The 113,580-nt window shown below is 41.6% G+C and overlaps 5 protein-coding genes and 1 long non-coding RNA gene across 17 annotated transcripts; 2 read left to right on the top strand and 4 right to left on the bottom strand.

Annotated features, from left to right (window-relative positions):
• The first annotated feature begins 11,701 nt into the window (after nt 1–11,701).
• LOC110537373 (ribose-phosphate pyrophosphokinase 1) lies at nt 11,702–28,359 on the top strand. Of its 5 annotated transcripts, XM_021623370.2 has the most exons (8): nt 11,702–11,899; nt 12,008–12,136; nt 14,098–14,287; nt 18,571–18,669; nt 18,899–19,023; nt 19,350–19,523; nt 19,747–19,906; nt 26,179–28,359. In XM_021623370.2, the coding sequence occupies exons 2-8, from the start codon at nt 12,015–12,017 to the stop codon at nt 26,269–26,271; spliced, it is 963 nt and encodes a 320-aa protein (XP_021479045.1). In that variant the 5' UTR covers nt 11,702–11,899; nt 12,008–12,014; the 3' UTR covers nt 26,272–28,359. The 5 variants fall into 5 exon arrangements, with proteins under 5 accessions (XP_021479045.1, XP_021479046.1, XP_021479048.1 ...); XM_021623371.2 differs by having other exon boundaries at nt 11,702–12,136; nt 14,098–14,281; XM_036937353.1 differs by lacking the exons at nt 11,702–11,899; nt 12,008–12,136 and adding an exon at nt 13,072–13,093 and having other exon boundaries at nt 14,098–14,281.
• Nucleotides 28,360–38,384: 10,025 nt separating this feature from the next.
• On the top strand, nt 38,385–44,406 carry LOC110537372 (zinc finger protein 711). 4 transcript variants are annotated; one of them, XM_021623366.2, is made up of 8 exons: nt 38,391–39,049; nt 40,335–40,425; nt 40,531–40,977; nt 41,384–41,542; nt 41,643–41,780; nt 41,916–42,050; nt 42,209–42,352; nt 42,454–44,406. In XM_021623366.2, the coding sequence occupies exons 2-8, from the start codon at nt 40,347–40,349 to the stop codon at nt 43,629–43,631; spliced, it is 2,280 nt and encodes a 759-aa protein (XP_021479041.1). In that variant the 5' UTR covers nt 38,391–39,049; nt 40,335–40,346; the 3' UTR covers nt 43,632–44,406. The 4 variants fall into 4 exon arrangements, with proteins under 4 accessions (XP_021479042.1, XP_021479041.1, XP_021479039.1 ...); XM_021623364.2 differs by having other exon boundaries at nt 38,393–39,049; nt 40,331–40,425; XM_021623365.2 differs by lacking the exon at nt 38,391–39,049 and adding an exon at nt 39,581–39,831 and having other exon boundaries at nt 40,331–40,425.
• Nucleotides 44,407–49,803: 5,397 nt separating this feature from the next.
• LOC110537370 (pollen-specific leucine-rich repeat extensin-like protein 2) lies at nt 49,804–61,601 on the bottom strand. The gene is made up of 9 exons (XM_021623363.2): nt 61,446–61,601; nt 60,920–61,028; nt 57,115–57,297; nt 56,407–56,497; nt 52,074–52,150; nt 51,877–51,948; nt 51,629–51,700; nt 51,005–51,158; nt 49,804–50,811 (listed from the first exon to the last, which is right to left on the bottom strand). Exons 1-9 carry the CDS (start codon nt 61,519–61,521, stop codon nt 50,698–50,700), a joined length of 948 nt encoding a protein of 315 aa, XP_021479038.2. The 5' UTR covers nt 61,522–61,601; the 3' UTR covers nt 49,804–50,697.
• A 1,127-nt stretch (nt 61,602–62,728) lies between these two features.
• LOC110537369 (transcription initiation factor TFIID subunit 1) lies at nt 62,729–85,021 on the bottom strand. 2 transcript variants are annotated; one of them, XM_021623361.2, is made up of 39 exons: nt 84,746–85,021; nt 84,376–84,490; nt 83,975–84,098; nt 83,690–83,806; nt 83,399–83,524; nt 82,956–83,197; nt 82,641–82,862; nt 82,148–82,396; nt 81,168–81,369; nt 80,844–80,954; nt 80,505–80,672; nt 80,241–80,371; nt 80,022–80,129; nt 79,693–79,866; nt 79,379–79,552; nt 79,084–79,188; nt 78,754–78,954; nt 78,466–78,607; nt 75,791–75,921; nt 75,603–75,683; nt 75,353–75,502; nt 75,026–75,151; nt 74,744–74,919; nt 74,415–74,638; nt 74,109–74,316; nt 73,842–74,013; nt 73,316–73,527; nt 73,036–73,144; nt 72,802–72,900; nt 72,453–72,630; nt 72,283–72,350; nt 72,004–72,126; nt 71,678–71,770; nt 71,326–71,478; nt 69,293–69,409; nt 67,647–67,742; nt 67,310–67,526; nt 63,928–64,102; nt 62,729–63,804 (listed from the first exon to the last, which is right to left on the bottom strand). In XM_021623361.2, exons 2-39 carry the CDS (start codon nt 84,487–84,489, stop codon nt 63,597–63,599), a joined length of 5,826 nt encoding a protein of 1,941 aa, XP_021479036.2. In that variant the 5' UTR covers nt 84,490; nt 84,746–85,021; the 3' UTR covers nt 62,729–63,596. The 2 variants fall into 2 exon arrangements, with proteins under 2 accessions (XP_021479036.2, XP_021479037.2); XM_021623362.2 differs by having other exon boundaries at nt 73,848–74,013.
• Nucleotides 85,022–86,610: 1,589 nt separating this feature from the next.
• Nucleotides 86,611–90,787, bottom strand: LOC110537368 (rho-related GTP-binding protein RhoG). 4 transcript variants are annotated; one of them, XM_036937350.1, is made up of 3 exons: nt 90,718–90,787; nt 90,437–90,553; nt 86,611–89,710 (listed from the first exon to the last, which is right to left on the bottom strand). In XM_036937350.1, exon 3 carries the CDS (start codon nt 89,676–89,678, stop codon nt 89,103–89,105), a length of 576 nt encoding a protein of 191 aa, XP_036793245.1. In that variant the 5' UTR covers nt 89,679–89,710; nt 90,437–90,553; nt 90,718–90,787; the 3' UTR covers nt 86,611–89,102. The 4 variants fall into 4 exon arrangements, with proteins under 4 accessions (XP_036793245.1, XP_021479032.1, XP_021479033.1 ...); XM_021623357.2 differs by having other exon boundaries at nt 90,432–90,553; nt 90,718–90,782; XM_021623358.2 differs by lacking the exon at nt 90,718–90,787 and having other exon boundaries at nt 90,437–90,566.
• A 6,024-nt stretch (nt 90,788–96,811) lies between these two features.
• On the bottom strand, nt 96,812–106,889 carry LOC118937654. Its single transcript, XR_005034942.1, has 3 exons — nt 106,832–106,889; nt 97,451–97,608; nt 96,812–97,343 (listed from the first exon to the last, which is right to left on the bottom strand). It is a non-coding gene; the product is annotated as an uncharacterized LOC118937654 (long non-coding RNA).
• Between the last annotated feature and the right edge of the window lie 6,691 nt (nt 106,890–113,580).

Raw genomic sequence — 113,580 nt, 5'->3', positions numbered from 1 at the left:
TAAGTACCTCAATGGACCGTAAAGGAAATGACTCTCCATACTATCATCACCGAGGAAATCAAATATATTATGGACACATTAGAAATAGTGGATATTTGGAGACTAAAAAACCCAGACCTAGTGAGATATACAAGGAGGAGACTTAATCAAGCTAGTCATCTTCACTCCTTTCTTGTCTCTTTCTCTCTTGTATCAAAGGTTTAAAAAGTTTTAACAGGAGACAGAATGCGATCAGATCATCATCTAATTGTCCTTCACATAACTCTTATATAATTTCCACGTGGACGGGGATATTGGATATTTAATCAAAGTTTACTGGAGGACAACTTATTTTTAACTAAGACAAAATCAGTTATAACTGACATAAGTTCAGCAAATCTCCTTATTGTTTGGGATACGTCTAAATGTACCTTCAGAGGTCATTCAATTCAATTTTCATCAATAATAAAAAAGCTAGCCAGCCAGACAATTTTAGAGGAATGATTCCATAAATGTTTCTAATTAACTGTCAATATGCCAACATTCCATTGAAATAATGTAGTCAATTTACAGCCATAAACTGGCTGAAATCATTTGCAGATAGGACGTAGACAAGTTTTAACTACAACAAGTACTGATATTGTATCATATAATACCATTCACAGCTTTCCAGGAAAACACAATTTAGACATTTATGGTCTGTTTACATATATTTTAGAGGCTATTTCTACAGAAAATTGGTGTAAAACCTGTAGAAACTGTACTTAGGTTTATTTTAGGTTGACAATAATTCCATTACACAATTTCTGATATATCACATGCCTTACTTTTATTTTCCAGCATAAGTAAAATCAGGATTATGCTTCTACTGCCATTCACTCCAACGGTGAAGGTGCATAAAGATATCAGAATTCAGATATGAAGTCACGGTTTTACTACAGACACAAGGGGTTAGTTAGAAATATCTTTGGCTTTACTAGTACGTGTCTCTTTAGCTAAAATTCTACTCCTGACTCATGAGTCATTAAAACTCGTTTTTCAAACACACAAACACAAACTATAGTTTTTGGATGTCCTAACCGGCTATAGTCAGTTAGGAAATCTACTTTGTGCATGACACAATTAATTTTTCCAACAATTGTTTACAGACAGATTATTTCACTTATAATTGTCACGTTCGTCGTAACGAGTAGACCAAGGCGCAGCGTGCATAGAGTTCCACATATTTTTAATAGATCGAAACTAAATCTAACAAAAACAATAAAGCACAAACAAACGTGACGCTAGTGGTGTGCACACAGACAACTAACTGTAGACAAGATCCCATGAATAATAATGGGGAAATGGCTACCTAAATATGATCCCCAATCAGAGACAATGATAAACAGCTGCCTCTGATTGGAAACCATATCAGGCCACCATAGACATACATTTCACCTAGATGACCCACCCAAGTCAAGCCCCAAACAGCACAGAGAATAAACAGCTTACTATGGTCAGCGTGACAATAATTCACTGTATCACAATTCCAGTGGGTCAGAAGTTAACATACACTAAGTTGACTGTGCCTTTAAACAGCTTGGGAAATTCCAGAAAATTATGTCATGGCTTTAGAAGCTTCTGATAGGCTAATTGACGTCATTTGAGTCAATTGGAGGTGTACCTGTGGATGTATTTCAAGGCCTACCTTCAAACTCATTGCCTCTTTGCTTGACATCATGGGAAAATCAAAAGAAATTAGCCAAGACCTAAGAAAATAAATTGTAGACCTCCACAAGTCTGGTTCATCCTTGGGAGCAATTTCCAAACTCCTGAAGGTTCCACTTTCATTTGTGCAAAAAATAGTACGCAAGTATAGACACCATGGGACAACACAGCCGTCATACCACTCAGGAAGGAGACGCGTTCGGTCTCCTAGAGATGAGCGTACTGTAACGGTTTTCTTCCGTTGAAGGAGAGGTGAATAGTGAAACTCAGCACAAAAGCAATAATGGCATTATAATGAACATAAGTGTCGATATGACCGCAATAAAAAAAATAGTAAATTATTGTCAGGTCGTGCTTGTGTGTATCTCCATGCAATGGCATCATTTGGATTTAATTTAGCTGTTATCCCTTTTCAGTTCACACAATTTTCAAAATTTTCACCAGCTTGACACGCCTTGACGTACCTTTGATTGGTTTTAGTGAGTAATATTGTCATTCTTCAGCACCGTTGTGGAGTACAAAGGCTGTGCAGGTGCCTTATTTTGAGCGGAGGGAGTGAGCTTCCGTCTCACTTTGTTCATGGTGCTGGCCAGACTTGTTCTCTTTGAAAGCAACTTGCTTGCCAATGACATTGAAGTGAAGAAATTGTCCATGGTGACATTTCTCCCCTTGTTCCACAAGTTTCATCACCACATTCTCTGACACTCTCGCCTGCTGCCAGATGTAGATTTTGATGTTTTTTTTCCCCCAGCTATTGAAATCCGTTCAGCATCTACAATTATGCACACTCTAACTGTGAAGCTTACAGTACCCCAAGTAGGCCAGAGTAGACGGATAAGACTGCTTTGATTTGCTGGACTGATATAGGGTACACAACATTTTAAGATTATAATTAGAATGGATCAATACAATAGAATGGCCTGCCCTGTTCTTCATTCACGACTAGTGATTACATAATTACCGGTATGCATTGTTTGATTCTCCTCGCTCATCAATTCACCCATTCTCCCCATCATAATTTACTGAATGTATTTAATCTGTTATGTGTGAAATTAGTTTTGCTATAGTTTATGTTCAGTTTCGAGGCAATTATCAGGGTGATTATCAGCTGAGCACTGCACTTTCAACTGTAGGAAGAAGGAGCAGAGCAGGCCCTGTTGTCGGGAGAAGGAGGGGCAACTGGGTTGTAAATAAGAATTTGTTCTTAACTGACTTGCCTAGTTAAATAAAGGTTCAAAAAGGGGGAAACCATAATAAAATGACATGCCCTCCTAAAACTGGTTATATCACCAGTTCTGTTTGTGAGATTAAGATTCTAACACCAACAGTGTGTTACATAGACTTATTTTGGAAAAGTCAAGGATGGAGGGGGGCATGACTTAAAAAATGACAGAGTAATAAAAATGTTTAACCATGAGCAGTCAAAATGACTGCTTTAGCGGTTCTAGTGTCCCCAAAGCACACACATCCCTGGGTCGCTCCTCGTTTCAGTTCGCTGCAGCTAACGCCTGGAAAAAGCTGCAAAAAACACTCAAACTGGACAGTTTTATCTCCCTCTACATTCAAAGACTCGACCATGGATACTCTACTGAGTATAGTTGTCTCTAGCTTTTTGCCCTTCGTGCTGTTAATAATGTTTGTACCATGTTTGTGCTGCTACCATGTTGTGTTGCTACCATGTCGTGTTGTCATGTGGTCCTGCCATATTATGTTATTGTCTTAGGTCTCTATGTAGTGTTATGGTGTCTCTCTTGTCGTGATGTACAGTACCAGTCAGAAGTTTGGACCCACCTACTCATTAATGGGTTTTTCTTTATTTTGACTATTTTCTATATTATATAATAATAGTGAAGACATCAAAACTATATAATAACACATATGGAATCATGTAGTAACAAAAAAGTGTTAAACAAATCAAAATATATTTTATATGTGAGATTCTTCAATCTTGGCATTCTCTCAACCAGCTTCATCTGGAATGCTTTTCCAACAGTCTTGAAGGAGTTCCCACATATGCTGAGCACTTGTTGGCTGCTTTCCTTCACTCTGCGGTCCAACTCATCCCAAACTATCTCAATTGGGTTGAGGTTGGGCGACTGTGGAGGCCAGATCATCTGATGCAGGACTCCATCACTCTCATTATTGGTCAAATAGCCCGTACATAGCCTGGAGGTGTGTTGGGTCATTGTCCTGTTGAAAAACAAATGATAGTCCCACTAAGCGCAAACCAGATGGGATGACGTATCACCAGTGGTGTAAAGTACTTAAGTAAAAATATGACTACTTAAGTAGTATTTTTAGGTATTTGTACTTTACTTTACTCTTTCTATTTTTGACAACTTTTACTTTACTACATTCCTAAAGAAAATAATATTATTTTTACTCCATACAAAAATTACAAAAGTGTTAAGTAAAAAATAGAAAATAAAAGTAACAAATAATTAAACAGCAGCAGTAAAATAACAAGCGAGGCTATATGCAGGGGGTACCCGTACAGAGTCAAAGTGCGGGGGCACTGGTTAGTTGAGGTAATATGTCCACTACCGTTCAAAAGTTTGGGGTCACTTAGAAATGTCTTTGTTTTTCAAAGAGAAGCAAAAAATGTTGTCCATTAAAATAACATCAAATTGATCAGAAATACAGTGCAGACATTGTTAATGTTGTAAATGACTATTGTAGCTGGAAACAGCTGATTTTAATTGAATATCTACATAGGCGTACAGAGGCCCATTATCAGCAACCATTATCAGCAACCTGTGTTCCAATGGCACGTTGTGTTAGCTAATTCAAGTTTATAATTTTAAAAGGCTAATTGATCATTAGAAAACCCTTTTGCAATTCTGTTAGCACTGCTGAAAACTATTGTTCTGATTAAAGAAGCAATAAAACTGGCCTTTTTTAGAGTAGTTGAGTATCTGGAGCATCAGCATTTGTGGGTTCGATTACAGGCTCAAAATGGCCAGAAACAAACAACTTTCTTATGAAACTCGTCAGTCTATTATTGTTCTGAGAAATGAAGGCTATTCCATGTGAGAAATTGCCAAGAAACTAAAGATCTTGTACAACGCTGTGTACTACTCCCTTCACAGAACAAAGCAAACTGGCCCTAACCAGAATAGAAAGAGGAGTGTTAGGCCCGGTGCACAACTGAGCAAGAGGACAAGTACATTAGTGTCTAGTTTGAGAAACAGATGCCTCACAAGTCCTCAACTGGCAGCTTCATTAAATAGTACCCGCAAAACATCAGTCTCAATGTCAACAGTGAAGAGGCGACTTCGGGCTGCTGGCCTTCTAGGCAGAGTTACTCTGTCCAGTGCCTGTGTTCTTTTGCCCATCTTTCTTAATCTTTTCTTTGCCAGTCTGAGATATGGCTTTTTCTTTGCAGCTTTGCCTAGAAGGTCAGCATCCTGGAGTCGAATCTTCACTGTTGACGTTGAGACTAGTTAGATTGGGTGCTTGACTGCTGTTGCTGGTACAGAACGCTCAGATCAACCCTTGAAGAGATGGGTTGGGCTAAAGCTTAAGAAGCTCTCCAGTTGGTCCAAAACATTCAAAAGCCATTTTCTCAAAAGTTAGGTTACAAGTTTATCAACTTTCAAAGCAGAATTACTTTCCCATTGTTCCTCAAATGCAGTGTATGAAATACAATTTTGTAGCTCTGTGTCTCTGCTTTTATCCAACATAAAAAAACAAAAACATTTCAAATTTTGCTACCTAACCCTGAATCAAGGCGGTTGGACCACTGTCACATTTACTTTTGATGCTTAAGTATATTTAAAACCAAATACTTTTAGACTTTTACTCAAGTAGTATTTTACAAGGTGACTTTCACTTTTACATGAGTAATTTTAGATTAAGGTATCTTTACTTTAACACAAGTATGACAATTTTATATTTTTTCCACCACTGCTGCAGAATTCTGTGGTAGCCATGCTGGTGTGTGCCTTGAATTCTAAATAAATCACTGACCGTGTCACCAGCAAAGCACCCCCACCACATCACACCTCTTCCTCCATGCTTCATGATAGAAACCACACATGTGGAGATCATCCGTTCACCTACTCTGCGTCTCACAAAGACACGGCGGTTGGAACCAAAAATCTCCAATTTGGACTCCAGACCAAAAGAAAGATTTCCGCCGGTCTAATGTCCACTGCTCGTGTTTCTTGGCCCAAGCAAGTCTCTTCTTATTATTGGTGTCCTTTAGTAGTCGTTTCTTTGAAGCAATTCAACCATGAAGGCCTTTCAAAGTTCTTGCCATTTTCCTTTTGACTGACCTTCATGTCTTAAAGTAATGATGGACTGTCATTTCACTCTGCTTATTTGAGCTGTTCTTGCCATAATATGGACTTGGTCTTTTACCAAATAGGGCTATCTTCTGTATACCACCCCTACCTTGTCACAACACAACTGATTGGATCAAACACATTAAGAAGGAAAGGAATTCCACAAATTAACTTTTAACAAGGCACACCTGTTAATTGAAATGCATTTCAGGTGACTACCTCATGAAGCTGGTTAAGAGAATGCCAAGAGTGTACAAAGCTGTCATCAGGGCATATGGTGGCTACTTTTAAGAATCTCAAAAATAAAATAGATTTTGATTTATTTAGCACTTTTTTGGTTACTACAAGATTTCATATGTGCTATTTCATAGTTTTGATGTCTTCACTATTATTCTACAATGTAGAAAATGTAACTAATTTCTTATGAGAAATGTTTTTAGTTTTTAAGGGTGCAACTGCATCTAGGGTATTGCGCAAGGTTAAATTGAGTTCCTCAGTTAGGTGGTTAACTGATTTTTGTCCTCTGACGTCCTTGGGTAGGCAGAGGGAGTCTGGAAGGGCATCAAGGAATCTTTGTGTTGTCTGTGAATTTATAGCACAACTTTTGATGCTCCTTGGTTGGGGTCTGAGCAGATTATTTGTTGCAATTGCAAACGTAATAAAATGGTGGTCCGATAGTCCAGGATTATGAGGAAAAACATTAAGATCCACAACATTTATTCCATGGGACAAAACTAGGTCCAGAGTATGACTGTGACAGTGAGTAGGTCCAGAGACATGTTGGACAAAACCCACTGAGTCGATGATGGCTCCGAAAGCCTTTTGGAGTGTGTCTGTGGACATTTCCATGTGAATATTAAAGTCACCAAAAATGAGAATATTATCTGCTATGACTACAAGGTCCAATAGGAATTCAGGGAACTCAATGAGGAACGCTGTATATGGCCCAGGAGGCCTGTAAACAGTAGCTATAAAAAGTGATTGAGTAGGTTGCATAGATTTCATGACTAGAAGCTCAAAAGACGAAAACGTCTTTTTTTTTTTGTAAATTGAAATTTGCTATCGTAAATGTTAGCAACACCTCCGCCTTTGCGGGATGCACGGGGGATATGGTCACTAGTGTAACTAGGAGGTGAGGCCTCATTTAACACAGTAAATTCATCAGGCTTAAGCCATGTTTCAGTCAGGCCAATCACATCAAGATTATGATCAGTGATTCGTTCATTGACTATAACTGCCTTTGAAGTGAGGGATCTAACATTAAGTAGCCCTATTTCACGATCTCTTTCAATAATGGCAGGAATGGAGGAGGTCTTTATCCTAGTAAGATTGCTAAGGCGAACACCGCCGTGTTTAGTTTTGCCCAACCTAGGTCAAGGCACAGACACAGTCTCAATGGGGATAGCTGAGCTGACTACACTGACTGTGCTAGTGGCAGACTCCACTAAACTGGCAGGCTGGCTAACAGCCTGCTGCCTGGCCCGCACCCTATTTCATTGTGGAGCTAGAGCCCCGTCTATGTTAGTAGATAAAATGAGAGCACCCCTCCAGCTAGGATGGAGTCCGTCACTCCTCAACAAGCGAGGCTTGGTGAGTCCCAGAAAGAGGGCCAATTATCTACAAATTCTATATTTTGGGAGGGGCAGAAAACAGTTCTCAACCAGCGAATGAGACTCTGATGTAGAGCTCATCGCTCCCCCTAACTGGGAGGGGGCCAGAGACAATTACTCGATGCCGACACATCTTTCTAGCTGATTTACAGGCTGGAGCTATGTTGCGCTTGGTGACCTCTGCCTGTTTCATCCTAACATCGTTGGTGCCGACGTGGATAACAATATCTCTACTCTCTACACTCACCAGTTTTAGCTTTAGCCAACACCATCTTCATATTAGCCTTAACGTCGGTAGCCCTGCCCCCTGGTAAACAGTGTATGATCGCTGGATGATTCGTTTTAAGTCTAATACTGCGGGTAATGGAGTCGCCAATGACTAGGGTTTTCAATTTGTCAGAGCTAATGGTGGGAAGCTTCGGCATCTCAGACCCCGTAACAGGAGGAGTAGAGACCAGAGAAGGCTCGGCCTCAGACTCCGACTCGCTTTTAATGGGGAAAACGGGTTGAACGTTTCTGTCGGCTGAATGAGCGACACCGGTTGAGCATTCCTACAGCATTTCCCTCCAGAAGCCATGAGAAAGTTGTCCGGCTGTGGGGACCGTGCTAGGGGATTTGTACTAACGTTACTATCTGTACTTACTGGTGGAACAGACACTGTTACATCCTTTCCTACACTGAAATTACAATTGCCTAACGATTGCGTCTGAAGCTGCGTCTCAACCCTTGATACAGTTTGGAAATCAGCTTTGACAAACCTTCAGACTGCCTTAAAATAGCATCTGGCAGGAATAAAGTGTTGTATTTTCAAAAATTCACCTCACCTGTCAGACTGGTCTTCCCTGGCTGCCTGACTCTGAGACCACTGTCACCATCTGATCCTCCTAAAATGAGACATGACAAATAATTAACTTGGTGTACATTTATACATTATATTATCCAATAATAGAATCAATGGTTCAATAATTGAAACAACCATTATTCTCAGATCCTAGACTGTTTCATGCTGAGAGCAGGGGTCAGACTGATGATTTTGGGATTACAATATTTTTGTTGTCCCACAGATTATTTTTGAAATGGTCTTCTTTCTGCTGTGTATGCGTTAGATTACCTATTGTATTAAAAACACATATGTTTCGCATTTTTCACAATTCGCTGCATCACTTTAAGTAGCCGACCTCTCCTAGTTGGGCGTGAGAGTTCAATTTCGCCTAGTATGTGTGGTCTCATTGAAATAGAGTAGGCTGCTTACATGGGCAGAGAATCACTTGGCAGTTAACTTGAATATGTGTCTGTAAATAAATATTGATCATGAAAAGAAGTGGAGGGCACTCAACCAACTTCTTGCTGCCTCCAGTTAAGTAGCCATACCTGCGACATCAGGTGCGCGTGTGGTCTCAATTAAATAGAGTAGGCTAGCCTATGTATACATGGGCTGAGAAGCACGGGACAGTTTTATCTTTCCAAGAAAATGTACTTCCTAAATAGGCCTATGATTATGATATAGTCTACTACATTGCCTAGAAATAGGCCTAAATATTGATTACCCATATTTCTGAAAATCTTCCCACTTCTAAAAAGTAGGCTATAGATATAGAAAGTGCAAGTCTCTCCAACTCTACTCTCTTCAATCTGCACATCTAGCATATTGGCAGATATAGCCCTGTAATACAATATAAGGGCCATGTGAGAATCTCTGGTAATTTAACCTATTTCTCAAGTTATCTTTGCGGATTTGTATTTGCCTATAGGGCGCAAAAAAACCTGGGACCATGGCTGGCAAGTGAGCTGCATCACATACGCCTAAAATAACACTGCAGGAATGCAGTTGGGACCAGTCCTTGCAGGTGGGAGTCGGAGGGATGAAGAAATCGGTCCAGTGCAGACCTCTACTGTGCACCATGACACTGAAGCCTGTAACACTTTAGAGCTGTTTATTATTGTGTCAGTGGGAAAAGTAGGGAATTAGCTAGATAAACTGACAGATCAATAACGTTACATTGACATACTGACTAATAGAACTCTCATTGCACTGAAAAAACGCCAGAATATCAATCTTCAATCGTTTGGCCGATGGTTTTTCACCGTTTGATTCGGATCTAGCTTGATCGATGCAAAAACAAGATCTAATGAGCCAACTTTTGGCCAGCTCTCTTTAACGCTACATATAGCTAGCTATCTGACAGATTACTAGAGGCTAGAGCTGTCCTGGCTGTGGTAGCTACTCACTAGTGTAGGTTATTCATCTACCTCAGTCAAGAGGGGATGAAACATGTCAGTTACAATACTAGCGCAGCAATGCGAATAAACACTAGGTTCATTTTTTCTGTTAACTTCTCTAGGGTAGGGGGCAGCATTTGAAATTTTGGATGAAAAGCATGCCCATATTATACTGCCTTCTACTCAGGCCCAGAAGATAGGGTATGCATATAATTAGTAGATTTGGATAGAAAACACTCAAAAGTTTCAAAAACTGTTAAAATAATGTCTGTGAGTATAACCGAACTGATTTGACAGGCAAAAACCTGAGAAAAATCCATTCAGGAAGTAGGATTGTTGTTGTTGTAGTTTTCTATTCAATGCCATTACAGTATCCATTGACTTAGGACTCAAATTGCAGTTCCTATGCCTTCCACTAGATGTCAATAAACTGGAAGTGTGACATCTTTCTCCAATGACTTCCTAAGACTGAAGTATTTAGTCAGTTATCAGTTACTCCAGATCAAGGCTAGATGGGGCTGAATGGCAACAACTGCAAAGCAACTAATTCATCTCATTGGTTCATGACTGTTCAGTCTTGAATATATATGTAGATATGTATGGTCAAAAGCCTATACCGCTCCAGTGTCTAGCTGGAACTCCACACCCCCGAAGGCCCAACTTCCTGCTTTTATCCTATCACTAACACACTTACCACAGCACAATGAATGGGAAAAGGGGGAGACAAAATCTAAGTTACACTATTAACAAAAGGAATATATCTCAATCAGGTAAATATAAATCAGAAAAGGTACGTACCTAATATTTCAACATATACATTCATATATTTACACACACGGTGCTCTGAATGTTCTGTCTTTTATACATATGTCTATATCAGCTCTAACAGAATGTTTTATTAAACCTTCAAAAGGGACACACACGAACACAATAATGGAATTTTATCAATCAAAGTCATTGACAGGAAAAGTAATTTACTACATCACTTATAGTAGCAGCCTCTCCCCCTCATTTGCTTAATTGGGGGAATGGGATGGAGAAATGGTTTACTATAGGTAGGGTCGGGCTCAACAGGTTCAATGCATCCCAATGGGCATCCTTTTCCCTGTATAATGCACTCCGTTTGACCACAGCCCTATGGCCCTTGAAAAAAAATGTGTGCACTATGTATAGGGAATAGGGTGCCATTTGGGACACAGTCCAGTCCATCTGTTGATGAAGCCACATGAAGTCAATGGCTGCATATCAATTGTCTATCCTTCTCCTCGTGGATATCCAAGCATTGGACAGGTGTAAGTATTGGCTTGAGATACTTTATACCATTATTAAATCCCTGAGATGAGAAGAAATGTGCAAGTCCACACTTAGGGAGAAGGACAATGGATATGCAGCCAATGTTAATGCTGACACAACTTTGAGTCATTAGTAAAGATACAAAAAAGGGTATTCTATAAAAGGGCAAATAACTGACAAGTTGTTGCAGTAGTATGTAAGACAATGGATGCAGAGTATAGGTTAATTATGGACTTTAAAAAATTGTTAACAGCGCCACACTCAGGCAGAACACGGAATGTTATTCTCAGCCAGGCCCGTCATTTCAAAGCAAATTTAATTACATCTTTATTTGTATTTCTAATGTATTCCAAACACAGGTTGTAACCAAATGATCCCAATAATTTTGGTAGTAAACGATGCCCCCTCTGGTATGTTCTGTTGCGAACTGTTTGGGACTCGTTGTTTCCCTATTTAGGACTACTACTCAAATATATTTTACTTAAGTCAGAAACGAAATGAACTGCAATACATTGGTCTAAAATATACTAGCATAACTAGTCTACACAGAACCACCGCGGACCCATAGCAAAATTACAGGCTATAAAACGTGTCCCGGTGCAACATGCTTAGCTCTGTCCACTGGGGCGTGGTTTACGGAGCGCTCTCAGAAGTAAACGCTCCTATCGTATTTCAACCGATCGAGTTCTCACCACACAAGCTTTCCCCGTCATCAATTTGGGCACCGTATAGTAAGAGTAACCCAGCCAACCTATAGACAAAAAAATATCATTCACCATCCCAGGCGCTCCTCCTTGGCTGTTGGTGGGTTAGCTAAAGATAATCTAGCTAGCATTTATGTATGTTTTTTCATGTTAGCCGTGTATTTATGTAATTACGGGTGTTTGGCTACTTCAATTGTATCCCTCGTAGGTCCAAAATGCCTAACATAAAGATATTCAGCGGCAGCTCTCATCCGGACCTTGGCCAGAAAATTGCGGACCGCCTGGGACTTGAACTGGGGAAGGTTGTGACTAAAAAATTCAGCAATCAGGAGACATGGTAGGTTGTGTTTAAGCAATTGAGATTTGACCGAATACCAGTTATATTGCAAGCAAACGTTAGTTATTTTTGACAAATGTGTGAATTTTGTAGTAATTGTTTGCCAACGTTAGATAACGGTGAGTTTAAAGTTAGCCCACATGGCCAATTGAAAGTGCGAGTGAGTGGTCGTTGTTGCTAGCTATAGTAGCTAAGATTAGTTTACCACAAACCGTGATTTGGAGTTTAACGGCGGTTGGCATCTTCTACTGGTACAGGTTTGTATCTAGTTAACTAGTTGTGTTGGCAATTTTAGATTTACCATCAAATGAGACCGGGTAAGGGAAGGAGGCCTCGAACTTCAACTCCCAAAAACCGTTTGGATTGTAGTCGTGGGATGTCATTTCAATGACCTTTCATGGGATCGTCACTTGTTGCCACAATGTCAAACCCCGCCTATTTCTAAAATACATAATCAAATGTGATTTCAAAACTAAACTTAACGTTATGCCTAACCTTACATTAAGACCAAACGGCAAATGTTAACATTTTACGATGTCATTTTTACGATATAGCCGATTTTGACGTTGTGGCTGCTATCTAGTGGAAACCCCTTCGTGGCCCTTTACATGTATAAATGCCTAGCAAGCAGAGCGGGCTAGTTAACCTTCTCCCATTAAACCATTCACAGTGAATCACATACCATTAATTGTCCCTCACGTGTGAATAGTATGCGCTACTTCTGCATGGATGCCGCGTTCACGTGCTATTCGGAACTCAGAAATGTATGGTTTGTTAACTTGCAGTTCGCAGCACGTGTATAATTACAGCCAGTTGGCACGTCTGACATTTCCGAGTTTTTTTGTTGTTGTTCCGACTACTACTTGAACGCTGCACGAGATCATGGCATCATCACCTTTATTCAGGTTGACTGTTGGTGTTTCAAGACAACTGTGAACTTGTACTTCAGGACGGAATGTAGGAACTCTAGAAAGATGCCACGTTCAAAACAACTGTAAACTCAGAAAAATACGAGGTCAAATCATGACGTCAGTGATCTTCGTGTCGGAAATGCAGAGCTCTGCAAATAGTTTCCGAGTTGGATGAACGTTAAAATCGTTTTTTTCCGAGTTCCCAGTGTTGAACGCACTGAAGTCTGAGATATCAGAGTTCCCAGTTTTGAACACGGCAAGAGGCCAGAGTTTCCGATTTGAATGACCTTTAAACGATTTTCCCCCCAGTTTTCCGAGTTCCAGTTGTCTTGAATGCTCTGAAGTCGTAGATTTCCGAGGTCCCAGTTGTTTTGAAAGCGGCATTTGGCTAGCTAATTTTACATCCTCCAAGTAGTGGGAATCTTTTTTTACTTAATTGACTTCTAGCCAATTTGTCAGGCTAAAAGCTTCTAATTGTATTACTCTACAACCTTTTGATGCTAGCACTCACACTGACCCTCTAGCAGTAGGTGAAGTTGGTAGGCGATGTACTCAGTTGCAACAAATTATTTTCCATCCATCACAGGAGTTCAGTCTTATCAAACTAATTTAAATTATTTTCATATAACCATATTAGTACTTCTGAGTTGTACTGTGTTTTTACTAGTGTTGTAAAATGATCCTGTTTGACAGTAGACATGGGACTTGCTTGCTTGTTGCAGGGTATAAGTAGCAGGTGCCTTTGACATGTGAAAAGCTTAAGAATATTGTTTATCTGGAGGTTTGTAATAATAGCCCTCATCCTGAGTGTTGACATCCATAGGGTTCTTCAATATCCTCTGTTTCTTTTTCAAGTTATGTTGTCGGTATAATGTTAGATCACAGATTAGTTGGTAGTGCAGAAATGTATAACTGTGAATATACAGAACATTCATTCGTTGCGTTGTATCCATTGACCTGGAAGCCCATGATTCTATGATCTTATTGTTCTCTACCTGTTATGGGCCTGTCACCATGTACTGTCTGACACCACATGATTTACTCCTGCAGCGTGGAGATTGGGGAGAGTGTCAGAGGAGAGGATGTCTACATTGTCCAGAGTGGTTGTGGTGAGATTAACGATAACTTAATGGAGCTCCTCATCATGATCAATGCCTGTAAGATTGCCTCTGCCTCACGAGTCACGGCTGTCATCCCCTGTTTCCCATATGCAAGACAAGACAAGAAGGACAAGGTGGGGGTGAGGGAAACTTAAATCGTTTGTTCTTTATTCACAGCACTAACACACTACACCAGGGGTTCCCAAACTTTTTTTGGCCCACGACCCCATTTTGATGTCTAAAAATTCTCACGGACCCAACCATGTGGACATTTTTGTTGTTGTAATTAACTGCCAATGTTAACTTTTAATTTTATTTGGGGCAATGGCAGTCAATTGAAAAACATTCTAATACTATTTCTGATTGTCTTCTCAACTTATCACATACTTTTAATATGGGGCTATGACAGTCATTTGCAAATTAGTCTGATGTCTCTTCTCACTGCCACTAATGAGATGGGTGTGCATGTCGCGTCAGGGTGTGTGGTCAAAAGTGCGCACCTAAACTCTGCTGTCACATCCAACCTGGATCTATATTTGGTTTTAATGCAGACAAGATCACTGAATCCAGCTTCACACAGATATGAGCTGGCGAAGGGTACCGTGAGTTGTAGTGCTTAGAGGGAGACTGCAGGTTATTCCCTTTGAGTCGGGAACAAAAACGCCTCCGTTGTCTGCAGCATTCGGTCACATGACTGCTTGATCAGCTGTTTGATTTCACTTACCGGCATGTCAACTGAGTCAGGATTGGGAAGTAGGTCAGAAAGTGCTCTTCCAAGTGTGGGACACTTACTGATTCTGTTTTCTGTTAGAAACATGCACAGCTGAGGAAAGGTGTCATGGTTCACTTTGGAAAGACTCTCCAATAAGAATTCTATCCTCTGAATCCACTGATTCACTCATCTGTAAAATGTTTTTGTATTTCCCCTCCGTGCTTGCGTTCAGTTTCCCAAATATGTCTGTTACATGACAGCAGTTCATCTCTCAATGCGAAAAAATCTTTCCAACACTCCCTCTCGATAACTGCCACGCCTTGGTGTGAAATTGAACATTGTCATGCTCTGATCCCATATTTCCACATAGTTTTGCAAACAGGTGTGTGCAGTGGATGTAGTTTACAATCAAAGTTACCTGCTGCAATTTATCTCAGTGTTCTGTGCTCAGCTCTTTTGCCGCCAGTTGCTCTCAGTATATCCATATGGGAGAGGGAGACATTCATAACTAGAGTGCAGAGGCTTGCCCTGCCCCGCCATAGATTGAGCCCCATCTGTGCAAAAGTCCACCGTTTGAGCCCATGGAATTTGTTTTTCGTCAATATGGCCACGCAGCACACTGAACATCTCCTCTGCCGTTTTATGCTCTTGAATCGTGAGACCGAGCAATCGGTCCTGGTAAATAGCATTCCCTGACGTGTGTAGCGAACAAAAGTCAGTACATGGGCATCTCGGCCCTCACAGCTAATGTCCATTTGGAGAGCATAAGCTGGGGAGTTTGTCATTCAGTCAGTTTTCTTTTGATTGCTAGCAATAGCATTAATTCTTAGTTTAACAGTGTTATCTGACAAAGGTATTGATGTGAGTTTCTGCACCTCTGCCTCCCAACACATTGTTTTCACTATATCAATTGCGTCCTGTGACATGAACGTCTCTGCAATAGTGTGTGGTTTCATAGCGTAGCGGGCCTAGCAATTCACAGTGGGAATGAAATTCTCCCGCGACCCCATTTTTAATATCAGGAGACCGCAAATGGGGCTCGTAACCCCTAGTTTGGGAACCGCTGCTCTGCACTATCAATATCAATCGGTGAGTGATTTGATTGATCTCAGCAAATATTTGACTGCTTTTCAAAAATGCCCTGTTGGACGAACCACTTTGGTTGAATGGACTAACTAGGGTTGCACATTTTGGGGAATATTGAGGTGGAAACTTTCTATGGGAATTAATGGAAATATATGCAAATTAATACCATTTAGGTGTTTTTTGCATTGCATACATTTACCATTATTATATGGAAACAGAAACATAAGGTAAAAGGTTTATCATAAGTAGACATAATTGCAAATGATTAAATCCTTCCAATAGAAAAAAAATGCTATGAATTGAACTTTAATTAAATGAGTTGACTCTTCACATGGGATGATTTCACAGAACATCAAAAGAAAGGGAATATTGAATGATCCCAATGATTCAAATGATTCATTGCATCTCCCAAAAATGTTTTCAATGTGCTGTAAAATGAAAACCAAAGCTTTAGTTTTTACTGTCTTCCTCTGAGGCTTCCATGTCTTCTCCCTGGACCTCCTCAATGTCCAACTCTTGAACATCAGACTCTGAGTCCTCATCTTCACTGTCACTTTCCAACCTTTTTGAGAATGGCTCATTATCTGGCTCAAATTTGCCTGGATGGCTACCAATTTTTCTATCCTTGTATTGGTCAACCAGGTGCGTGCTTTGGTGTGTGTGTTCCCAAACAAGAACCAGTTGCGCTCTGAGGCGGCTGATGTTGGTGTGATTTGGAGGATGATGGAGGCAACAGGGGAAGAGCCTCCGATCCACAAAGTCCCTTCCACCAGGTGGCTGATGAGATATGTTGGCACGACTGCTATATTGCATCTCCATCCAAAAGCCCTTGCTTGGAAGTGTACTTCGCCAGACTGCCAAGAACCTTGCCCTCATCCAGGCCAAGGTGGAGAGACACAGTAGTGATGACACCATAGGCCTTGTTGATCCTTGCACCAGACAGGATGCTCTTGCCAGCATACTTGGGGTCCAACATGTACGTTGCGGCGTGTATGGGCTTCAGGCAGAAGTCTTCACACTTTTTGATGTATCTCAGAACTGCAGTTTCCTCTGCTTGGAGCAACAGTGAAGTGGGCAGGGCAGTACAGATTTCTTCTCTTACATCTGCAAGTAGAGTCTGAACATCAGACAGTATGGCATTGTCTCTCTCAATCTGTTCAATGGCTAACTGCTATAGGTTTCAGGTTGCTTACCACTCTCTCCCAAAATACATCATCCAGGAGGGTCTTCTTGATGGCAGACTGTGATATGGCCATTTCTTGGAGAGACTCCTTCCCCTCCGGGAGACTGTCAAACATTTAATTATTGTAGTTAATTATTCCTTCCCCATGAACATTTGACCACCCATCAGAGATGATTGCAAAACAATCTGCTTTCTCTATGATTTGCTTGACCTTCACTTTAACTCTGCATCCAGAAAATGAGTAGATAAAGCATGTCTGGTTGGAGGGGTGTATGCTGGGTGAAGAACATTCAGAAATCTCTTCCAATACACATTGCCTGTGAGCATCAGAGGTGAACCAGTTGCATACGCAGCTCGAACAAGACATTCATCAGCATTTCTGACTACGTTCCTCTATTGAGTCCAAAAAACTTCTGATTCCAGGAAGACCATGAGCTGTTATTGATACGGTGTCTGATTCATCATTTTCACTTCAAATAGAAGTAGAGGGACTCTTGTCAGAGGTTGCTTGTTGTGAGAGCTGAGGGAACTTTATGCACATGGCCAGATGATTCTGCATCTTTGTTGCATTCTTCACATGATTTGGCTCAGTATTTGCAAACGTACACAGCTTTTCCTTCTACATTAGCTGCAGTGAAAAGTCTCCACAAATCAGATAGTGCCTGTGGCATTTTCCTGTAAAGATTAGGAAAAAAATGAGCAAAAAAGTAATAATATAACTCGATGTACAGAAATAGTTTAGCAGTTTGATTAAACAACTCCTTTCTAAGATATTTTTTTGAATGAAGCATGTATGGAAACAGTTGAATTAACACTTCAGTTAGCAGGCTAGCTAAAACCATGGTAGAAAAAACTAACTAGCAAAAATGAGCAAGTTAGAAATTATTTTAACACTTTGCTGTAGGCTACTATTTACTTGTTAACAAAAAATGTGATATAAAATATATTCACCCCACCCAGTATTGTAATCAAAACTGACCAGAAAGCATGTAAGTCCTTGGCTCAGACAGTGTAGTAGTGTGGGCTAAATAGCATCTCATTAGTGTGCAAGATCTTGAGAATCAGCTGTACATGTGATGGAAGAGTGCACTGTGCATGCAGAGGGTTACAATTCCATTGAATTGGGGATAGTTTAACTAAAATATGCCACAAGACCTAGAATTAACTTGTGTGCTGCACAACAAATGGTTCACTGTTATAAGCTAATTATTTTGATGAATTTAAGCAACATTTCCAAAATTCCAGTGCTTAACTTCCCCATGAGAAATTTCTGGAAATTTACCGGAAAGTTTCCGACCCTTTACAACCCTACTGACAAAGCTAATTCAGAAAGGAGGTGGGTATTCCTCCTTTTTAATATTTAAAAAATATAGAATTACAGCGGCTCAATGGTCCTTCAGGCATTGTATAAGCATAGAGGTTAACAATGTTCTTCTTCACAGAGTCGGGCACCCATCTCTGCAAAGCTGGTGGCCAACATGTTGTCAGTGTCAGGAGCCAATCACATTATCACCATGGACCTGCATGCCTCGCAGATACAGGTGAGCAATCTGGCACATTAGTTGTCTCATTCCATCAGTATATTGCAGTCACTGGTGTAGGATTCACAAGTAAGATGTACAAACTATTCATTAGACTATACTTGTGTTACATACTATAATGAGCCACATTACATTTTCTCCAAAAAGCTGTTGCAAGTAAGGAAGTTTGAGGACACTGACTAATGATCCTGTATCTTATCATGATTTTGCTCTCTGTACGCCTCTGTAGGGGTTCTTTGATATCCCTGTGGACAATCTTTACGCTGAGCCAGCTGTGCTGAAATGGATAAAAGAGAACATCAATGAGTGGAAGAATTGCACCATTGTGTCTCCTGATGCCGGAGGAGCAAAAAGGTAAAGCAGGTACCAATGGGCCTACAGATGCTTCATCAATTCAAAGGGACAGATTTTAGTTGTTAGAAATATCAGCATGTTGAAAGGATGATTGTGGATCAATTCATTAACGTGTTTGTTACTTTCACCTCGTTCATTATTACAACCATTATTACAACAATCTTTTTGATACTGTCATTAATGCATGTGTTTGTAATTTGCAATTTATCATATATTAAGAAACCGGTTTATAATTCTATGTTAATTGTAATGTGATGTAACTTTGTGGAATAATTGACATCATCTGTAGTACCATAACCTCACCAATCTGTGGATTCCCCTTGCAGGGTCACCTCTATAGCAGACAGGCTGAATGTGGACTTCGCTCTCATCCACAAAGAGCGAAAGAAGGCTAACGAGGTGGACCGCATGGTCCTGGTGGGGGACGTGAAGGACAGAGTGGCCATCTTGGTTGATGACATGGCAGACACCTGCGGCACCATCTGCCATGCTGCAGATAAGTGAGTCACTACTGTGTTTTAGCTGCATAGATCTTTACAGAGCAGAGACTGAATATTCAATCTTTAAATGTACAATCGATACTGACAAACTATTACATTTGTTTAGGGAACAGTCTCTGAAAATATAAATTGGATAGCAAGGTTGTTTACAAACAAAAGGGGGTGAATTCGATCTATTTTAGTTTCCTATTTTGTTTGTCTTTTTTTCCTTCTGGACATCCAGGCTCGTCTCTGCTGGAGCTACAAAGGTCTACGCTATCCTGACCCATGGGATCTTTTCAGGCCCTGCCATCACCCGCATTAACAATGCCTGTTTTGAGGCTGTGGTTGTCACGAATACCATCCCACAGGAGGACAAGATGAAACACTGTTCAAAAATACAGGTCAGAATAGGGCTGGGCGATATGGAGATTCGCAATATATATTTTTTTGTACAATTAAAGGTAAAAGACACTGCATGTCAAACTGTCAGCAATAATCTAATGAATTCAGGGCTTGTGAAATTATACCTAGGCTAAAATATAAGCCTTCCACAACCATAAGACCCACTAATAATTAGTGCTCAGTGACTAACTGAAATGTAGATTATTTTTTGTTTGTTTTTTAAACAACTGACAGACGTTGACTCAATTTGTTTGAGTTCCATTTCAATTGTTTTTTTTCCTTCTGAGCTCAAGGCGCACGTTGCACAGTTTCTCTACAGATAAATCAGATCCATCTTGAACTGTGTGATGTAGTAGGGAGTTGTAATTTCCAACAGGCCAATATTCTACATACAGTACCAGTCAAAGGTTTTTCTCTATTTGGACTATTTTCTACATTGTAGAATGATAGTGACGACATCAAAACTATGAAATAACACATGGAATCAAGTCGTAACCAAAAAGTGTTAAAATATTTTAGATTCTTCTAAATAACCACCCGTTGCCTTGATGACAGCTTAGCACACTCTTGGTATTCTCTCAACCAGCTTCACCTGGAATGCTTTTCCAACAGTCTTGAAGGAGTTCCCACATATGCTGAGCACTTGTTGGCTGCTTTTCCTTTAATCTGCGGTCCAACTAATTCCAAACCATCTCAATTGGGTTGAGGTTGTGGAGGCCAGGTCATCTGATGCAGCACTCCATCACTCTCCTTCTTGGTCAGATAGCCCTTACACTGCCTGGAGATGTGTTGGGTTATTGTTTTGTTGAAAAACAAATTATAGTCCCACTAAGCACAAACCAGATGGGGTGGCGTATCGCTGTGGTAGCCATGCTGGTTAAGTGTGCTTTGAATTCTAAATAAATCAATGACAGTGTCGACCGATTAATCGAAATGGCCGATTATAATTCGGGCCGATTTCAAGTTTTCATAACAATCGGTAATCAGCGTTTTTGGATGCCGATTATGGCCAATTATATTGCAATCCACGAGGAGACTGCGTGGCAGGCTGACCACCTGTTATGCAAGTGCAGGCAGCAAGGAGCTGTGGTAAGTTGCTAGCTTGCATTTAAACGTATCTTATATAAAATGTTTTTAAAAATCTGTCTTAACATAATCACTAGTTAACTACACATGGTTGACGATATTACTAGTTTAATTAGCTTGTCCTGTGTTGCATATAATCAATGCGTTGCCTGAAATTGTGTCACTTCTCTTGCGTTCATTGTAAGCAGAGTCCGGGTATATGCAGCAGTTTGGTTCGTTGCGAACTGTGTGAAGACCATTTCTTCCTAACAAAGACCGTAATTCATTTGCCAGAATTTTACATAATTATGACATAACATTGAAGGTTGTGCAGTGTAACAGCAATATTTAGACCTAGGGTTGCCACCCGTTCAATAAAATACGGAACTGTTCCGTATTTCACTGCATGAATGAACGTTTTGTTTTCAAAATGATAGTTTACGGATTTGACCATATTAATGACCCAAGGCTCGTGTTTATTATATTATAATTAAGTCTATGATTTGATAGAGCAGTCTGACTGAGGTGGTGGTAGGCAGCGGCAAGGCTCGTATGCATCCATTCAAACCGCACTTTCCTCCGTTTGCCAGCAGCTTTTTGCAATGCTTGAAGCACAGTGCTGTTTATGACTTCAAGCCCATCATCTCCCGAGATTAGGCTGGCAATACTATAGTGCCTATAAGAACATCGAATAGTCAAAGGTCTATGAAACACAAATGGCATAGAGAGAAATTGTCCTATAATAACTACAACTCTAAACTTCTTAACGGGGAATAAGCTTTCATATGTTCTGAGCAAGGAACTTAAACGTTTGCTTTTTCAAATGGCACATATTTCACTTTTACTTTTTGCATTATTATATTATATTACTTTTTGCACTTTTTAGTTTTTGCATTATTTAAACCAAATTGAACGTTTCATTATATGAGACTAAATGGATTTGATGTATTAAGTTAAAATAAGTGTTCATTAAGTTTTGTTGTAATTGTCATTATTACAAATATATACAGTTGAAGTCAAAGTTTACATACACCTTAGCCAAATACATTTAACTCAGTTTTTCACAATTCCTGACATTTTAATCCTAGTAAAAATTCCCTGTTTTAGGTCAGTTAGGATCACCACTTTATTTTAAGAATGTGAATTGTCAGAATAATAGAGAATTATTTCTTTCATCACATTCCCAGTGGGTCAGAAGTTTACATGCTACCAAATACTAATTGAGTGTATTGCCTTTTAAATTGTTTAGCCTTCCACAAGCTTCCCACAATAAGTTGGGTATATTTTGGCCTGTTCCTCCTGACAGAGCTAGTGTAACTGAGTCAGGTTTGTAGGCCTCCTTGCTCGCACATGCTTTTTCAGTTCTGCCCACACATTTTCTATGGGATTGAGGTCAGGGCTTTGTGATGGCCACTCCAATACCTTGACTTTGTTGTCCTTAAGCCATTTTGCCACATCTTTGGATGTATGCTTGGGGTCATTGTCCATTTGGAAGACCCATTTGCGAACAAGCTTTAACTGATGTCTTGAGATGTTGCTTCAATATACCCACATCATTTTCCTACCTCATGATGCCATCTATTTTGTGAAGTGTGCCAGTCCCTCCTGTAGCAGAGCAACCCCACAACATGATCCTGCCACCCCCGTGCTTCACGGTTGGGTTGCAAGCTTCCCCCTTTTCCCTCCGAACATAATGATGGCCAAACAGTTCTATTTGTTTCATCAGACCAGAGGACGTTTCTCCAAAACGTATGATCTTTGTACCCATGTGCAGTTGCAAACCGTAGTGTGGCTTTTTTTCATGACGGTTTTGGAGTAGTGGCTTCTTCCTAGCTGAGCGGCCTTTCAGGTTATGTTGATATAGGACTTGTTTTACTGTGGATATAGATACCTTTGTACCCGTTTCCTCCAGCATCTTCACAAGGTCCTTTACTGTTACTCTGGGAGTCATTTGCACATTTCGCACCAAAGTACATTCATCTCTAGGAGACAGAATGCGTCTCCTTCCTGAGCAGTATGACGGCTGCGTGGTCCCATGGTGTTTATACTTGCGTACTATTGTTTGTACAGATGAACGTGGTACCTTCAGGCGTTTGGAAATTGCTCCCAAGGATGAACCAGACTTGTGGAGGTCTACAATGTTTTTTCTGAGGTCTTGGCTGATTTCTTTTGATTAATCGGCCATTCCAATTAATCGGTCAACCTCTGTGGTTTCCAGTTTGCATAGTATCCAGTGTAGTTATTTGAGGGCCGTCGTGGTATCGGCTTGAGGGGGAATATACACGGCTGTGACTATAACCGAAGATAATTCTCTTGGCAGTAGCTCTATAGAGATGAGATGACTCAGAATGGGGAAAAAGTCATCAAATAAAACATAATTTACATAACTGAAATATTTTATTAATGTGATTAAATTAAGTGATAAGCAATCACTACCATCATGGGACTTTAATTGTTTTTTATTCTGTGTTACAGCATTCAATCAAACTGATTATTTACATCATCGTACCGACCTCGAAGCACTAATAGCTCAGCAGTACTACTAATAATTTAATTATTTTATCAAAATAGGTTAACTTGCTTTTTTCCCCCCAATAATCACTGATCTGGCTTTCAAGTCTGAAAATGGCTTTTGGTTACAAATTTAACCAGAACAATGCACATTCACTAATAATGACCAACTTAGCAGGCAGTATAGAAAATGAACACGGGCCTCATAAACATCTCTCAAGCACAAGCCCATGTGCTAGGAAGTAGCCAGCTAATCTTTATATTTAAAGTCTAGCTAATTTGGATCAATTTGCTTGCTAACAAGGTAGAACAGTTGAATAATTAACACACCCTTCTGTCAGTCTCCAACTGTTTGAACAGCATGACAGACTATCCACTTTGTTCAGATGTTGAATTCAAGTGCCTACCTTATTTCTCAGAATGAGAACGAGTTGCCAATTCCTTATATAATTGTTTATGCTCATTGCACATTTTAGAAAATAAGTCTGGCTAAAATGCTGCTAGGGGTAACCCGCACTTGACAAACTGAGCATTCATTTTCCAGACTCAATATTCATTGATACTCCTGTTTTTCCAGTGTCTGCTCATCGAGGAATTTGAGGAGTTGAGAGACAACCTTTCCAATTATACCCTTTTTAAGTTCTTGTCTATTACAGTAAAATAATTTCTCAATGTGTTTTGGTGTCCAAATGACCGATTCTGTTGGACCAAACCTCAAATGTAAATTGAAACCTTCTGACAAGTGGTTTTCTTTCATCTTTGTTGTGCATGGAAGGGTGTGTGTGATAATAGGAATGTGCACCATCGCAGAAGTGAAAGCGACAAGACCATATAGACATGAGAACAAGTGGGCTTAAGCGCTTATACATGAGAATTTTTTAAAATAGAGATTCTTGTGATGTAGGTGTTTGGAATATCGCGCTAAAACATAATTAATTTGCTAAATCGCCCAGCCCTAGGTGGGAATCCCTGCCTCAGCACCTAACGCTTTACTTGTTGTTGCAGGGTTTAGATCACTTCGGGAATTTAAACATAATATTTTCTAAAATAATTCAATTGTAGTTCATTTTCTGAGCTGTAAGAAGTTCACTGAAAGTGGCTGAACTTTGGACAAATGTTTTGCTTTCACAAATAGCAGATCACATGACACCAGTACAGAGCACACATACCAACCTCCCTCCACTCCATAGCAACCTCTTTAAACAATGTCCAATGATTATCTAAGCAGCAGGCTGTCAATCTTAATTTCCATGGCTCAGCATGTTGCCTTAACTACAGTATCTGCTTGATGAATTCTTACTGTGTATTGCATTGTCCTCGTCTCTTTACTGTGTTGAAACTATGCTACAGTGTCTTCAGAAAGTACTCCGACCCCTTGACTTTTTCCACATTTTGTTACGTTACAGCCTTATTCTAAAATAGGATTGAAATAATTATCTACACACAATACCCCATAATAACAAAGCGAAAACAACAGGTTTTTAGAAATGTTTTCAAATGTATTAAAATTAGAAACAGAATTTTGTTTTCAGACCCATTGCTATGAGATTTGAAATTGAGCTCTGGTGCATCCTGTTTACATTGATCATCCTTTGTTTCTACAACTTGATTGGTCCACCTGTGGTAAATTCAATTGATTGGACATCATTTGGAAAGGCACACACCTGTCTATATAAGGTCCCACAGTTGACAGTGCATATCAGAGCAAACACTTTCCAGAAGGACAACCATCTATGCAGCACTCCACCAATCAGGCCTTTATGGTAGTGGCCAGACGGAAGCCACTCCTCAGTAAAAGGCACAAGACATCCCGCTTGGAGTTTGCCAAAAGGAACCTAAAGACACTCGGACCATAAGAAACAAGATTCTCTGGTCTGATGAAACCAAGATTGAACTCTTTGGCCTGAATGCCAAGCGTCTGGAGGAAACCTGGCACCATCCCTGTGGTGAAGCGTGGTGGTGGCAGCATGCTGTGGGGATGTTTTTCAGTGGCAGAGACTGGGAGACTAGTCAGGCTCGAGGCAAAGGTGAATGGAGCAAAGTACAGAGATCCTTGATGAAAACCTACTCCAGAGTGCTCAGGACCTCAGACTGGGGTGAAGGTTCATCTTCCAATAGGACAACGACCCTAAGCACACAGCCACGCAGGAGTGGCTTTGGGACAAGTCTCTGAATGTCCTTGAGTAGCCTGGGCTTGAACCTGATCAAACATCTCTGGAGAGACTTGAAAATAGCTGTGAGCTCCCCATCCAACCTGACAGAGCTTGAGAGGATCTGCACAGAATAATGGGAGAAACTGCCCAGATACAGGTGTGCCAAGCTTGTAGCGTCATACCCCAAAATACTTGAGGCTGTAATCTTTGCCAAAGGTGCTTCAACAAAGTACTGAGTAAAGAGTCTGAATACTAATGTAAATATGATATATCAGGTTTACTTAGCAAAAATTTCAACCTATTTTTGCTTTGTCATTATGGGGCATTGTGTGTAGATTTTAATGAGTTGGACTATTTGCTATCCATTTTAGAGTAAGGCTGTAACATAACAAAATGGGGGGAAAAGTCAAGTGGTATATTACACACATACTGGTGTTTAGTTGACCAATTGTTTTATCTTTGGCGGTTTGAAGTTATCTGTGAGGCAATATTCAAGAAGTCTGAGTGCGATTCTGGTTTGTTAATTAGTTTTCTCATTTCAGGTTATTGACATCTCCATGATCTTGGCAGAGGCTATTCGCCGGACACACAACGGGGAGTCTGTGTCGTATCTCTTCAGCCATGTTCCCTTGTAACAAGGTGAACCTGGTGAACCTGTACCAAAGGAGGGATGTCTGGAGCACCACAATCACAGCCCATTCATTAATTTCCTGTCAAGAGAAGGGATGGAAGTAGTTAGTAAATACTCCTACCGTGGGGTAGGCTACTTTTTCCAATATTCTGTTATTGCACTGGCTATGTACAGGTTTGACCTTTTTGACTTGTCAAATGCAGATTTGAGTTACTTGGTGTAATAATATGCCAGGTTGTTGTTACATATAAGCATTGTCTATTGTAAGATTGAAAGTTGTAGTTTACATTGCTGCTGATGCCCATTTGAGAGAAACGCTCCAAGATGGCTAGTTCTGTTTTATGAGCTTGTTTGTTTTTTGTCACTGATATTTTTTTATATTGGGGGGACTTGAAATGTGAAGCTACCCACTTGCATTTCCTAGACAGTATTTTTAATTTTACGACAAAGGTGCTTTTGGCACAGTTGTTCAATAATAAAGCAGTGTGTATTGTTTACATCCTTGCTTTAGTTAAGCTAGTCTTCAGTTGTCTTTATGCTAAATAAGCTTGTTTTTCATGAGATATTCTAGGAAGCGCTTGCTGTTCACAATTCCGTTAGTGTCCTTAATTCTATGCCTTGGCATGTTGATACCATGATTTAAATATTTAGTTGCATGGTTTTATGTAATTGTAATCAAAGCATCACTTGCTGTGCGAACACACTGTACAAAACATTAGGAACACCTTTGCAGTCAATTTGTCTGGGTGTGGACTGTATAAGGTGTGAAGTGTTCCACAGGGATGCTGGCCCATGTGTGAAGTTTGGCTGGATGTTCTTTAGGTGGTGGACTATTCTTGATACACACGGGACGCTGCTAAGTGTGAAAAACGCAGCAGCGTTGCAGTTCTTGACTCAAACCGGTGCATCTGGCACCTACTACCATACCCCATTCAAAGGCACTCAAATATTTTGGTCTTGCCCAATCACCCTCTGAATGGCACACAAGCCATGTCTCAAGGCTTAAAAATCCATGAACCTGTGTCCTCCCCTTCAGCTACACTGATTTTGAAGTGGATTTAACAGGTGATCTCAAGAAGAACTAGCTTTCACCTGGCAAGTATGTCACAGGTGTCAAACTCATTCCATGAGGGCAAAGTGTCTGCTGGTTTTCGCTCGTCCCTTGTAATTGATGAATTAAGGTCACTAATTGGCAAGGAACTTTCCACACCTGGTTATCTAGGGATTCATTGAAAGGAAACCGTAAACCTGCGGACACTAGGCTCTCCGTGGAATCAATTTGAAACCCCCTAATCTGTCATAGAAAGATTTTGTACACCGTGTATACCTAATGAATGTGATTCAATGTCTCGTGCACATCTGCCATATTTTATTCGTCAAGCAATAAGGCCTTTAATGCATGGAGCTTCTAATGTTGCTGTCATATTAATTTAGCTTTACTAACCCAAGTGGTTTTGCGAGGTATTGGAAAGTTCAAATTATTAAAGGAACTTCAGCGCTCAAACTCGGGAAGCCTTCGGGCACTCGCTGCTTGGGGTAGCATGCGCCCCTTCAACTTCAGTTCAGTCTTCGTCCATTTAGAAAACGACTGCTTGCGCAGCTCAAAATCCTGTGTATGTGTAAGGCCTAATATTTTCTCTTTTTGATTGATTATAAAGTGTTGTCAGCCATATAACTCTCAAACACGACTATCTGCTTTAATAACTGGTAAGCGCAATACACTGCAAGGCCGTTATACCCCAGAATCAAATCTTTATGATGTTTTTACTGTTTAAATTAGTCTGATTTTTGAGCTGAAACTAACTCCCTTTAAAACCCAGTCAACTCTAAGAAAGACATCTGCAGATTGATTTGAGGATCCTTGTTGCCTTACGTGGAAAATGTGCAGGATTTAACATTGCTTCCATGATATGAGAGATCCTGCCCTCCACAACATGGATACTTGAAATGGATTTATTGGGTTATGATCTTGGAACAATAAAATGATATCTGTAAGTTTGAATCGTTTTCATTATTTGTTTTTTTTTCTATGCAATTCAAAGTGAAACTATGATTGGGGATCTTGTCAGTCAGCAGAGATCAGTCTAAAGTTGCTGTTTTTATATGTATGCATTATATTCCTTTGCTGTAATAAACCATTTATTTTGGGGTAGATGCACCACACAAAAATGGAACAATCTGTAAGGGGGGGGGGGGGGGGGGGGGGGGGGGGGGACGTTGGCTGACTCCGGTTGTCTACCGTTATCAACTGGTCTTGTGTGGTGAGGAGTATCAAATAATGGCTATCAAACACAAACACTGTTTTTACTAATGGTGCCATATATTTGATTGTTATACATATAAAAAGTGTAGCTAGCAATTTCTATTGTTCGAATAGGAGAATGTGTGTATAATTAATTACAGTTGAAGTCTGAGGTTTACGTACAGTTATGTTGGCGTCATTTAAAATTAGTTTTTCCAACCACTCCACAAATTTCTTGTTATCAAACTACAGTTTTGGCAAGTTGGTTAGGATATCTACTTTTTGCATGACCCAAGTCATTTTTCCAACAATTGTTTACAGACAGATTATTTCACAATTCCAGTGGGTCAGAAGTTTACATACACTAAGATGGCTGTGCCTTTTTTTTTTTTTTTTTTTTTTTTACCTCTTGGAAAATTACAGAAAAAGGATGCTATTGCTTTAGAAGCTTCTGATAGGCTAATTGACATCATTTGAGTCAATTGGAGGTGTACCTGTGGCCTTTGTGCCTCTTTGCTTGACATCATGGGGAAATCAGCCAAGACCTCAAAAAATATTGGGGACATCCCAGAAGTCTGATTCATCCCTGGGAGCAATTTTCAAATGCCTGAAGATACCACGTTCATCTGTACAAGCAATAGTACGCAAGTATAAACACCATTGGACCATGCAGCCGTCATACCACTCAGGAAGGACACACGTTCTGTCTCCTAGAGATTGAACATACTTTGGTGCTAAGAGTGCAAATCAGAACAAGAGCAAATAACCTTGTGAAGATGCTGGAGGAAACGGGTACAAATGTATCTATATCCACAGTAAAACGAGTCCTATATCGACAACCTAAGAGGCCGCTCAGCAAGGAAGAAGCCACTGCTCCAAAACCGCCATAAAAAAGCCAGACGACGGTTTGCAACTGCACATGGGGACAAAGATCATAATTTTTTGGAGAAATGTCCTCTGGTCTGATGAAACACAAATAGAACTGTTTGGCCATAATGACCATTGTTATGTTTGGAGGAAAAGGGGGGACGCTTGTAAGCTGAAGAACACCATCCCAACCGTGAAGCACAGGGGTGGCGGGATGATGTTGTGGGTGTGCTTTGCTGCAAGAGAGACTGGTGCACTTCACAAAATAGATGGCTTCATGAGGTAGGAAAATTATGTGGATATATTGATGCAACATCTCAAGACATCAGTCAAGAAGTTAAAGCTTGGTCACAAATGGGTCTTCCAAATGGACAATGACCCCAAGCATACTTCCAAAGTTGTGGCAAAATGGTTTAAGGACAACAAAGTCAAGGTATTGGAGTGGCAATCACAAAGCCCTGACCTCAATCCCTGACTCAGTTACACCAGCTCTGTCAGGAGGAATAAGCCAAAATTCACCCAACTTATTGTGGGACGCTGTGGAAGGCTACCTAAAACCTTTGACCTAAGTTAAACAATATAAAGGCAATGCTACCAAATACTAATTGAGTGTATGTAAATGTCTGACCCACTAGTAAAGTGATGAAAGAAATAAAAGCTGAAATAAATCATTCTCTCTACTATTATTATGACATTTCAGATTCTTAAAATAAAGTGGTGATCCTAACTGACCTAAGACAGGGCATTTTTACTAGGATTACATGTCAGGAATTGTGAAAAACTGAGTTTAAATGTATTTGGCTAAGGTGTATGTAAACTTCTGACTTCAACTGTGTTTTTCTCTGCAAAAAAGAAACGTCCCGTTTTAAGGACCCTGTCTAATTTGTACAAATCCAAATAACTTCACAGATTTTCATTGTAAAGGGTTTCCCATGCTTGTTCAATGAACCATAAACAATTAATGAACATGCACCTGTGGAACGGTCATTGAGAAACTAAGACACTTCTGTTGAATCTGAAAATGAATCTTGATGGTTGTACAGTCTCAAATAAAACTGTGAAGGACCTCTGCGTTACTCTGAACCCTGATCTCTCTTTTGACGAACATATCAAGACTGTTTCAAGGACAGCTTTTTTCCATCTACGTAACATTGCAAAAATCTAATGTTTCTGCCCAGAAATTATGCAGAACAATTAATCCATGCTTTTGTTACTTCTAGGTTAGACTACTGCAATGCTCTACTTTCCGGCTACCAGGATAAAGCACTAAATAAACTTCAGTTAGTGCTAAATACGTCTGCTAGAATCCTGACTAGAACCAAAAACTTTGATCATATTACTCCAGTGGTAGCCTCCCCACACTGGCTTCCTGTTAAGGCAAGGGCTGATTTCAAGGTTTTACTGCTAACCTACAAAGCATTACATGGGCTTGCTCCTACTTATCTTTCCGATTTGGTCCTGCCGTACATACCTAGACGTACGCTACAGTCACAAGACGCAGGCCTCCTAATTGTCCCTAGAATATCTAAGCAAACATCTGGAGGCAAGACTTTCTCTTATAGAGCTACATTTTTATGGAATGGTCTGCCTACCCATGTGAGAGACGCAGACTCGGTCTCAACTTTAAAGTCTTTATTGAAGACTCATCTCTTTAGTAGGTCCTATGATTGAGTGTAGTCTGGCCCAGGAGTGTGAAGGTGAACGGAAAGGCACTGGAGAAACGAACCGCCCTTGCTGTCTCTGCCTGGCCGATTCCTCTCTCTCCACTGGGATTCTCTGCCTCTAACCCTATTACAGGGGCTGAGTCACTGGCTTACTGGTGCTCTTCCATGCCGTCCCTAGGAGGGGTGCGTCACTTGAGTGGGTTGAGTCACTGACGTGGTCTTCCTGTCTGGGTTGGCGACCCCTTGGGTTGTGCCGTTGCGGAGATCTTTGTGGGCTATACTCGGCCTTGTCTCAGGATGGTAAGTTGGTGGTTGAAGATATCCCTCTAGTGGTGTGGGGGCTGTGCTTTGGCAAAGTGGGTGGGGTTATATCCTGCCTGTTTGGCCCTGTCCGGGGGTATCATCGGATGGGGCCACAGTGTCTCCTGACCCCTCCTGTCTCAGCCTCCAGTATATATGCTGCAGTAGTTTGTGTCGGGGGGCTAGGGTCAGTCTGTTATATCTGGAGTATTTATCCTGTCTTATCTGGTGTCCTGTGTGAATTTAAGTATGCTCTCTAATTCTCTCTCTCTTTCTGTCTTTCTCTCTCTCGGGGGACCTGAGCCCTAGGACCATGCCTCAGGACTACCTGGCATTATGACTCCTTGCTGTTCTCCAGTCCACCTGGCCGTGCTGCTGCTCCAGTTTCAACTGTTCTGCCTGCGGCTATGGAACCCTGACCTGTTCACCGGACGTGCTACCTGCCCCAGACCTGCTGTTTTCAACTCTCTAGAGATAAGAGGTCTACCGATTAATCGGTAATTAGGGACGATTTCAATTGGAAATCGGTATTTTTGGACACCGATTTTGCCTTCTTTTTAAAATATATTTTTTTACAACTTTATTTAACGAGGCAAGTCAGTTAAGAACACATTAATTTTTTCAATGACGGCCCAGGAACGGTGGGTTAACTGCCTTGTTCAGGGGCAGAACGACAGATTTTTACCCTGTCAGCTCAGGGATTCAATCTTGCAACCTTACGGTTAACTAGTCCAACGCTCTAACCACCTGCCTCACGAGGAGCCTGCCTGTTACGCCAATGCAGTAAGAAGCCAAGGTAAGTTGCTAGCTAGCATTAAACTTATCTTATAAAAAACAATCAATCAATCATAATCACTAGTTATAACTACATATGGTTGATGATATTACTAGTTTATCTAACGTGTCCTGCGTTGCATTCGCGAAAAAGGACTGTCGTTGCTCCAACATGTACCTAACCATAAACAACCTTTCCTAAAATCAATACACATGAATATATATTTTTTTAACCTGCATATTTAGCTAAAAGAAAGGTTAGCAGGCAATATTAACCAGGTGAAATTGTGTCACTTCTCTTGCGTTCATTGCACGCAGAGTCAGGGCATATGCAACAGTTTGGGCCTCATGGCTCATTGCGAACTAATTTGCCAGAATTTTACGTAATATGACATAACATTGAAGGTTGTGCACTGTAACAGCAATATTTAGACTTAGGGATGCCATCCATTAGATAAAATACGGAACGGTTCCATATTTCACTGAAAGAATAAACGTTTTGTTTTCGAAATGATAGTTTCCGGATTTGACCATATTAATGACCTAAGGCTCGTATTTATGTGTGTTATTATGTTATAATTAAGTCTATGATTTGATAGAGCAGTCTGACTGAGCGATGGTAGGCACCAGCAGGCTCGTAAGCATTCATTCAAACAGCACTTTTGTGCGTTTTGCCAGCAGCTCTTCGCAATGCTTCAAGCATTGCGCTGTTTATGACTTCAAGCCTATCAAATCCCGAGATTAGGCTGGTGTAACCGATGTGAAATGGCTAGCTAGTTAGCGGGGTGCACGCTAATAGCGTTTCAAACGTCACTCGCTCTGAGACTTGGAGTAGTTGTTCCCCTTGCTCTGCATGGGTAACGCTGCTTCGAGGGTGGCTGTTGTCGATGTGTTCCTGGTTCGAGCCCGGGTAGTGGCGAGGAGAGGGATGGAAGCTATACTGTTACACTGGCAATATAAAGTGCCTATAAGAACATCCAATAGTCAAAGGTATATGAAATACAACTGGTATAGAGAGAAATAGTCCTATAATTCCTATAATAACTACAACCTAAAACTTCTTACCTGGGAATATTGAAGACTCATGTTAAAAGGAACCACCAGCTTTCATATCTTCTCATGTTCTGAGCAAGGAACTTAAACGTTAGCTTTCTTACATGGCACATATTGCACATTTGCATTATTTACACCAAATTGAACATGTTTCATTATTTATTGGAGGCTAAATTGATTTTATTGATGTATTATATTAAGGTAAAATAAGTGTTCATTCAGTATTGTTGCAATTGTCATTATTACAAATAAATAAATACAAATCGTCCGATTAATCGGTATCGGCGTTGAAAAATCATAGTCGGTCGACCTCTACTAGAGACAGCAGGAGTGGTAGAGATACTCTTAATGATCGGCTATGAAAAGCCAACTGACATTTACTCCTGAGGTGCTAACCTGTTGCACCCTCGACAACTACTGTGATTATTATTATTTCACCATGTTGGTCATTTATGAACATTTGAACATCTTGGCAATGTTCTGTTATAATCTCCACCCGGCACAGCCAGAAGAGGACTGGCCACACTTCATAGCCTGGTTCCTCTCTAGGTTTCTTCCTAGGTTTTGGCCTTTCTAGGGAGTTTTGAAAACTGCTGTTCACAAATGCTCTCCATCCAACCTCACTGAACTCGAGCTGTTTTACAAGGAGGAATGGGAAAAAATTTCAGTCTCTCGATGTGCAAAACTGATAGAGACATACCCCAAGCGACTTACAGCTGTAATCGCAGCAAAAGGTGGCGCTACAAAGTATTAACTTAAGGGGGCTGAATAATTTTGCACGCCCAATTTTTCAGTTTTTGATTTGTTCAAAAAGTTTGAAATATCCAATAAATGTCGTTCCACTTCATGATTGTGTCCCACTTGTTGTTGATTCTTCACAAAAAAATACAGTTTTATATCTTTATGTTTGAAGCCTGAAATGTGGCAAAAGGTCGCAAAGTTCAAGGGGGCCGAATACTTTCGCAAGGCACTGTAAATCTAATCTTCTTGGGATTGTCCTTAACATTTCAGGCTGAGCTCAGAAAACATTAAATTCATATTTATTCATCTTTTCCATTTTATTTAACAAATATTGTCATGTGACGGGGTTGAATATTGTAACTAGGTTAAAGAGACATATCGGTTTCCATATAAACTAGTTTAGTTTACTATCAAAATCACTCCAAGATTTACCCCAAAACATTGCAAGGACATTAGATATATTTAGAATAATCTGGGTTTTATTAACCAAACTGCAGTAAATAAATAAAAACACATCAGGCATTAGGGTAATTAATGACATTCAACAGGTTTCATCATCTAACTGTTTCAAACTGGCATTTAGAATTTTAATTTGTACCTTTAACTAGCCAAGTCAATTAAGAACAAATTCTTATTTACAATGACGGCCTAGGAACAGTGGGTTAACTGACTTGTTCAGGGGCAGAACAACAGATTTATACCTTGTCAGCTCGGGGATTCGATCTAGCAACCTTTCGGTTACACTCTAACCACTAGGCTACCTGCCGCCCCAGGCTGTTCTAGAATGCTAGAACAGCTGTAACTACAGCACTAGTGTCAGCATGACTATCCTTCTCAGGAGCACCATATTCATTCATTCGTGGTTTTCTTCCTGAGAGTATCCCACACATCTCTCTCAACCTCTACGTGGCGGGATGTCACACGCTGTGAGGATGGAATCATTTCAAGTACTTCATCGAACTGATACCAGTGGATGTCGTCTCAAGAAGGCCATAAAAATCTCGTACTACACAATGCATACATTTCACTTGTAGACTCATTTCATCCGTGCCGAGGATGATGCCTGAATAAAGGTAATCTTCATATTCCACTACACACCACTGCCCAAGAAGACCTGGATTTCGTCCATGGGTTGTGGATTTTCCTCATTGGCTGGCTGTTCTGGAGCAGCTAGGACCTTCTGCCTGGAACTGAAATGCTGTGAGTTAAAGCATGTAAAGTTTAGGTCCTTTGTTGAACAAAGGCAGCTGACATCACGAGACATCAGCTCATCAGGAGCAAGGGTGATGACCTGGTGTATTCTCATGGTGGAGGGCACCGCTTTTATCGGGCTTGGCATCATCTCCATTGCACTTTCAACATCAGCACTCTTCATAAAGAACAGGTTCACTGACGTGTTTGTCTCACGGAGGGCTTTGTAAAAGCTCCTGTGCATCACTGATATCACGGCCTTTAGCCACCAACCTGTCCGCTGTTCTCTTCAACGTTCCTCCCACACCATCAGGAGCCCCTTTTCTATGGCTTGACTCCAAAAAGTTCAATGTACCAGCTTTGAATCCACGTTTGTGTAATTCTGTTGTGAAAAGCAGGAAGTTGCCATCTCTGACGCTCTCTCTCACAAGGTATTATGCCCTTTTTTCTGGGTCAGCATTTTGACGTGCTCGACACTAGCTATGTCTTCTTAGAATATATACATGTATACACTGTAATCCTTGAGTAATTTAGGATCTAGAGTGACTTAAAGGAACAATTGAAGTTAAGAGCCTTGCACAACTCTCCCAACACTAGGCTACCTGCCTTAGAATCTATTTTTTGTTCACATGGAACACATTACAGCATGTTTCATAAGTGAGTATGAACAATATATAATGTATAATATATTGAATAATTTATCTGTTTAGATGCAATATTCATAAATAAAGTAAATAACTCAACTCTGTCACAGGTTTACAACCCTGTTACAATGAAACGTGGCGGGGTTGAGTGTGACGGGGGTTGAGTTTTTTGGCTCAAAATGGCCTCTGCTCCTCATGTGGTGAAGGACATGAGACCACATCTTGTGCATGAAATTAATAGATTGTATATTTTTATGGGTTAAAGTATAATTTTGGCAAGTACTAGTTTTCCATCTTTATTCCATGTAACGGGGTTGAGTTGGTCAACTCAACTATCCCCAAATGACTTTAAAAAACAACAAAGTACAGACATACAAAAATGTGATTACTTGCCTGTTTCTGTACCATGATGTTGAAGATGTCACTTCCTGTTAATGATGGGACATAAGGGTGGACTGACCATTTTTATTGTCAGTTTGTTTGGTGTGACGGAGTTGAGTGTAGACTGAGGGACAGAGCTAAATTGTGTGATTTTAATCAATAATCAGGAATTGATTTGATAAAAATACTTTCTCAACAAAAGAAAACAAATATATGTTTGCATTAATGGCAAAAGTTATTAATTATGTGCACATTTTAACATACATTTCCCAAGTAAAATTTAAGTGAAATGCCTGGGGGACATGACACAATTCTCAGTGTCAGTTAAAAAATATGATTTTTTAATAATAAAGTTTAAATTAATGCTATATTTATTTCAATTCATTATATTGGACATTTCAATGTATATACAAAATATTTTTTATTTTTAACATATGATTTTGGTGACCCAATTCTCTATAAAAAGTCAGAGGGACTGAAATATTACCTGAGCCCAAGAATGACCCACATACTATACATAATTACTTTACTTGTGAAGAGGGTGTTTGACAGTGTTTTTCTTCTCCCAAGGTTTAAGACAGGACTATTCCTCCATCCCTGCTGCTGCCACACCATTCAGGAGTGTTGGTACAGCCATGCTGTCACCTTGTAATTATGGCTACAGTGATCTGGAGTTCGACAAGTATAGTCTGGAGGACAGTCGCATACACACCTCCTCCCAGCCAGCTGCCCCACTACTGGCCCTCCCCATTGGGCCAGTCATCCAGATCCATAGCCCAGCCTGGTCACAGCAGCCAAGGCCTCCCAGTCAGGCCACCACTCTAAGCTGCTTAAACTCACAAGGAGCATAGGCAAAAAAGAGCACCTGAATAGAAAATCCAATTTGCCACACAAATTCACATATTGACTTTTACTTGAAAACAAAAACAAATCGACACTACCAGTTTAACATGATCTGCTGTGTGTGTTTGACCAATTGTATATGTGAAATGGGAGTTGACCCAGATGTAGGTTGTTGTTGTAGAGGAGCTGACAAGCAGCATGCCCAACGTCAATTTACCACCTACTTGCACCAGCCTCCACTCCCTCCAGGCAGTCAGGAATAGCCGCATCCTGGAGGCTAATGGCCAGCTCCCCACAAACCACCCCACCTCCCGCCTGACCCCTATCGCAGGTTGAACCAGGTCTCCACCTGGTGGGTTAGTATTTTAGTAGGGAGAACATATACTAAACCATAATGTCTATACACACCATCATGTACATATATATTTATATTCCGGACTATGACATAGTTTATTCTGATATTTTGGGGATTTGTGTGTATTAAGTATTACTGCACTGTTGGAGCTAGAAACTGAAGCATTTCACTGCACCTGCGATAACATCTGCAAAACATGTGTACACGACCAATAAAATTTGATTGCATCTCAGCAAGTGTATAGAAATCCATAGGAACTGAATTTTGTACTTGCTTTTATTTCATACACATGTGTAGGCCATAATATTTCCAAATGTAGGTGCGTCTTCAGTCAAGCTTAGGAGTGGTGGCCAATCTTCATTTGTCTGTGCCAAAACCTTGAGCTCCAGTGACCCTGCGACTGGAGCAGTACGCCAGTCCCTGAGAGAATCATTTCAGGCCTCTTCCATCAGAGGGCTGCAGAGACCCCAGTCCCTTAGCCCCGCTGGTTTGAGGAACCCCTGTCCCAGTAAGGACCTCTCAGTTGGAGAGTACCTGTCAAGTCATGGTCGTGTCTATGCCTCCCCTGAGAGATCCACTACCCTGATTTGGGACAGAATGGGGCAGCCTGCCAATGCACATAGGCAAAACGGTGTACTCAACATTCCTTAGTAATCTGTAACAAACTCTCACTTAAAATATTTTCACTTCATGTATTAAAGTACATTTAAACAGTAGGTTTGATTTCTGTGCATTTCATTTGAGTTGTTATTTTCTTCTGCCGATCATACAGTGCTGATTTATTTAGTGTGGCTTCACGATCCCTTCCACTGGAACTGGACACATCCCTCCTTTCTCAGTTATACATGCAAGGTGCTGCACAAATACATCTTAATTGATTCAAATGTTTTGATTTGACACACAAATCCACATACTTAGAACCGATACAATATATCATTATTAACATAAAGTATCACACAGGCCTCAGTCATAAAAAAAAACAATGTTCTGCATTCTACTTTTACACTGGTTTACATGTAAATGTCTTCCTCAATCACTCCAGTACCCCTGCACATTGAAATAATGGTTCTGCACGACCTGAATATAAATCTGTATATAACTGCATTCATGTTTCATTTTTTTCTTCTCTCCATTTCACTTGTTTTATTTCTTATCTATTTTACTATATCTATTGTGCATTATAGGAAAAGAGCTCACAAGTTATGCACTGTACTGTTTTACACATACTTTATTCTGTGCATGTGACAAAAATTTTAACAATTTATACCACGTTTCAGTTGAAAACTCAGAATTTAACACTTAGAGAACAGTTACAGTATTGGGCCTAGGAGCTCTAACTTCAGATAGTCATAGCAATTTGTTGCAAAGTAAATGAGCAGTTGTGGTATACACTGCACTTCCACCTATTAGTTAGTTCATACAAACATGTTTAAGATTTCTAAACTTTACAATAGTTACATGACGTAGTTGTAGAGACAGGGACCAGCAGTTTTGGAAAAAATATTGAAGACTGAGCGCAGTCTACTCCCCCACCGCCCCCACCCTTCCGAGCTATTAGGGAGCTACGTGATTGGTCCAGGCCTGAAAACAGCCTTAAGGATCTAGAATGTTGTACAGGCCTCTCATTTGCACCATGAGAAATATAACCTAATTTAACAAGAAGACTACAGAAAGACTGTTTGAACCCGAAAAGTGTCATTTAAAAAAGACACCAGTGACTTGATTTGGTAAGTATGTATTACGTTTAATGCAATATGACAACGGGGCCTTGTCACGAAGGCCTACGGGCCTCCACCCCAGTCGAAAAAAGCAACAATGGTGGCTAGCTAGCCAAGCTAATTAACGGAATAGCTAGCTCGGAAATATATCGTGACTTTTGCAAGCCGATGTTCATTTGTGTTTTCTTTCAGTGCACACTTTCTAAAGTATATACACAGTTGTGGGGTTACTGCGTTTATTTTACTAATATTGATTACAATTGCTGGGAATGCTATTGCTAACTAGTTAGCTCGCTAATTTAGCACAGAACAGAAAAACATTTGCAAAGCATCAGTATTGCACACTTGTTGGAGTCCTGAAAAAAATAATAGATTCGACGTATGCTTAAATATCATTTAGCATATTATTCATGTGTATTCATTATTTTTGCTACAGTCACCTGTGCGCTCGCGCTATACGTCATTGTTGGCGGGGTTGTGTGCCCACAATGTAAACAGAAGCCGCCATATTTATTGCGTCTGGGCGCTCTCTCTGCTGTCTGTCAGTGGGTTGTAACTAGATGGAGTACAGCTACGACCGGAAGTGACTTTTCGTGGCAGGCTAGGAGAGCATTTTTAGCTAACCCTTTTCCTAACCTTAACCTCATTATCCTAACCTGCTACATTAATGATCCTAACCTGCTACGAAAAAGAAACTTCCTGTCATAACGATATTCCACCCAGGTAGGATAATTTACGCGGCTGTGACTAGATGCAGTACAGCTACAACCGGAAGGGACATTTCCTAGCAGGTTTGGAGAGCATTGTAGCTAACCCTTTTCCTAACATTAACCTAATTCTCCTAACCTGACATTCTCCTAACCTCCTAACCTAATTCTCCTAACCTAATCAAGCATTATAGCTGTCTGCTTTATTTCCACAAAACAATTATTTCAGGATAGATAATATAATGGAAACTGATTTATCGGCTATGTGTTTTCCTTTTCTCTATTTCAAGTGTCTCCTCCCTTGCTTATGACAACAACAAAAAGCATAACACTTCACTGATGGTTTGAGAGCTCAGCATCAAATGTGAATGCTGAAATGCAATGTGTTTTTAATCTTTCAGTCTTAACATTTAGTAGTTTTTATGTCAATATTTATTCAGCATTGATGAAGATCAGTCTGTTGATTATTTAATTGAATCAAATGTGTTGACACATTTGTATTGATTTATGCATTGACAGAGGTCCTGATTGAATGAATAAAATTAGATCAACTTAATCCTCTCCTCTTTTGTGTTTGTACCAGACAGGATACAAATAGAATGGACCGTGGTGGAGGGGTCTTGAACTTTCAGATGCAGAACTCAAAGATGCAACACACAATGATAATGCAAGATTTTGGTATGTCATCTCTATCAATACTCCATGGCCTTTTGTTCATTTGACTGTGTCTGTGTATGTTCGAACTGATAAGATGAGTCTAACAGTTCCCCCTGACTTCCCCAGTGGCAGGTATGGGTGGCATGGCTCACATCGACGGTGACCACATTGTGGTGTCTGTGCCAGAGGCGGTGCTGGTGTCAGATGTGGTGACTGATGAGGAGGGCATCACATTTGAGCATGACCTGGGCTCAGAGGTTGTAGAGGGGCCAGACATCTGCTGCAGTGACGACCCTGACGGCATGATCATGACTGAGTCGGTCCTGGGGGCCGAGGTGGCCATCGATGAGGTGCTGGGCTCAGACCACCATCAACATGTGCTGACAGCAGAGCTCATAGAGGAATCTGACAGTGTTCCTGACCGGGTGTTTGAGATGGTCACGGAGGAGATCATGGTCTCTAACTGCAACTCAGAGACATATGTGGAGGAGATGGAAGACTCTGCAGTCACCATCGAGGAGCAGGACAATGAGGATGAGGGGAGTGTCTCTGAGGACTACCTGGTGATCTCCTGTAAGTCGCATCCATCTTCTGTTCTTAGAACTACTAGCATTTCATGGTAAGGTTGTATTCGGCGCATGTGACAAATACGATTTGATTTGGTCCAAGACTGACAGAATAATTGCCTTCAATAGGATGGATCAGAGAATGTACACACCCCTGCATATTTATTTGGACAGTGAAGCTTAAACGATTAATTTAGCTCTATACTCCAGCATTTTGGATTTTAGATCAAATGTTTTATGACGCGAAAGAACAGAATGTCACCTTTTATTTGAAGGTATTTTATTTGTCGCCTCATATGAAACATTTGATCTCAAATCCAAAATGCTAGATTATAGAGCCAAATTATAAGTTTTGGCTTCGCTGTCTAAATAAATACGTAGGGGAGTGAACAATAATTGTGCTGTTTGTGCAGTGGATGATGTTGAGGAGAAGTTGGACATGGAGGACACGCCCCTTAAGATGGGTTCTGAGGTGATGCCTGAGGAGGATGGCTCCAAAGAGGGCGACTACGACTCTGAGTGCATCAAAGTCTACATCTTCAAGGCAGAGGCTGATGATGATGTTAACATAGGCGAGGACTGCTATTATTTGGCTTTCTGAAAGTTACGACTTATTTGAAAGGCACACCTCTGTTTAGTTTTTCTGACTTCAGACGTTTACTGTGAGTGCAGGTGGCACAGAGATTGTAGCTGAGAGTGACTTCCACAACGGCCACACAGTGCTGGAGACTGGGGGCATTGGCAAGCTGTCTCGAGAGAAGATGGTCTACATGGCAGTGAAAGACCCTTCCCAGGAGGATTCAGAGATCAGTGAGTCCCCTGAATTACCAGCACTTCCTCCAATCCCTTATACACATCAGATCATATGTCTGTCTTATTCTTTTTGTCCCAATAAGTGGTTGTAGTATTAAATATAATGACTACATTTTGCTTGTCTCTGAGCAGACTGTGCTGAGATGGCAAATGAGGTGTACATGGAGGTGATAGTGGGAGAGGAGGATGCCCCTGCCATTCAGGACTCCCTGGAAGACTCCAGCCATAATAAGAACTTTGGCACTATAGCCTGGGCTGCAGCTTATGGTAAAGCTGACTCCTTTCCTTCATAGGCATGCATTCAGTATGCTGTAAGATATAATTCTACATTTAGCCTTACATTTCGATTTTGTTCACATCATGATTTTTGAGTGTTGAATTGGTGGATGTGGTATATGACATAGGCTCAAAATAATTTTCTCTAGGTAACAGTCTGGACTCCAGGCTGGAGAACAAGAACAACACAGGTACACATTACCTGAAGATCAGCGACAGCCTGAGTACAAGTAGAGCTCTCAAACAGAATATCAAGAAAAAGAAGAAGGGAGAGACACGTCAGTGTCAGACAGGTATGGGGTTCTATGTTCATTAAACCATACAATTTTATAATATTAGTTTTTAGCTGTAGTCCTAACACTGCCTGGTCTTTTTCTTCCACTCTTCTCCCCAGCTGTGATCATTGGTCCAGATGGCCAACCTCTGACTGTGTACCCCTGTCACATCTGCGGGAAAAAGTTCAGATCACGAGGCTTCCTGAAAATCCACATGAAGAACCACCCGGACCACATGTTCAAGAAGAAGTACCAGTGCACAGACTGTGACTTTACCACCAACAAGAAGGTCAATTTCCACAACCACCTGGAGGGCCACAAGCTCATAGTGAAGAGTGACAGGGTACCAGAGTTCACTGAGTTCACGCGGCGTTACTGTGTGGAGAGCCCCCTCAGCTCCAACAAGCTCATCCTGCGTGACCAGGAACCCAAGCTGCACCACTGTAAGTACTGTGACTATGAGACAGCCGAGCAGGGTCTGCTCAACCGCCACCTGCTGGCTGTGCACAGCAAGAGCTTTGCCCACGTATGTGTGGAATGTGCTAAGGGTTTCCGCCACCCCTCAGAGCTCAAGAAGCACATGAGGACCCACACAGGTGAGAAGCCTTACCACTGCCAGCACTGTGAGTTCCGCTGTGCCGACCAGTCCAACCTGAAGACCCACATAAAGAGTAAGCACGGTGCTGAGCTGCCCTTCAAGTGTGGACACTGCCCCCAGGCCTTCCCTGACGAGCGGGAGCTGCAGAGGCACATGGAGATCTTCCAGGGCCACAAGACGCACCAGTGTCCGCACTGCGAGCACAAGAGCACCAACTCCAGTGACCTGAAGCGCCACATTATCTCTGTGCACACCAAAGACTTCCCTCACAAGTGTGATGTGTGTGAGAAGGGCTTCCACCGGCCTTCGGAGCTCAAAAAACATGCAGAGACTCACAAAGGTGCCAGGCTGCACCAGTGCCGCCACTGTGACTTCAAGACGCCAGACCCGTTCATACTCAGCCGCCACATCCTGTCCGTCCACACCAAAGACTTGCCATTCAAGTGCAAGCGCTGTCGACGGGGCTTCAGGCATCAGCTGGAACTGAAGAAGCACATGAAGACCCACAGTGGACGGAAAGTGTACCAGTGCCAGTACTGTGAGTACAGCTCCTCTGACGCTTCTGGTTTCAAACGGCACGTCATATCCATCCACACCAAGGACTATCCCCACCGCTGTGACTACTGCACTAAAGGCTTCCGTAGGCCCTCTGAAAAGAGCCAGCACATTGCGCGGCATCACAAGGACATTTTAATGTAGAGTTCCACTTCACACACCCTTTCCCATATTCAGTACAATCCTATTCTCACTCACTATAGAGCAGGGAAATACAAAGGTTTCAATGTGGTAAAGGATGACAATTGTCACATTTTCTTACAACTTTATTAGTTATTTATTAACCTTATCCTCACATCACCATTAGTACTCAAACCTAGGGTGCTATTCAAACAAACTTTGTCAGGCAAGTCCTGAACATTGCTGAAAGCACATTTTTTCAGTAGTATGCTTGTGCATGCCTGGATTGTATGAATAGCACAACACTTGTTATATGCAGTATCAGTGCTAAGATAAATTGATTTGAACTAATGCCATGTTTGATTGACTGCTGACTATTCTCATTTTGACCTTGGGATAACTGTTCTCTGACAAGTCATTGTATAATTTTTAGTACTGTTTCTGCTAGCAATAAATTGTGAAAATAATGCATTTTAAAGACCCAGTTATAATTGCAAATGTAAACAGTCGTCTGTGTCAGTTTTCTCTGTATTCAAAGGGATGGAAAGGGGATGTGGACGACTCGGCTTTGTACTCGTATGTGTCCATTATGCATTGAAATAATCGCTTGTCAGACAATCAGGGGTTTTCAATTTTTCCCATGTGTGCACTACTAAAATTATTTTGCTCAGAGCCAACAACATCATGTTCACTATCAGGACTGTCTCTCATGCATCAGACAAAATCAGTGTCATCTATTCTCATGTCTCAACTGAAATGTTAGGAGCTCCTTTAGTAAATAAAGACATCTCCTGATAAATTGTTCACCTCAACCATTCATTCACTCTTTATATGAACTTTTTGTCATCATTCATTCAGTAATAAATAATGTAGCAACAGGTGGATTTGTGTTAAGATGACACTGCTTTGCATCTCACATGGGCACCTACTGACATCAAGTCATCCCGTGATTGACCTAGAGAGGTGAAATCAAGATGTTTATTGATTTAGAATGATGAACATCTGATTTGTGGAAATGTACTTTTTGAAATATCTTTGAGGGGTATAGATACCCCCCCCATGACAAAAATTATCAGTTTCTCTGATTATTTTATAGGTATGTGTTTGGGTAAAATGAATATTTTTGTTTCATTCTATAAACTATTGACAACATTTCTCCCAAATTAAAATATTGTCATTTAGAGCATTTATTTGCAGAAAATGACAACTGATCCTCCACCAAACCTCAGTGTCTCGCACCCACTGTGAAATTTGGTGGAGGATCGGTGATGATCTAGGGGTGCTTCAGCAAAGCTGGAATCGGGCAGATTTGCATGAATCAAGCCACTAACAAGGTTGTCCTGGAAGAAAACTTGCTTCCTTCTGCTCTGACAATGTTCGCCAACTCTGAGGATTGGTTTTTCCAGCCGGACAATGCTCCATGCCACACAGCCAGGTTAATCAAGGTGTGGATGGAGGACCACCAACTCAAGACCCTGTCATGGCCAGCCCAGTCTCCAGACCTGAACCCCATTGAAAACCTCTGGAATGTGATCAAGAGGAAGATGGATGGTCACAAGCCATCAAACAAAGCCGAGCTGCTTGAATTTTGATGCACCAGGAGTGCATCAATGATGTCACTCGCTGCTGGTGATTCTCTGATCCACCTCTACGCAGACAACACCATTCTGTATACTTCTGGCCCTTCTTTGGACACTGTTAACTAACTGCCAGACAAGCTTCAATGCCATAAAACTTCTGTGGCTTCCAACTGCTCTTAAATGCAAGTAAAACTAAATGCATGCTCTTCAACTGATCACTTCCCGCACCTGCCCGCCCGTCCAGCATCACTACTCTGGACGGTTCTGACTTAGAATATGTGGACAACTACAAATACCTAGATGTCTGGCTAGACTGTAAACTCTCCTTCCAGACTCACATTAAGCATCTCAGATCCAAAATTAAATCTAGAATCGGCTTCCTATTTCACAATAAAGCATCCTTCACTCATGCTGCCAAACAACTGACCATCCTACCGATCCTCGACTTTGGCGATGTCATCTATAAAATAGCCTCCAACACTACTCAACAAATTGGATGTAGTCTATCACAGTGCCATCCGCTTTGTCACCAAAGCCCCATATATCACCCACCACTGCGACCTGTATGCTCTCGTTGGCTGGCCATCGCTTCATACTCGTCGCCAAACACACTGGCTCCAGGTCATCTACAAGTCTCTTCTAGGTAAAGCCCTGCCTTATCTCAGCTCACTGGTCACCATAGCAGCACCCACCCGTAGCACGCGCTCCAGCAGGTATATTTCACTGGTCACCCCCAAAGCCAATTCCTCCTTTGGCTGCCTTTCCTTCCAGTTCTCTGCTGCCAATGACTGGAACAAATTGCAAAAATCACTGAAGCTGGAGACCCATATCTCCCTCACTAGCTTTAAGCACCAGCTGTCAGAGCAGCTCACAGATCACTGCACCTGTACATAGCCCATCTGTAAACAGCCCATCCAACTACCTCATCCCCATACTGTATTTATTTATTTATCTTGCTCCTTTGCACCCCAGTATCTCTACTTGCACATTCATCTTCTGCATATCTACCATTCCAGTGTCTAATTGCTATATTGTAATTACTTCGCCACCATGGCCTATTTATTGCCTTACCTCCCTTATCTTACCTCATTTGCATTTGCATTCTTTTTTCTACTGTATTATTGACTGTATGTTTGTTTATTCCATGTATAACTCTGTGTTGTTGTATATGTCAAACTGCTGTGCTTTATCTTGGCCAGGTCGCAGTTGTAAATGAGAACTTGTTCTCAACTAGCCTACCTGGTTAAAAAAAGGTGAAATAAAAAATAAAATAAATAAAGTCACTAAACATCAATGTGAAAGACTGGTGGAGAGCATGCCAACACGCATGAAAGCTGTCATTGAAAATCAGGGTCATTCCACCAAATATTGATTTCTGAACTCTTCCTAAGTTAAAACATTAGTATTGTTTTCTTTGCATTATTTGAGGTCTGACAACACCGCATCTATTTTGTTATTTTTACCAGTTGTCATTTTCTGCAAATAAATGCTCTAAATGACAATATTTTTATTTGGATTTTGTGAGAAATGTCAGTAGTTTATAGAAAAAAACAAAAAATTTAATTTTACCCAAAAACATACCCATGAAATATAAAACCAGAGAAACTGATAATTTTGCAGTGGTAGCTTAATTTTTTCCAGAGCTGTGTATATATATATATATTTTTTTGTTGTTGTTGTTGTTGAGAATACAGTGCCTTGCGAAAGTATTCGGCTCCCTTGAACTTTGCGACCTTTTGCCACATTTCAGGCTTCAAACATAAAGATATAAAACTGTATTTTTTTGTGAAGAATCAACAACAAGTGGGACACAATCATGAAGTGGAACGACATTTATTGGATATTTCAAACTTTTTGAACAAATCAAAAACTGAAAAATTGGGCGTGCAAAATGATTCAGCCCCTTTACTTTCAGTGCAGCAAACTCTCTCCAGAAGTTCAGTGAGGATCTCTGAATGATCCAATGTTGACCTAAATGACTAATGATGATAAATACAATCCACCTGTGTGTAATCAAGTCTCCGTATAAATGCACCTGCGCTGTGATAGTCTCAGAGGTCCGTTAAAAGCGCAGAGAGCATCATGAAGAACAAGGAACACACCAGGTAGGTCCGAGATACTGTTGTGAAGAAGTTTGAAGCCGGATTTGGATACAAAAAGATTTCCCAAGCTTTAAACATCCCAAGGAGCACTGTGCAAGCGATAATATTGAAATGGAAGGAGTATCAGACCACTGCAAATCTACCAAGACCTGGCCGTCCCTCTAAACTTTCAGCTCATACAAGGAGAAGACTGATCAGAGATGCAGCCAAGAGGCCCATGATCACTCTGGATGAACTGCAGAGATCTACAGCTGAGGTGGGAGACTCTGTCCATAGGACAACAATCAGTCGTATATTGCACAAATCTGGCCTTTATGGAAGAGTGGCAAGAAGAAAGCCATTTCTTAAAGATATCCATAAAAAGTGTTGTTTAAAGTTTGCCACAAGCCACCTGGGAGACACACTAAACATGTGGAAGAAGGTGCTCTGGTCAGATGAAACCAAAATTGAACTTTTTGGCAACAATGCAAAACGTTATGTTTGGCGTAAAAGCAACACAGCTGAACACACCATCCCCACTGTCAAACATGGTGGTGGCAGCATCATGGTTTGGGCCTGCTTTTCTTCAGCAGGGACAGGGAAGATGGTTAAAATTGATGGGAAGATGGATGGAGCCAAATACAGGACCATTCTGGAAGAAAACCTGATGGAGTCTGCAAAAGACCTGAGACTGGGACGGAGATTTGTCTTCCAACAAGACAATGATCCAAAACATAAAGCAAAATCTACAATGGAATGGTTCAAAAATCAACATATCCAGGTGTTAGAATGGCCAAGTCAAAGTCCAGACCTGAATCCAATCGAGAATCTGTGGAAAGAACTGAAAACTGCTGTTCACAAATGCTCTCCATCCAACCTCACTGAGCTCGAGCTGTTTTGCAAGGAGGAATGGGAAAAAATTTCAGTCTCTCGATGTGCAAAACTGAGAGAGACATACCCCAAGCGACTTACAGCTGTAATCGCAGCAAAAGGTGGCGCTACAAAGTATTAACTTAAGGGGGCTGAATAATTTTTCACGCCCAATTTTTCAGTTTTTGATTTGTTAAAAAAGTTTGAAATATCCAATAAATGTCGTTCCACTTCATGATTGTGTCCCACTTGTTGTTGATTCTTCACAAAAAAATACAGTTTTATATCTTTATGTTTGAAGCCTGAAATGTGGCAAAAGGTCGCAAAGTTCAAGGGGGCCGAATACTTTCGCAAGGCACTGTATGTATATATATATATATATATATATATATATATATACAGTACCAGTGAAAAGTTTGGACACACCTACTCATGCAAGGGTTTTTCTTTATTTGTACTATTTTCTACATTGTAGAATAATAGTGAAGACATCAAAACTATGAAATAACACATATGGAATCATGTAGTAACCAAAAAAAGTGTTAAACAAATCAAAATATATTTTAAATTTGAGATTCTTCAAAGTAGCCACCTTTTGCCTTGATGACAGCTTTGGCATTCTCTCAACCAGCTTCATGATATAGTCACCTGGAATGCATTTCAATTAACAGGTATGCTTTTTTAAAAGTTAATTTGTGGAATTTCTTTCCTTAATGCTTTTGAGCCAATCAGTTGTGCTGTGACAAGGTAGGGGTGGTATACAGAATATTGCCCTATTTGGTAAAAGACCAAGACAATATTATGGCAAGAACAGTTCAAATAAGCAAAGAGAAATGACAGTCTATCATTACTTTAAGACAGTCAATCCGGACAATTTCAAGAACTTCTAAAGTTTCTTTAAGTGCAGTCGAAAAAACCATCAAGCGCTATGATGAAACTGGCTCTTATGAGGACCGCCACAGGAAAGGAAGACCCAGAGTTACCTCTGCTGCAGAGGATAAGTTCATTAGAGTTACCAGCCTCAGAAATTGCAGCCCAAATAAATGCTTAACAGAGTTCAAGTAACAGACACATCTCAACATCAAATGTTCAGAGGAGACTAAGTGAACCAGGCCTTCATGGTCGAATTGCTGCAAAGAAACCACTACCAAAGGACACCAATAAGAAGAAGAGACTTGCTTGGGCCAAGAAACACAAGTAATGGACATTAGGCTGGTGGAAATGTGTCCTTTGGTCTGAGTCCAAATTTGAGATTTTTGGTTCCAACCGTCATCTTTGTGAGATGCAGAGTAGGTGAATGGATGATCTCCGCAAGTGTAGTTCCCACCATGAAGCATTGAGGAGGAGGTGTGATGGTGCTTTGCTGGTGACACTGTCAGTGATTTATTTTGAATTCAAGGCACACTTAACCAGCATGGCTACCACAGCATTCTGCAACGATACACCATCCCATCTGGTTTGCGCTTAGTGGGACTATCATTTGTTTTCAACAGGACAATGACCCAACACACCTCCAGGCTGTGTAAGGGCTATTTTACCAAGAATGAGAGTGATGGAGTGCAGATGACCTGGCCTCCACAATCCCCCGACCTCAACCCAATTGAGATGGTTCGGGATGAGTTGGACTGCAGAGTGAAGGAAAAGCAGCCAACAAGTGCTCAGCATATGTGTAGAAAATAGTAAAAAAAAATAAAGAAAAACCCTTGAATGAGTAGGTGTCCAAACTTTTGACTGGTACTGTGTGGAAATATATATATATAATTAATTTGTTACAAATCAGACTAGTCTAAAAAGGGTATTACTTAGCAGGGTTGGGGTTAGTTCCACAAATTATATTAAAATTAAATTCCCTCCCTGTAAATTCCATTTAATTAAATTCAAATTCCATGTCAGTTTAGAGAATTCAATTCCTCTCAATCCAGTGTTAGGTATATTCCAAGAATTAAATTACCAATTTCATATTATCCACAATGCCACAAATTCTCATTTGAATTCAATTCCATCAGGCTTTCAGGCTGATAATGTCACCGTTCAGACAGTCTAGCTATACTGGAAATATAGAAATACGAGCTGGAATGATGTAAAACAAATCCTGCAGTACATTTTTTATAATTGTGCATTAATTAAATTAACTGGGAAATGTACACATTGAATTCCAATTGAATTCCAAAGATTCGTTTTTATTTTACAATTCCAACTCAAACAGTCAAATTCCATAACTTGAAGATTGTTGAATTGGAATTGAATTCAATGTAAATTCTCCACTTCATGAGTGAATTCAAGAATTGAATTGGAATTTCAAATTAAATTGGAATTGACCCCAAACCTTTTACTAAGGCCTAGATTAAATCCGTAGCACAGAAGATCCATCTTATTGCGCGATTAACATTTAAAGGTAATTTTTCTGTGAATGTGGGAACATTGCCTTTAAATTTAAAATGTTTACTATGTTAAATGAAAGTTGAAATTAGATATGAATTATATTTTGGTTATTGTAATAGGGAAATTGGTGGAGCTCCACTTCCTTCCTAGTTCAGTCCAGGGTCCCTCTGTTTGTCCTCAGTAGAGTCTCCCCATCTGGGCTCGGGGAAACTGGGACCTGGGGTTGTACTCCGGAGCTGAGTAGAGGGGAGCAGGTGAACTGGGCACAGGATACCCAGACATGCCTTCTCTCTAGAAGATAGAAACAGATCTCATGTCAAAACACTGCTTTCTATATCAGCCTGGTCATCTAGGGGCTAACTAACATGGACCTTTAGGCTAAGATTAAAGCCATGTTTCAGCCACAGTTTCACCCTACAGTTTGCTTGTCCAGTTGATCAGTTGAATGTATCATACTGTTCAATAGAGGGAAGCAATCACTCACCATCATGCCATTGTATCCAGGTGGGGGCTGTGTTGGTCTCATATGCTGGTCGTCATAACGGTCTGGAGGTGGAGCTCTGTCTTCATATGGGTTCCTTGGTGATGGAGACTTGGGATAGGGGTTACCCAGGGGCTGTGTCATACCTGTAGCATAGCTGACAGTTCAAAACAATACTTATAATGTTGTTGAAAGGGCACATGATCATATAACTTGACATGGAACAAAGTACTGTAGCCGATTGAAAGCACACAAATCAAAAGAAACGGGCTTGTATGGCTGGCTCCCAGGGTTGGCTAAAAATGATCTATTTAAAGTAGGTTGCATACTGCTTGGTGAAGAGCTGAGAGAGCATAAAGATCAACATTTCAACAGTAGATTTTTTTTGTCAAAAACAAAAGATAAAATAACATGCTGGAAATGGGTATGGATAACGTCAGTGTCATGCTCCTCAAAGCACTGGATGACTACTAATACTGTGTAGAGGGAGCATTGTCCTGTTGTCGTCTCTAATTTTGTTGAACTTTTTGTCTATCACAGAGAATTGTATGTTAACACAAACAAAATGTGTACAACATCACTGCCATTGAACAAAGTATTACACTGAAAAACACAAAACTAGCTTACTTGTATGGCTGGCTTGGAGGATAGGCCAAAGACGATCTATCTAAAGAGGGTTGAATACTGTTTGGTGAAGGGCTAAGAGAATAGAATAAAGAGAACAATATAGTAAACGGGATAATTTTTTCTTTTTTGAAAAGAGGACCACAGTAATTCCTGATTACTTTTGGGGGTTTATTTAACTAAGTTTAAAAAATGGTTTGCTTAGAATGCATTTTGGATACATTCCATTTGACAGTCTTACATGGGCTTACCTGTACGGCTGGCTTGTGAGGTTTGTCAAAGACGATCTATCTAAAGTGGGCCGCATGCCGTTTGGTTGGGGGCTAAGAGAGTAGAGAGATCAACATTTCAATTAAAGCACATTATAACATTGCAGACCAAATAAGGATCCCCATAATGAGTGAAAGTGAAAACCAGTGGCATGTTGAATTTTGTTCAGACAGCTAACCTGTAAGGGCTGTTGGGTAAGTTGGCCATGGGAAACCTCTCCTGGATGGGCTGAATACTGGAGGGCTTTGGCCGATTCTTCAGAAATAAGACAAATAGAGACCGTTGCTCAGGGCAATGTTTACTGTTCAAAATGTAAAAATGTTGCTTGACAGTGTAATAAACTAAAACAGAGATTGTTGCTACATAATCTAATGGGGCAATATAATGTACAATAACAAAGACAAGGAAATGCTTCAATATTGTGGTGCGAAACTCCTGGTGAAATGCAAAGCACATAGAATTAAACAGGTTTCACTAGATAACTGTTCATTCTGATCAAACAGGCTTTTTCCATGGACGATACATTAAAGATAATATACGACAATAACTTGAAACAATAGAACACTATGGAAAATCAAAGAAACCGGGCCTAGTTTTCATAGCAGATTTTGAAAAGGCTTTTGATAAAGTATGATTACAATTTATATTTTCAGTAGCAGTCAAAAGTTTGGACACACCTACTCATTCAAGGGTTTTTCTTTACTTTTAGTATTTTATACATTGTAGAATAGTTTTGAAGACATCAAAACTATGAAATAACACATACAAAAATATATTGTACGTTTTAGATTCCTCAATGTAGCCACCCTTTGCCTTGATGACAGCTTTGCACTCTTGTCATTCTCTGAACCAGCTTCACCTGGAATGCTTTTCCAACCGTCTTGAAGGAGTTCACACATATGCTGAGCACTTATTGACTGCTTTTCCTTTAGTCTGCGGTCCAACTCATCCCAAACCATCTCAGTTGGGTTGAGGTTGGGTGATTGTAAAGTCCAGGTAATCTGATGCAGCACTCCATCACTCTCCTTCTTGGTCAAATAGCCCTTACACAGCCTGGAGGTGTCATTGTCCTGTTGAAAACAAATGATAGTCCCACTAAGCGCAAACCAGATGAGATGGCGTATTGCTGAAGAATGCTGTGGTAGCCATGCTGGTTAAGTGTGGGTTGAATTCAAAATAAATCACTGACAGTGTCACCAACAGGGCACCCACAGACCATCACACCTCCTCCTCCATGCGTCACTCTGGGAACCACACATGCAGAGATCATCCGTTCACCTACTCTGGTCTCACAAAGACACGGCGGTTGTAACCAAAAATCTCAAATTTGGACTCATCAGACGAAAGGACAGATTTCCACCAGTCTAATGTCCTTTGCTCGTGTTTCTTGACCCAAGCAAATCTATTCTTTTTATTGGTGTCCTTTAGTAGTGGTTTATTTGCAGCAATTCGACCATGAAGGCCTGATTCACACAGTCTCCTCTGAACAGTTGATGTTGAGAAGTGTCTGTTACTTGAACTCTGTAAAGCATTTATTTGGGCTGCAATTTCTGAGGCCGGTAACTCTAATGAACTTATTCTCTGCAGCAGAGGTAACTCTGGGTCTTCCTTTCCTGTGGCGGTCCTCATGAGAGTCAATTTCGTCATAGTGCTTGATGTTTTTTTTCGACTGCACTTGAAGAAACTTTCAAAGTTCTTGAAATTTTCCAGATTAACTGACCTTCATGTCTTAAAGTAATGATAGACTGTCATTTCTCTTTTCTTATTTGAGCTGTTCTTGCTATAATATGGACTTTGTATATTACCAAATAGGGCTATCTTCTGTATACCACCACTACCTTGTCACAACACAACTGATTGGCTCAAGCGCATTAAGGAGGAGAGGAATTCCACAAATTAACTTTTAATCAGGCACACCTGTTAATTGAAATGCATTCCAGGTGACTACATCATGAAGCTGGTTGAGAGAATACCAAGAGTGTGCAAAGCTGTCATCAAGGCAAAGGGTGGTTACTTTGAAGAATCTCAAATTTAAAATATATTTAGTTTATATAACACTTTTTTGGTTACTAAATGATTCCTTATGTGTTTTTTCATAGTTTTGATGTCTTCAATAGTATTCTACAATGTAGAAAAAACTAAAAATAATGAAAAATCCTTGAATGAGTAGGTGTGTCCAAATATTTCACTGGTACTTACTGTAGATATCTATATACATAAAAAAAATATATATATATATATATATATATATACAGTGCCTTGCGAAAGTATTCGGCCCCCTTGAACTTTGCGACCTTTTGCCACATTTCAGGCTTCAAACATAAAGATATAAAACTGTATTTTTTTGTGAAGAATCAACAACAAGTGGGACACAATCATGAAGTGGAACGACATTTATTGGATATTTCAAACTTTTTTAACAAATCAAAAACTGAAAAATTGGGCGTGCAAAATTATTCAGCCCCTTTACTTTCAGTGCAGCAAACTCTCTCCAGAAGTTCAGTGAGGATCTCTGAATGATCCAATGTTGACCTAAATGACTAATGATGATAAATACAATCCACCTGTGTGTAATCAAGTCTCCGTATAAATGAACCTGCACTGTGATAGTCTCAGAGGTCCGTTAAAAGCGCAGAGAGCATCATGAAGAACAAGGAACACACCAGGCAGGTCCGAGATACTGTGAAGAAGTTTAAAGCCGGATTTGGATACAAAAAGATTTCCCAAGCTTTAAACATCCCAAAGAGCACTGTGCAAGCAATAATATTGAAATGGAAGGAGTATCAGACCACTGCAAATCTACCAAGACCTGGCCGTCCCTCTAAACTTTCAGCTCATACAAGGAGAAGACTGATCAGAGATGCAGCCAAGAGGCCCATGATCACTCTGGATGAACTGCAGAGATCTACAGCTGAGGTGGGAGACTCTGTCCATAGGACAACAATCAGTCGTATATTGCACAAAGCTGGCCTTTATGGAAGAGTGGCAAGAAGAAAGCAATTTCTTAAAGATATCCATAAAAAGTGGTGTTTAAAGTTTGCCACAAGCCACCTGGGAGACATACCAAACATGTGGAAGAAGGTGCTCTGGTCAGATGAAACCAAAATTGAACTTTTTGGCAACAATGCAAAACGTTATGTTTGGCGTAAAAGCAACACACCATCCCCACTGTCAAACATGGTGGTGGCAGCATCATGGTTTGGGCCTGCTTTTCTTCAGCAGGGACAGGGAAGATGGTTAAAATTGATGGGAAGATGGATGGAGCCAAATACAGGACCATTCTGGAAGAAAACCTGTTGGAGTCTGCAAAAGACCTGAGACTGGGACGGAGATTTGTCTTCCAACAAGACAATGATCTAAAACATAAAGCAAAATCTACAATGGAATGGTTAAAAAATAAACATATCCAGGTGTTAGAATGGCCAAGTCAAAGTCCAGACCTGAATCCAATCGAAAATCTGTGGAAAGAACTGAAAACTGCTGTTCACAAATGCTCTCCATCCAACCTCACTGAGCTCGAGCTGTTTTGCAAGGAGGAATGGGAAAAAATGTCAGTCTCTCGATGTGCAAAACTGATAGAGACATACCCCAAGCGACTTGCAGCTGTAATCGCAGCAAAAGGTGGCGCTACAAAGTATTAACTTAAGGGGGCTGAATAATTTTGCACGCCCAATTTTTCAGTTTTTGATTTGTTAAAAAAGTTTGAAATATCCAATAAATGTCGTTCCACTTCATGATTGTGTCCCACTTGTTGTTGATTCTTCACAAAAAAATACAGTTTTATATCTTTATGTTTGAAGACTGAAATGTGGCAAAAGGTCGCAAAGTTCAAGGGGGCCGAATACTTTCGCAAGGCACTGTATATATATATATATATATACATGTATTTCTGTTACCAGAACACTGTGTAAAAAAGTGCCATGCATGTATGTATGTATGTAATATGTAAAATGTATTGGTAACATGTATGTATGTATGTAATATGTAAAATGTATTGGTAACATGTATGTATGTATGTAATATGTAAAATGTATTGGTAACATGTATGTATGTATGTAATATGTAAAATGTATATGTAAAATGTATGTATTGGTAGCAAAAAAGCTGTAAAAACAAAAGTTATTTTTGTCCTCCGAAGAGGGGGTTAATTATAAAAATACAAATTAGACTAAAAAAATTGAAGACAAAGGAATTCTGGACTATTCAGCTATGTACAATAGCCATGGCGATGTAAATCATCCTGTGATTTGTACCAGTGCAAAGGCTGTTTCTCGCCATCTCCTATGGTCACTAGAGTTTAGTACCCTGTGATTTGGTTGGTTTTATGACCTTAGAAGAATACCTGCAGTTGAATTTATCTGAGGTAAAAGATTAACTCATAATTGCTGGGAGATAAAGAATCCCTAATTTAGCAAGATCTCTGGATCTGTCATCACCATTGGAAATATCATTATACTATATGTTGGTCAAATACCATGTGGAGATTTAAGTAAAGGACTCAAGCTACTCACCGGCATGTCTGAGGCAAACACAGTGTTGGTGAACATGTCATCTTGGTTATTTCTATCATATGTTGTTGGTGACATTGCATTATTTGTGTAACTGAAAAGAGTGAAATATACATTATAAATATATGATAAGTGTCTAGTCATTTCAAACCTGAAACAAGACTGTGGACAAATGTACCCTACAGAGGGTAGTGCATACGCCCAGTACATCAATGGGGCTAAGCTGCCTGCCATCCAGGACCTCTACACCAGGCGGTGTCAGAGGAAGGCCCTATAAATTGTCAAAGACCCCAGCCACCCCAGTCATAGAATGTTTTCTCTACTACCACATGGCAACCCTAACCCTAACCGGAGCACCAAGTCTAGGACCAAAAGGCTTCTCAACAGTTTTTACCCCGAAGTCATAAGACTCCTGAACAAGTAATCAAATGGCTACCTGGACTATTTCTTTACTTATCTATTGTTCACCTAATACCTATTTTTTACTTAAAAATCACACTGTTGGTTAGAGCCAGTAAGTAAGCATTTCACTGTAAGGTCCTTTGTACCTGTTGTACTCGGCGCACGTGACAAATAAACTTTGATTTTGATTTGATCTGAATCAATTCTGTTAAATGTTTTTAACAAGCTTATTTCCTGATACTAGGTGCCATACAATGTGCAAAACACATGGAAATAATTAGCCTTGTCCAAACCCTCTCCCCCTCTCACCCCTCTGTCCGATCCTTTTGTTTCTCAGCTGATTTCCTTGAGTAATGGACACACTGGACCGTCACACCAACAATAGCAGCCAGGGCCAATCCTGGTAGAGTTGCTACCAGGGCGAAAGTCAAGATGGTCCACTCAAAGTCACAATTCTCCCCTATGTACCACGTGTTTATGTAGTTGTTACATCTGAAAAGGAACACAACAGCAAATTCTGAATACTTTTCTAATTAGGTCTGATGCCAAAACCCCAAATATAAAAATATATACAAATATGCACTGAGTATACAAAACACTAAGAACACCTGCTCTTTCCATGACCTAGACTGACCAGGTGAATCCAGGTGAAAGCTATGATCCCTTATTGATGTCACTTGTTAAGGCAGAGATCGAAATGTACACAATAGTTACCCAGAGAAAAATTAGGGAGGGTCATGTTTTTTCAATTTCAGGCAGGGGGAGGGTTTAGTATTTATTTATTTTTGTCCAGGGCAGGGTCATGTAATTATTAATTGATTAAATTATTATAGTAGGCTATTTCATGGCTTTACGAAAAGCATGCTCGGAAAAGCACGGGGTGAAGTTATATTTCTAATGTTATTTTTTCCCAATCATGAGCCCGGCCTGCCCTGCTCTTGCTGATGTAAAACCTTTTGTACTGCCTAACCGATGACTGTACTGTGTACGTTGGCACTTCAGGAGGCGAGAGAGAGAAAAAAGCCATATATGTGAGCACGGACTACGCATACTGATGTCCTGTTCAGTTTGAGAGGGAGAGCATGAAGGTGAGAAGGGGGACCGTAGGTAAGCTTGCTACAGCTATAATTGATTTGAATAAAAACAATGTTTCTTTGCCCATAATGAAGCTATTTATCAGAGTTATTGACCTCACATAAGCCATATTCGAGTAATTTACAAAACTTGCATTACTATGAAGCGGCAGCCGTGGAGATGGACAGTGTATGGGTGCTGAATAGGCTAATTCGAGAAGGCCTAATTCATTTAAACAGTCTTCATATTGTAATTTAAGTTAGGTAAATTACTCGATTGTAATTTAGGCTATTAACAACAAGAGGTATTTGTGTTGGATAATATTTCTTCATATTCAAGAAATTATCGAAAAGCCTACCTGTTTGACAGACAAAATGATAGTCTACTATCCAAACATAATAGCCCATAGATGTAGCTATGCTCTCTTGGGCAAATACATGAAACAAGCTCCAGTAGGCTAATCATTTTGAGTGTGGACTGTATTAATGTACTCTATTGTAATATATGGACTGGACTTACGCTCCTCGTTCAAACCATGATGCTGGGAGAGAACATGCGATCATGGTGCAGGACATGTGGCCTAAAAAAATTACAATTATACATGTAGGCTAGTGAATTTGATTTTAATTTTGAAATATAATAGGGCCTGTTTTACATTTATATAATTAGTAGGCTGAGCATATACACCTTTCATAATATTTCCCGTAGCCAACCGACTCTTTTTCTCTCTGTTGTTGCTTCATTCCTTCCTGGCTTTAACAGTTAAAATAAATACGCTTTGTTGTCCTTATCTTCATCATTGTAATAAATAATATAGGACTAGAATAAGATGCAGACGGCTTTCATTTCTCTTCATTAAGATTGAATCGTTATGGTTTCTGAATAAATAACTGCTATAGCCTACCGCCATCACGCGTTGGCTCTTCTTTCAAACTACCCGTGACTGCTGTGTTTAACATTCAGAGAATAAGAGCTTGCATCTTTCATCGAATATTAGTATAAATGTCCAGCAAAGCTATTCTAGTCTAGCTTCTCCTGCTTCTCCAAGAGCTAAATATCATTTTTGTAAGGAGAGAGGCCAGCAGAGCACAAGTACTATTTTGACTGGTACTGTATATAAACTCAGCAACAACAAAAAACGCCCTCTGACTGTCAACAGCGATACTTTTCAACTAACTTAACATGTGTACATATTTGTATGAACATAACAAGATTCAACTACTGAGACATAAACTAATTTCCACAGACATGTAACTAACAGAAAGGTAATAATGTGTGTGTGTGTGGGGGGGGGGGGGGTCAAAATCAAAAGTAACAGTCAGTATCTGGTGTGATCACCAGCTACAGTAAGTACTGCAGTGCATCTCCTCCTCATGGATTGCACCAGATTTCCCCGTTCTTGCTGTGAGATGTTACCCTCTCTTCCACCAAGGCACCTGCAAGTTCCCAGACATTTCTGGGGGGAATGGCCCTAGCCCTCACCCTCCGATCCAACAGGTCCCAGACATGCTCAATGGGATTGAGATCCGGGCTATTCGCTGGCCATGGCAGAACACTGACATTCCTGTCTTGCAGGAAATCACGCACAGAACAAGCAGTATGGCTGATGGAATTGTCATGCTGGAGGGTCGTGTCAGGATGAGCCTGCAGGAAGCGTACCACATGAGGGAGGAGGATGTCTTCCCTGTAACACACAGCGTTGAGATTGCCTGCAATGACAACAAGCTCAGTCCAATGATGCTGTGACACACCGCCCCAGACCATGACGGACCCTCCACATCCAAATCGATCCCGCTCCAGCGACGGTGGGTTTGTGCCCAGAGGTGGAGTTGTTGCCGGTGATGTCTGGTGAAGACCTGCCTTACAACAGGCCTACAAGACCTCAGTCCAGCCTTTCTCAGCCTATTGCGGACAGTCTGAGCACTGATGGAGTGATTGTGCGTTCCTGGTGTAACTCGGGCAGTTGTTGTTGCCATCCTGTACCTGTCCCGCAAGTGTGCTGTTCGGATGTACCGATCCTGTGCAGGTGTTGTTACACGTGGCCTGCCACTGGGAGGACGATCAGCTGTCCATCCTGTCTCCCTGTAGCGCTGTCTTAGGCGTCTCACAGTACAGACATTGCAATTCATTGCCCTGGCAATATATATATAAACTCTTCAAAAAAAGAAACGTCCCTGTATATATATATTATATATATATATATTATTTTTTGTGTCTGCATAATATGCATAAAAATGTATTTGGGAACATTATTCAATTGTATTCCATGATATTGTTGTTACAAACTGGATTTGTGTTGACTGTGATATTCTTGGGAAGTAGGGTCTAAGGGCAAACACTGAATATCATAGAGACAAACCAGGCCTACCTGATGATATGCGGCTGCTGTATTCAACATTGATTGGCTTTCTCTCTAATTCATTGCATGATACTTCAGTTGTAACTGGTTCTGTTGCGCTCCATTTTTGCAGTTGACAGACAACTTTAGCACTGTTACAAACTTAGACTCCTATTTTTGAACAACAGCTTGTATAGAAATCTAAATGTCTCTGGTGCTGCAGCATGCGCTAATTCGTTGTCATGCTCTGCTGTAGTATTAAAACAGACTCTACTTGTCTCCACTCATGTAAAAGGACATATAATTGTATGAAATGCATTTATAAAAAGCAATTTTTTTTCAAGGACCGCAAATAAGATGGTAGATTCATGCAGTGCTTTTAGTGTAATAGATATATTTTCACCCCTACCCTTGTCCACGGTGGTCTGCGAATCCACAACCTTCTTGTTACTTTGCCATGTAAAACTGCATATCTAAGGCTCTGGTCTGTCGTAGGAGTGAAGGTAAATGGTAGGCATGTTCTCTGCTATCAACTTTATGTTTTAATTAGTATATGGCAGGGTTACTTTTTTTTTAAAAGCGTTCAGAGAGTGTAGGGTAAACAAAAATAACTCAATATTAGGAAGATGTTCCCAATCTTTGATATATGCAGTGTATATACAAATATTGAGGGAAAAGATTGTGGGAAATGCTGAAACATACCTACAAAATGCTTTATTGTCCTTACAGTAGCATTTGCTCTTGTCACTGCATTTAGGTGGTAAATGTGTCCTGCACACTTCAAAGTCCTTTATTCCTACACACAATGTCACTGGATGTAAAAACAAAACATGTAATTGAAACATTACATTTTTCAATTGTTTTGGCTAAACAACATCATGAGCAACTAAAGACACAATTTGATAAAGAACACTACCTTCAATCAAAGGGCCTAGCCAACAAAGAGCCTATAAAGCAGCAGGACATTGATTTAAATCTATATTTAACATGCCCATTTTAGAAGTGCCATCAGTAATGTTACAATATGCCATTTAGCAGACACTTTTATCCAAAGCAACTTAGTCATACATGCATACATTTTTATGTACAGGTGGTCCCGGGAATCAAACCCACTATACTGGTGTTCCAAGCATCATGCCCTACCAACTGAGCTACAGATGCTATATAACACAGATTTGCGTTCCAGATTTCTTCAAAAGATTGCATTGCAGAAAAAGATGCTACTCACGATCTGGTGTCGTATATTGTCCAATAACTGTGACAGGGAGCAGAAATATTAAACCCAGCAAAATATAGCCCTTCATCTTCACTCTTCTTACTGTACTATGACCAAATGTGTATGAGAGAAGTAATACCAGTCAAACATTTATAGCCTTCTCCCACGTCAGAGCAATACTCATGTTCAGATAATGAGACAATGTAAAGTTTATGGTTAGGCAGGGTATGATCACAAGTACTATCGTAATGATTAGAGTGGTTCTTCCCAATGTAGTGGGGTAGTTCCGTGAAATGAGTGCCTTCTGCATCCATTTGGTATTCGAAAGAGACATTGAACATCTAATAGTCAAAGTATATTATAAAAGCAGGTGAGCTGGTTCTACTATTTTCGGCCATTTTCTGGTGTGTGGCAGACCAGGGGGTTTGATCAAAAGGTTTACACTGATTAGACACGGACACAAGTGTGATAGCTCAGTTTCAAGCGTAGTTATTAAACCAATAAAGAAAAATAAAATAATAGGTATCCTCCAGGAGACCTCCTCTGGGTTACCGTCTTCTGGGCTCCGGGGTATTACTGTCCCCTTTGGGGGAAAAACCAGAGCCCCTTCGGTTCTAGCAGAACCCCCCGTCATGGACTGGGGGCGGTGTGTCACAGCATCATCGGACTGAGCTTGTTGTCATTGCAGGCAATCTCAACGCTGTGCGTTACAGGGAAAGACATCCTCCTCCCTCATGTGGTACCCTTCCTGCAGGCTCATCCTGACATGATCCTCCAGCATGACAATAAACGCAGTTGACAGTGAGAGGACATTTTTTGTTTTGCTGAGTTTAGCATATTTTGTCCACACACAAAGTCCTCAAGGAGGGAAACTTTATACTTGACACGTCATCTATGTGACTCCCTACAATAATAATCTGTTTACTGTGGAGCAGAGTTCATGTTGGGGCGGCAGCGTAGCCTAGTGGTTAGAGCATTAGCCTAATAACTGAAAGGTTACAAGTTCAAATCCCCTAGCTGACAAGGTACAATTCTGTTGTTATGCCCCTTAACAATGCAGATAACCCACTGTTCCTAGGCCATCATTGAAAATAAGTTAAAGGTAAAAAAAATAAATGCACCAGCTTTAATGACCACTGTCATGAATAAGATACAAATGTGGCAGGATAGGAAAAAGGTGTGGCAGGATAGGAAAAAGGTGTGGCAGGATAGGAAAAAATGAAACACCTTGGTAATAGAACACTCAACATGGCAACACAGTCTTTGGACAATGCCCTGCAGACAGCAACTGTAGCTCCCTAATATTCCCTTATTTTGATAAGCAAGACATGCATGACAACTTTAAGATACTGTTAACATTTAGTCATGAAAAGATGAAGGCATCATATCTGGTTTTACAGCATTTATTTAGGATCTCCTTAAAAGTTTGAGAGTTTCCTAATTGTTAGGAAACATCTCAAATGCCTGAACATCCAGGCTGCAATCATAATAGTTAATGGGGAATAAGAGTATCATGCAAGCACTCAACTCTGTCTCACAGACACAAGGTTAGGATGAGACCTGGCACTGCTAACAGACAATGGTTAAAGTTGACTATTCAAATATTCAACAATCAAACTTTTGCACAACCATGAAATAAAATGCTATTCAAGGTAAATCATTGTAAAAAAAAAAAAAAAAAAAAAAGTATATATATACACACATACATACATACATACATACATACATACATACACGTGTTGGTACATTGAAAAAAGCATAACCAGTAGAAAACATGGACTAAAAGCATCAACTACAATGTAATCCTGCCATAATAGAAGAGCTCACTTTCAATTGATTTAATATTTTGTACAATATTTATCTCACAGAGAAGTTTAATTGTAGAGACGTTATCGGTGTGTTAATGACTGGGCAGCAAACAAAGTCTAACACTGAGGGATTGACTGACACCAGATAAAGTTATGACAGTACGTGAATGTAATTCAGCCTGCAACTTCAGGGTGTATTCATTTACTGAGCCTGAGATCATCTATTCCTGTGTATAGGTGTGGCTCTCTCTGTCTGTGTTTATGGTTGTAAGAGCATTTGTGTCTGCGTGTGTGTGTGTGTGTGTGTGTGTGTGTGTGTGTGTGTGTGTGTGTATATATGTATGCAGGAACACTTCTAGTTGTCTGAGTCTAAGTCACTTTCTCCCCCAATGGACCTGAACTCTTCGCTGTCCTCCTCATCCTCACTCAGCTGCACCTGGGACAACACACTGGGACCTCTCCTCCGAGCTGCCTCTTCCTCCTCTTCCTCACTTATGCCGTAGCCCTCTCCATTGCCCATGCTGGAGGTCTGGGTGTGGGTCTGACCCTCATAACTCCCATAACTATGGGGAAGCGGGGAGAGAAAGAGAGGGAAGGGTAAAGTATGGGTTAATAGGGCCCAAGATCCAAACAACGATGCAAATACACCTTGTACTGTATATAATGTGTCGGCCATGGTGTTGTACCTGACATTACTGTCCTCCAGGTGGGTCTCATCCGGCAACTCTTCCCCGTATGACATCATGCTCTCGTCCTGCTCCAGGCCCATGCGGGCCGTCTCATGGTGGGGTCTGGGAGGGGGCGGGGGACGCACCTCGACCTCTCTGTCTGAGTCACTGCCACTCTCTGACAGGTGGATAGCTGGGGCAGGACAGGAGAGGCAACACTGTTAGAACCTCACATTTCAAACAGTCCCTAATGTACTCCAGAAATCCTCCAATCATAGGATGTAGATTTTAAAGGGAAAGTTCACCCAAATGACACATTGGTTTCCTTACCCTGTAAGCCACATATGTCAGAGTCAAGGCCCGCGGGCCACATCCGGCCCGCAAGAAGGTTTTTTACGGCCCCTGGGATGATCTTGATTTATTATTAGAACCGGCCCGCAGCAAGCCGGCAGCCCGCAGATCTTTTACACGCACCAATACTACATTTCCCACAATGCAAAGGTGACGCACCGAGCAGTAGGCTGCTTCATTTCAATATTTATTGGCACAGCAGTCGTCAGCATCACAGTAAAATTAACTTTCAGATACCCATCAAAAATGGCAAAACGGAAGGTGGATACTGAGAACCGGGGGTTTCAAACAAGGTGGGAGTCGGAGTATATGTTCACGAAGGTAGCTGGAAAACCTGTGTGTCTTCTGTGTGGAGAAAGTGTGGCGGTACTGAAAGAGTATAATCTGAGACGACATTATGAAACGAAACACGCGGACAAAAACAAGAATATGGACATGGAACAAAGGCTACAAAAGGCAGAGGAATTAAAACGAGGCCTCAAATCTCGACAGGCTCTGTTCAAAAAAGCCAAATCACAAGGCCAGGCTGCTGTCAAGGCCAGTTTTATTTTGGCAGAAGAGATCGCTAAATCAGCCCGGCCATTTACGGAGGGGGATTTCATCAAAAACTGCATGATTAAAGTTTGTGACGAAGTTTGCCCAGAAAAAAGGCAACTCTTTTTAAATGTGAGTCTGAGCAGAAACACCATTGCCGAGAGAGTAGACCAGTTGTCCATCAATCTAAAAGAGCAGCTTGTGAAAAAGGGAAAAGATTTTATTGCATATTCCTTGGCTGTGGATGAGAGCACCGACATTTCTGACATTGCCCAGTTGTCAATTTTCATCCGCGGAGTGGACTCCAACCTAAGCGTGACAGAGGAGTTTTTGGCTTTACGTCCTATGCATGGCACAACTACGGGGCATGATTTGTATGAAGAGGTGTCAAGATGTGTAAATGAGATGGAGCTGCCTTGGGAAAAACTCGTGGGTTTGACAACCGACGGAGCACCTGCGATGTGTGGACACAGGAGCGGACTGGTGGCGAAGATACGGGAAAAGATGCAAGAGGAAAACGCGACAGGTGAGCTGACAGCTTATCATTGTATCATACACCAGGAAGCGTTGTGCGGTAAAGCCTTGAAAATGGAGCATGTAATGAGCATCATCACGCGCACAGTTAACTTTATCAGAGCCAAAGGTTTGAATCACCGCCAGTTCAAGGCATTTCTGACGGAGTTAGAAACGGAGCATGGTGATTTGCCTTATCACACAGAGGTGCGATGGCTAAGCCAGGGAAAGGTGCTTCAAAGATGTTTCGAGCTTCGTGAGGAGATTTGTCTGTTCTTGGACAGCAAAGGGAAAGACACAACACAACTCCGAGACGAAATGTTTCTGTGTGAAATGGCTTTTCTGTGTGACATTACGAGTCATCTGAATGCAATAAACTTGCAGCTGCAGGGTCGGGATCGTGTCATCTCTGATATGTACAGTACAGTGAAGGCATTTAAAACCAAACTGACTCTGTGGGAGACGCAGATGCGGAAAGAAAATTTGAGCCACTTTCCCAGCTGCCAGACCATGAAAGAGAAGCTCTCTACCAGTGCGTTCCCGAGCACACAGTTGGCTGATAAAATAGGTATGCTTGCCGCTGACTTTCGACGCCGATTTGCTGACTTTGAAGCACAAAAAAGCAGGTTGGAACTGCTCGGTAACCCATTTGCTGTTGACGTGGAAAGCTCACCACCAAACCTCCAAATGGAGTTGATTGACCTCCAATGCAATGATGCACTGAGGGCAAAATATGCGGCAGTGGGTGCTGCGGAGTTCGCCCGTTTCCTCCCCGGCACAATGCCCCAGCTGCGCATCCAGGCTGCTCAAACGTTGTCTATGTTTGGCAGCACATACCTGTGTGAACAACTGTTTTCTTTGATGAACCTGAACAAAACATCACACAGAAGTCGACTTACTGCTGAACACCTCCACTCAATTCTGAGGATTTCTTCAGCTCAGAGCCTTACCCCGAACATTGATGAACTTGTGGAAAAGATGGGACACCACCAAGTATCACCCTCAACCTCAAACAAGTGAACATTACTGTGCAATCACATATTTAGAGTTTTTACTCAGTTCAAGTTTAAAAGTTAAAATTTAATATTTGTTTTCACTGCATGTTACTTCTCCTTAAACAAAGTGTTGTTTTTGATTAATAGATTTTTGCACTTTATTTTTTTGTATTTCAATCCAATTATATTTTAAAAATATTTCAGTTGAGTGGATGATAGAAAATTGCTATTATTGTTTTTTCTTTGAAGTAAATTTAGCCCACTTTTGCTAAAATAGAAAATATAGTCTACTGATGGTGCCTTGAATACCGGTTTCTTTCATTTAATGTTCATGTTATGGGGATATTTATATAAAGGAAATTTGTCTTTTGTGTCTGTTGAAAATTAAAGATTACTGACAGAGCCATAAGAAAATATTGCTTTATTTATCTGATCATATTGTAATATATTTGTTAGGTTTTCAGTAGGTTCAATTAGGTTCACTAGACTATATGCGTCATTTAAAAATTTTTCAATGAACATTCGAACAGTCCGGCCCTCGTCTTGTAGCTGATTTTTTTATTTGGCCCTCCGTCCATTTGACTTTGACACCCCTGCTGTAAGCAGAATATGGACAGGGTATGACAGCAATCCATGCTTTGGTTTAGTTTCCTTGCTACTGTTTCCACATTTGTAGCACAAATCCCATTAAAGTCATGGGACAGATATTAGCATTTTTCATGCATCATGTCCAAATCGTCTGAAAGCATCTAAAATTGATTGTGAAGCTCAACAAAGTCACAGATCATTTTATCATGATATCGGTCCCATGACAAATGCTAAAAAAGAAATGTGGAAACAGTGGCAGGGAAACTTGGATTGATGTTATACCGTGTCTATAGACTGCTTACAGGGTAAGGAAACCAATGTGTCATTTTGTCATTTGGGTGAACGTTTTTTACCCAAAGCACATCTCTATTCACCATCTTACTCCATCCTATGACAAGCTCCACCCTAGTGTGACTCACAGGAGAACGGGTTGTCTCCCTCCTCTTCGCTGGCGTCATCCTCTCCGTCTGACATGAGCAGGTCCTGGTACAGCACGCTGGCCTGGGCTGGCCGACTGGAGCCTTCATCCTCGTCATAATCATCATCCTCATGGCCCTGCAGCCTTCTGCGGGGCGGCAGCAGCAGCATCTCCTCTTCATCCTCCTCATCCTCCAGGTCTCCCTCGCCATCCTCTGCCTGCGGAACAGGTCATCATCATCAAAATAGCTAATTTGCCTGAACTACAGACTGTCTTCAAATCTGCCATTTCTCTCTTTCAAAAACCATCTCTCTGTTTCTTCATGATCTTAGTCTTACAGGAGCTGGTGTCTTGGGCTTCCCGTCGTCATCCTCCTCCTCGAAGCCCTCGATGTCCACGTCCGACTCCTCCTCTCCTAGCCTTCTATGACGACCCTGGAGACACACGGAGAAGTTAAGCGACACTAAGACCGGAAAAGATACTTCTGGGGAAAGACAGTGATAACTTGTGAAGCAATGGAGATGCCTGAAAATGTATAATTGGCCAGGCAAACAGAATGCTAGTATGACAGGCAGTAACAATTAGGAGCAAAAGTAACATACAAGCGAAACTGGCAGACAAATGAACCAAATTAGTTATGGGAAGGAACCATCTTTGTCTTAGGAATGAAAAGCACAAAGGGATCTTAGAATGGCTCCTAGTTAGGAGGAGCATGCACCAGTCAGGATCCACACTGTGGGAATGCAGAGGGAAGAACTGGAAGGGAGGACCAGGTGAATGTGCAAGGAGGAACGGGGGGAATGGGAGGGGAGAGGGTGGTTAAAAGCCAGGTGACCCCTGGATGAGACAGATGCCCGTTGCACTCCTGGGTGATCTCTCTCCGTACCTGCCCTACCCCCCTCTTCTCTGGAACAGCCATTAGAGATGCCTCAACCTCAGAGAAAAGGCTGGTCTCTCTGTGCAGGCTCACAGAGGCACTGCTGTCAAACACATCAGCAGGCTGCCCCCCCCCCACCCCGCCCCCACCACACACACACACAGAGAGAAAGGAAAGAGGGAGAAGAGATAAACACATGGTAGGAAGGAGAATATACAGTGCCTTACAAAAGTATTCATCCCCCTTGACATTTTTCCTATTTTGTTGCATTACAACCTGTAATTAAAATGTATTTTTATTTGGATTTCATGTAATGGATATACACAAAATAGTCCAAATTGGTGAAGTGAAATGGAAAAAATGACTTGTTTCAAAAAATGATCAAAAATAAAAACGGAAAAGTGGTGCGTGCGTATGTAATCATCCAATTGAGAATCTGTGGTATGACAAAGATTGCTGCACACCAGTGGAACCCATCCAACTTGAAGGATCTGGAGCAGTTTTACCTTGAAGAATGGGAAAAAATCCCAGTGGGTAGATGAGCACAGCTTATAGAGACATACCCCAAGAGACTTGCTGCTGTAATTGCTGCAAAAGGTGTCTCCACAAAGTATTGACTTTGAAAAGCAAGTTCTGTTTTTTTGTCTTATTTCTTGTTTGTTTCATAATAAAAAATATGTTGCATCTTCAAAGTGGTAGGCATGTTGTGTCCATCAAATGATACAAACCCCCCAAAAATCCATTTTAATTCCAGGTTGTAAGGCAACATAATAGGAAAAATGCCAAGTGGAGTGAATACTTTCACAAGCCACTGTAGAGACTAAGGCATAGATAAACTATAGAAACAGCTACTAAATTGACACATACAAGAGTGCTAAAGAGGAATGACAAGGCAGAGAAAGACTAGAATGTGAAGAGGTATATGTAATATGGAGGGAGAGACGACAGCAGACAGAGGTTAAAAAGTAGGTCTTTGGAGAAGAGTGGCATTCCCCAACTCTGGAGCAGGTGAAGGGCGTGTTGAGGTACTTTAAGTGGTGACTCTAAGGTCTTACTGTTAGTATCTGGGTTGTTTCTGGGCCATACATGGGACAGGAATATTGCTACCTGTGGTGTGTAGGTTCCAGGAGTCATGGGGTCCAGGCTATCCAGGTCTGCTGCATCCAGAGCTGCCTCTTTAGCTGTGGAGATGTCCTTCTCCAGCTGGGTCAGGTGCTCATCATACTGGGGAGATATCAAGCAACAGTCAAATGATCAAACTATCCTTGGCAGAGGCAACATAATGAAGCCATAAATATGATTCATCATCTGACAAGACATAAAGATGTCAATTAATTATACTGAACAAAAATATAAACAACATGCAACAATATCAAAGATTTGACTGAGTTACAGTTCATATAAGGAAATCAATCAACTGAAATAAATTAATTAGGCCCTAATCTATGTGTTTCACATAACTGGGAATCGGTCACAGATACCTTAAAAAAATTATAATTTAAGTAGGGGCGTGGAACAGAAAACCAGTCAGTATCTGGTGTGACCACCATTAATTTGCCTCATGCAGCGTGACATCTCCTTCACATTGAGTTGACCAGAATGTTGATTCTGGCCTGTGGAATGTTGTCCCACTCCTCTTCAATGGCTGTGCAAAGTTGCTGGATATCTCTCGGAGGACCTGAGCCCTAGGACCATGCCCCAGGACTACCTGACATGATGACTCCTTGCTGTCCCCAGTCCAACTGGCCGTGCTGCTGCTCCAGTTTCAACTGTTCTGCCTTATTATTATTATTATTCGACCATGCTGGTCATTTATGAACATTTGAACATCTTGGCCATGTTCTGTTATAATCTCCACCCGGCACAGCCAGAAGAGGACTGGCCATCCCACATATGCTCTCTCTAATTCTCTCTTTCTTTCTCTCTCTCAGAGGACCTGAGCCCTAGGACCATGCCCCAGGAATACCTGACATGATGACTCCTTGCTGTCCCCAGTCCACCTGACCGTGCTGCTGCTCCAGTTTCAACTGTTCTGCCTTATTATTATTCGACCATGCTGGTCATTTATGAACATTTGAACATCTTGGCCATGTTCTGTTATAATCTCCACCCGGCACAGCCAGAAGAGGACTGGCCACCCCACATAGCCTGGTTCCTCTCTAGGTTTCTTCCTAGGTTTTGGCCTTTCTAGGGAGTTTTTCCTAGCCACCGTGCTTCTACACCTGCATTGCTTGCTGTTTGGGGTTTTAGGCTGGGTTTCTGTACAGCACTTTGAGATATCAGCTGATGTACGAAGGGCTTTATAAATACATTTTATTTTATTTGATATTGGCGGGAACTGGAACACACTGTCGTACACGTCGATCCTCAGCAAGAACTGGGATATTTTCAGCTTCTAGGAATTGTGTTTAGATCCTTGCGAAATGGGGCCGTGCATTATCATGCTGAAACATGAGGTGATGGCGGCGGATGGATGGCACGACAATGGGCTTCAGGATCTCGTCACGGTATCCCTGTGTATTCAAATCGATAAAATGCGGTTGTGTTCGTTGTCTGTATCTTATGCCTGCCCATACCACAACCCCACCGCCACTATGGGGCACTCTGTTCACAACGTTGACATCAGCAAACTGCTTGCCCACACGACGCCATAGACGTGGTCTGCGGTTGAGGCCGGTTGGACGTACTGCCAAATTCTCTAAAACGACATTGGAGGCAGCTTATGGTAGAGAAATGAACATTACATTCTCTGGAAACAGCCCTGGTGGACATTCCTGCGGTCAGCATGCCAATTGCACGCTCCCTCAAAACTTGAGACATCTGATGCATTCTGTTGTGTGACAAAACTGCACATTTTAGGGTGGCCTTTTATTGCCCCCAGCACAAGGTAGCCCTGTGCAATGATCATGATGTTTAATCAGCTTATTGATATGCCACGCCTAATAAAATGTCCACTAACAGAGATGTAAACAAATACGTGCACAAAATTTGAGCGAATTAAGCTTTTTGTGCGCATGGAACATTTCTGGGATCTTTTGTTCCATCTCATGAAACCAACACTTTACATGTTGCATTTACATTTTTTGTTCAGTGTAGTTTCATTATGAGCTTCTCTTATAGTTTATCTTTCATACACACACCTCTGCCAGGGTCTGCTTGCATACGTTGACTATCTCCAGGGCCGTATTGGTGTAAGGGCTGTCTGGTCCGTTGTACTTGACACTGTTGGTGTGGACCAGGCTGACATCAAACAGGAACACATCCCGGTTCTGGTACTTGTGTTTGGATATGTTCTGTTGGACCACAGCACACAGGGAGACTTTTAAATAACACTAATGGTTATATTATACATATGACCATCTACCTGTATAATACAAATATTACCATCAACTACATATAGGTTTGATCCATCTTGGCATCATAGGGATCCAAAAGGGGTCTAGTTGTGGTTTTCCTCAAGGCTAACACTGAAGTCTCCTTCCCATAACTCACCTTGCGGACATTCTCTAGGTCCATGGGTTGGACTATCACTTTGTAATAATCTGGAACAAACTTCTTGTTGACTGGATGGTGGAACGGCCAAGACTGAAGAGGAGACAGAGGCAGAGTAAGGACAGTTATCACACTATCACACTGTGCGCTTGATTGAACTACTGGCAGAATTCTCAATATTTTTTTACATTTAAAGAGCAAAGAAATAACTGCTCAGTGAAATGACTTCAGTCACAAAGAAAATACAAATAGCAGATAGTCTCAGTGACATCCAGAGCGCCCGAAAGAAAGCAGACACCCTGATGATTGGGTGGAGCTCCACTCACGTCAGGCACGGCCATCATCTTCTGAGTGACGATGTTGTCCAGGATGAAGGAAAAGGCCACCTGGTCATCATCGTCCAGCAGGGGGTTAATGGCTTTCTCCAGTCTCACCAGCCTGTCTTCCTTCTGCACAGGACAAAGGAATGTACCCGTTTAATTAAGTACTATTGAAGGCCACTTCCATTGTCTTCCAAGAGTTGCTGAACATGATCCTCCTCCTCCAGAAATGAGTCGGTGTCTAAAACCCATCCAGAATCCATCAGCGTGAACATTCACACGTACCTCTTTCAGTTTCTCATCACAAAGGTCCAGCATAGTCTGAGCCACCTGGGTTATTGGATGCTTGGCACCTGAATACACCGCAACAATTACAGTCTCAATAAGTTACAGAACAGTCGGTCACAGTAAAATATGAGTCATTCTCTAAGGCTTCAAGTGGTTTAGAGTTGTACCATTGTATGTCGCACTGTTCTTGACAATGAGCTCCACGTTCTCTCTGAACTCTTCCCGGGAGGGGTACACACGCTTGCGCACATTCTCCCGTAGCGTCTGCAGATCCATGGGACGAGGGATGATCTTATAGTAGTCCTTCACCACCTTGGCATTGACTGGTGTGTGGAAGGGGTATGTCTGTGACAAGAGGTAAAGACAACCCAATTAGAGAGAAAAAAGTGTGTGTGTGTGTGTTTGTGAGAGAGAAACGGTCGGAGGAGTGTAGGCACTGTCTGTCTGTAAGCAGTGGGTTGTGGGTGTGTGTGGGTCTTGCAGTGTGCTGTAGGTGTGTGGGTGTGTGTGTCTTACATTGGGGTGATCCCGCATGTCGTTGATAATACTCTCCAGGACTGAGGACAGGGTGACCATGGGGTCAGTGCGTCTGCGGTGGATGGATTTGTGGGGCCTCTGTGAGAGGATGAAACAAAACAAAAACCACAGAGAGCTAAGGCATAACTATATAAATATATTCTCCAGAGCTCGCTTTAACTGAATAGTCACACGCAACCAATGCAAAATATGGTAACTGGCAACCAGGCTCACATTTAGGTAGTCACAGTGTACATTGTTCCCAACACGTCTCTTCTTCTTGGGGGGAAGCTGCTGTTTGGGGAACTTCAGCACCAGGGACTTCCTGCGCACCTCATCAGCACTGTGAGAGGAGACAACATGGTCCTTTACACAGCAGCACAAGGTAATATCCCTAACATTTAGACAGACGTTGAGAGCATAATGAACACTATAGGAGCTTTTAGTCCGCAAAGAAAGTGGAAAAGAAATTAGAACTATCCCCCTCTCCTGTCAGTGTGCGTGTGGTGTGTACCTCTCGATGAGCTGCTTGCCCAGGACGATCTTGGTTCCCTCCACTTTAATGAGTTCCTCGTTGTCATTGTGGATGACAGTCTTCTCCAGCTCCTCCTCCTGCTCCTCCGTCATGGCAACCGGGTTGGAGGGCGGAGCATTGGTCTGGTAGTACAGTGGGCAGAACTTGTTGGTTCGCATGTGCCCGATGGCACCGCAAGCTCCGCACTTCAGCTAGGGCAGAGGGGGTAAGAAGAGATGTAGTTAACAACCAGACAAACACTGTACATAACAATGTGGACTGCAAGTCACTGCATCACATCATGCTACCTTCACCGTAGTACACCAACCATTACGTTATCATGCTTATTATAAGCAATATAACATATTGCTAATAAAGAAAAGTGTGAAAAAAGTGAGGAAGGTTTATCTTGAAAGAAATTATCCTATTTTCGAGACAGCAGGTCAGCAGGAAAACAGACGGCAGGTTATGGAAAAGCAGGGGAGGATAGTCTTGGAGATGAATCATTATGGGCTGGCAAGCTTACTTTTACCTTGAGGTCTGGCCTCTCCTTGATCTTCTTGGCCTTCTTCTCAGGGGGGCTCTTGAACCTGTCCTTCTCCTGGTTCCTCTTCAGCCTCCTCAGCTGCTCCTGGATCCGCCGGCGCTCCTTCCTCATCTCCTCTCTATGTTGCTCGTCAAACAGCGCAAACTTCTTTCTACATTGGCAGAAGGCAGACAAAGACCGTGTGAGGTTGGGTACACTACACACAGACCAAACACTCATATTAAACACACACACGGACGAACTTACATGAAGTCGTCGTCCTTGGTGGTTCTGATTCTGGTGTAGGCGTCTATGACGGAGGGTTTGCGGACAGTCTCACAGCGGACATACTCCTTGCCGTCCTCGTCTCTGAAGGTGCGGTAGATTTTGAGGCGCCGTCCCGTAGCGGACGAGTTCAGGCTGGTGACCGAGGACGTGTCGTCATCTTTATGGGAGCCCGTGGACAAAGCACTAGCTGTAGGGACACACAGAGAGAGATTTGACTTGCACACACACTCCAGTAAACACACATGAAAAAAGCCTGAAACGCACATGCACACACACGCCACTTACAGAAGCCCTTGCGTGCTTTGCGTCCCTTGTGGTCACTCTCCTCTCCCATCAGCATCCTCTGCAGCTCCTTCCTTTCCTGCTCCTCCCTCTCTCTGGACAGTTGGGAGCTGGTCTTCTTGTTCTGCAGCATGTTCTCAATGTTCTTCCCCATCTCCTCAAAGTCACTGTCCTCCGCTGAGCTGCTGTCTGTGTCTGTGGACAGGACCTCTGTGGACTCTAATACTCTGGAGAACAAGTAGAGGGTAGAACATCACATCATCCCTATAGGAAATGGGTGGTGAATTATGATTATCTGGATAAAGGGGGAATGGAGGATGAGATGGCCTCACTTGTTTTGCAAGTCAAAGATCCTCTGGCACTCCTCCTTGTAGCGCTCCTGGTGTTCGGCTACAGAGAAGCGGGACCCGCGGGCAAATTTGCTCATGGGCCCCTCGCCAGAGCGTGCCTGCTCTGTAGACATGGTCCTCACCACGTCAATCACCTCCCAACGAGACAGCTTCTTTATCTGAAACGCACATATACACACAGGTTTAAGAGATTGATCTGACCTTCATACTTAGGTTGGTGGAAGAAATGAGGGAACTGAATACATTATTATTATGTAATAATACCTCCTCCTCTGGAACACCAAACTTGCGCAGCAGCTGCTTGGCGTTTTTTAGTGACAGTCTTCTCAGATCAGCGTCTGTCCCTGTCACAGTCTTCTTAGCGGGTTGTGGCTCCCGGTCATCCTGGGCCTAAACACGACAAATAACAAAATAACCTTTAGCTCAGTAATAAATTATTAAATAATCATCAAAAAACAATTGAATGGTTATAACAGAAAATATTTTTGTCAGAAAGGCTACGAACGCATGACTGGAATTATGGCCCCCTGATCTGAGTACTGATCTGGCAGAAGTGTTTCAGTGCACTGGGGTAAAACAAAGAGGAAGTACCTTTTGTTGAGTGGGCTTGTTGGGCACTTTGACGTAGGAGAATCCCTCTCCACAACCTGTGGGGTCGGCCACCCCCATGACCTCCAGCAGACACTTCCCCTTCATGGCAGCGATGAAGGCTCGAGTCGTGTTCCAAGGGGCTGTGCGGACCTAGGGTGGACCACAGAGAACACTGGTGAGATCACAGATCATCCTTTTTTTCAACATCAAAATCAATGTTTTATGAAAAGGAAGCAGAGTAGCGCTGAACCTCATCATCAATCTTCATCTGGAAGTCTTCCTCGTTCTCTTCCTCTGGAGCAAAGAAGGACTTTTCACCATATCCAGCATCCTGGTGGAGAGAGAGAGAGAGAGAAAAGTTATGGTGTAGTTCACACAGTGCCATAATGAATACCAATATGACAGATAGGCTCTTTGTTTAGGTACTGTCAGTCTTACCTTCAGTCTCTGCTCTGCCACCAGCATGCTGTAGTAGGCACAACACTGCTCTGGAGACACCATGGCCCTGATCTCCTCCTCAGTAGGCAGCCTGAAGTCAGGCTTCAGCACCCACCAGTTAGAGTCCATCCCTGGGAACAGGGTGGGGGGGGGGGGGGGGGGGGGGCAAATTATATTAAATCATATAACAAATATTAACCATATTCTCTTAACGCCACCCTTATTACCCAAATTACAGCTTTGTAAGATTAATGGACGCGTGTCACATGAGAATTCCCCCTCTCCAAAGGTCTTATACCCTTTGGATATTTATTTTTATTTCTTCAACTGAAGCGTCTTGTAGGCTCAAAAGCAGAGGTGTTGCAGGAGCAGAACAGCAGATATTAACGAAGGACCATGAAAACCTCTGGTACCTTACTGATGCTTTCCTCAGACCACACCTTACTTCCACAGTAAACTCCACATCCAGAATATTCTGACATCTCTCTTTCCTGACGCATGTCAGTCAAAGGCACACCATCTCTGAGCTCACACAGCTAAGCATCAGAGTCACTGCTCTTTCTTACACCTCAACACTTCTCTGAGATCACACGGGAGTAGAAACGTCAAAGGGATACTGCGAGATTGAGATTTAGGTTGTTTCTCTACTTACCCAGAGTCAGATGAACTCATGGATACTATTTTTATGTCTCTGCGCGCAGTTTGGGGAAAGTTTAAATCAGCATATCGCAATTGCTGGAAGTCTCCAGTTACAGTAGGCAGCTCCTCTTAAAAGCAGAGAAATTGACCTAACCACTCCAAAGCTGGGTGGTTGATCATTTCTAGTCTTAGAAAGCTATACCTAGTAATCAATATTGTGTTAATTTGACTGATAATCTTAAGAAACAAGATTCTATCCACTTCCTCATTCTCTGTCCCGTTGGGCAGCGCAAAAGAGACAGATACAATATTGCGATCTCTATACATCTCTATGCGACAATGGAACAGAGAATGAGGATCTCGTTGATGATTATCAGTAGCATTTTGAGAGGAGCTGGCTACTGCACCGGGAGACTTCCAGCAATTGCGCAAAGCTAACAATAAGATAACTTCAATAATATCCAAACTGCACACAGAGTAGTGCTGAGCGATTGGTGCTTTTTGAGGTCGGTTCAGTTTCGGTTCGATTAAAAAATAATCCCGGTTTTCGATTTCATATATTTTTTTTTTACTATGCATAATGTGGGTTGAATGCTGTAACAGAATAAAACAACTAATAAAACTCCAATGAAGGTAGTGACTACCCATTACTGCTTATCACTTATTAACCATCATTTATTCACATTACTTTAATTAAATATTTGCTTTATTTCATTACTTTATTATTTCATTTCATCTCTTTCGAGCTGCTGCCTATGCTGTCTGACAAAATACCTATAATTAGTAGTTCTTCAACGTAAATAAGGCATACTTTTATGACTGCTGAATACCAACTATCAATCACTTAGACCATGTATTTTCAGATAGCATGGTTAGAGCGTTGGGCCAGTATCCGAAAGGTTGCTAGATCGAATCCCCGAGCTGACATGGTATAAATCTGTTGTTCTGCCCCTGAACAAGTCAGTTAACCCACTGTTCCTAGGCCGTCATTGTAAATAAGAATTTGTTCTTAACTGACTTGAGTAGTTAAATAAAAAATTAATTAATAAATAGCAAAGCAACTGCTTTCTATCCCTGATGATCGTGAGTTCTCTCTTCTCTCTGTCCCCCTGTCTGCTCCACACAGACCAGACACATAGATGGACGCGCAATGGATTATGGTAATTGTAGTTAATTGCCACGTTTTCTGCACTAAACTATGCAGAATATTGGCCTGTTGGAAACTACAACTCCTTACTACACTGCATAGTTTGGACTTGGTCCGATTTCTTTCTTCAGAAACTGCATATCCAGCTCACAGAAAAAAACTGAACGAAATGGAATTCAAATAATTGAACCGACGTCAGTCAGTTGTTTAAAAACAGAAAAATAGCAGACATTTTAGGTAATCACTCAGCACAGAGATACAAAATGGTATCCTTCAGTTTGTCTGACTCTGCGTACATAGAAAAATGACCTAAACATTTCGCAGTATCCCTTTAAGAGGAAATCAGGATTGTTTGTCCTTCAAACAATGAAGGACAGTGTGTCATACTGTACTACTGACAAACATGAGGCTACACGGTAGTATTGGGGTACGCATAGTCATTGGGGTTGCCAATCGTCCAAAATCCATCGCTTTCACACCTCCCTTGGAGGTCTGAAGACTTTTTATTGCAAAAGCGGTTTGAATGGTCCGCTGGCTCCCAGTAGCAAGACTTTGATTGGATGTTACATTTCATAAACCCTCGCCTCACATGCACGTTGGTGGTACGTGTTGTTTGTCTGTTTTGCCAGAAGTGTGCTCTATACACAAAATCAACATACATCAACATATTTTGATGGGTTTTAATCTGCAATTTCCCAACCATCCTCACGCACTGTTACACCTACAACACTAGGCATTTGATTTGTTTGACGTGTTGCGTAGCGTCACTGATTGCAAGTCTCCACCCATATTTAGCCATTTTTCTGCCATTAAAACTTCCCCAGGCTTCCCGTTCTAGGGAAGCCTGATTCTCGATGAGGCTAGGGTAAGTAAGGTTAGCTGTTTCTACCTGTACGCTTGAAGTCAGCACAGAGTTTTAGGCGTTTGCGGATGCTGCTTTCTGAATGTGAGGGGAAGGCTTTCTTTATGTCCTCCATGCGGATTCTCCTAGGGCGATCTTTACTCTTCCAGAACAGTCGATAGATAAACACCTGCACAGAAGAGGAGACATGAGTATCGGCAAGAATGCATTCTTTAAGTGTGCTTTCTCTTGTGTGTGACAATGTGTGTGTGTGTGTGAGAGAGAGTGTGTGTGGATTTGCAGATGCTGTGTGTGTGTGTGTATCGCAAGGTATACCTGCAGGAAGTCTCTGATATGGGTGTTGGCTCGTTTGGAGTTGGGTCCAGGGACCTCATAGAGCGGACACTGCTGTCCAACCACAAAGATGTCCACCAGCTCTCTGATGAAGTAGCCCTGCCGTGTACGCAGCACCAGGAAATCTGTCTCTGGCATCTTGTGGAGGTAGATGGGGGCGCGGAAAAGGTTGTTCTCAAAAGCCTAAAAGAAAGAAAGACATGACAGAGCTCTACATTTTCTCTTTCTGGGTATCAGGTTCATTCAGAGCAAATTATTTTTCAAACATCAATAAATTGTCATGTAAATGACTGTAATGAACATGGTACTGACCGGGAGCAGCTGCCCGGGGTGCAGGGAGCCCAGAAAGGGAGAGGTGTGGCAGTACACCGTCTCTCCGTACTTACAGTCTGGAGCTCCAGGGTCCTTGCCTGGTTTCTGAGGAGAAACAGCCATGTTTCACGTTTATTCGATTTTAAAGTGCATTTACACATATGTTAATAACAAAACACAACTCATAGACAATAAAGGAAGGAAAATAACCACTGAGGTGGTTCTGTTTTTAGTAAATGCTAATCAATGTTGATACAAGGGAAATTGTAGTTGAAAGACTAGTGCAGTGACTCACTCTCTTGTAGTAGTTCTTGATCTTGGTTGCCATGCCGACTTGCATGATGAGCGGAGGGTATTCCTCGCTGTACTCTGCCAGAATCAGGTCTCCGTCTTTCCCTGTCAGGTCCTGAGCTGTCCGCATGAAGAACATGTCACCGCCACCAGAAGCCTGGCGTTCCTGCTCTCGCATCTATGGGCACAGAAAAATACATTTAACGCAAATCACACACAAACAGGGTTATCAACACACACAGACAGACACATTCCTGATGACTTGTGTTAAGACAGAGAGAAGGATGGAGGTGGATGAGGTAAGTTCTGGGGCCTCACCTTGGCCTTCTTCTTGATCTGTTTGAGTAGGGGCTGTGCTGCGTGGGGACCTGGCTGGGACAACGTCCCGAACGAGTACTTCTTCAGAGAGGGTCGGTGGAACCCACGCAGCTTCATGGGTCCCATGTGAGTAGGGAAGAACGGCTGCCTCAGCTCAACTGCAGAGATGGAGTGCTGGAGGGAAAGATAGACAGAGAAGGTTACATACAACTACTGTGAACATTCAGTACATAGCTAAGTTTATCCTACGCTATAGTTAAGATTCTCCTCTTTAACTGCTGATCAATCTGTAAAGGAAGAGAGCTCACAGGAGAGAATCTAGTGCCCACCTGAATGATGTTGCCACCGAAGGTGCCCCTCAGGCCCTGCTGCTTGGGGTAATAGAACTCATCGTTGGACAGGTTCCATGGGTCCTTCACCTCAGGCTGGGACATGTTCTGTAGGCAGCAGACCAAACAGAAAAGGAGTTAACAGGCTAGTTCAGGGACTGCAGAATGGCATTTAAGATACAGATCTACGTTATGTTCTCTGTTTCAGTCCTGTAGTACCTGTTGAGGCTCCTCCTTTATGACCCCAGTCTTCCCCAGCAGGATGCGACTCTTCTTCAGTGCCGACTCCTTCTTGTTCTCCTTGGACGGGGAGTGGGACGTACGCTCAGACTCCTTCTCATCTGGGATTTCTGCAAGAGGCCAAGTTCAGAGATTTGTGGATAGATCAAAGCATTCAAAAGGTTACAGACCAAGATATTTCATAATATGTTGAAACTAACTGACAAATGGTGGACACACAGTTCACTAAGAAAGGGGCAGTACCTAAAATTATGTTCTCATCATTGGGGTCCAGGGTGAGGACAGGGGGTGAGAGCATGCGGTCCATGGCCTGGTCGTCCCAGATGATGTTGTCTTCCCAGCGCCCGTACACCAGCTCCTCATTGTCAATGGGGAAGATGGAGAACCAGGGGGCGTCATCTTCATGAGAGGCTGTGGCGAGACCAATAGGGAATCAGTAGTGATAGATGTACTCTTTAGTGGTACGTTCACCATGACAACTAACAGAGATAAGAAGGAATATGTTGTAATCTCACATTGTTCCTCATTATAACAGTCAATTACACTCGACAACAGATACCAGGTAAACTAGCCTCCTCGTACCATAATGGTCATGGTGGTGTTTGTCTCTCTTGGAGCCAGAGCCGATGGAGGGGGCTTTGGGCATGGGTGGAGGAGTGGGGGGCACCAGCTGAGAGTTACTCCTACACAGACCTGTAGTGTAGATAGACATCATGAATACCTAGATAACCCAAAGCAGACAAATACACAACAATTATATCAGTTAAGATTTGCCACTGTAGTCCTAAAACCCCTGCACGGTTGGGGTTTATGCTTTGGTGATGGGATTTCAATGAGGTAGGAATCTCCAGTGTGCAGGTCAGTCTGTGTTTATTGGTACTGGAGTGGAGTGGGTGGGTCTCTCACCCTGCTGTGCGTTGTAGGCATTGGCATTACGCGTCATGCTGGAAGGCAGCCACCCTGCCAGACTGGCTCGCTGGGTCTTAGTGCCTTTGTGTTTCACGTCCTCTCCATTCCAGATGATGTCGTCCTCCCACTGAAGCTGGGTGACCATCAGAAAGAGCTCGTTCTCCAGGGCCTGTTCATCCTTTTCGTCACCACTTCCCTCCTAGACAGAAAAAAACCACAAAGAACATGGTAAGTCTTTATAGAATGTTGTATGTTCTCTTCTAACTAAGAGTTGGAAGAAGGTGTAGCTAGAAATGGAAGATTGAGAATCAAAAAGGAGCTGAACTCAAAAACCAACTTATCTGGTTGAAAACGGCCTATGTGGCAATGATATTGTTCTTAAAAAATTGTACTATTTGCAACATTTATTAAAAAGTGTAAGAACTATGGTCATAATTTGCAAGATTTAAGGAATCTAGGGTACGTCAGTTTTCCTTGGGTTGGGTTTAGATTTAAATTCTGCCCACATGCCCACGGCTGGCAGCACCCAAATAATCATTGATTTGGAGCACAGCTGCGACATAACATGAGACAACGAATGAGATGAATATCGTCGGCAATGTTATTTTGAAAGAATGAGACTTGTTTGTTATACACAACTTGTTTTTTTCCCAACTCAAACATCCTAACATTCGTTTGCGAACTTTAGCATCACAAACACAACTTTCATTAAAGATTCTGATACTCTAGAATAAAGGAAATGCTCTGAGCTTGGGATTCTTGACCAATCACGTTCACGTTGTCATGCTGCGCCACGCGATTGCTAAGCCATTCATCACATGTATGGTGGCTGTTTGGGATATTTCAAGAAAAGAGGAACACACCCACTTAAAACTCATTGCTTCTAGCATTTCTTAATGAGGATGTGGAAAAGCGAGGCAAAATGAGTGAGTTCAGCCCTAATCCTAAAGCACCAGTGAAGTGTATGGGTTGTCAACCTCTTTGGGAGGTTGTGAAAATGGTGGTGGTGGTTCTGGCCTCTCCTGCTTCTCCTGCTCATCTTCCTCCTCCTTCAGTTTGAAGCCATAGTGGAAACCACTTCCATCCTCAGGGACCCCCATCATGTCGTACCAGAGCTGGGCCGGACCATAGCGCCACTCTGCCACCTTAGGCCTGGACTCTGTCACCTTGTCCCCGTCTCCAGCGGTCTGAGAGAACTTGGACTCTACTGGGGCCATCATTGTGATCTGGGGGAAGGAGAGAGGGACAAGGAATTAATTATTGAGATTATTTTTTTGAGTATTTCATTTTCTAAGAAGAGAAAACCCATACAGAATTATACTGCGACTGAATCCCATTACTAAACCTTGTAAGCTCTCATAAATAAGCTGTGAAAAATATACAGGTAAATAACCACACAGTTTCACAGGGATTTCAAACAAGTTTTCACAGTTCTACATATCTCTGACTAAGAGATTGTTGCACACTGACCTCATCATCAGACAGGCACTGTTCTGGGGGTGGAGGTGGGGCGTATTCATAGTCCCAGCCAGACTTCTTCTCTGGTCCCTGCTGCTCCATGGGCTCAGCGCCCTCTGGTGGGGGTGTCTCTGGCTGGGGGTCGCGGTGCTTCCTCTTTCTCTTTCGTCGTGCACTCCGCCACACCGACGGCATGTTCTTCCCAGGGCCAAACAGTCGAAGGAACCGCAGCACCTGGATGGGATCAGAGGAGTGGATGGATAGACGTTAATTTATGCTCTCTGATATTTGGTGACCTATACAGTGTGTCCAAGGAGGACAGCTCACCCTTCCAGGCCTGAACTCTGGGAAGAGCTGTGTGACGCCAGGCAGGGCTTTGGCAGCATCCTTCTGCATGATGCCAGCCAGGGGCAGGCTGAGGCAGGTTGGAGGACCCCCAGACCCAGAGCCTGTGGAGGGGCGGTCCGTCTCTGACTCAGAATCTGAGGAGCTGCTGAAGTCCACTTTGTCTACTAGAGAGGAGGGAGCAATGATGGAGGGCAGGATGATCCCGTCTCCTTCATCCCCAACTGTGGAGAAACCAACAATAGCAGACGCTGGGGTTAGAGCCCCTCTGACTCTGAGTACTAAATTACTAGCATGTATTCTTGACATTAAATACATCAATATCCATGTATTTCTTTTCAGATTGTGAAGAATCATGCTTGTTCAATATAAGTACAACGTATCTTTTCACTGGCACTTTTGGCCCTTCCTCATCCATTCCTTACCACTTGCAGCCGTAGGAGAGGAATCCTCTTTCTTGCCACCAGGCGTGGGGAGACTTGGAGGAGGTGGAGGGGGCATAAGCTTGGCATCAATATCCTCACAATCCGCATCATAGTCATCCTCATCATCTGAGACAGAGAGAAAAAGTGTCCAGTTATCGGCCATGCAAAGTCTCTGATAAAGAGGGTGGAAATTAAATACCATGCATTTATCTGTTCTGGTACACTAGGGTATGTGCACTCCTAGATGGCTGTGTACAGTATATACATGGGTATGCATGGGTATTACTGCACCTGTTCTCCTGGTAGGCTGCAGGCTGCCCATGGCCTGACGATACTTCTTAGTCTCATCTTCAGCCACCTCGTTGATGTCAGAATAATCAACTGCATCGGCATCGTTCTTCACCCATCCTGCATAAGAAAAAGGACATGAAACAGTCACTCATTTATCACAGTATTTACAGACACACAACTTACAAACACAACTAAGGAGCATATTGACTGTCATGTTGAGCCAGTTACAGTTCCCAGCCACGGTACTACCCCACCCACAGCCTTACTTCATGCCCTTCGTCTTACCCTCTGCATTTGTGCCACCTGTGTCTCCATCCTCGTCAGGATCGTCCTCCTCACTGGCTGTGATCTCTGTGATGAGGTTGCCCAGGCCCAGAGAGCCCAGGCCAGCCAGGTGCTTCTTGGACTCCTGGGGTGTGGAAGGAAATTGTCAAACAAACATCGCATTTGATATGCCAAAGTGTATTGGAATATACCAGGTGTGAAAATGTCTGTTGACTTTATAAGTAACATTGCACCAAAGACATAGTGGACAAGTGAGCAACATAATAATACAAAACCCATATTCAGCAAATGTACATCTCAGTCCTGTTGTTAGGCATATTTTAGTGTGTGTTCAAAACAGTTGTGTTTATTTCCACACTATGCAGAATGCTTTATTCTTTTAACAAAATATAGTCACTCACAGTGTCCAGCACACTGTCTCCCTCCAGCTGACCATCTTCATTGATGTTCCCGAAGAGAAAGCCAGTGAGAGAGAAGGGGCGGTCTTGGTCTTCATCACTGTCTGAGTCCGACATCCTGAGAGAGCAATGAATGTCAATGTGTGATTAATCTATTCTCTCTTGTTTATATAGTCCTCAAAGTAGATTAAATGCAGTTAACTGAACAAAAGCGAAACTAGACATTTTAAAATACCAATCCTGATTTTGTGACAAAGGGGGTGGCAAACCCACCCATGATAATCAAAACAAACGGGATGGAATGACAGACAGCAAAACATACAAACTGAATAAATAGGTATGTTGAAGGTTTGATCTTATTAACTTGCGTTACTTTTACACAGTTGGGAAGGCCAGTTGTCCTCGGATTAAGGCCAGTTTGATAATATCCTCGGACCCAATTTGCCGCTAGTTTGGCAAATTAACGTTAGTACCCTATGCGACCTCCGTTCACTACGCCAGTATCCACACGCTGTAAAAGGGTGGGTATCTCACCGACCCGTTATTTCGAAAGAAAATATATGGGCTTCATTGTTTTCAAATGTAGTCGATGCATACAACACCAACCAACATTGAGCAATGCGCGTGCGCATAGTTCATTTCCGCTCCATGAAGGATGGCAAGTGACGGATGGCCCTCCCGCTTTATTATTATTAAAAAAAAATGTACCGTTGACGCGTACTTTGTCGCCACCTACAGGATAGTGTATTCCATGAGCTATTTTTCATTATTTTTGCACAAGGCCATTCAATGCAACCACAGACTGTGTGAAAGCGCAGTAGCACACTGGCACAGTAGCACACTGGCCACGTGATGTTACCTCAACAACAAGACTAGTGTTGTTTAATACGTGATGTAACAAGTTGGTGTTACCTGATGTTACCTGACCTGACTCCTAGCTCATAGGCCTTAAGTAACCAAGCTCACTGGTCTGAGAATTTCGGTGAACATCCATGGCTTGGGTTGTCTCTGCCTTTATGACATGTGTCTTGCTACATTTATCATGTTCATCCAATTAATTAGGTGTTAGCAGTGTTGGGGAGTAGTGAACTAGATAAAGATAGTTCAAATAGCCATTTAACTACATTTTGCAGTAGCTTGGTTATAGTTTAACTAAATTCAAATCTTGGTAGTGTTTTCAGTAGGTTAATAACTTTTTTTTTGTTGCCATGTAGTGGTATAGCTAACTACTAGAACTACACACTACTCATTTAGCAAAAATAAAATAAAGGTGAAGTAGGCAATACTTTATTTTTTGGCATCAGACCTGCCTAATTCTCACTTGAAACATTGATTTTGTGTTTAATAAGCTAAATGACTAATTCTGTTAACATATTACACCAAAGTGATCTTTTCTTGCAATTTGTCATCTATGACATTTCAGATTTAAATATGATAATTTTTGAAGAAGTAGTTTGGATGTAGTGAACTCCTTTTTCAAAGTACATTTAGTTAATTAAACCATATTTTCCTTAAGGGTAGATTAACTTCTTTCAGAGTGAAGTAATTGGTAGCTTGGTAAACTACGATTTTCATAGTAGCTCCACCAACACTGGAAATTAGAATATAGTCATTTAATAGGATCTCTATGTTCCCACCCATTGAAATATAATTCATGATATGGTTCCCACTGCACATCTATGTGCCCACCACCAGGTCAAGAGCCCAGTCATCCATGCTTCAGCACAGGCCATGCATTTACATTTTAGCAGACGCTCTTATCAGTAGAGCGACTTACAGTAGTGAGTGCATATATTTTCATACTGGTGCCTCATGGGAATCAAACCCACAACCGAGGCTTCGCAAGCACCATGCAGTACCAACTGAACTACACAGGAGCTACACCAAGCACAGTGACAATGAAATGTTTGTGTACAGTGGTGTCACAGCAAAGTATGATGTAAGAGTGTTCAATGTGAATGCTGCAGCTGCTCTCTCTGTCCTTTGTTGTGGTATGTGAGCAAACTGTAAAACCAAATCTAGGCGCTTGTCTCAGAGTATATTGAAAGTGTTTTTTTGGGGGGGGGGGGGGGGGGGGTGACTTCCCCTCGCTGGCTGTCAATGGAGGTGTTGAATATTCCTCCTGTTTATACAAGCATAGTCTTAATACTTAATCAGTTTTTGTGCTGAGGTCTTCATCATTCAATAGTGCCTCAAATATACAACAGAAGACATGTACAAAGTTGAGAAACACAAATGTAAACTTTTGAATTTATTTGGCATGACTGATATTTTCAACAGAATTGTTATTCAAGTGGGTTGCAGTTAAAATGACTTTTTAACACACAAATCAAAAACCACATACCACCATACACTCCTTCAAGGCCAAGTCATCTCTTTCAGCTAAAGGAGATTAAAAAAGGCCGAACTTGAGTTTTCAGCAATTTAAGGCTGTGTGCAGCAAGCAGGGCAAGTCTGGGGAATACCAAATATATGGTTTGGGTTCACTGTACCACACAGGACCCAGCCTTTCATTGATTTATAAGTATAGCAGAGAAACTCCGCAATTTTTTTTTACTTAGGTGATGTTTCCTTGATGCCTGCTCTGACGACACAATAGATTGAAGAAATTAGTTGCCCATTCTTTTACAGTGCTGTAATTATATAAGCGTAAAAATCTAATTTTAAGAAATTGTTATCAAAGTCATTTGAAAAGGTAATGCATGTGTTACTACATAATCATTTATCTAAAATATTATGTATTGTAAAGTACACACAGACTTATTGTAAAAAAGGATTAAATCAAATATATATAATCAAGTCGAGTGTTTACATATAATAGGTAAAGACCACTTGCATCTGGAATTAAATGGATTATAAAATATCCAATGCCAAATGTCTCTTTTGGATCATAAATACCAAACCAAGCATCTTTAGTCTGCAGTACAGAATGGCATTGAGCTGCAAAGATACAAGGGAATATGTATGGTGTATAAAAAAAAAAGTTAACAAAATTGCACTTCTTAATTGAACCTTTATCACCTGTTATACATGGCATGTCAGATTACCTGTTAAGAAACCTATGACATTCCACCAGAACCCATTTATTATCGGGTAGTGGTGGGGGGGCAATCCATCTGTTCGAGAAGACAAAGACTTCCACACAGAGGAAGTGCAACTTTAGTTCTCAAGTGCTAGACTCTGTAGGTTTCCACCACGTGTCATCCAGTCAGCAGATTAACTATGATTTATAAAACAGGTGTCCATCAAATGCAATATTTTATATTAAATTCAACCAGCTGACCCTGTAGCCCTTAAGGCCATAAGGTGCACAGACCCCATATGATGTCACCAAAGGCACGAGGCAAACGACAGAACTAGTCATACCAATAACCACCAGGCACTGAAAGAATCCTGCTAGAGTGGTTTGGATAAAATATGTAGGCACTCTCCTCAGGTAGGCATCTGCCCTGCAGCAGAGGCATATACCTTTCCACAACACTACCCCACAAGCATGTTCATGCAGCCCATGCAACATTAGTAACTGTTAGGGTTGCAGCTCCTGTTGCAGTATTAGTCATACATACTTTACATTACACCTAGATAAGTTAACACAGTTAGCCTCAAATGAGTAGCATCACTGCTGACATCTGGTACCTTCAAAACACATACGTACCTACATGAGGGAGGTAACGCTAAACAGTAGAGGATTTTTATGACATCCTAATGTGTATCATTAATCAGCACATAGATTTCTGTGACAATATAACATGGAATGCATTTTCCTTGTGGTTTCTGTTTGACTTCAGACAAAAAAAGAGAGTTTATTACACATAAGCAGGTAAGCAGACAGAAGTTTGACTTTTGGGGGAAGGGGTCTCAATAATCACTCATAAAATTATTGCTTCCCAACTTCTTCCAATAACAGCGATACAAATGGAAGATTCATCTTTGGGATCTGTTTACCTAGCAGACACAGACATCCAAATCTGTATTCAATCTGAGACAATCAGGACTTTGTTTTAACAAGAAAGCATTGTGTGCAATGGCAAGCTCATGGCTTTAAAGAGTAAGAGAGAGAGGAGTGTGAGTAACTGAAAGAGCAATAGGAGACAGACTGATCTAATCAGTGTGCCTGTGTTTGGGGTAACAGTGTCATACATACACCCACCCTTGCTTCTCTCATTCCAGTAAGGCTAGTTCAGCTGATGTCCTGCGACCCCAGGTTATGAGCCACGTTAGATACAAACTGTATATCTTATTGACAGCTCTAATGCAATAAGACAATAACTATAATGGCACAGGGGATGAACAAAATGTTTAACACGATAGATATTGATTGACACAAAATTCCTGTGATTCACATCAGATGAAAACAAGGGCAAAGTTAACAGAAAACATTCAACACACAAGACTGGCCTGATGAAGGAGAAAAGCAAAGCAGATGTAATCTTCTTAAACATGTAGCTGTAACATGACACTTAAGGCAGGTGAGAAGACCATCGAAATCCCGTGGCATCTTCATTTTGGTTCTTGATTTCAGAGGTACAAAAAAAATCCATAGGAAGGTTGATGGCATCAATTAAAACCATATCTTAGTTGAGAGGACCTCTTGACAATCAGTTAATATAGAAGCCAGGCAAAGCTAACATTGGTGAGGGTTAGAACGTGGAAGGCCTATTGGGAGCCAAAATGGCCTAGCCAATCATTTGAGTCTCTTCCCCCAGTCCCCCTGCAGTCTAGGCGCAAAGTTATAACAGAACACACTTCTTGTCATTCTTCTTGGTAACGGGGTAGAGCACAGCTCGCACAGCCTCTGCAAACACCTCCCTCACGCCTTCCTGCATCAGAGCTGAGCACTCCAGGTATTTGACAGCACCAATCTGCTTGGCTAAGGCATTGCCCTGCTGTTGGGTGGTGGGGGTCAGGCCGTGCTCCTTCAACTTCTTTACCGCCTCCGTATCTCCACGCAGATCCTGCTTGGTGCCCACCAGCAGCACTGGAACCCCGGGGCAGTGGTGGGATACCTCTGGGTGCCACTTGTGCCGTACGTTGGCATGAGAGGAGGGGCTGCCGATGGAGAAGCAGATGATGAAGACGTTGGTCTGGGGGTAGGAGAGGGTGCGCAGGCGGTCGTATTCCTCCTGGCCTGCCGTGTCCCACAGGTTGAGGCTGATGGCGCGGCCGTCCACACTTATCTGGGCGCTGTAGTTGTCGAACACGGTGGGAATGTACTCCTCTGGGAAGGCGTTGGTGGTGTAGGAGATGAGCAGGCAAGTCTTACCCACAGCGCCATCACCCACCACCACACACTTTATGGTCTGCATGCTTCCCTCAGCCACACTGGCGACTAGGGTGCCTGAAACAAGGGACAATGAGAGTGAGTAAAGAAAGGGAAGAAATATGACCATAAGTTCGGACAGTGAACTCAGAGGATAAAACAAAGTGTTTTTCAACACTTATTTTCAATGTGGTCCTCAATGTATAGAGGCAGAGATGGTTTACCAACACACAGTAAGATAAAAACACATAACTAGAACATTCGCAAGAATTTAGCTAAATGCATGCAACAAATATGATAGCCAAATATGAACCTAGATAAAGTTACTTGCTCAGCTAGCTACTTCGTTAGCAAACAAGATAGCTAGTTCACTTTATTTCTCGTTAGCTAGAAGAAAGTTATACTATTTACTTTGCGAGTTAATTAGACAAACACAATAGTATAATTGAATGAAATTAAAATGGTTATGTACAGGAAGGACAGCCGACGGTTTTAGCTAGCTATCCAGCAGGAAAACCAGATAACAAGCTAGTTGGCTCAAAGTTATCTAACTAGCCACCTAGCACGCGCTTGTTTCCGTAGCTAGATAACGTTAGCTAGCTATGAACTTTAGCTAGCGTTAGCCACAGCTACACGCTAAACTAAACGCTAGGTTGTAAAATTGTCCGAGAATAAGAATAACTTGTTGGAAATCATCTGTAACCAGGCTAAATTAAGAACACAACTCACGATGAATTTAGTAGGGAAGTTGAAATGTTCCATTAACTGAGCTGAAAGTCAGGTTATTTTGATAAATTACCCCACCACTTCTTGTCTCGCGCCCTCCTCCTTTCGTTGTTGTAGCAAGTATTTCATCCGGGGATTCTTGCCCAAATTGTATTGTGTTCTGGTTGTTGTAGTAGCTAGCTGCTACACTACAGTCTGTGTACAGTGGAGGAGTCAGTTATTTAACAAAAGCCACACAGATAACAGACCAAATTACATTTTCGTAGTTGTATTGTTTTGTGTAGAGTTGGAACTAGCATGAATACAAGGTACGAAATATAGAAACGTTCAATGCATTTTCAATTAATCAAGTCACCTACAAGCACACAAACCCCATCAAAGTGTGTTTTATTCCTGACCAGATCCTTCTCTGTTCATCCCCACCTCATCCATTCACGCCATATTCAAGCATCTTGTTGAATATACCACCTCATCCATACATATTTTCCCCTTTATTTTGCAACATTTTATTATTACAGGTAAATTCACCAGACCCATTGGGTGTTCTTTTATTACCTACCTCATAATATTAATCACACTTTCAGTAGTAAATCATTATAAAAATAGATGCATCTATTAAATTAGCTGAATAGAAAAACAGCATACAGAGTGATGAGCAAACATTTCAAATTATTTCATTACTTTGAATAATATGTCTAGCATAGTAATAGAATATTCTACTTTCAAACTTTCACCACAGTTCTCACCTCAGTTCAACATAATTCAGGGTAGCCTACTCAGCTAAAGCCAAGGAAGTGTGATATTACTAATACTTGTAATTTTCTTGAATCCCAATTGGAATCTGTTCATATTAGATCTGAGGGTTTTTATGTATGTTTGGGTCATAGACTGAGTGGGTGTGGGCGGCCTCACTTCCACATGGATAGTGGAGTTGGGAGCTTCGACCTGTGGCCAGGCAGCTTTTCAACTGGGGTTTTTGTTACTGTGGACCGGCTGCTCCTGTCCTTATTCACAGCCGCAGCAGCAATGACAGCACAGTGTATGACCTTGGCACTGGTGGTCAGAGCTCTGAAGGGCACGGCAGGGTATAGAGGTATGACAGTCAGGGTGCAGGGGCAGCCGCTTGGACACACACAGAGCTGACTCCATCACTGGCTACACTTTCACTTCCATCTCCCACCACTTTAGCTTCGTTTTTCTCTGCTTCTTCTCCTCTGCCTTTTCCCTCTCATTATAATTTGCCATCTTCCTCTCCATGTCCTTCTCTTTCTCATTGACCTACCTTTTTCCGTCTCTTCCTTATGCTTTACCTTCTCATTTTCCCTCTCACTCCCTCCCATGATCTCTCCCTCTCCAGCAATCTCTCTTTCCTGCTCCTTTATCTTCTCCTTCGGTTTGTCTTTTTCTAGTAGTCGACAAAGTGGATTATTTTTTTTGTCTGCTCATTCAGATAAATAATTTTCTCCCCAACAATCGCTTCCTGTCTGACCTCAGTATAATCTCTGGAGGTGGATGGAGTTGGGGAACGCATTGAGTCCCTGAGAGGGAGAAGTGAGGACCATGTGGAGGCTGCCTCTGACCTGCCCTGCATTTTGGGGATGGCAGAGGCTGTGGAAGTGGGGATGGCAGAGGGAGTAGAGGAAAGGGTGGAAGTGGGGCTAGCAGAGGGTGTGGACGCCCTGCTCCTGGGCAGAGTTTTTCTCTGCAGCCCAGAAGCTGGTGTACATAACCTTTTGCTTGCATGTTATCCCCCTGGACCTGGGGTGCTGCCGCTCTGTGTACCTGGGGTGCTGCCGCTCTGTGGACCTGGGGTGCTGCCGCTCTGTGGACCTGGGGTGCTGCCGCTGTCTTGCTCCTGCTTGTCCCTCAACTGTGAGTAGCAGTAGGCACTCTCCAGAGATGACTGTGGGCTGTCCACCGGAGGTGTGGTCTCCTGGGCAGGCATACTGTTGATGGGGTCAGAGGGGGGAGCAGCCACAGTCTGCTGAGGCTTTGTCTGGGGTGGTGGTCCCATCTCCAGTGATGAACAGGTGGCTATGGAGCAACATCTCCCTGTCCTGTCCCAGTCCCTCTCCATCCTCCCCCCTCTGCTCGCTTCTGTTCCTGAAGCTCCCTCTTTGCATTCTACTGAAACACAATCAGAAGTGTAATCAAATTCCAATAATAATTTAGGGCAAATAAAAGTACATCGATGCAGGTCTTGCCAACCAGCACACATGCATTATTGTAGCAAAATAATATTCATTCATATCAATGGGAGAAGTGAAAATATGGTTGAACTCAAACAGATGCTGGTTAGTTGCTGACTTCTAAAGATGTCTGAAAGCGAACGTTGAAGGAGTAAAAGATGCTGCAGGCCTCCTCCAGCTTGAACGTGACATGATCCTCACAGAAGAAGACCACCAGGTCCTGTTGGGCCTGCAGTAGAGCTTCCACCTCTGCCTCCTCCAGCCTCCCCTCAGTGCTCTAACAACAGACCACAACAAAAGTCTTGCAAACTACCTTTCATAACTTACGATTGTTAGTCCAAATTCCAATCAAATTACTTACAATGTAAAGTCATTTCTGAAACATTGAAATGGCAGTCTTGCGGCCTTATTTTGAGATATTATAAATTACTTTTCAGGAAGCACTTACCTACAGAAAGGATTTTATTTGCTGTTGGAGAGCAGATTGTCTGAATTCTCATCTCTAGTGCAGTTAGTCTGCTGTGCAGCTGAGACAGATGCCCATGCACCACATCCACAGACAGTCTGATGGGTGAGAGAGAACCGCAAGAGGTGAAATTAGTCTGCAAAGGGACCTAACATTGTTATTAACAATGGACTGAACGAGTGAATTAATGGATGAAGGAATGGCTCAATAAACCAACCCACCCACATAATTGATTACTTTACATCTGTTTTTGAGCTGGGTAAACCCATCAAACATGCGAAAACTGTTAGTCGTGGCCAAAAACATTGGCACCCTTGCACTTTTTTCAAATAATGCACATTTTCTTCCAGAAAACTGTTGAAAAAAAATACAAAATTTGGTATCCACATATGTCTTTAGTTTGCATTTGAACAAAAAAAAAAATCGTAAAAACATACCAAATGTTAGCATATTACACAAAGAAATTCTAAAACGGCACGGACAATGTTATTGGCACCTTCTAGAAGTAGTTTGAAATAATTAGATTTCAAGCAGGTGATGCTCCTTTACTTTGGAATTGAACTCACATATGGTGAGTTGCAGGTGCCTACAATTTATAAATAACTAATTCAACCAGCTTTAACAGAGGAAAGGACTCATTCTCCTGTTTTGCGGCACAATGTATGCTGCAATGAGCATGGAGAAAATAATTATATGAGGTCAGACACAAGATTGTAGCCAAGCATGGACAATCTCAAGGCTACAAGTCCATCTATAGAGACCGTGATGTTCCTGTTTCCACTGTACGTAATGTTATCAAGAAGTTTAAGGCCCATGGCACTGTAGCCAACCTCCTTGGACGTGGCAGCAATAGAAAACTTGATGGAAGATTGCAGCAAAGGATTGTTTGAATGGTGGAGAAAGCACCTCGATCAACTGCCACACAGACCTTCAGGCACAAGTTACGACAATTAACTCGCACCATCCATCACCAACTCAATGAATGGGGGTTATATGGTAGGACACCCAGGACACCCACTGCTGAAAGAGAGACTTAAGAAAGCCTGACTGCAATTTGCTAAAACACATCTGAACATGTCAAAATCCTTCTGGGAGAATGTCATGTGGACAGGTGAGACCAAATTAGAGATTTTTGGTAAAGCACACCATCTCCATGTTTACAGAAAACAAAATGAAGCTTTCAACGAAAAGAACACCTTCCCTACAGTCAAACATGGAAGTTTGGGGATGTTTTTTAGCATTGCTTTGCTGCCTCTGGCACTGGGTGCCTTGAACGTGTGTATGGCATCATGAAACCAGGAGAATACCAAGGCATTTTGGAGCGCAATGTCGGACCCAGTGTCAGAACGCTGGGTCTCTGTCAAAGGTCATGGGTCTTCCAGCAGGATAATGACCCCAAACACACTTCAAAAAGGACTCAGGAATGTTTTAAGACAAAATCCCGGACTGTTCTGAAGTGGCCAGCACTAAATCCCATTGAAAACCTGTGGAGAGATCTGAAAACAGCAATTGGGAGAAGGCACCCTTAAAATCTGGGAGAACTGGAGCAGTTTGGACAAGAGGAGTGGGCCAAACTTCCAGTACAGTAAAGGAAGCTCATCGATGGCTGTAGGAAGGGCTTGATTGCAGTTATTTTGACTAAAGGCTGTGCAATTCTACTCATTTTGTGATGGAGCAGAGAGAAAACATTTGCAGTTTTACAGCTTATTTCCTGCAATTCTACACATTTTGCCATGGGGTGGAGACATTTCTTTGCAGTTTTAAATGCCTACAAGAGAGAATTCACTTTTTTTCTTCAGCTGAAAGACAATGTCCATAGTTTGCCCATGATGTTGCAAAATGATTTAAAATAAGTCATCATTTTAGTCAAAGTATGATATATTTGGGATTGAAGTGGTAACTTTGGATATTATCCATGCCAATGCTGTGTGTTTAACCTATGCTATGACATGCTAATACTTTTCAGTCTACATTTCTTTTCAGGACAGTTTAATTTGAATGTTACCACCCACCAGCATGGCATTGTTTATTAATCAGAAACACCTGCAAAGTTCTTCCTCTTCGCGAGTCTCGACTGAGCTGAGCAATATTACAGATCATCATCGGCTGAGCCAAACAGCTTTTTGTCGTAACGTACACTTGGTCGCCTGAGTCATGGAACAAATTAAAATAGGGGATGCAAACTTATGTTTTTTTGTTGTTGTTCCCCCCTAGCAAATTATCATAATCCATTGGATAATTTGTCAAGTTTCACTTATTTTTGAGCTAGTCTGTATTAAATAAATATATATGACCATTTTATAAATGGTAAAATTGTGAGTGATATCATTGCATTTTGGAACCCAGCTCCCCAAGATGGTTTTGAACACACTCCACTGCTTTGATCGGTGCAGCTAAAAATCACAAGTGTCTATCCTATAATGATGGCACCTGCAATAGAAAATGTGTTTATCTATTTTGTGCGGTTGTTACATTTGTGTTGGTGTTTCGTGTCCAATGCGCTGAGGGTGTTGTTACATATAGTATAATTTGCGGCGTGCATCAAGAGCAAAGTCATTGTAGCCATCACTTCCCCTAGCTGTGAGAACCATGGCATGAGCACAGGCTGACGTGGCATTGCTGTAGCGCAGCCTGCCAGAAGCCTACCAAAGGTTGCACTGTGTCCATTACAATGTAGAATCTAGTCCAAACCGTTCAATAGTTAGACTATCCATATTACCAGAGCTTAATTTGATTATTTTGATGTGAGGCCGCAATATATAGAACATGCCAAAACTTTGGAGATAACAATAGATGGCAAAATAAAATATTTTCCATATCCATCTGTGGTGAAGATTTCCCTAAATACTTATGACAAATCCATCTCCAGAACCAGCCACAGCCTAGCCAGCTGGCTAATCATTTGAATACAGTGTAGCAACAACATGACATTAGCTAGATAGATAAGGTTAGCATGCTAGCTAGCTACACTGACAGCTGTCAGTGCCCTATTTCTTGTTAATTCTCCACAACATTCCAACCCCCAATTCGTGAATATGTATTAGCAGCCTGCATCATTCTTTGGACGTGGAACCTAAACGAGAAATTACGCTATAGGACAGGAATTATGCCAAACTAGGGCCGGCATTGCCCTCTGGTGTGGGCCTCTGAAGCTAAATTCAGACAACTCAAAAAACTATTCATGACTTATGCCATGTTAAAATGACATCGGAGTGAGAATGACTAACAAAATCAATGGGGGCCCGCTGGAGGTCAGGGCTCCTGGGTGCATCCCCTGCGTGCCCAGTCAGCATTCGGCCATGATTACTACAGGTTTAGATAGTCTAGCCAGCTAACTACCAATCAAAGATTTGACATGGCTAACTTTCAGCTAATTGAGTGACTGACATAATGAGAGAAATTGCTGATGCACAACCAAATTTCAAAATTGCACCTGGTGTTTTTTACTTTTCTTACTCTCAATAATAAGTTGAGACCCCGACTGAGTTTGGGGAGGGTTGGGGGCCTAACCGACTGCTTATGTTGCATTTTGTCATGATCGTCGTAGTGAGGAGACCAAGGCGCAGCGTAATGTGAATACATGATACTTTTAATATAGATAGACACTAAACACACTATACAAAATAACAAAACGAACATGACGCTATGATACAAAAGTGCAAACACAGGCAACTAGACAAAGATAGTAGCCCACGAAATACCCAAAGAAGATGGCTGCCTAAATATGGTTCCCAATTAGACAACGATAAACAGCTGCCTCTAATTGAGAACCAATCTAGGCAACCATAGACATACATAAACACCTAGATAGTAAACAACCCCATAAACCTACAAAACCCCTAGACAGTACAAAAACACATACATCACCCATGTCACACCCTGACCTAACCAAAACAATAAAGAAAACAAAGAATACTAAGGTCACGGCGTGACACATATGTCTGAAAGGAGTGTTTTAACATCCATTTGTGAAGTATTTAGCAGATTTTTACCATTACCACATAATGCAACAGGTTCATGTCTGGTTCGTTGGCTTTGGTGTCAGCGAGTTTGAGCAGAGAGGCGACACGGAACCCAGCAGCATTACCTGTGTAACCTCCCTGTTGATGAAAGTCAGAAGGTGTGACACGATCAGATCATTCCCTCCCACTTCAACTCATTCATACTCATGCCCTCAATACATTTGGAAAGAAGAGAGAATAATGGTTTTCAATATCTGGCTCCATTGGCTGTCTAGGTGCCAGATGACTGCTACTTGCGGCATTCATGTAGTTTCCTGCCCTCGGGACCAGCCGTAGGATGGAGTGCAACTCTGGGCAGTTCAAAAGCTCTAAGAAAGAGAGTAATATCACTAAGATCAAATCAACAGGCAAGTCAAATAAATCTTCTAAGAAAGCAATGGCAAAAACAATGGCAATCACTCTGGCTCATGCTCACCTGTGGCTGCAGACACCATGCAGCATGCTGAAATACATAGTGAAGACCAGCCACCAAAAAAAAAGTAATCACCTGGGCACCTCCACTACTAGGAGCATGAAGAGGTCAGAGTCTTCAAGATGGTTATGCTCCGCCTGGTATGCCCTCAGACGTCTCTCCTACAGAACAGGACACATGACTCAGTACTCTGTAGGACAGAAAACCATGCAGACATAAAGACCTCTAAATACAGACAGGTGATATAGAGATAGACATAGCTCCACTGTACCTCAGGCAGCATTTTGCACAGTTCACTGAGCATGTCCCACCTCTTGAACTGCTGGAGGAAAATCCCTAGTTTCATACTGTGCTTACTTGGAGGCATCACCAGAAGTCAGACATACAGAAACAGATATTAACAGTCAGAACAACAATCAACATTGTTGCTTGATCCTGAAACACCTCTATTATTCCCCAAATGCTGTCCCTTTTCATAAATTGAGCCTCTTTTTTTATCCTCCCTTTCTTACATGTCACAGTCCTTCCTTTCTTCACTTTCCTACCCTTGTTATTTCACTCTAATTCCTAAAGATGTCATCCTATGGCTGTTTATGTGGAAACACTGTCACCACCGATAAATCCACTATAATTGATCATTTCAATAAGCATCTCTCTACGGCTGGCCATGCTTTTCACCTGGCTGCCCTTGTAACAGTATAGCTTCCGTCCCTCTCCTCGCCCCAGCCTGGGCTCGAACCAGGGACCCTCTGCACACATCAACAACTGACACCCATGAGGCATCGTTACCCATTGCTCCACAAAAGCCGCGGCCCTTGGAAACCACTACTTCAAGGTCTCAGAGCAAGTGACGTCACCGATTGAAACACTATTAGCGCGCACCGCTAACTAGCCAGCCATTTCACATCAGTTACACTCACCCCCCTTTTTGACCTCCTCCTTTTCCGCAGCAACCAGTGATCCGGGTCAACAGCATCAATTTAACAATATAGCTTCCGTCCCTCTCCTCGCCCCAACCTGGGCTCGAACCAGGGACCCTCTGCACACATCAACAACTGACACCCACGAAGCATCCCTCCACAAAAGCCGCCAACCTTGCAGAGCAAGGGGAACCACTACTTCAAGGTCTCAGAGCAAGTGACGTCACCGATTAAAATGCTATTAGCGAGCAACACCGCTAACTAGCTAGCCATTTCACATCGGTTACACCCCTAACCCGGTCAACTGCCCAGCACCCTCCACAGCAACCCGCTAAAGCTCCCACCATTTCTCCTTTACCCAAATCCAGATAGCTGATGTTTTTAAAGAGCTGCAAAATCTGGACCCCAACAAATCAGCCGGGCTAGACAATCTGGACCCTCTATTTCTAAAATTATCTGCCGAAATTGTTGCAACCCCGTATTACTAGCCCGTTCAACCTCTCCTTCGTATCGTCTGAGTTTCCCAAAGATTGGAAAGCTGCCACGGTCATCCCCGTCTTCAAAGGGGGTGACACTCTAGACCTAAACTGCTACAGACCTATATCTGTCCTACCCTGTCTTTCTAAGGTCTTAGAAAGCCAAGTTAACAAATAGATTACCGACCATTTAGAATCCCACCGTACCTTCTCCGCTATGCAATCTGGTTTCAGAGCTGGTCATGGGTGCACCTCAGCCACGCTCAAGGTCCTAAACGACATCATAACCGCCATCAATAAGAGACATTACTGTGCAGCCGTATTCATCGACCTGGCCAAGGCTTTCGACTCTGTCAATCACCACATTCTTATTGGCAGACTCGACAGCCTTGGTTTCTCAAATGATTGCCTCGCCTGGTTTACCAACTACTTCTCTGATAGAGTTCAGTGTGTCAAATCGGAGGGCCTGTTGTCCGGGCCTCTGGCAGTCTCTATGGGGGGTGCCACAGGGTTCAATCCTCGGGCCGACTCTCTTCTCTGTATACATCAACGATGTTGCTCTTGCTGCTGGTGATTCTCTGGTACACCTCTACGTAGACGACACCATTCTGTATCCTTCTGGCCCCACTTTGGACACTGTCAACTAAGACGACTGCCAGACGAGCTTCAATGCCATACAACTCTCCTTCCGTGGCCTCCAACTGCTCTTAAACGCAAGTAAAACTAAATGCATGCTATTCAACCGATCACTTCCCGCACCTGCTTGCCCGTCCAGCATCACTACTCTGGACGGCTCTGATTTAGAATACGTGGACAACTACAAATACCTAGGTGTCTGGCTAGACTGTAAACTCTCCTTCCAGACTCACATTAAGCATCTCCAATCCAAAATTAAATCTAGAATTGGCTTCCTATATCGCAACAAAGCATCATTCACTCATGCTGCCAAACATACCCTCGTAAAACTGACCATCCTACCGATCCTCAACTTCGGTGATGTCATCTATAAAATAGCCTCCAACACTCTACTCAACAAATTGGATGCAGTCTATCACAGTGCCATCCGTTTTGTCACCAAAGCCCCGTACACTACCCACCATTGCGACCTGTACGCTCTCGTTAGTTGGCCCTCGCTTCGTACTCGTCGCCAAACCCATTGGCTACAGGTTATCTACAAGTCTCTGCTAGGTAAAGCCCTGCCTTATCTCAGCTCACTGGTCACCATAGCAGCACCCACTCGTAGCACACGCTCCAGCAGGTATATCTCACTGGTCACCCCCAAAACCAATTCCTCCTTTGGTCGTCTTCCCTTCCAGTTCTCTGCTGCCAATGACTGGAATGAACTGCAAAAATCTCTGAAGCTGGAGACTTAAATCTCCCTCACTAGCTTTAAGCACCAGCTGTCAGAGCAGCTCACAGATCACTGCACCTGTACATAGATGGGCTATTTATAGATGGGCAATCTACCTACCTCATCCCCATACAGTATTTATTTATATTGGTCCTTTGCACCCCAATATCTCTACTTGCACATTCATCTTCTGCACATCTTCCATTCCAGTGTTTAATTTCTATATTGTAATTACTTCTTCACCATGGCCTATTTATTGCCTTAACTCCCTTATCTTCCCTCATTTGCACTCACTGTATATAGACTTTTTGTTCTCTTTTGTTCTACTGTATTGTTGACTATGTTTTGTTTATTCCATGTGTAACTCTTGTGTTGTTGTATGTGTTGATATTGCTATGCTTTATCTTGGCCAGGTTGCAGTTGCAAATGAGAACTTGTTCTCAACTAGCCTACCTGGTTAAATAAAGGTGAAATAAAAAATAAAAATAAAATGTGCTATATAGCGTCTTGAATAGATTCAGAGATGGTATGAACAACTAAAACAACATATTGCAATGTATTTTTAGCATATCTAATGACGGTAATTACATTTAAATTGATTAAAGGTCTATTTTGTGCAATTTTACAGCTGGGCAGGACCCTGTCCCACTATTCAAACCCCATTCAGGGGAAGTGTGACAGCACTATCAATCAGATTTTCATAAAATATCAAATCTGTTTACATGAATGGTTATTATATTTCAAAGCAATAACAATAAATATTAATTTTAACACCAAAAGCTAGATTGTTGAATTATAATTGTCAGAATGACAGCCTTATCATTCTAGAGCAAGGTTTCATAGTATGACAGTTTCTCATGGTTTTCAATGAGTCACCTTATCTAAGAAACCTGACCACACACACTAAAATGATGTTACACTATCCAAAACAATTATTGTCATTCAAAGAACACATTCAGCAACAACCCAATAACATCTGTAGTGATTAGGTTGCCAAATTACCATAGTACAGTAGCCTACCCTCAAGCACAAAATGTTCAACATCTGATGTTCCACAAATGCTGACTTATCCCTAAATGCCATTCCAATATACACTACATATACAAAAGTATGCGGACACTCCTTCAAATTAGTGGATTTGGTTATTTCAGCCTTCCCCGTTGCTGAAAGGTGTATAAAATCGAGCACATAGCCATGCAATCTCTAGAGACAAACATTGGCAGTAGAATGGCCTTACTGAAGAGATCAGTGACTTTCAACGTGGCACCATCATAGGAGGCCACCTTTCCAAAAAGTAAGTTTGTCAAAGTCAGTTCGCTGCCCCGTTCAATTGTAAGTGCTGTTATAGTCAAGTGGAAACATCTAGGTGCTACAACTTAGCACGACGTGGTAGCCCACATGTGGTAGGCCACACAAGCTCACAGAATGGGACCACCGAGTGCTGAAGCATGTAGAGCATAAAAATGAATGTGATGAATCTGTCCTCGATTGCAAAACTCACTACCGAGTTCCAAACTGCCTCTGGAAGCAACGTCAGAACAAGAACTGTTTGTCAGGAGCTTCATGAAATGGGTTTCCATGGCCGAGCAGCCGCACACAAGCCATTCGTCGGCTGGAGTGGTGTAAAGCTCGCCGCCATTGGACTCTGGAGCAGAAGAAATGCGATCTCTTGAGTGATGAATCACCCTTCATCATCTGGCAGTCTTGCAGGACGAATTTGGGTTTGGTGGATGCCAGGAGAATGAGATGTTCGACAAGCAGGTGTCCACATACTTTTGGTAATGCAGTGCATTCTCATGACACTCACCATAACAAATATATTGTCAATATATCGCTAAGCACCTGATATCACAATCCCCATTTAATTAACTAACATTGTTCAAATCTATAGCCTAATTTATAATAGAGAAATTCAATTTATGGTTTGGCACCAAGGTCACATTTGTTTAATATTGGATATTCGGTTCTCTCTCTTCAATAGCTATTGAACCAAGAATGCCATGACTATGAAAATTATATATTCTGAATCAGGGATGGAAGGAAAACAATCCACACGTTTTGCTGAAATTTAGATTATTCTATAACCAAATCTCAACAACACAAAAAGGGTGAATTTTTCTCCATTCTCCCCTGATTCAGAATATATAATTTTCATAGTTATGGCAGGCTTTGTTTAAATTAAGGGGAAAGTCATCTAAAAGTAACGGAATGTAATCAGATTAAGTTAGAGTTTGGGTAATCCTAAAGATACGTTACTGATTACATTTTTGGACAGGTCACTTGTAACTGATTTACATTTAGAAAGTAACCTACCCAACCCTGATGATCACTATGTTTGAAGTACAGTTACAAGATGACATGGGGTCATACCCTGGGTTGTTCTGAACAGAATGAGCCCGTGTTTGTTTATTGTGAAGAAAATTTGCCTGGGCACACGCACCTGAATGTACTCATGACTCCTTTCAATACACACCAAAACTATGATCTGTTTCTCTGAATTGCCTTGTGAAAGCCTAACACTGTACGATTGTATTTTATAACTTAGGTAGTCATGTTGTCAATAGAACAAGCTCTCAAATCATGCCCACCTGAGCCATTTTTGGATTGTGTAAACAGTAATTGTGGGGATGCAGGGTTCTACAAGTGTGCTTGCTCTAGTTCTTCATTGGCACAGCTAGGAGAGCTCCAAAAAGTAGCTTATGGTTGAAGACTCTTCTTTGAGTCATAAAGGCGCAATGAAATTGATTAGGAACTCTGCACACTTTGGAGAGGTGGTGGCCACTCCGAGACACCAGTTAGTTCTCTCACTTAAACCCTAATTTATTTGTCTCATGTTGCACCTACCCCCACATTTTCCAGGAATAGTCTTATGATACTGAATGTATCCAGAGTATTTTCAGATTTCATTATCAACAAATGCTGCAAAAAAAGTACAGTAAATGTATAATGCACAAACTGTGTAATGTTTGGATTTAGTCTTGTCAGGAGGTTGTGTACTCATCTTTGGTCTAATAATTGTTCAATTTTCTCAATTGTTCCTTTTAAATTGCTATCATGGTTTATGCTTTTCATATTTATTCTGTAAGAAACATTTACATGTAGCCCTATCCAAATTAGCCAATTCCCGTGAGTGTAAAGGGTTAAACTTCTTCAGGATAGGTGTCCCTTCCTCGGGAAGGTTGAGCTAACGTAGGCTAATGCGATTAGGATGAGGTTGTAAGTAACAAGAACATTTTTCAAGAGTGTGCAAAGCTGTCAAGGAAACGGGTGGCTACTTTGAAGAATCTAAAATATATTTTGATTGGTTTAACACTTTTTTTGGTTACTAAAATCATTCCTTTTGTGTTATTTCATAGTTTGATGTCTTCACTATTATTCTACAATATAGAAAATAGTACAAATAAAGAAAAACCCTTGAATGAGTAGGTGTCCAAACTTTTAACTGGTACTGTATTGAAGTCGGAAGTTTACATACACCTTAGCCAAATATATTTAAACTCAGTTTTCACAATTCCTGACATTTAATCCTAGTAAAAAAATCTCTTAGCACAGTTAGGACCACCACTTTATTTTAATAATGTGAAATGTCAGAATAATAGTAGAGTGATTTATTTCAGCTTTTATTTCTTTCATCACATTCCCGGTGGGTCAGAAGTTTACATGCACTCAATTAGTATTTGGTAGCATTGCCTTTAAATTGTTTAACTTGGGTCAAAATATTTTGGGTAGCCTTCCACAAGCTTCCCAAAATAAGTTGGGTGAACTTTGGCCCATTCCTCCTGACAGACCTGGTGTAACGGAGTCAGGTTTGTAGGCGTCCTTGCTCACACACGCTTTTTAAGTTCTGCCCACAAACGTTCTATGGGATTGAGGTCAGGGCTTTGTGATGGCCATGCCAATACCTTGACTTTGTTTTCCTTGATTGTCCATTGGGAAGACCCATTTGCGACCAAGCTTTAACTTCCTGACTGATGTCTTGAAATGTTACTTCAATATATCCACGTAATTGTCCTGCCTCATGATGCCATCTATTTTGAAGTGCACCAGTCCCTCCTGCAGCAAAGCACCCCCACAACATGATGCTGCCACCCCGTGCTTCACGGTTGGGATGGTGTTCTTCAGTTTGCAAGCCTGCCCCTTTTCCCTCCAAACATAACGATGGTCATTATGGTCAAACAGTTCTATTTTTGACCAGAGGACATTTCTCCAAAAAGTACGATCTTTGTCCCCATGTGTAGTTGCAAACCGTAGTCTGGCTTTTTTATGGCGCTTTTAGAGCAGTGGCTTCTTCCTTGCAGAGCGGCGTTTCAGGTTGTGTTGATATAGGACTCGTTTTACTGTGGATATAGATACTTTTGTACCCGTTTCCTCCAGCATCTTCACAAGGTCCTTTGCTGTTGTTCTGGTATTCATTCGCACATTTCGCACCAAAGTACATTAATCTCTAGGAGACAGAATGAGTCTCCTTCCTGAGAGGTATGACGGCTGCGTGGTCCCAAGGTGTTTATACTTGCGTGCTATTGTTGGTACCTTCAGGCATTTGGAAATTGCTCCCAAGGATGAACCAGACTTGTATACCATCTTTTCCATTTTTTGGGGGCTGATTTCTTTTGATTTTCCCATGATGTCAAGCAAAGAGGCACTGAGTTTGAAGGTAGACCTTGAAATACATCCACAGGTACACCTCCAATTGACTCAAATGATGTCAATTAGCCTATCAGAAGCTTCTAAAGCCATCACATAATTTTATGGAATTTTCCAAGCTGCTTAAAGGCACAGTAAACTTCTGACCCACTGGAATTGAGAGACAGTGAATTACACGTGGAATAATCGGTCTGTAAACAATTGTTGGAAAAATTACTTGTGTCATGCACAAAGTAGACGTCCTAACCAACCTGCCAAAACTATACCTTAAGAAGTTTGTGGAGTGGGTTAAAAAACGGGGTTTAATGACTCCAACCTAAGTGTATGTAAACTTCCGACTTCAACTGTATCATTTATAAGTCCAAAAATACATGTAGCAAATACTGATTTCCCCTTTAAGTCTATCAAAAGTGTGCAAGTTTGAGCATGTGTTCATTAGGCCTGTGGATTTTTTATTTTTTATTTTTTAAATCAGAATGAATTAGATTGGGGCTTTTATTGCTCACTTTTATTCCATAGGCTTGGATCCGAACTATGCAGCTGTTGCAAGAGCTATTTTTTCACTGGATGTCCACTGGTTTCAAAAACAATGATTGATTGGCAGCTTAAACTTCTTGAATTCAACCATTATTGGGTTCAAATACACATTTAGATTTGTGAACAGCCATCCACAATCCGTAAAGCGCAAAGAGCTAAATGAGAGAGAGTGCATTGATGTGAATCACACTGCTCATGTAGATATCAATAATGTGATATCCGTATCGACGTAGACTACACCACTATTGGTGTGATAAAAATGTGCATTTCGTCTTTATAATAAGTTTAGGAAGCAACATGTGAAAATGTCCTATTGATCTGATGGTCTAAGACATTGGTCGCTCCCAGATTCATTTCCCAACGTGGGCGGTCTCTTATGCGGGGGAGATCAAAGGGGGTAAATGTAGCGGCCATGGTTACGTGATGAGGTAGCCCCGCCTGCAAACTTCCAAACCAATGTCTGCCCTCGGCCCAAGAAGGAATTTCCTCTTGGTCTAAGACGTTTTTTGCCTCCATGGGTGGCCCAGGTTAATATCCCGTGTGTTACACAAGCTAGCTAGAAAACGGAGCTACACACACAATAATACCAAAGACAGTACAGTAGAAATTGAATAAAATCCCTGATCGCACTTGTAGGTTATGTCATGGCGACGTTGGCTAGCTAAACTCATGCGTAGAAACGTCATCGGGTCTAACGACCGTCTCGCGTCAAACTGCGCATATGCTGGTTGTCTAATCAAAGGCACTCCTATGATATGTTATTTTTTACAAAAATGTAAACTTGTCAGTTTGTCACAAAGTTGGCTTATTAACATGTTCAACTACTTAAGACATTTGCTCGAATCTAGGTTGTGACTTAAGATTTCTCATTGCCTTCTCAAGCCCAGATTCAGAATGTACCATTTTTATAGTCATGAGATGATTGGTTCAATAACTATTGTGGAGAAAAAACGAATAGCAACCGCATGTACTTGTAAACAAAACAACTGTAGAGAATTAAACCCAATAGCTTTGAGGGATATGACTATACAATGTTGCAGTGGTAGCAAGTGAAACCTGCCTTTGTATGTTTCCCGTGGTCTGGTGTGTGCGCACTTGTGTGAAACAAAGCCCGATGAGTTAAAATCGAAACATCCACAGTACTGGGGGATTCAGCATTTCATCTCTGGCTGTCCTTGTGTCATCCACCTTGGAATAATGTCCTACTCTCCAACATTATGTTACCAGTTTCAATACTTTGTCGTGTCTCTACTATCATTAAATTGAAGATGTAGTTTTTAATCAAAGATTATTTGTAATTAGTATTACTCGAGCAACTAACCATGTAACTGTAATTAACTAGGACGTCGGGGCACCAAGGAAAAATATTCAGATTAAAGTTATCATTTCCTAAAATAACTTTTCAGATATTTTATCTGATCAATTAGTCTTCGAATTAATGAATTATTTACTTTACCTCACGTTAGTCTCATTCCAAACATCGTAAATTGTTGGTTATCTGCACGAACCCAGTCTTCACTATGAGTCATCCATACATCAATTGTCTTAAATCATTTATTTATTACTAACTAAGTAATTCACAGAAATGCATAAACAAACAGTAAATATGGTTACAAGAAATGATAGGAGAATGTGCCCTAGTGGGCTAAACCGGCATGGCGGCTTGTATAAGTGGGGGTCGACTAAAAAGTCACTACAGAGTGATAATTATAACAATTAAATGTTAATCCTTTGCACATGAACGCTCACTCATTCGGGAACAATTGTAATCAATATATATATTTGCCCTCGTGTGTCGTCTTGATCGCTGGTGAAAAGTTGTTATTTTGTAGAATTGTCCGTATCTCTCCCGCTCTCTCTGTTGTTGGTTATAGTGGGTGGTTCAGAGTGACATTCATTCGTATCGTTATAGAATGGATGTTTCGGCGGTTGACGTTCTTATCGTTCAACGATACCGAATTCCTAGCTGCAGACTAGTAGTTAATATCAAAGACTTGTTCTTATTCTGTCTGTATCGATAGTCTAAGAGTTTAACCACGTGGTATGGTTAAAATATTCAGCAATGGTCTACAACCTTCGTCCCCTCCTAATGGAGAAAAACATAGTCTGGTGATAATTTCTCAAAGTTGGGTTTTATTCAGAATTGCAGAAAAGGGCTGTCCCAGGACGCCTGACCCTAAATGGGCTCAGGGGCAGTCCTCTGATTTAGTTAACTCAAAAAGGGAATTGGAGTTTTCCTTCATTAAACAGTCCAAAATCACATTGTAAAATTGTGTAAACAGTATCATACTCACTCATCTTATTCAACAATTAGATGTAAACCTCATATCTGAGGCTATTATATAAACAGAATGGTTCTCTTTGAGACTGTGGTCCCAGCTCTCTTCAGGTCATTGACCAGGTCCTGCCGTGTAGTTCTGGGCTGATCCCTCACCTTCCTCATGATCATTGATACCCCACGAGGTGAGATCTTGCATGGAGCCCCAGACCGAGGGTGATTGACCGTCATCTTGAACTTCTTCCATTTTCTAATAATTGCGTCAACAGTTGTTGCCTTCTCACCAAGCTGCTTGCCTATTGTCCTGTAGCCCATCCCAGCCTTGTGCAGGTCTACAATTTTACCCCTGATGTCCTTACACAGCTCTCTGGTCTTGGCCATTGTGGAGAGGTTGGAGTCTGTTTGATTGAGTGTGTGGACAGGTGTCTTTTATACAGGTAACGAGTTCAAACAGGTGCATTTAATACAGGTAATGAGTGGAGAACAGGAGGGCTTCTTAAAGAAAAACTAACAGGTCTGTGAGAGCCGGAATTCTTACTGGTTGGTAGGTGATCAAATACTTATGTCCTGCAATAAAATGCAAATGAATTACTTAAAAATCATACAATGTGATTTTCTGGATTTTTGTTTTAGATTCCGTCTCTCACAGTTGAAGTATACAAATGATAAAAATGACAGACCTCTACATGCTTTGTAAGTAGGAAAACCTGCAAAATCGGCAGTGTATCAAATACTTGTTCTCCCCACACATATATATATACATATATACAGTGCCTTGCAAAAGTATTCGGCCCCCTTGAACTTTGCGACCTTTTGCCACATTTCAGGCTTCAAACATAAAGATATAAAACTGTATTTTTTTGTGAAGAATCAACAACAAGTGGGACACAATCATGAAGTGGAACGACATTTATTGGATATTTCAAACTTTTTTAACAAATCAAAAACTGAAAAATTGGGCGTGCAAAATTATTCAGCCCCCTTAAGTTAATACTTTGTAGCGCCACCTTTTGCTGCGATTACAGCTGTAAGTCGCTTGGGGTATGTCTCTATCAGTTTTGCACATCGAGAGACTGACATTTTTTCCCATTCCTCCTTGCAAAACAGCTCGAGCTCAGTGAGGTTGGATGGAGAGCATTTGTGAACAGCAGTTTTCAGTTCTTTCCACAGATTCTCGATTGGATTCAGGTCTGGACTTTGACTTGGCCATTCTAACACCTGGATATGTTTATTTTTGAACCATTCCATTGTAGATTTTGCTTTATGTTTTGGATCATTGTCTTGTTGGAAGACAAATCTCCGTCCCAGTCTCAGGTCTTTTGCAGACTCCATCAGGTTTTCTTCCAGAATGGTCCTGTATTTGGCTCCATCCATCTTCCCATCAATTTTAACCATCTTCCCTGTCCCTGCTGAAGAAAAGCAGACCCAAACCATGATGCTGCCACCACCATGTTTGACAGTGGGGATGGTGTGTTCAGCTGTGTTGCTTTTACGCCAAACATAACGTTTTGCATTGTTGCCAAAAAGTTCAATTTTGGTTTCATCTGACCAGAGCACCTTCTTCCACATGTTTGGTGTGTCTCCCAGGTGGCTTGTGGCAAACTTTAAACAACACTTTTTATGGATATCTTTAAGAAATGGCTTTCTTCTTGCCACTCTTCCATAAAGGCCAGATTTGTGCAATATACGACTGATTGTTGTCCTATGGACAGAGTCTCCCATCTCAGCTGTAGATCTCTGCAGTTCATCCAGAGTGATCATGGGCCTCTTGGCTGCATCTCTGATCAGTCTTCTCCTTGTATGAGCTGAAAGTTTAGAGGGACGGCCAGGTCTTGGTAGATTTGCAGTGGTCTGATACTCCTTCCATTTCAATATTATCGCTTGCACTTTGCTCCTTGGGATGTTTAAAGCTTGGGAAATCTTTTTGTATCCAAATCCGGCTTTAAACTTCTTCACAACAGTATCTCGGAACTGCCTGGTGTGTTCCTTGTTCTTCATGATGCTCTCTGCGCTTTTAACGGACCTCTGAGACTATCACAGTGCAGGTGCATTTATACGGAGACTTGATTACACACAGGTGGATTGTATTTATCATCATTAGTCATTTAGGTCAACATTGGATCATTCAGAGATCCTCACTGAACTTCTGGAGAGAGTTTGCTGCACTGAAAGTAAAGGGGCTGAATAATTTTGCACGCCCAATTTTTCAGTTTTTGATTTGTTAAAAAAGTTTGAAATATCCAATAAATGTCGTTCCACTTCATGATTTTGTCCCACTTGTTGTTGATTCTTAACAAAAAAATACAGTTTTATATCTTTATGTTTGAAGCCTGAAATGTGGCAAAGGGTCGCAAAGTTCAAGGGGGCCGAATACTTTCGCAAGGCACTGTATATACACACATACACACATGCATACATACATACATACACACACACTCCACTTTAGGCACTCCTTCGCTCCATCCTTACATCTTATGGTTTGACAGGAAGAGGGTAATAAACCATTTCTCCCTTCAGGGGATCTGACCTCAACCCCTCCTTCGCCTAATCCACAGATGTCCATTCGCTTCCCCTATAGCACGCGCTCCAGCAGGTGTATCTCACTGATCATCCCTAAAGCCAACACCTCATTTGGCCGCCTTTCCTTCCAGTTCTCTGCTGCCTGTGACTGGAACGAATTGCAAAAATCGCTGAAGTTGGAGACTTTCATTTCCCTCACCAACTTTAAACATTTGCTATCTGAGCAGCTAACCGATCGCTGCAGCTGTACATATTCCATCTGTAAATAGCCCAGCCAATTTACCTACCTCATCCACATACTGTTTTTATTTATGTACTTTTCTGCTCTTTTGCACACCAGTATCTCTACTTGCACATGATCATCTGATCATTTATCACTCCAGTGTTAATCTGCTAAATTGTAATTATTCGCTCCTATGGCCTATTTATTGCCTACCTCCTCATGCCTTTTGCACACAATGTATTTAGACTCTCTTTTTTCTACTGTGTTATTGACTTGTTTATTGTTTGGTCCATGTAAAACTCTGTGTTGTTGTCTGTTCACACTGCTATGCTTTATCTTGGCCAGGTTGCAGTTGTAAATGAGAACTTGTTCTCAACTAGCCTAGCTGTTTAAATAAAGGTGAAATAAAAAAAAATAAAAAAATGTCAATCCTGTGACTTCCTCCTGTCCACCCAACACATTCCAAAGCCATCTGTCTCCTACAGATAACCATTAACTTCTGATGTAAAAACCAGTCTCTTTCACTCATTTAAATACTATGCTTCTGCATATAACAATGTTTCAAGTTTCACCCAGAATCTAACAATACATAAGTATTCAGACCCTTTACTTAGTACTTTGATGAAGAACCTTTGGCAGCGATTACAGCCTTGAGTATTCTTGGGTATGACGCTACAAGCTTAACACACCTGTATTTGGGGAGTTTCTCCCATTCTTCTCTGTAGAATGGGAGGTTGGATGGGGAGTGTCGCTGCACAGCTATTTTCAGGTCCCTCCATGGATGTTCAATCAGGTTCAAGTCCGGGCTCTGGCTAGGCCATTCAAGGACAGTCAGAGACTTGTCCCCGAACCCACTCCTGCGTTGTCTTGGCTGTGTGCTTAGGATCGTTGTGCTGTTGGAAGGTGAACCAGTCTGAGGTCCTGAGCGCTCTGGAGTTGGTTTTCATCAAGGAACTCTGTACTTTGCTCCGTTCATTCATTCCCTCAATCCTGACTACTCTCCAAGTCCCTGCCACTGAAAAACACCACGACATCATGATCCTGCCACCACCATGCTTCACCATATGGATGGTGCCAGGTTTCCTCCAGACGTGACACTTGGCATTCAATCTTGTTTCTCATGGTCTGAGAGTTCTTTAGGTGTGTTTTGGCAATCTCCAAGCGGGCCTTTTTTCAAATCATGTTCAATCAATTGAATTTACCACAGGTGGACTCCAATCAAGTTGTAGAAACATCTCAAGGATGATCAATGGAAATAGGATGCACCAGAGCTCAATTTCAAGATTCATAGCAAAGGGTCTGAATACTTAAGTAAATATGATCTGTTTTTTTTTATTTTTAATAAAGTGCAAGCATTTCTAAAAACATGTTTTCAATTTGCCATTATGGGGTAGTTTGTGTAGATGAGGAAAATAACATGTTTAATACATTTTAGAATAAGGCTGCAACATAACAAAATGTGGAAAAATCAAAGGGTCTGATTACTTTACAAATGCACTGTAGGCTGAGATGAACTTGGCTTTCTTGACCGCAGTTTGGCAGTTCCAAATGCTGCCAGAGACCCGGAATTCCACATGGGTTGTGCGCACAGGGTACACTAAATTAGAAGGATTGCAGCCAAGGGGACAGGTGTGAAAACACACACATAGTTTCCAAAGCTACAACAGAACAAAAATGAGATCTGAAAATAACTAGGTAAGATACTCAAGTGAGAGAGTGGTGTGGAGCATTATTCAAATAACTCGGCAGAACCGTCTTAGTTTTGCAACAAAACCACTACTGACACAATCCCTGCTCAAGTAGAGCTGCATTATACTGTTCTGTGGTCACTTTAACATTATCAGATTGAATTGTTTACTTAAGGTAGCTATTGTTGTCCAGATGGACTCTGAGGAACACTGAACATAGATCCTGATCTTACTGTATAAATACATTCCTTTGTTGCTGGGCCGGTCTTCCAGCAAAAAATGTGACTGGGCCAGGAGACCTACGTCAACCTTTGTTGTACCGAGGAAACATTCTTTTACCTGTCAAATACCATGATCTTATCATGCACTGTTGTCTCTTTTGAGTTCAAGGTACAGTGAATAAAAATAAAATAAGTTTGGTTTTAAATAGGGCTTTGACTGGAGTAGTCGAACATCCACTCAGAGCTGTGAGCTACAGTTCTACTGATGGGCTCAAGTGGGAGCCAGACACCCTAGTCTCTCTCAGGCTACAACACCACCACCATCTAGTGGTGTAGAGAGCACAAGCTGCACAATATGCACCTGGTGTTGATGGACCCCACTGACCGCTAGGAGGACACCTCCACATGCATCATGTTATCCGTTACGTTTTAATCGTAAGCATTATACACACCAGCACACATATCCACTGTTATGTATCATCTCTAAGTGGCAGAAAGAGTAACACTTTTTATCTGTTGAGATGCCACAGGAGAGAGCTTCCTCTGCCTGGTATCTCAGCTGCATTCCTTAGGCACCTCAGACTTACCAAGGCAGATCAAAGAAGGAACATGCATGTGTAAATACAGTGTATCAATTATACATTGCTCTTGTCTACCTTAGCCCCTACTAGCATGGATGCCAACATTGTTGTATGAGGAGTGTCTGGTTCAGGTCAAGTGGTGCCATATTTATGGCCACTGGCTGGCATTGGAAATAAAACCCTAGAATTGTATTCATCATTATGTTTTAGATTGTTATTTGTCCCTTTATGAATTACACTCTTTGGAATTATTTGTGTAAGTATTAGTTTTGAGTAATAAAACTGCCATGCGTGCACTTACATTTAAAAAAAATGTGTTATTTCACCTTTAGTAAACCAGGTAGGACACTTGAGAACCAGTTCCCATTTACAACTGTGACCTGGCCAAGATAACGCAAAGCAGTGCGACCAAAACACAGAGTTACACATGGGATAAACAATTGTACAATCAATAACACAATAGCAAAATCTGTTAACAGTGATTGCAAATTAAGTCAGGAAGTAAGGCAATAAATAGGCCAATAGTGGCAAAGTAATTACAATTTAGCAATTTACACTGGAGTGATATATGTGCAGATGAGGATGCGCAAGTATAAATACTGGTGTGCAAAAGAGCAGAAAAACAAATATGGGGATGACGTAGGTAGTTGGTTGGTTGGATGGGCTATTTACAGATGGGCTGTGTACAGCTGCA

Source organism: Oncorhynchus mykiss, chromosome 12 (genome assembly GCF_013265735.2).
Source record: "Oncorhynchus mykiss isolate Arlee chromosome 12, USDA_OmykA_1.1, whole genome shotgun sequence".
NCBI classification, from domain to species: domain Eukaryota; kingdom Metazoa; phylum Chordata; class Actinopteri; order Salmoniformes; family Salmonidae; genus Oncorhynchus; species Oncorhynchus mykiss.
This window is presented reverse-complemented; position numbering and strand designations above follow the sequence as displayed.

What these genes read in the sequence shown, in the direction of transcription:
- LOC110537373 (XM_021623370.2), top strand. Translation starts at nt 12,015, where the DNA reads ATGCCTAACATAAAGATATTCAGCGGCAGCTCTCATCCGGACCTTGGC. An exon ending in ACAAGAAGGACAAGGTGGGG is followed by an intron (nt 14,288 to 18,570) that starts GTGAGGGAAACT and finishes TCTTCTTCACAG; the next exon opens with AGTCGGGCACCCATCTCTGC. An exon ending in AACACTGTTCAAAAATACAG is followed by an intron (nt 19,907 to 26,178) that starts GTCAGAATAGGG and finishes TTCTCATTTCAG; the next exon opens with GTTATTGACATCTCCATGAT.
- LOC110537372 (XM_021623366.2), top strand. Translation starts at nt 40,347, where the DNA reads ATGGACCGTGGTGGAGGGGTCTTGAACTTTCAGATGCAGAACTCAAAG. An exon ending in GGACTACCTGGTGATCTCCT is followed by an intron (nt 40,978 to 41,383) that starts GTAAGTCGCATC and finishes CTGTTTGTGCAG; the next exon opens with TGGATGATGTTGAGGAGAAG. An exon ending in CCAGGAGGATTCAGAGATCA is followed by an intron (nt 41,781 to 41,915) that starts GTGAGTCCCCTG and finishes GTCTCTGAGCAG; the next exon opens with ACTGTGCTGAGATGGCAAAT.
- LOC110537370 (XM_021623363.2), bottom strand. Translation starts at nt 61,521, where the DNA reads ATGAAGGGCTATATTTTGCTGGGTTTAATATTTCTGCTCCCTGTCACA. An exon ending in CTCACAAGCCAGCCGTACAG is followed by an intron (nt 51,701 to 51,876) that starts GTAAGCCCATGT and finishes CTATTCTCTTAG; the next exon opens with CCCTTCACCAAACAGTATTC. An exon ending in CCTCCAAGCCAGCCATACAA is followed by an intron (nt 51,159 to 51,628) that starts GTAAGCTAGTTT and finishes TTGAACTGTCAG; the next exon opens with CTATGCTACAGGTATGACAC.
- LOC110537369 (XM_021623361.2), bottom strand. Translation starts at nt 84,489, where the DNA reads ATGTCGGACTCAGACAGTGATGAAGACCAAGACCGCCCCTTCTCTCTC. An exon ending in ATCTTTGACTTGCAAAACAA is followed by an intron (nt 74,639 to 74,743) that starts GTGAGGCCATCT and finishes CTTGTTCTCCAG; the next exon opens with AGTATTAGAGTCCACAGAGG. An exon ending in ACATGCGGGATCACCCCAAT is followed by an intron (nt 72,631 to 72,801) that starts GTAAGACACACA and finishes CTCTTGTCACAG; the next exon opens with ACATACCCCTTCCACACACC.
- LOC110537368 (XM_036937350.1), bottom strand. Translation starts at nt 89,678, where the DNA reads ATGCAGACCATAAAGTGTGTGGTGGTGGGTGATGGCGCTGTGGGTAAG.